Source organism: Eucyclogobius newberryi, unplaced genomic scaffold, assembly GCF_026437365.1.
Source record: "Eucyclogobius newberryi isolate DKJ021-1_F unplaced genomic scaffold, fEucNew1.0.hap1 SCAF_20, whole genome shotgun sequence".
NCBI lineage: Eukaryota > Metazoa > Chordata > Actinopteri > Gobiiformes > Gobiidae > Eucyclogobius > Eucyclogobius newberryi.
Genome location: NW_027315835.1, coordinates 18277363 through 18393493, shown reverse-complemented (window position 1 = coordinate 18393493; position 116131 = coordinate 18277363). Strand labels below are relative to the sequence as shown.

General features: G+C 40.8%; 9 protein-coding genes and 1 long non-coding RNA gene across 18 annotated transcripts; 3 read left to right on the top strand and 7 right to left on the bottom strand.

Moving 5' to 3' along the window:
- Window positions 1–574: 574 nt before the first annotated feature.
- On the bottom strand, window positions 575–38378 carry LOC140368734 (uncharacterized). Of its 6 annotated transcripts, none has more exons than XM_072455782.1 (26): window positions 38001–38378; window positions 36390–36467; window positions 34650–34715; window positions 19493–19644; window positions 18027–18111; window positions 16637–16690; window positions 15996–16218; window positions 15414–15930; window positions 14432–14564; window positions 14218–14334; window positions 12908–12964; window positions 12751–12819; window positions 12584–12673; window positions 10984–11093; window positions 10834–10872; window positions 8864–9539; window positions 8674–8790; window positions 4577–8107; window positions 4112–4259; window positions 3911–4016; window positions 3651–3810; window positions 3470–3577; window positions 3286–3372; window positions 3052–3214; window positions 2872–2957; window positions 575–1848 (listed from the first exon to the last, which is right to left on the bottom strand). In XM_072455782.1, the coding sequence occupies exons 1-26, from the start codon at window positions 38118–38120 to the stop codon at window positions 1777–1779; spliced, it is 7164 nt and encodes a 2387-aa protein (XP_072311883.1). In that variant the 5' UTR covers window positions 38121–38378; the 3' UTR covers window positions 575–1776. The 6 variants fall into 6 exon arrangements, with proteins under 6 accessions (XP_072311883.1, XP_072311884.1, XP_072311882.1 ...); XM_072455783.1 differs by lacking the exon at window positions 16637–16690 and adding an exon at window positions 2711–2766 and having other exon boundaries at window positions 15996–16293; XM_072455781.1 differs by lacking the exon at window positions 16637–16690 and having other exon boundaries at window positions 15996–16293.
- Window positions 38379–40100: 1722 nt separating this feature from the next.
- LOC140368745 (uncharacterized) lies at window positions 40101–41196 on the bottom strand. Its single transcript, XR_011928194.1, has 3 exons — window positions 41113–41196; window positions 40891–40971; window positions 40101–40766 (listed from the first exon to the last, which is right to left on the bottom strand). It is a non-coding gene; the product is annotated as an uncharacterized lncRNA (long non-coding RNA).
- On the bottom strand, window positions 41197–58058 carry LOC140368744 (actin-binding LIM protein 1-like). Its single transcript, XM_072455802.1, has 18 exons — window positions 57674–58058; window positions 50750–50896; window positions 48253–48436; window positions 48062–48171; window positions 46568–46694; window positions 46400–46493; window positions 46204–46291; window positions 46028–46086; window positions 45883–45936; window positions 45402–45479; window positions 44494–44664; window positions 43663–43692; window positions 43455–43569; window positions 43230–43313; window positions 42416–42463; window positions 42135–42196; window positions 41902–41950; window positions 41197–41291 (listed from the first exon to the last, which is right to left on the bottom strand). Exons 1-18 carry the CDS (start codon window positions 57987–57989, stop codon window positions 41215–41217), a joined length of 1893 nt encoding a protein of 630 aa, XP_072311903.1. The 5' UTR covers window positions 57990–58058; the 3' UTR covers window positions 41197–41214.
- Window positions 58059–59165: 1107 nt separating this feature from the next.
- On the bottom strand, window positions 59166–63348 carry mfsd1l (major facilitator superfamily domain containing 1-like). Its single transcript, XM_072456222.1, has 14 exons — window positions 63322–63348; window positions 62608–62651; window positions 61591–61691; window positions 61376–61485; window positions 61241–61296; window positions 61020–61163; window positions 60778–60936; window positions 60596–60711; window positions 60402–60502; window positions 60165–60276; window positions 59938–60075; window positions 59722–59861; window positions 59534–59642; window positions 59166–59431 (listed from the first exon to the last, which is right to left on the bottom strand). Exons 2-14 carry the CDS (start codon window positions 62627–62629, stop codon window positions 59303–59305), a joined length of 1437 nt encoding a protein of 478 aa, XP_072312323.1. The 5' UTR covers window positions 62630–62651; window positions 63322–63348; the 3' UTR covers window positions 59166–59302.
- Window positions 63070–65523, top strand: eme2 (essential meiotic structure-specific endonuclease subunit 2). 2 transcript variants are annotated; one of them, XM_072456224.1, is made up of 8 exons: window positions 63070–63620; window positions 64033–64154; window positions 64219–64302; window positions 64381–64505; window positions 64594–64657; window positions 64730–64845; window positions 64914–65103; window positions 65170–65523. In XM_072456224.1, exons 1-8 carry the CDS (start codon window positions 63152–63154, stop codon window positions 65323–65325), a joined length of 1326 nt encoding a protein of 441 aa, XP_072312325.1. In that variant the 5' UTR covers window positions 63070–63151; the 3' UTR covers window positions 65326–65523. The 2 variants fall into 2 exon arrangements, with proteins under 2 accessions (XP_072312325.1, XP_072312324.1); XM_072456223.1 differs by having other exon boundaries at window positions 64582–64657.
- Window positions 65524–65871: 348 nt separating this feature from the next.
- On the bottom strand, window positions 65872–69312 carry spsb3b (splA/ryanodine receptor domain and SOCS box containing 3b). 3 transcript variants are annotated; one of them, XM_072456226.1, is made up of 7 exons: window positions 69184–69312; window positions 67881–68010; window positions 67294–67480; window positions 66842–67029; window positions 66659–66761; window positions 66457–66582; window positions 65872–66354 (listed from the first exon to the last, which is right to left on the bottom strand). In XM_072456226.1, exons 1-7 carry the CDS (start codon window positions 69288–69290, stop codon window positions 65930–65932), a joined length of 1266 nt encoding a protein of 421 aa, XP_072312327.1. In that variant the 5' UTR covers window positions 69291–69312; the 3' UTR covers window positions 65872–65929. The 3 variants fall into 3 exon arrangements, with proteins under 3 accessions (XP_072312327.1, XP_072312326.1, XP_072312328.1); XM_072456225.1 differs by having other exon boundaries at window positions 67881–68031; window positions 69184–69302; XM_072456227.1 differs by having other exon boundaries at window positions 67881–68042; window positions 69184–69287.
- Window positions 69313–69537: 225 nt separating this feature from the next.
- nubp2 (nucleotide binding protein 2 (MinD homolog, E. coli)) lies at window positions 69538–71514 on the top strand. The gene is made up of 7 exons (XM_072456229.1): window positions 69538–69671; window positions 69867–69979; window positions 70043–70241; window positions 70425–70579; window positions 70751–70861; window positions 70937–71006; window positions 71327–71514. The coding sequence occupies exons 1-7, from the start codon at window positions 69656–69658 to the stop codon at window positions 71461–71463; spliced, it is 801 nt and encodes a 266-aa protein (XP_072312330.1). The 5' UTR covers window positions 69538–69655; the 3' UTR covers window positions 71464–71514.
- Window positions 71515–71979: 465 nt separating this feature from the next.
- On the bottom strand, window positions 71980–76651 carry atp6v0cb (ATPase H+ transporting V0 subunit cb). Its single transcript, XM_072456230.1, has 3 exons — window positions 76348–76651; window positions 73349–73532; window positions 71980–72946 (listed from the first exon to the last, which is right to left on the bottom strand). The coding sequence occupies exons 1-3, from the start codon at window positions 76418–76420 to the stop codon at window positions 72742–72744; spliced, it is 462 nt and encodes a 153-aa protein (XP_072312331.1). The 5' UTR covers window positions 76421–76651; the 3' UTR covers window positions 71980–72741.
- Window positions 76652–79506: 2855 nt separating this feature from the next.
- On the bottom strand, window positions 79507–85651 carry tbc1d24 (TBC1 domain family, member 24). Its single transcript, XM_072456178.1, has 7 exons — window positions 85606–85651; window positions 83411–84491; window positions 81361–81519; window positions 81187–81250; window positions 80713–80808; window positions 79896–80133; window positions 79507–79829 (listed from the first exon to the last, which is right to left on the bottom strand). The coding sequence occupies exons 2-7, from the start codon at window positions 84397–84399 to the stop codon at window positions 79675–79677; spliced, it is 1701 nt and encodes a 566-aa protein (XP_072312279.1). The 5' UTR covers window positions 84400–84491; window positions 85606–85651; the 3' UTR covers window positions 79507–79674.
- Window positions 85652–92532: 6881 nt separating this feature from the next.
- LOC140368895 (alpha-1,6-mannosylglycoprotein 6-beta-N-acetylglucosaminyltransferase B-like) lies at window positions 92533–101890 on the top strand. Its single transcript, XM_072456058.1, has 17 exons — window positions 92533–92593; window positions 92890–93005; window positions 93932–94043; window positions 94503–94639; window positions 95940–96004; window positions 96160–96333; window positions 96399–96566; window positions 97448–97617; window positions 97685–97816; window positions 98368–98501; window positions 99072–99205; window positions 99801–99956; window positions 100025–100171; window positions 100240–100356; window positions 100422–100496; window positions 101442–101602; window positions 101682–101890. Exons 1-17 carry the CDS (start codon window positions 92568–92570, stop codon window positions 101878–101880), a joined length of 2223 nt encoding a protein of 740 aa, XP_072312159.1. The 5' UTR covers window positions 92533–92567; the 3' UTR covers window positions 101881–101890.
- Window positions 101891–116131: the final 14241 nt, after the last annotated feature.

Below are 116131 nucleotides of genomic sequence, written 5' to 3'. Positions count from 1 at the left end.
AATATTCCTTTCCCTGAATGATAACCGGAAGTAGCCTATAGGTGAAAAGAAAATGTCCTAATCATTTCTTTTAGCCTATTGTTTCCAAAAAAAAGAAACTTTAATGAAGGATAAATGAAGAAAAATATCAGTATGACCAGGCTCTCCAGTAGTGGGAGGTCAACAATGGCCGGCACATGTGCTGCTGTCCTTCTCTCAGCTTAGTGACAGTCAAGCACCAACTCCTCCTCCTCTAGGCCAATCTCTTTGCCACAAAGGGATCCCAGGGGCCAGAGTTTAGCACTGAGCGTTTGTCACCACCGCTCCAAAGACGAGGCCTGGGTAATGGAGAAGCTCCTGCCCCAGAGGCAGAGGTCTAAACTCTGGTTATGCCTCCATGGTCAGTAGTGTTTCAGTTTGCTTGTCTTGAGGAGATATACCGTCGTTCTTTCCCGTTAGTCGGAAAGTATTTTTCAAAAAGGTCATTTGTGGTCAAGCAAAACTGCCGAATAGACTATTATTAGTATTTTAAATACAGGTTTGCTGGTTCACTACTCTATACAGTATTTTTTTAGTTTGAAGCAAAATAGTCCAGTTTTTCAAAACACTTCATTTATTTGACATTATACATTCACATGAAAATAAAAAATATTCATATATATTTCATATCAAGCTATTGAGCAAGTTACAAGTTTAAAACAGACACAGATGTCCTCTGTGTGTGTAGCATATCTTATTTACAAGGCGTGGTTTGAATACTCAACAGTGTATCCATAGCTGCACAGGTTTCATGGATGTTTACATCTTCACTCAGTTGAGGCACGATAAGATGTCAGTGAGAGGTCAGGGATTGGGCCAAGTGCTTCAAGACTGATGCTTACAGTAAATCATTACACCAAAACAGTAGAACTTGCAAAGCGAAGCTTATTAGTGTGAAGATAACCACTCTGAAGCACAAAGGAGGATGAAGAGGCAACATGATCAGTCTGAAATTAGAGTTATACTGTACAACTCATGCAAGTCCTATTTATCCACTTTGACGTGATTGAATCACATCAAAGCCAAAAATCAGTAAACACAATTTCATGTCAGAAAGAAACAGTGAGAAAATCCAGTACCACAAACAGTTCACGTTGTTCTATTCATTTGACAGGAGCTGGATGTTTGGTTGCACTGCAATAAACCAAATTCTATATCACTACATCCACGATTTGACAGAAAACTTTCCTCAAGTAGTCAAGTGATAAGTGCAATCCCACTCTTGTTCCTCCTCACACAAACACACCATCCTATATAGTCTCACTCAGAAGCAGTGCAATCATCACATTGTATCACTCACTACACTCGGACCACATTACAGCAGATGCCCAACCCTCAGATAGAGAACCTTACATTTACCCAGTAGTTATGTACAACACAACTGGTGCAACATTAGACGCATGTTAAGTCTTGTACATAGAACTGTGACAATGATAAAATACAGCAGGTAATTAAGTCATATTGGGAAATATATATTATTCATAATGGGTATTGCTGTCTATTTTGGCATTTGGAAGGATAAATAAAAAGCTGCTATGCATTCCTCTCACAGCTTATATATAACACTGAATATCTTAAACCTTGGTTCAAAATAAACTTTACACAGGATTGATCAGTAAAACTATTTTCATTACAATAATAAAAAGATCAGAGGCAACGAAGCAGCACGTCCAGGTTTAGATGATCTCGATGCAGTCTGAAGCTGAGGCTGGGTGTGGCACAAGTCGGACCAAAACCGGAAAACACCAAACATTTTGTTTAGATTTTTCTGGAATCTTTTGCTTCAAAAAGCTTCATGCGCTCCTGTACAGTCAGTCCTTCTTTCAGGCTCTGGGGGCACAAATATGTTGTGTTAACAGCAACATATAAACTACACACACATAGTTGATACACACCACAAAACAAGTAGAACAGTGAACTATAGTATCAGGCAGTATAGTCTAAGCAGTGATGTGAGGAATACTTTTACTTGTAAATGGAATATGTTACAAAATACATTTTGATGCAGGTATTCTGTAACTTAACACATGGTCCAATCAGAGTACTGTATGCTGAATACTTAAAATACTTTAACATTGAGTTGCATTACAGTAGATTATAGTGTAAAATTCTGATTAAAACCGATTTATATTTGATGCATCAATTGTTCTATATTTTTTCTCAGTTTCTCAGTATTACTTTTGCAGTTTGATGACGTATGTATTCCTTTGACTAGAAGTAAGTTTATTCTGAACACCACCAAAAGAAAGCGTGACTGTACCAGAATTCTCTTAGTCACTCAAAATTAGTATTCAAAACATGTTCCCAACACTGTCCTTAAGATTTGATATATAATTAGTCTGTAACTGTATTAACAGCAAGTTAAAAGGGTTAAACGTTATCCTACTCAGACCAGGTTAGGTAAATGTATAATTAGTAGGTTGCAAAAAAAACAAAAAACATGCTGCGTTAATAACAATACATTGCCGAAAACAGTACTTAATTCTTGCATTTCAAGGACTTGAAACAGGACAAAACACATTCAAATGGAAAAAAATATCACTAATCTAATAACACGCTTGGTACAATGATACGACTCCAAACAGTTGAGTCAGTGAGGTGTGACTAGACACAGGAAGTGTGTTAAAAGACAGAATGGAGTGGTTATAGGTTTTAGGTGGGACATGCTGTGCTCTTTACATGCTGTACCTACAGAGGACAGGGCTTGGAGGGATGTCAGCTGTCCCATGAGACCTGTTCAGTGACAGACTGACCCGACGGAAAGAAACAAATGACACACTTTGACGCCAACTCTTTCAACATCGATAAACAACAAAACCACACTGCACAAATACACGATTTCTGTCAACTGACCTTGGACCTTAAGCCTCTGGATGGCTTAGCTGCGGCTGATTGTTCTTTTTTAAGAAAATCCGGATTACTTTTTGATTTCATAATATCTACAAGAACATGAAATAATAAATATATATTCTACATATATAAATATCATCATAAAATATTGAATAAACATGAGTTCATTTGTATTAAACTGACCATATCCAGATTGGACTGATCCATCCACACTCCTCTCTCCCAAAGCCTCTGTCGCCATTAGTAACTTCTCATTTAGTTTGCTGATGTCGCAGTCGGCCTTGGCTTTTACTATGCTTAGCTCTGTGTAGATGTCCTTGTACTTTTCCGTAGCGTATTTTTTGTCCTGCAGAATAGAAACAAATTGTGATGAGAAGTCCTGTGTTTGTACTAAATGTCTTCTTCCATGCATCATACCCTTAAAGCAGACTGCAGCTCATCTTTTAAGGAGTGGATTTCTTGTTTTAGATACTGAATCTCTGACTCCTTGATTCTGAGTAAAACCTACAAAAAGACACATAATAGGACCAGGCATTTCAATGAAGAAAAAAGTACTTTCATGTACATTTTAGCGGTACTGTTTGCATTTAAACACGCATACCTCGAGTTCATAGACATCTTTGCCTTGGGTAACAGGTGACATTGCAGTTTCTCCACTGAGACATGAGCGCATGCGGGTGATCTCTATTGACAGTCTGTTGTTCAGTTCCTGTCACGAGAGGTTTGGTTTTAGAATACGTGGATAAAAGGATGTACATATAGGTTTAAGTCATTTGTAGAACCTGGTTGTGGGCATTGAGCTCCTGGTTCTCTCGCTGACACTGCCTGAGGGCCTGCCTCTCGGCCTCCAGCGCCTGAGCCAGATGAGCGTTTTCCAGACACTTTTGAGAATACTGCTCTGACAGCACCTCCAGCTCCCTGTGGATAGACCGCAGCTCCTCCCTGTGGACAGATATCATGTTTACGATGCGTCAACACACCTGCATGCCCGGGTGATTACGCAGATATGTTTGCTAGGTATAAGCGCTATATTTGTTCTTACTCGTATTGAATGCGAAGTTCATCAATGTCCGAGTTCAGTCCACTGAGCTGAGAGCGCTGGGTTTTCACCATTTCCTCTTTATGTGCATTCTTCATAGCTTCAATAGCTGCAAAAAACATACATTGTTCATATTTATGTTTAATAACTATTATGTGTGAGGAGGTATGGTGAAAATCATGGTGCAATAAGCTGAGAGTTTACCAGCAATAGTGGCAGCAGTCTCCTCGGCAAGCAGCCGCTCTCTCTCCTCCATAAGTTTGGAAATCTCTCTCTGATGCTGCCGTTGGATGTCATCGATGACTTTCTGGTGAGTTTCTTCCATCGCAGTAAAGCCACGTTCACAGGTTGCCTACAGATACAGGATTCAATAGACTGCCATCATACATCTGTGATTCAAAAACCTCTACAGCATGAATAGAAAACGTGAAGTTCTAAAAGAACATGAAAGCTACTCAAATGTGTCATGCAAAATGTATATTAGAAGCATGCACGTGTACAATTTAGAGCAAGGCTAAGTTAGTAAGAAAATTAGAATGTTCCTCTACAGTAGAAATGTTAAGATATTTTGGGTGAAAACTTTAAAAACACTACAGCAGAGTGAAGCTACATGTCTAACACTACTCTTCTCTCCTACAGACTACAGAAGACAAAGTAAAAGATCAGAACCTTCAGACTCTCAAAGTCTCTCTGGTATTTCTCTCTGAGGCTGGCTGTTTCTCCATCCAGGCTCTTGTTCTCCAGCTCGTCCCTCATGGTGTCCATCTGGTTCTCCAGCTCTTGAATGCGCTCGTGAAGAACCATCATGGAGTCCACCTCAGACATGTTGTGGTCCTCCCCCTTCCTCTGCCCCGCTCCTGTCTGACCGCCTGTCCCATGTGGAGATCTACTGTCCTCTCTACACTGTTGTTGTAGCTTCTTCAGCTCTTCTCGGTGCAGTTGTTGGAGCTCACATGTCCGCAGCTCAAACTGCTCTTGTAGCCGCTTGATTTCGCTCCGATGCTGTTCCCCCAGTTTCTTCTGACTGTCTGCTGTAGTCTCCATCAGCTCTTCCACAGTAAATGCCCGCTCTTCTTTCAGGTTATCCAATTCCTGCTTGTGCCTACGCCTCATCTTTTCAGCCTCTTTTTGAAAATGCTCTTCTAACATTGCCAGCTCATCCTGCTGCTGAGAAAGCTGTCTCACGTGTTTGCCAATCTCACTTTTGAGTGTTTGGTTTTCATTCTCAAGGCTTTCCACCCTTTGTGAGAACTTTTGCTGATGCTCTTCGATGGAGGCCTCGTACGTCTCCTGGATTGTGCTGATGTTTTGCGCATGCTGCTGGACTAGAGCATCCATGTTTTGACCGGCCTGCCTGTACCAGCTCAGGTCCTGTTCATGCATGGCCCGCAGCCTGCATGCCACGTAAGCCACTTGACTCTGAATGAGAGCTTCGCGCATACACATTGTAGTGCTGGTCAACTGATGTGAAGTTTGCCTTCCTAAAAGTGCATGGATCATTTTAGCCAACTCGGGATGTTTGTCTCCACTTTCTAATTCTTGAGCATATTTCTGAAGAATAGCTGCCTGTCTCTGTAGCTCACTGGCCAGTATCTCATGTGCATTCTCTAGTGACTGGATCGACTCAATTCCACATGTGAGGACATCTTCAGGAAGGTTTCTCTCAAGAATCTCTTCCGCCATATGTCTTGCCTCCTCCACCTCTATCTGCTCCATGTAAGGGGCCAGCTCAGGGGGGCGGATGTTAGCTAGCTTATGTTTGCTAAGGCCGAAGCTCTTTTTTATTTCTTTGATGACATTTTGCAAATCAGGACTTTTAGACGCTTCAATAATTGTTTTCAATGCCATTTCCCTTTGATGCCAGTTCTTATGGGCTTCAGCCAACTCCCTTTTAAGAACTCTAAATTTCTCATCGTAAGACATTTTAATGTTTTGAATAGAGTAAGCAAGTTCAGCTTTGATGAAACTGTTAAATATAAGACCTGTATCTTTGTCACAAACACTGCCCTGTTTTGTCTCCTCATTGGGCTCAAACTGGCATTCAGCTTTCTCCATGTCCTTCCAAAAAGCACTCTCTAGCATTAGCTTCTTTGTCAACATATCAGCGTAAACTATTGCTAAACTGTCTTTATCACTGTTTTTAATGGTCTCCAAATCCCCCCATATCTTACTCAGAGCCTGTGAAAGGTCAGATTTTGAAGTCTGTATTAGTAAAGCCATCTTTTTTAAAACTGCAGCCTCAAAAGACAGGGTTTTGGCAAAGAGTTGCATTGCATCTTCATCTAGAGACTCCGCAGGTTGGTTTGGATCCTCCTCAGCAGACAGCTCAGAGCTTTGTGCTTGTTGGATACAGTGTGATGCATTGAACAAGTCACTCTCTATTAGAGAAAGTGAATGCAGCTGGAAGTCAGTGGTTTGATGAGAGCCACTCAGAATGCCTCGCACTTTCTGTCGACAGTTTTCAATACACACAAGAGCGTTAGCATAGTGTTTATTTATGGAAATGCCCTGAATGCCCTGTTCACTTTCAGTGTACGGTGTATTGTCACTTAGTCCTATGTCAGTTTTGGACATGTCTTCATCTTTGGTTGATCGATCAAGGTTTTGTGTGAGGTTTCTTAGCTTATCTTCAGTTGCGAGGAGTTTGGATTCTAGAGCATGTATAATAGAGATAAACTTCTCTGGGTCACTTGTGGGAGGGAACGAAACATCAGCGGAAATGTTTCCATCAGATAACTGGATTTTCTGTGTCGTATCGAGTGAAGTATCTGACTCTTCTACACTGTTATATTTTTGGCACTGAATGTTTGAAAAGCGTATTCTTGGTCTTTTAGCTTGAGACTCATCAGAGGTGTTTTGTGTGGGGGGTGCATTAGCCACTGCAGGGTCCTGGCTGCAGTGTTCAGGACTTGTCAGTCTCTCAGAGTGAAGACCAGCGTAGCCTAGCTGCAGGGCATGGAGGTTCTGCTCCAACTCTGCAATCCGGTCTTCTGCAATAACAAGTTTAGCTTGCAGCTCTTTTTCAGCATTGCAGGGCTCTAGGAGTCTCTGACTCATCTGACAGAGAAGTTCCTCCTTTGCTTGTAACTTCTGCTCGGTTTCCTCTAAACTATTTCCGAGAGCACTCATTTTTACAAAGGCCTCTTTTAAATCTTCCTCTTTTCGCTCCACCAGTCGCTCATACATTTCTTTTGTTTGAAGGATCTCTTGCTCCTTCTCACGGAGAAACAAGCTAATTTTCTGAAACTCCTCCGTAGCCCTCTCGTATGAGTGCTCCAGGGTGTAAAACTCTGCCTCCTCTGCCTCCAGTCGGCCGTGGAGCTTGTTAACTTCACGGTCTGCCTCTGAGATCTGGTTGAGAAGCTCTTGGCAGCGACATGTTAGATGACCTTTCTCCTCCTCGAGCCGACGCACACTCTCTCTGAGAGAGTCCACCATGTTGTTCTTCTGGGTTAGCTCTTCTTGCAGCTTCTGTATTTGCTCTACTTGTCCTGCAGAGCTCTGTCTCCCACACAGTAGGGCTTCTACCTGCTGCTCTGCCTCCAGTAGTCGTTCCTGCAAATCCCTCTGTGTGTTCTCGGCCTCAGCCAAACGACGACACAAACTCTGCTTCTCCCTCTCGTGAGTCTCTTTAAGGCTTTGCTGGTCCTTTTTCAGCCGCTCTTCTTTCAGGGCCTGACCCTCCTCTGTGGCAATGAGGCGCGCTGTCACTTCCTGTAGTCTCTCCTGGAGCCTCTGGGTCTCTCTCAGATGGTCCTTCTGCAGCGCCTGCTGCCGCTCCAGATGCCTGAGAGCCTGGCTCCGTTCTAACAGAGTGGCCTCCACTTGTCTTAGCCGATCTTCACTGTCTTTCAGCTGAGCTCTCAGCGTGGCCTCACTGCGGTTGTATTCCTCCTCCTGTTCCTTGGAGCGTTCTTGTTCTAGTTTGAGCTCATTGCGCATTCGAGCCACAGCTTGTTCACTTGCTAAGATTTCTGCCATCGCAGACGCCAGTTTGGTTTGGAGTGCCTGAATATCAGTCTCATGCCGGTCTACAGCCTCTTGGGCTTCAGTGTAACTTCTCTTTAATGTCCGAATCTGCTGCTGAGCTAGATCTTGTTTGTGTTTTTGGGTCTCCAGCTCTCCTTGTAAATCTTGGTTCAGTCTGTGTAAACGCTGCCAGGGGGCTCGATGTGGTGATGAGGAAGGGGGTGTGGAACTCTTGGAAGAAATTGATGAGACAGTTTTAGTTATAAAACACCTCACCTCTTACAGTACGGAGAACCACATCTCTGGAGCTACAAAGATTTCTTCTCTTGTCAATGTACTCCCTAAAAAGGCTTTGAATCCAAGAACCATTCCACTGTGCTTTTTCAGTTTGAAACAAACATGATTACAAACAACACTGGCATGAGAAAACAAATGTGACTGTACATAAAACCAAATACAAACAATCTTCTCTACTAAATGAAATCCTTCATTACACATGTGTATCATGGAGTCGGTCAAATCTGTTACAGACATGCAAAAAAGACACACAATGGAAGCACAGACAGATAGAGAAAAAGCACAGTGCAAAGCTCCTCAGTCAGAAATGTACCACAAGCCACAAATCTGTTACACAGTATTTCCCCAAGAGATGTGAGCCTCCGTATTAACAGTTAGTCCAAATATCATGCACCCCACAATCATGCATATCATTTTAGAGAAGCACCAACACCAGTTAGTGAAACATAGCACACACAACATAACTGTAAGAGTTCCCATTTTGGTTTGTGTGGAAATACCTGCAGCACGTAGCCCTCTCTGGCACTGTGCTCTCTTCCCAGTGCATCCTCCAGCTGCTCTTTCAAAAGACTGTTCTGCTTTTGAAGTTGGTCCAGCTCTTTCTGTTTCTGTCCCAACTAAAACAAACAAGTTAAATACAGACACAATTCAAATATCCACGTTAGATTTACTTTATTCAATGGCAATTACCTCTTTGTCGAGCAGCTCTGCCAGTTCGTGCGGAGGTAACCTGTCTGAGTTACTAGATACTGCTAAAGGGGTTGTAATGGGCACTTGTTTTTCTTCTCTTAAAGGTGTGGTCTCAACTTGATGCCATTGCTGTTCGATCTCCTCCCGCACACCAGAACCTTTAGTGTCCCTTCTGTCTTTGTTTGAAGGATGATCTATTTCCATTCTGCCTTGGTCTTGGCACTCACGCACAGGAGGGCTGGAGTTTACCGTGGATGTAATACTTATAGCGTAGGTAGTTGGCAAATGTGTTGAAGTAACTCTGTCTTCTGGTATGGACTGGGGCTGGGAAGAGGTAGAGGCAGGAGAGGATGCAATAGAGGAAGGAGTAGAAGACGAACTATAGGAAGAAGTGGGAGAAAAAGACGAGCTAAGGTCCACTGTGTCGGCTCGTTCCTTCGCGGGCTTTTCGGGCTTCTCCATTTTGAATTCTGTCCAGTCGTAAGTCTTGGAGCGGCCCTCTCGCCTGCGTTCCCGCACCCGGCTTTTGCATGGTTCCTTGGGGGAGGTGGAGGAATTGTTTGAGCAGGACTGGTTGTTGTGTTCGGGTTTAGGCGTCTCCGAGCTAGGGCTTTGCTCAGAGATTGATTGTGAACAGGGCTCCAACGTCACTTTTAAATTGTCTTCTGGAAGAGATCTAAAATAAAAAAATAAACAAAATAAAAAGATCATTAGAACCGTTAGAAAAAGAATCAGAGTTTTACAGCAAGTACAATAAGACCTTTCTATAAAAAGACAGGATACTTTGTTATGTGCAGTGGACATTCTATTATCTTGCTATATTATGTTGTATATCACTATACACCTGAATAAGCTGACCTTAAATAAAATTATTTATCAAGTTCAACATTTGTGGATTTTTCTTATTTAAATATGACATACAATGGTACAAAAATAGTGATTCTATTCTACCACTTTAAACTTTCAGGTGGTAAAGTAGAAGTCACATTCTATAATGAGAAAACAACAAATGTGACATGACTACACGTGACAGTTGTGGCACTGAAAAAAAAAGTCATCAAGCATTAACACTTGGACACTTTAGGCGTGAGTGTGCACAGAGCTAAAGCAGCCATGGCATTTACAAGAATACTCAAAGGTAAGCCTATGTCAGATGCCTGCTTTCACTTTATCTGAGCTATTTGTATCCCAGCTCCATGTGAGAATATGATTACAGTAAAGTTGTCACTTTAACTGTGAAGCAGTACATCGTGGTTTAAAGAGGTGACCTCAGCGAATAGGCCATCTCCATGAGTCTGTGGTGAGGTATCCATCAGTGAGTAAGGGGAAAATGAGAAGGGACAGGGCTCAAAAATGACAGAGGTGTCTGTGAGGCATCCAACAGGAATGCCAAGAACATTCTCGCGCAGATACAGTATGTGAACAGAGCTGATTCTAAGGTGTAAGGCAGCAGAAGACATTTTTACGAATTGCAACAAATCATTATCCAGTCCAAATCCAAAGTATAGTGGTTCATATAAAACGAAAAGTTTTATAGTAGTTTGGCCTTGTGACACTAAGATTACAGCAGCACTTCAGAAGAACAACCCACCGTAAAGCATTAGCCTTCAGTAGCTTCATTCTTACCATATGCTCCAGCTATAACATCTGTAAAGAGTTCATGTAAAGCTGTGATAACTTACAAAACACTGACTATTGAGCTATCAAGCTAGATTCTGAAAACACAATTATTCCTGCCTAATTTAATGCTGAACTGCACCACAGTGTTTATAATGTATTTGTTATTCTCATTAATAATAAATTCCTGCAGTGATGAAATCTGAACGTTTCTAAGCGTGTCCAGCGCAGCTCACACAGAGACGTTACTCAATGATCACATGACACAGAGAGGGACGAAAAACACGCGGACATTGCTGAGCCATGACATCACTGTTTGGGGAACAGGAGATACAACACACAAGCAATCCAACCTGGGCTTCAACACGGACAGTTTCAGAGAGACGTTTTTCCTGGAAGCAGGATGAGAATATCAGGAGGAGGAAAGAGAGGTGGTGGAGGAGAGAAATTAGTGTATTATTGGTCTGTGGCAGTGGTAGTGCAGCTGATCCTCTGAGTATTACCGAGTGACATCAGGGGCGATTGTGGGTCGCACATTTTTCATGATGGCCTGAATCCAGTTGCGACGGATTCCAGAGGTCATCGCTGACAGGGTGCATGCTCCTTCTTTGCACTGTAAGCAGACACATATGACAAGGGTGAGATAATGGGCAGCTTAAAATAAGCTGAACATATGTTGGAAAAGAATGGATGCTTTTTCAAAGTCACCAAGTTACCCAGCAAATGCCAGGCAGTTTCTATTTGTTGACAGACTTAAATGCCACATGAGAGAAAGATGAATTCCTATGAAGTTCAGAGTGTCGTGATGACAGACCTTGCTCCGGTGAGAAACTTGGTCTGTATAGAACAAGTAAATTCTGCAAAATCAAATTATTGTGACGTGACAGGAGTCTGTTTTCTTTTCTATTCATCTGTATATGACACAATATTATATACTATACTAAATAAAATACTTTATTATGTAGTGTCTTATAGTTTACAAGTAAATAAACTGCAAAAATGAAAAGTCAATAAAATTTGTTTCAATAATTTTAATCATATAATATATATAAAAAGTGTATATGCGTCAACTATTTGTTACTTACGCTGGTAGTTAATCAAGCATTTGATCATGGAATCTAAGTGTTACCCATTTCAGGTGAAATAACAGCTGTAAAATAATGCAGCTAAGACATGACATAGCTTTCACAATAGTGTCTGGGGGATTAAATAAACTAACATATATGCAAATAAAACTATATACAAAATATGCCACTTTGCATAAACTTAACATGTAAAAGCCATAGAAGGGATTGAACAAACTTCAATGCATGTACGGTATGCGCAGCGAATAACAGAACAACAGCTCCACCCGGTCTGCACTAGAGCTGGAACAGATATAAATACTGTAGTTATTAATTTCTGGTCACCAAACCCATGCAGTTCACAGCCAGAGCCAGCCCATCCACAACAGTTTCAGACTCCTTTAGAAACACTGCGGATGCTTGAGTGAAAGTCAACAAAGACTGACCGTGTGGCTACTATATTCTTCATATAGACTGGATTTGAGTGGCAGGACTGAAATCTATATGTAGCCAGGAGCAAACCCCTGATGACATCAAATGAATAATGTTGACATCGCAAGCATCTACCATATAAGTGTCCAGAATTGTGCCAGCAACAAGCGCTAAAAGTGTTTAATGGCCAATGACTACATGAAGGGGCATATCCACTTCAAGGATGATGCACTGCTAAGAAGCTGTTATAATTCAGCGCCAATCCATCTTGATATAAGTGTTATTGAGTAAACACAAGAGCAGATCTTGGTAAACACGGAACACTAAGTTTGTGGCTTAGAGACAGGGACCAGCTGCGGCAGATTTAGACCAGATCATGAGACCTTCAGGGATGACAAGGCATTGACATCCTCCATGACACACAAAGAATGGTTTCAAAAAGAGAAATGCCAAAACCTGATCCTCAACGTTGCAGCGCTTGTTGTCTGGAGCTATTTGTGGCCTGGCAGCAGACATCAGCTCAGAACAAGGCAGACAAAAAGTTTCATCTTTACGTGTGATATATGTGGCCGTGTGTTTGTTGACATGAAGAATCATCAGCACCTACCAGGATTTGGAAACCGTAATTCCTCTGCACAGGAAACTCTTTGACGTCGTAACATGTGGTCAGATCAATCTCACCATCTAGCTCTGAAGCCTACAAAAATAAAAACATCAAATGTAAGAGCCTTTTTGATAACTGAATAAAAATAATTTCACTCAAAGACAACTTACCTCCTCAGCAATGGAGTCTTTGTAGTACCTCAAAGTCTGATCTGTGAGGACAAACCAGTGTTTCTTCCACTGCAAAACAAACAAACATATACTTTTAAAGTGTTTATTCATTTATGTTTTCATATTTTAAATAAAAAAACTAATAAAAGCCAATTACCATTCCATCGTCATACAGCTTTGTCATCCATCCTTTCTTGAAGTTCAGCAGATCTGGCTGAAGAAGGGCAAAACAAATAAATGCAACATTATGTCAAGGAATACATTTAAATACACACAAAACAGTTGACAACAAAGTACTTTAGAGTTTGCGCGGAAACAATAGAACCTAAAAGAACCGAAGGACAAAGTTAGTGATGTATTTGTGTAATTCAATGGGCAGTCAAGTAAATCCTGCCACTGCAAGAGAGAAGAAAAGTAGAGGAAAAAAAGTTGAAAAAATAAAACATTGATACAAACATGATACAAACAATACTCAAAGTTAAGTATCAAAACTAGATACACAAATCACACAAAGCTTTAAGATTGGTCTCTATCTGCATCAAGTACCACACGGCAATATTCAAGAAACTTCTTTTTGTGTTAATTGTTGTGTGGGAAGTTTTTCTATTGTCTAAGAAAAGTAAACTTTATACATCATTGTGGTATCAAAAATCTGTACCAAGAGTCAAACCTTTTTCTCACTACAACAACACCTCACAACTTACATATTAGCCAGGATTCAAATCAATTTCATCACATCAATAAAAGTGCCACTGTAAAGCCATTCAGTAGTAATTCATGTCTTGATCGTATATATGTGCCATGTCCGAACCATGGATACACTTGTTTACATTAAAGACAACACATCCGCTGCTGAACTCTCATGCTCCCGGCTCAAGAGACCGACTGGCGGGAGCTGGAGCTGGCACTGAAACACAAACTGCTACACGCTGAAACCAAGCCCCCCAGGTCTGTTTATAGACTCCAAACTCCGACCATTTACCTAAAAATCCTGCACACTGACAAATACCTTAACTTTGTTCAGCTTCATGCGGAGGGGCGTCACGGTTTGGCACAGGGTCATTCCGGTGGTTAACCTGCCTTCACTTTTCATGCACTGACAATCGGGGTCCTCTGCCGCGCACTGGGAGACATACACACCACTGCGGCTGCTTCTGTGCGCCTATTTATAAGCACCCGTAACACTGTTGCTGCTGCTGCTGCTGCTGCTGCCGGTGTTGGTGCTGCTGGTGCTGCTGGTGTGTGTCTGCATGTGTGTGGTGCAGAGGGAGGGGGCAAGGGCAGCTGCACCAACTAAACACCGACCACTGGACCTGCCTTATCTCAAGTCAGCTGAAATAACTTCCTGTATCCTTTCATTTGAGAGCACCACTTTCACTTTTTCACAGAAATAATGTAATGTATATACCACGCAAATATTTTTTGGGGCGGGAACAGGGCCTGGATTCTTCTCGGCTTAACGCTTACCGTCATTGATGACTCGGTGACTCTGCGATCCAGTGACTTTGCCCGTCTTAAATTGGCGTAAGATGAGTTGGACACGTCAGGCACTGAGCGTTCTTTCCCTGCATCAAGAGATAAGTCCTGGAAAGAAAGAATGCGATTATGATTTGAAACTGTAGAATAATGTTCACCCTTATTAGTATATTTGGTGGTGGGAGTATAGTGAGAATATACTTACATGTTTGTTAACTAGATGGCGTCTTTCACTGCGGCCTTGTCTCTGGGTTAGGGAGGTGCTGGAGGGGTCATTGGAGCTGCTGGTGTCCATACGTTCCACTTGTTGACATTCTTCAAAATGTTCAATGATTCGCCTTGAAAACACATATGATAGAACAACTTAAAAAGGATTAAGACTAATTAGATCACAAAAACTGTTGAAAAAAATGATTAACATTTCCAATAAATGAAAATAAGGCTTAAAATGTTTTAGCTCAAAGCATCATATAAAAGCATAAAATAAAACAAAACAGCCAAAACAATAACTACAAACAACTTATCCTTTACAAATCACCATAAAACAACAATCCCCAAAGAAACACCACGCACCAAACTAAAGGTTTAAGGAGCAGTGTTACATGATGAAAGGTTGGAATCTTGAAGGAAATAAATGGTTACATTGTGGATTAGACAAATGTAAAAGTAAAAGTATGGCATTACAATCTGTGTTACCTTAATGAGGCTTTACCGGATCACATGAATGTTTTAAAACACAGAATCTAATGGCCAGTCAACTACTCATAATTATGCTCAATGGTCAGTCCCAGGCAGCGCAGATATGAAATGATAGAAAGCAGGAGTCAGCAATGACCAGCAGAGGGCAGCAGTGGGACAAGGTAGAAGGGTTGGAAAAACTCAGAAGCTTCTGTCAGAAGCCCCTGGAAAAAACAGAATGATAAAACCGTTGCAAAGTAGGAAGCACAAAGGAGAAGTCAGCAGAATTAAAGTAACACGTGCAACTTATTATTTGGAATCATTATGGTAAACCACTGGTAGACTAAAGCAGTGAACAACTCAAGTATATCTTGAATAGCATTCTACATGATAAAGATTTGAAATAAATAGGCATGAGTTTTTCAACCAGTGGCTTATTAATGATTAGAAATGAATTACCCTAACCCAAATCCCTTATCACCAACTGGTTGTGGTTGGCCATCCCGTACCTGCGGTCCTCCCCAAACAGTCGGGCCACTTCCTCTCTGCCGGGGCTCCGTGTGCGTGCCCTGATCTCCTGCTGCTTTCGGTCAGAGCGGAAAGCCTCCCTGTAGGTGAGCCTCCGCGCCCGGGGCACGTCTGACAGGACAGCATACTCTCTGCCAGTTCTGCCCACTCTGCCTGTCCCACTGCTAACCGCACCAGCGTGTCCCTCCCACACGAGAGCGCTGCTGCTGCTGGGCTCTGAGTCCAGAGAACTCTGAGAGGAGCTGATGGTAGAGTAGCTAGGGGAAACTAGGGCACCTGGAGAAGGGAGAGGTACTTGGGAGGGTTGGTTTGGGGATGTCGGGGGGTCTGGCTCAGAGAAGTACCTGGGGCTGAGAGCTCCTAAAGAGGAAGAGGACGCTGAAGAAGACAGGGGCAGGTTCTGGGGAGGCGGAGGACAAGGCTCAGATTTGGTTTTCTCCAGCGAGAAGTAGCCACTCTCCACTCGTACCTTGCGCCCCATGTTCACTGTACCAGCATCTGAAACACAGCCAGGGTCAGTAACAACACTCAAACGTGCCACATGTTTTTCCAAGTCTGCCCACCGTCCTGAGTGTTGGTCCTGGGGTCTGGCTGGCTCTGGCTCAGCTGACTGATACAGGATGCGCTTCGGCTGCAGGGGATGGTGCTCCGGCTCCAACGGCTCTCCTCTTGCCACAGAGAGGCCCGGCTGGTCGGGACGCGCTCTGCACTGGCTATGCTGCTGGGCACACACGGGACACTGCCCACACTGCTGCTGGTCACTGTCACTTTGGCTGGGCCTGGCTCCTGGTCAGGAGTTTGGGTCAGGACAAATACATGAGAAGAGGGGAGGACACAATAGGAGGTGAGATCAGAGAAGGGCTACAAAAAGGAGTGTCAATGGGAAAAGAAAATTAGGTGGAAGTTAAATTACATTTTCATGACTGTAAATTAAATTGTAAAGTTAATTTTGAAATCTTGAAAAGATTTTTTGAAAAGCTGCCTGATGATAAAAATCATTGCTTATCACAGCACAACCCAAGATTATGCAAGCCTGAAGGAAGAGAAGGAACATTTCCAAAGAAAAGCAACTCACATGAACTGTGTGATGGTACACATCTGATTTTCACGATAAAGCGAACACTACTTCCTTGATCAAATAGATTATACAAGCTAAGAGTGGAAATCAGGATAAACATAAAGGTTTGGCTTAAGCTGAACTCACTGGATGTCCATTCATGCCTTCAATGGAAAAACACTGGTTTGGCGTTAGTCCATCCTGCCAATCACAGAAAGTCTATGATGTCAATGTATGCTATTAATGAGGATTAATAATAATAATAATAATAATGTAAAAAATTCTATGTTTTTATTAACCATTCAAGTAATAGTGTAGTTCATTGAAACTAAAACACTCAGCAGACAGTTTGGTGCACGCAGTTGAAAACTCAGCTTATTTGCAATATGAGACAGAGAATGATCCTGACACGTAATTTTGTTGTCATTCCTCATCACATGGTTAAATTGAAAGGCACTGCCCAAAATGCAAATATATGCTTCTGCACCAGAGTGTGCAGTTGGAGGAGTTTCCAAGCCTATGTCTCTATGGATAAGTTAAAGTGGGAGGACAGCTCAATGTGGTCTTGACAGATGTGGAAAATATGAGGTAGCCCAAGTATCTGACTATAATAATTTCAAATCAACTCCTCATCCACAATATGTATTCGCCAATAGTATAATAACAGCCATTTTGGTCACACCGTTGATTCCACGTCTAGATGCAATATACTAATTATGACAATGTATTGTGGGTTTTCCCATTGTGGTGAAAACATCCATCCAAAGCAATGTCTAGGTTGTTACTCGTAACCTTGACAGAATAAGTTGCTCACGGCAGAAAAAAGTGACAAAACTAAATGACCAAGGTGACAGCCAAGGGCGCACGGAGGTCACTGTGGTGTCAGCACAGACTCTGCAAATGAGTCACTTTGTTTTAGCTCCACTCTGTCCCGGGGCGCTGTCATTAGGGGACAATGAACTTCACAGACAACTCAAAAAAGCCTAACAAGCTTCGAAATTGGGGCACTGCAAAGAGAAACGTCCACAAAGCTGGGTGGTCAGGACGTGTCGTCATCAATATATTTAGTTTGTTGGGCTATCAATTTTGCGTTAGCTAAAACTGTGATATTGATACTTTATATTTACTTTATATTGTGCTGCCTTGGTCATTAAGATTATTTTATTCTGATTAAAGTTGAGAGTTTAAATTTGATTAGGAAGAAGAGGGTGTTTTTAGACGCCAACAAATGTGCACATTCTATTCAAAAACTGTGCACAAAAGATAAAAAATTTCTCATCTAATCCCTCGGTCCCATAGCAAAAACTATTTAAATCCTGTTTGAAAAGTCTGAAACATTTGTCCAGTTGATGAAATTCAGTTTTCTTTAGCTTGTTAGTGAAAACCTGGAAAATGAAAAACTATGACATAAACAGTATTATTTAACATCACTCTAGTCATGAGTCATATCTACTTTAAATTATTTTATGACGTAATGCATCATTCCCACAGTGTGGGAAAGACGAGAATACAGAAACTACTCAGTGGAAAGTTTTACCTGCTGAGTTGGAGGATCAACTTTTCTCTTTTTCTTCTGGTTTTGCTTATTGGTCCTTGGGTAGACAGTCAGAGCTTCCTGCCACCTGCAAATGTTGAACAAATTATAGTTATTTAGTATGTGCTAAACCAAATTTATTTTACAACAAAAAACTCCATACACCTTTTTTGTTTGTTTGTTAATTCTTCATTTATTAGCATTTATGTTAATACCTAATGCATACCCTAGAATAAAGATTAACTGAAAAATGTTTCTATGTTTTATGCTTATTTAATGGGTTCATAAACGTGCATAGGTTGTTTTAATAAACCTCCCCAGTTGAACTTCACCTTACTTCCAAACTCTGTTCTAAAAGCCAGATGCGAACAATGGATCCGTGTGTGAATCTACCCAAAAGCATGCGTGAAACGTACTAAGATAATGTGTGAGCCTTTAAAACCAAGCCGTCACAGCTGTGAGCGCTTGAGTTTACCCAATGCAGACACGTCACTTGTGGCTAATGATGAGGGCGTGCTGGACAAATAAATATGTGGGCAGTTTAACAAAACACCCAGCAAAAACATACATTGGTTTAGCACAATTTAAAAAGCTATAATGTTAAGATAAGTACAAGCGCGCCAGGGGGAATAATGATAAAGAGAAGGCCCTGGACCAACACATGCGAGCCAGATGATTGGACGTGTGTGGAGAGGCAGCAGGTAGCAGAGGAGTGGTTGCCATGAGTCACAGATGCCAAGTATAGCTACTGCCAGGGACAGTGGGGCGGAATGTGTGGTCAGAAACATGGCACATTTCAATTCTGTACATTTGTACAGTAGATTTGTATGCGTATATTATAATAAGTGTGAAACGCTTTTATAATAATTGATTATTTGTTTGGACAATGTCTCTTGATGAGTGGTTTAATGCAACGTATTCACAAATAAAATAAAAAGAGATCGTGGCGACACCAGTTATTTTTGTTTCGATCCGATACTATGGCAAATATCGCAATACTCCCTGACTGTGAACAATTTGATCATGTTTTTCTTTCAGCCTCATATTGAACTAAATATGTGAGCAGAAAATCTAAAATATAAACAATGTATTACAAAAAAAATTTACTTTATAATGTACTAAAATTGTTCGTGATACTTTTCCATACCTCTACCAGCAGCAGTATATATATATTGATATTTGGTATCAATCCGCGCCTCACTAATTAGAGAACCTTTGTTTGTCTGAAAATGGGGACATTTCAGTGTAGCTTGGAATCCTGTTAAGAGAATTTGAGGAGACTGGAGGAATGTGCAGAGTCACTGGAATCCAATTGGTGTGGGTGCACTTCTTCAAACAGACAGCAGGGGGCAGAGCAGCAACATAAGCCCATTCCCCAACAGTCTAGTTACCCCTCACACCCCCTCTGCTACTTCCATCAGCATTAACGACATAGCAGTACGTAAGCATGTATTGACAATGTATCTTACCCATTGATGATTTCCTTACACTCAGCCCGAATAAAATGCTCTTTGTCCGGCGTGATGATGCACAGGGAGTTCTTCTGGCCCGTCCTGGACTCTCCATCGACGACGTCCGAGCACTGGTTCATGTTGATGGTGCCCTGGGGCAGAGTGCTGGGCTGCGGGGCAGAGAAATGAGTAACAAAATGCATCAAAATAGTGCAAACAGAAGAGGCTGCTCATAAGCGCACATGGTCGGCTTGTCTTCGCACACTGCCCACCCACCAGCTATTTTCATGCCAGGCTTCACGCGGCCCACGCTGATCCGGCAGGCTGTGCAAAAGGCTGCTGGTACCGATCTGGTTTATATTTAATACGTCAAATATTTGCTCGCACATAGATGTATTATGTAATGATTATATAGGGTGAAAAGGGCTTTTTAGGAATCTTTATAGGGCGCTGGTAAGTGATTTATATTTGACGTTTATGGCTGTCCATCATTTTTAGAGCTGTCATAAAATATTTGTAGCAACCTAAACGAAGGGTCAGCTGCAGTTTTGAATATGCCTTTACACTGGAGTCAACGTCACACCGGTATAGTGATCATAGCAGAACTTAAAAGGGGGATATTACAGTTCAGGGGTGAATGTTTAATAAGCTGCATTGGACACAACTGTACAAAAAAAGAGAAAAAAGTTAATGAAATGACTCAAAGTGACAACAAAAGTGCAGAAATATAACTTTTTACCATTATTTGGAAGATTAAACAGCAAGTTTCAGCCGTTTTAGCCACCCATTTGTGAATGAATTATTGTTATTTCCATACTTTTTTCTTTTACACACATATAACATCCTCCATTTCCCAAAAGATTCAAAAAGCATTGTATTTACCAGTAAAACAAGTCTCTCCCTTCAGATTTCTCACCTTAAACCAACTTTTATGTAAACATGTAGGACACCTGTCTCCGTGCCGATGTAATATACGATGGCGGAGTGTGGAGCCTGAAAAGGACTGTCTGTTCCATTTATAAACAGTCCAAGTTCATGAGTTCACAGAGGAGAGCGGCGCACAGTTTAATCTGTCTGATGCCTGGCTCGGAGGTGTAAAGCCAACTATGCACACACTCTGACATGGATGCCATCTGTTAGCCATGAACGAAGGATTTGAACTATAATACAGTGTGAGTGTACAATGACTTATGGGTAATGTGTGTTTACATAGGCTTTTGTGAGCAGCATTACTCATTTGCAGAGAATACATGATTTAAAAATGAGTATAAAAAGTCACAATGGGACACTTTGTTGGGTTATTTAACAGTCTATGATTCAAGTTTCAGAATGTTTTTTATTTTATTTCATTGAACCTTGCATTTTGAGGCACACAACAAAATGTCCTAATGGTTCTAATAAAACTTGAGCTGCTTAAAGAAAAAGCACAGAAACTCACAGTGCAGTCTTTTTCACAGACTATTTACCTCTTGTGCAGTGGAATCAAGCCATTTCCAGGCTCCTCAGTACTTTCTGGATGAGTTGCAAAAATATCCTTTGATTGTTGCCCAAAATATGCTTGATATAAAATATTATTTCTGCCAGTTTTGTACAACCTCCACAAGAGACAATGCCAAACATAAACCCAACTAAAATGGTGTTACCACGGACACCAAGCATAACTATGTAGAGACAGAGAAGTCAATAGTTAACCGTTTCGGCTAATCTTTCTCTGAGGGGCTTTAAAAGAAGCTGTGTACCCTGTCACCGCTAAATCTGTTTCCGTTTTCAGCTCCACAGTGAGAAGAGAAAACAGACTATTACTCAACTACGAAAACAAACGAGTGAACAACATGGCAGCTCGAAGTGACAGGTGGCACAATAACTACCACAGCAAACGACCAGAGAGGAAGTTTTGATTGAAATGGCACCGTCGGCAAAGGGCCCTTAACGCGGAGGTGAGAGGGTCGTACGACAGCCGGGCGTGACAAATAGACACGGGACAGCTGGGCGAGGGCCAGGGTCGAGGGTCAGCGTCAGCTTGACATGAGAGTCCTGTCAATCTCAGACATGGAGTCGACCGAGGAAGTTTAGTGCACGGTGACATAAGAATGGAGATTAAGACTTGAGCGGGCGGAAAGAGGGAGGACAAATTATGTCAATGAAAACTTGTGTGGCCATCTGTCTCTGTATACAAAGTGCATGTGCGGGATAAACAGCTGAATATTTCAAATTCAGGAAACAGTTGCATGAGCTGGTTAAGCCGCCTGCGGAAATAAATCGCTGACAACGGCTTTGATTAAAGAGCGGGATAGAGATTGGATGCTCAGTAGGTGGCCTATGAAAGACACTAATGCAGTATGTATTCTGTAATAGCTCAGAGATACAAAGCCCTCTGTACTTATCTGGGTAGTCATGGTAAATATAGGTGGCAAAGGTAGTGAAAATGTCCTCATTTTAAGATGGATTTCTTGCGATTTTGTGTTTTTTGGGGGTTTTTTTTAGCTAAAAAATGAATTATGTTATTGGGAAATCCAAAATACATATGTTAACCATCCAGTTAAGCCTGTCATGATTGATGATTCCTATATCAACTCATTGTTCAATAAATTAAAGCTGGAACAATATTAATAAATAAAATGTATCGTGTACATTTTTATCATTCCCATTTTCTTTGCACTTTGGGGAGATCTGAGCTGTACAGAGTGGAATAAGTAACTTTAATCACTTTATTGACATCAACCAATTACAGTGCGTTTCATTGTCATTTATTTGTTGCAGCTCATGTTATTGAAAAATATTGCACAATTTATTCACTATATTCTCCTGCTGTCAGTGGCATAAAGCAGTTTCAATATCATCGTTTATCCTGATTTTTGTAGCAGCAATTCAGTGCACTTCAAAAATTCTTATTGTGATAAGTCTAAATCCAGTATCAACGCACTCTGGAATCTTAAAATTGAGCTCTTGAAGGGGTGAGAATTTCTCCAACACTGAAACACAAAGCTTGCTACATCATAACTACACTAGGGGCAATGTACTTGTTTCACACACAGTGGATTGGACCAGTCCCAGTGGATCTTATACCCCCAGACTCAGGCCCCATCGAACCCTCATCACTCTGCCACCTAAGCCCAGTCTCGGTCCCCTCTCTCTGGGCCACCACTCGCCACAATGAGGCCTTTGTGGAGCAGCGTCCGTTCACACAATGCAGGATTGTCAGCTGCTACAGTCAACAGAGCCACTCCTCCCTTTAACCCTCAACGAGGAAATGACCGGGAGACAACAAGTGTCCTTTTGTGATCTGTCAATCAGGGAAATTATGAAGGCAGCATAAACTTATTCCTGTCTCTAAAGTTGAGCAGACAATAGTGTGGCTACTGTCTCGGTGGGAGCCAGCGAGTCGCGATGGAATGAGGGACAAATCAGGAAGTGATCTGGTTTCAGTGTACCAGAAGGATGAGCGCTCTGGGCATCAGCAATCAGCACTGGACACATGCTACACATTTGTGCGAAGACAGGGAGACTAATAGGAACAGGCGAAATCATGCATCATTAGCGCTGGTTCTGAGTATACTCATGATGTCAATGTGGTAACTAGTAGCAACGAGAGAAGAACACAGATGTCCATGTTGATGTGGTTTATCCAATTCCACATTGTAAAGATATGCAGTAATGGTCCAATCTGAAGTCCAAGTTCAGACATTTCAAATGACACTATGTTGCCCATTGTCTTAAAGAAGTACAGAAATGTTCCAGGTGATGGTCACAATCCACTCAAATAACTTTGATTATTTGCATACTGTAAATGATCTCTTTTTTTTTATTACCACACTGTGTTGTTGTTTATGCTTTGCACTTGTAACTTTGAAGACAAGAAAAGCCAGATGACACACCAAGGTTGGATGCAGGGATGGTCCATTTATTTTTATTTTGAATTATTATAAATTTTTTGGAGCAGATACCGATATCCGGTATTTGCCGGTGCTGAAATTAAGATTTAAAAATCCATCCCAAATTGACCAAATGTATGGTAAGTAGTGCTGCAAGATTAATCACAATCAAATCAAATTCGCAATTTGAATAAACGCAATTTGCAAATCACAACATTTCTCTACATTGAACAAAATATACAGTCTTTTGGCTAATTCTCCTGAACACAATTTACTGTGCAAATTGCAAATGAACTAAAATGTTAATTGAATTGAACATTGTCGTTTTATTATTTATAATATTTATAAATAAATTTGTATATCTAGTCGCAAATGCAATGCTTGACGGAAAAATCGCAACTAGACATTTTTCCCAAATTGTACAGCCATATTATTAAGTTAGACTAAAGTTTTAACATTTGTAAAAAAAAAACAATAATAATATTGTAATATAAAATCATTAGTTGAATGATTGTGTGTACATAGAGATATGTTTCAGAATAATTGCAGGAATGGGTAAGGAATCAGACGACCCCTTGACCACCTGACACGGTTTCCCTATTATCAATATTTCAGCGAACCCAAAACAAGTCTCTTCCTTTATTTTATTTTATTTTTTCATTATTTTTAACCCATCTGTGAATCCAGAGAAAATATAGTGGCAGCACTTCAAGTTATTTCAAATGGCATCACTCCACAGATGTGTTCTGCCAATGCTCAACAATAGTAATTTCATGCTGAAACGATGCATTTCATCGTACTCATATAACAACACCGAATAATGCCAGTTTACACATTCGGAAGCCATTTTATTTGGCCTTAGGTCAACTCTATACGCAGTGAAATTACTGTACATGGACATGTTATGTGTTTGATTTGAGCCTCTCACTTCTGCTATACTATATGTATGTTCTGTGATCTCCATCCAGAGGTTTTGTAGCATTACATTAGGGTTCATTATGGAGAAAAGCTGTTTAGAACATGATCATTAGGAATCCCAGAGCATGTACACCTTTCACTCCTGACTTCTTTTAAACTTGGCCATTCAACATCTTAACAAAACATCCCCTTCTCCCTTATGACACAGCAGCAGAAATATTTGCTTCTTTTGGCAGTCGTTTGATGGTCCACTTTAAATTTTTGGTTGCAAAGCGAATTCTCTTCTGCCATCGACGTTCCAGAGACAGTGTTCTGGTGGTGGAAATCAAAAGTGCCGTTAAAATGACTCATTTAGGAATACAATGAAGGATGACAAGGCTTTTAGCGAAACAACTGACTCAATGTGCTTTTCAGCTTATGTTTCAGCTCATGTGAGGAGATATGGCATCTTAGTCACAGACCTCCTTTCAAATCCTGCCATTACAAACATCTGTGATTTGATATGAGGTGCCTGCCTGTCTCCAGAAAGTGCACTGACAAATTTGCGTGTTGTGTAGCCTCTTGTTCATTTACTTTAGACATGTAACAACAGGATTGACTTGTGCCACTTCCAAGTCCTTCTATCAACAGCCATTTTACTGCGGTCATTGGGAAAGTGAAGTCCAGGAGTAGAATTGATGAACTGGCATAGCTTCATCTTGACTCACGAAACATGGCCCGCGAATCGGGTCTCTTCAGGGTCCAACATCATTTGCTCATTGCCGATAACAGCAATTATGCAATAAATCTTTCCGTAGCAACTTAGCACAACAGGCGTAAACAGACATTTTCCGGATGGGAGCTAGCATGCCAATAAGCAGCTGTAGGGGAAATGTCCTCAGGTGCCAGACGGATGGAGTCACCTCGATTGAAGGAGGAAGAAAAAAAAAATAGTCTTCCTCGATTTGCGGAGATCATACGTAGAGCACACATGTAGCAATCAGGGTTAGTGCCAGAGCCGATAGATTGGTCATGGCCGCGATTACAATCATCACTGGCCTGGAGTCTTCACGGTCCTGTAATTTCAACCCACAACTTTGAGCTCGATGATAGTTACCTTGGCCCCTGCGTTAATACCTATACAGCGCTATAAAATGAGACATATGGTTGGGATATCGCTGTTGCAAGGCTGAGGCAAATCCTCCAGGCCAACACACCTCATGCCCCTAGTATGCTTGCACAATATTTAGATGAGTAGAACACTATAGGTATCTGCAAACTGGGTTACATGGAGAAACGAGGCCAGGCGATTTAACAGGGAACAGAGTCGAGCTGTAGCAGGTATACAAGAGACGCCCGTGGGTGGCTGAACGAGGCTCTGGTTATGAAAAAACGGTGAGAGGACGTGGGTGGTTTAATGCAGTAATAGAAGGCCAGCAGCTGACAGAGCAGTGGATGCAGAGGAGGAGGAGGAGGACGGGGACTTTCTGTGCTATTGAGGCAGCTACTTTGTGCAGTACACCAGAAATAGAACTGTTAAAAGTGATGAGCAGTTTATGCACGACAATAAGAGACTGAAGAGCAAGACGGTGAGGAATATACGTCTGAGTCTGAGGCTGGGAAAGTTGCAGAAACAGGTGCTCACGTCGAGTCGAGTCGCGTCATGTCGCCTTGGCAGCTCGCAAAGCTCCGTGTGCGGTTTGAAACTGCCAACTCTCTCCGATACTAGATCATTACATACTAGGGCTGCAAGTCTTTGTTCGTTTAGTCCAGTGCTTCCCAAACTGTGTTACGGGTACGCCCAGGAGAATGCGGAATGAACTAGGGTGTGTGCGAGGAAAGTCTTGTCTTTATTTGACAAGATGCTGTTTATTTGAATCTCCCAACCTAGATTTTTTTATTTTAAATGTGACACATATGTTTTTACTTTTAATATAATAAAAATACTGATATTGTAAGATATTGTATAGGAGTTGAACGTCCACAGACATTGACATTGTGGCTTACAATCAGAGATACTTTGTAAAGGTCATGGTTTCGGTCGACTACAGCCCTAAGTTAATAAAGAATAATAAAAACAACATTGGCCAAAGTCACTACACCTACACTATTGATTCTAAGAAGAGATATCAAGAGAAGTCCGAATCAAGTTTGTGCATTAACAAATGAGCGCTCATTTTATGGTCAGTCGTGTGTACTGATAGTTTCTCCACTGTGAATGAATTAATGCAAGGTAATAACTGTCCAATTACAGTTTATCCTCATGTTTGGATGTAAACACTACTACTATCACGATGAATATACCGTTTCATCCGGCAAAAAGTTAAATATCCAATCGAATGTAAATACTGTGGGTTAAAAGTGACTAACAACACTAATAAATAGGTAAATTAGCAAGTCTTATCATCTGATCAATGGCTCAGTCCTGCAGCGCCTGGAGAGAAGCCTGTAAGGACGCTGTTATTCAGGACGCATAGTAATATCACTCCATTATTTACTTTTGCCAACACTATTTTGACCAATATACTGGCTGGTTTGTAAGAAAACGCAATTTATTATTTATACAGTAAAGAATAGACCAAGATCATTGACCATACCGTTGTTTCCCTCTGGAGTTTAGGAAAATGTGCATCATAACTCATGTGAAATGATTGCAAAACTGTACAAAATACGATCAAAACAAGTTCAAATGTATCAATCCCTCTGCAACCATTTACCCAGACTTGCGTTTCTGTAACTCATTTCGCTGTGTGAGGAGGAATTGCATAAGAGCTGTACTCAGACTGCTTAATAACTCTTTAATATACACTGCAAATCTGCCAAAGCCGGAGTAAGTCAACGCGAATTAGCCTTAAAGGCAAATATACACGGGAAATTTAGGATCCATTTATCTATCAAATGAGTCCAAAAATGTTGCTACAGACCTATACTGAAAGAACACATAAACAGCTTTTTCTTGTTTTTACATCTTGACATAACATGTAGTTGTAAAATTAATGATCTATTCAATGTTATCGGACTTTTCCAGACTTTTGGCAGCCGCACTTCTTCAGATGCACTTTCCTTCTCTATTAATATCTTGCTCTCGCTCACATCCACAACCCCGACAGGTGGCTGGACTGGCGGGTGACCAAGCTGAGGTAAAAGGTGAAAGGTCATCCGCACACCTGCACCTGTCATAGTGCAGAATGACACACCACTGCAGCTGGGGCCACTCAAGACGTCACGGATTCAGCCGACGAGATAAGCCACACAATTACTCATTATCCAACAAAGATGTCTACACTGGGATGTATGACCAGTTTAAATCTGTTATTTAATCTTCAAAACAAATGCAAATGTAGGACAATATTAAAATGTACATCGAATGTCTCTTGAACAAGGTATTTCTACACTAAAATTAACCAATAAAGTGAATAAATGCGGTTTGGTTATTCATAGAAGAAAGCAAAAAAGATAAGGAAAGATTTTAGATATGTATTGACAAACATAATCAACAGTTTGGGGAATCCAATATTCCCATTAAAGGTTGGGATACATATCAAAAAAGGAAAATCTTACAATTGTTGGCTTGGAGATATGCAATCTATCTATAGCTATATCTATATCTATAATTAAAATGATTTCAAAAAGATACAAACATGATTTGCAATCTCCAAAACAAGAATATAATGTGATATTTCTGCCCTGTGTGGCAAAATGTATGGTCTATTCACATTTCAACCACAACTAATAGATTTACAGGCATATTTTAGCATATTCCTGATTAATTGTTGAACATAGTCTGAATATTGTCATCAAAATACCACCCTAAATATCTAAATATTCATTTTTGTCAACATTAATCACAACATGTGCCTTTATAATGCCTTCAAATGTCAACCATTTTAGAATTAGCAATACTTTCAAATATGACCACCTCTAGTAGAAACATTGTTAATTCACGTAGTGTAGTATTGTTAATTCACGTAGTGTAGTAGTATGTACAATGTGTTTGGTCAGCCATTCAATTCTAACGCTGCCTGTCCTGCGATATCAACCCTTTCTAGAGCTCTTGGAGACATTTAGGAACTCTTCCTCACACTGAGGTGGAGTGGTCTTAAAGTCCCCACATTAGACTGGCTGACACGTAGCCACCCACCCCACTGTTTTATTAGCGGTTGTCCTAGAGCCGCCTAACCCTTCACCCTCGCTCCTTTTGTCAGTGTCTCTTTCCAGTGTTTTGGACAAACTAAGCAAGCAGCTCGTCTGCGCTGTTTGGCTTTATGGACAAGGCAGAGTTCGAGGGGGAAAGAGAAGGAGTTGCACAATACTGCTGGCCGCGCGAATGATTTATTGGCCGCAGAGAAATGCAGTGAAAAGACAAGAGATACAAGCGATTGGCAGAATGAGTGAAGGTAAAAGGGATGGGAAAAGAGAGTGGCCACTGGTTTAGCCAAAGCCTCCCCGGGAACGCTTTTATTCTGGTTATGAATGGTTGGAAATCGTTAAAAAGATCAGGGAAAAATGAAAGAAGATGCAAAAAAAAAAAATGCCACAGACCGACGCTCTTGGACAGTCTTTTGGCTTGGTCCACTTGACAATCTCCAGAAAAAAGAAATAAAAGCGATATGTTATGAGAACCCATTACCCCTTTAATTTGCGTCTTGTTTCTATGGAGGTGCTGATGGAGGCGGTGGCCTGTGTTAAATGATCCTGTCCACAATGTCATGGAGCAGTGACCAACCATTAAGACGGAACTCAAGGATTTCTTTGGGCTACGCGTGTGAGGAGAAGTTGATTTTGTTCTCATTGGGTTGAATAAGCAGCCGATTATTCTTAAAAAATCAAATAGAGATGGCCATTGTATTTGTGTATGCGAAGGCGAAATCAATGCGGTTTTTGTCTTTTGAATATAATACGTGTAATTTGAGGGCTATTATTTTCAGACTCATTAAGTGATTTGGCCGCGTCCACAATAATAACCTTGGAACTGGTGAGAAGTTCTGGAAAGCGGGTAGGGGAAGCGGGTCTTACATCTGATCCCACAATTTGATTTAGTTTGAACTGAGTGGGAATTGCTTGTCTTGGGTCACGGCCAGTGCGGGTCCGGTGTACTCTTAAAACAGCATGGATTTGGAGAAAACATTTTTTTTTTTTTTAAATGGCGAGAATAACAGTGGCTGGTGGGGTTTCGTTTTTAGAGTGCAGCTTTGGTTCAGTGCCACTTGCGGTTGTGTACGCTCTGACTAAATACACAGCTATTTAAACGAGTGGGAAAGATAACGTTTTTCCATCACGTCCGGGAAAAGACTTGTGTGCTGAATGGTTGAAGAATCCAGAGGTAGGCGGATGAAAGATCAACAGAATTGCTTTAAACGTAAACTAAAGGATTGAGAGCTTGCGTCGCTTAGTAATGCTAATGGTCACGTTGACTTGGAAAGCGGAAGGAAAGTGCCTGGCAAAGAGCAAGAGTTATACGAAAAAACCCAGTAGGATGTTGCGAATGTGAACCGTTCCCAGTCTAATCCATGTCAAAGTAATAATTAAGAGTTTAGCGTGTGGTAGCATGTGTCAATCTCGGTAGCTAAAGCCGGGTCACCGAGTATAGACCGGAGCGGGCCAAGTTTACATTCCAGGGTATCAGTTGCTTCTTGAACCAGGGGGAAGGAGGGTCTGGGGTCAAGAACGCTCTCACGCACTGTATCTCTGTGGCCGAGCCTCTCCCTGAGCAAACCCGACCAGTTTTCATTTGCATACACCTTTGCTTGTTTTCACTGTCGCGAGCAAACTTTGGACTCTGCCGTGTGGACTGGAGTGCAGCTTTTCTATAAGTATACCTAATTTAAAGGGGCGCGGTGCTTAGCCTCCACTTACTCCATACGCTCACACTGCCCGGAGGCACCAACACAGCTCTCGGCCCCAGTCATGCGTAGCCTAAAACAGGTCGACAAAAGAACAAGAATGACTTAAATATGACACAAAAATAAACCACCATTTCATCCTCCGGAAAGCAAAAGCCCTCGATTTATGACATATTTTTTGAGGTTTTACAGACCAGGAAATTCAGGTCAGGGAGAGTAAAGGTTGAATTATTGATGGACATTTATCTTGATTGCCCCCAACTGCTTGGCTGCAACACAATGCTGTTTATATCACGGCATGACATTTTCAGAACTGAAGCGTAAACATCATGAGGATGGTGTTGTGAAATGATGAGACAATGGTCAAGCTCAACTAGGCAGAAAGAACAAATGCAGTTAAGACCTAGCTAAATAAACAAATTAGCTTTAATTTTGGTGCATTTATAGCAAAAACCTATGTTGGCATCTGCACAGAAAGTACTTTTAGGTCCTGCAAAGTCTAACAAACTGTGCAAATGAATCATAGAAGAGCCTGCGTCTGAATTGGTGTGACCTCAGCAGATTTACAAAGAAAAAATGTGGGCCTGCATCATATGACGGGGGTGTTAAGTGCGAGCGTCTGCTTATGTCAGTGGGAAAAGGTTACAATTAGGTCAGGCGCTGGAGGTAAGTGCTGTGTGGAGCCCAGTGCTTATTAGCGAGTGGGTGGTGAGCATTTCCACTCTTGTCACTAAAGCGGCTTCGGCGACTCCCTTCCACATGTCCTCCCAGCCAGGTGCTAATAGATTCTGGTATGTGCGTGTCAACAGCACTTAGCTTAATTAACTACTCAATCATACACATCTCATCTGAAAATAGGTCAGTCATTTTGTTACGACTTATCCAATACCTACTTATAGAACCGTTTTGTAAATATGCATGATCAAAATCCTCGAGATATGCAGTCATTTTCACTCATAAAAGCTTGTTTACTTGCACTGGCAGGAGGAAGTTTGTTGATGTAAACTATTTAACACTTGGCAAGGGGGACATCGTTTTCATGGTCATTCCATTTTGTTTGCACATATCTGCTGGATTTGATGGGCTTCACTATCTGACTGCAGCCCGTACACAAAAGAGTTAACAAGATACACGTGAAATCGGTAGCGGTAGTGAAAAGTAGAAAGTATACGCCATAAAAGGTGCATTATGTTCCTATGCATATCCGCCACCTGCTTGTCTCAATGAGGAGGTTACGCAGTATGGCATTAAACCAACATCTAAACTTAAATCCATCTCCATGGAGACATGCATGGTATTTTTGCAAGTCCCAATTCAATGGTCCACAAGTCTAAGTCCACTGCTTTGAGCTTCAAGTCTTTTCAAATCATTCTACCAAATTACAAATACAGCTCATATTTGTGTATAATTTTGGTGAACGGTTCTAAAAAATAAGTAAGTCACAAATAGAGAAGTGGAAGGGATATGTTCCAGTTAGTTCCTGTAAAATTAAACACTGAACGCACCGGTACACCTAACTATAAACTGTAAAGAAAAAAGTCTACAAGTCCAAGTCAAGTCCATTTTATCAAGTCACCCTCAAGTCATTAAAATATAGTGTCTCAAGTCTGACTCGAGTCCAAGTCAGGACTTACAAGTCCACATCTGTGGCGGACCCCTCACCACTAAACGTAGTGCACCTTTAAAACTGTTTAACCTAATGTAGGAACCAAATCTTAATTTGCTTCTCTTTTTTAACATAGCTGCATTAAACCAAGAAGCATTGAATTACAATGTAACCATTTCTCAGCCAGATTTAGAATTCAATCACACCCCCAGTTATATGTTGGATCTTTTATTACTCATTTACTCATATTTATCTGTGCAAACATTGTGAGAAATCAGACTACAAAATGAAAATGAAACACACTCTGTGTTATTCCTGCTTTTCTAGTTGCATAACACTCATAACTCTTTCATAAGCAATCAAAGATCTATTACATCAATGTATTATGTAATGAAGTGCCACCACAAATGTTCACCACTAAAATTGTGATGTAATTTGTACATGTATAGAGATGTTCCCTTTTTAAGCACCTGTCCCTGACCTGTCCTATGTGGCCCAGCCTCAGACTAAATGCCCTCAGTAACAGGGTCCTGTAAGGGTCCTGCAGAGCTCAGCACTAACAGTACAATAAAACATTTTGAACACTGCTGTTTTTCTCTCCAGCTGCTGCGTCACGTAGAGCTCCGTACTAGAGACCACCACAGCCCACTCACAACTCCACTACTTCCAGTACTTTCTGTCCCTATCCCGATCCCTCCAGTCGGGACAGACAGGGGCCAAGTCCTGTCCTGACTACGGGGAGTAACTCTGCCCCGTGTTTCTCATGCCATGGTCAACTGTCGGCGGACAAAGGAACAAAACATGTTGCCCTGGCAACGCTCCCCTGAAATAACTGTGCTGGGCTCCTCTGGGAGAATCCAGCTTGTACTTTCGCAAAGAGGGGACATGCTGAACTAATAGAAAACAGCAACCATTTGTTTGTCTTTTTGTCATTTAAAAACTAATCGGGCGAAGGTAAAATAGCAATGATTCCCGACACAGCAGTTTTCTTTAGAAAAACAAAGCTGAACACTGTTTTTGATTCTCAGGCTTATGTACCAAACACCTGTAATTTAAACATTACAGTTCTGAAATGCATTGGAATCTTAATGAAGTTATTATCATCTTATATTTCATTACGTGTTTAAAAATGTACTATTGACCAAATCTTAAAAATGCCAATACCCATCAGTGATTCTCCAGCCTTAGTACATTCTTCACATATTCTGCCTCTGTCCTTTTGCAGTGACAAGAATCTCCATCTTCAAAGCCACCAAGCCCCCCATGTAAATCTCACTGAACCACTCATGTTTGGTGTTCCCAGTAGGTGGGCATCCCTAAATCAATAGCTCAAAAGAACACAGTGATGTGTCCCAGGCCTTTAGCAGTGCCACATCCTGCAGGTTGGAACCGCACTCCATCTGGGTTTGGTTAGAGCCAAGACATAAGAGCCGTAAAAGTAGTGAGAGGAGAAACCAAGGGGGCACCGCCACCTCATCGAGCCCTAAACCGGCCCTCTCGACCCGCTTCAGATGTGGTCACAGACAGCATTATGCGGCAAAAGCTAGCAGCACTCAATTCTGACCCGATGTCACCAAAATAACAAATTCAGATTGCTCTTCCTTTGCCGACGTCTTACTCGGGTTGACGCAGACGCAACTGTTAAAAGGTGCAACCCATATAAGGAATTTACATAATGAACTGATTAAAACAGATTACGAAATTATTATTCCAAGCACATAGTGCTTGGAATAATAATTTCAAAAGCAGTTTTTTTTTTTTCAACACCAAGTAATTATTTGGATGAGCTCGGGCGGACAGGAAATGCTCTATGTTTAGTGGCACTTGATAGCTCCTCTGTCAGACCCTTGCAATTCTCCTTTTGATCCTCCATTCACAAACAAGATGAATAGATGTGGAGTGACACTCACAAGGATGAATGGGTTGGCACATCCGTGTTCTGCCTTTGTTGACTAAGAATTATAATCACTCAAGTGTCATTTTTACTGACGCCTGTAAACAAAAGTCTGCCGGGAGAGTTTAAACATACCATGAAAAAGAATAGAGCCAAAAGATAACATTCATTCAAGTAGAAGATGCACACGGGTTAGGGACGTCAAGATACTTACTTATATCAATAATGTTGAAATTGTTTAAATCGTAGAAATTCAAAATAGCAATAGCATTTCCATTCAATCTATAAATGTGAAGTGCTTTTCTATCTGTGGCCTAACCCATGAACTTTGAAAAATTGTGGAGTTTTCATCGTAACATATTGCCAACATTATCCCAACATATTGCCCAATAAAGCCAAGAACCGGGTGTGTCAATCATCACTAGTGCTAATTAAATCTATACTGTAATACTGCTTGGATGATATCGCAGATATTTTTCCCTCGGCTGTAATAAAAATAATTACTATCTCTGTTGGTACCGATCTAATCCAGCAGCGGGTCGTTTTTCCAGTTTTCTTCTCAGCAACAGGAAGTTTGAAGGGGACTCTTGCTCAACCAAAGCAAACACAGCTCATCACATGACTTAGAACATGATGGCATCGCTTCACTGGAGTTTACACTGCTGGGCTAATTTACTGCATTCTCCAATGACAGCAACAATCAAGTTAGAATCTATCATGGCATCTGTAGTGCTCTAGAAATCAGTATCGTGTTGAGGTCAAAGGACACATTATGCTTTTTCCACGATTTTACGTTTTCTTTGTTGTAATATTGATCTAAAACAGTCAGGCCACGCCCCTTCATAGCAGCATTTCAGTGTACCAAGCAGCTAAATTTATGTATGCGTTTTTATTGTTGGAAAATAGTTACACGTTTGAACCCTACATGTATGACCTGAAGTCTGAATTTTAAAAAGACTCACACGTAAGCACAGAGCAGTGGGCAGAGATAGGGGGTAGGTGAAAACTGATATTTTTTGTAAACCGAAGCCTCAAATGAAGTCGACTTTCATGTTTCACTCACCATCTCGTCTAAAGCGTAGCGTAAGACACCGTGCTCGTACAGGATGAAGAACCGCCGCTGCCATTTCTGTGATGGACAAAAGAAGAAAAGAGTCAGTCATATGAGTCGTATCAGTTATAGCTACAACAGTAAAAGCATGTATATTTTATTAAGGGTGAGGTCACGTGAAGGAAATGTGGAAATATTTATACAAGAGACATTGCAATTTCAACTAAGTGATGCCATTTTAGACGTACAAACACTAAAAGTTAGTACATTCTCAAGGGGATGTTGGAGAACACGGACTCAGCGCAGACTACACGATGAGGCTGTAAAGCTAGATGGACTGCATTTCATGCCTTACAACGGTCAATAAATCCTCCGTTTTCCTGTATATGTTCTTTGTAAAGGAAGACAACGAGCCCACACTATCATAATATAGTGAATTATGTTAGGAGCTCATCAAGCGCAAGGTCACATGTAAGACATATGTATCAACTCATCATTCTGCTGTTGTATATTGATTTTAGTGCAAATGATACGTTGACATCTCCCAGCTAATCTCTCGTCTCATTGGCTGGCTCGGGTCCACGCTAAATACACCTTTTAAGCTGTCATGTTACATTTCCTTCAATGGGGAGCACCACATCAAATATTAAAAGGTGCTTTGTAACCTTACAAACACATCAAGGTCTCCAAAGGTTGCCGATAAGCTTCGCAGACCATGAGAAAAGGCCTGTACATATCTGCCATTGCCGTAAACAGGTTTAGCGACTTGGAGCGGTTTTAATGTATAACCTGCTACACCAAAGTGTTGCTAAAATATGACTCATTTAACGTCGACAGCTATATTATTTATGTGTACTGGTCGGGCCTCGGCTCTGCGATGGAACCACTAACTACGCAACCGCAAACTGATTGGGAGAACGGGCCGCGCTCAAAAGTGATGATGTCGAAGCGGCTGCAGTCTGTTGACAGTGGTTGGGTTGAAGGATCCCGAGTTGCCCCCCCGCCCGCCCACTCGCCCCCCTCGCACACACACGCATACAAACGCACACATCCATATGGAAACCATCAGGGCGGCTGTGTGAACTGGGACCGTTCCTACACCTCCCCCACAGTCTCCCTTCGACTTTTTTTTTTTTTTTTTTTTGGGGATGCAACAGAACATTACAGTCAGGAAACAGATAAGTGGGAAGTGAGCAAGTGTCCTGTTATGTGGCACTGGGGGAGAGAGGAAATCGTCAAGTGGAAAATGGGGATTATCAGCTCAGAGAGATGCTCCTGCTGGCTCTGAACTGGTGAAATTGTCATATGAAAACTTCGCTCGATTCGTGACGTGGCTAAAATGAATGTTCGGTAACAAGGTGTCTTTTTGTGACTAACTTTTAAGTAAAAGCAAGAACTCGACTGTCAACATGAAACAAAAAGAATCAGAATTGCTGTTGGGAGTCTTAACACAAATATTGCAAGTTCAATCTCACTCACTTGGAGGGCTGTAAGTGCAGAATAAGGTTTTTTAAGCTTTATTTCATTTCAATGTTTGGGTTATGATGCCACTTGAAACTGTACACTGATATATACATTCAATAAAATAATAAGAGGAAGTTAAAAATGATGCTTTCTGCGCTTGGATCGAGCTGTGGACGGTGCACTAAGGGTCATTCCCCTCTCGCTCACACTTTTAACCCAAATCTTTATCTGCGCGTTTGACAGAATGTTCTTTTGCAGATAAATAACTGCACTTTATAGCTTGCTTACCCGTGATCTGTGCAATGGATTGTCAAAATTGGTTCCCTCTGGGGCGAGCAGCAGCCACCCTCCGTATATCGGCTTCGCCTGGCGGAGGAGTAAAGACAATTACAATGCGTTCAGTTGAACACCAAGTGGGACATAAACGCACCAATGGACAGTGCAATCATGCATTCATTATTATGTCACAAAAGATGGTGCGGTCTTCTTCCTGGTTGCGGCCAAGTGAAGCCATATCAAGTCGCCCCACACACAATAAGGACACAGTTTCAATCCAACAACTACACTGCGAGTCGTCTGCAGGCTACATTCCCCTGCAGCTGGCTCTGTTCCAGCACACCATGCTGCCACAGAACGAGAGGAAAGGCCAAAACACATGATTTTTCCCTCTGATCCTCGAAGTGGGTGGACTGGTGGGTGGAGGGGGCACCGAAAGGCAGAAGAAGCCAGCGAGGAAAAATAGCAAATGAGACAATCGAGTAAGGAAGTTGCAGCAGAGCGTTTGTGGTCACACATTTGCAATTGGAAGGAGAAACTTTTTTTGAAATACTTAAAAAATATACAAACTTGGACTGCAGCCATCGCGCGGTGTGATAGGAATTTCTTCTGCCTTACAATGCGCGCACAGGCATTCCGTCACGACATGGCCAATTACATGTTAACAAATCTTGCATAATTCACTTCCAGTCCGACGCTTTGACATTTAAAGCCACCTGGCACCTTCACACCCCACTACGAACAGCTGTGATTACACTCATAACCTCGCGCCACATAAAAAAAACATGCATAAAAGTCTAGAATGCCACAACTTACAAGGTATTTATCTCTGGAATGACTCTGTAAATGAGATGGCACAGGGGGGGAAAATGCATGTATAATAACAAAAGCAAAAAGTATCTGCACCTGATACATAAACTGATACATAAACTGAAAAGAAAAAGATGGATTAAGGTCACCATACATTTCAAATCAACACAGTTAATTCTCACGTGACCCGACTGCAGGGATGAATTGCCAGACCAACTCTTGACACTTCAAATCTGGGTCATTTTTTACCCTTTAAATGGTTTTACCTTTCAAAGCATTGGAGGATTTCTTTGTCGTGAAATCTGTTCATTCCAACATGCCCATTTTGATTTATTATGCGTCATTTAATAAAGGAATAAATACATGCAATAACAATCAAACTTCTCAGTGTTTAGAGGGTGTGAATTCTTGTTTGGGGGGGAAGGAAGTGATTTTATCTACTACAAAAGGTATAGTTGTGTCATTCTGTCCACTTTCTCAACAGCTTGGGTCATTCACACTGGTTTAACTGGTATCTGCAAGGTATTTCTGTGACAGGAGCAAGTGAGATGAAATGTGAACTGTTAACACAAATGGCACAAAGTCAATTGAATCAACATAAGCAGCTGATAAGAAGTGCTGGGAGGGAGGGTGGAGAGAGAGAGAGCTCTATATCCATGAAATAAGGTCAAGCCCAGAGGCAACAAAGCATGTCCAATTGACCCCAACCTCTGCATGATGGTCCACTGACAGAGGGCTGTTATTTATGAGGCTGTCCGACTTTGGGACGCAACAAGCCCAACTCCACATCCCACCGTGGGACACAATATTCACCTGGTTTAGGTCTTCATCGATGAGCAGATGGGACTCCCTGGGCTTGAAACAGTTCTGGCATTTACTTTTGTTAAAGATGTTTGCTTGAAATTTCCGACAAGCGTTTTCCTTCAAAGACATGGCTGGTTTCAAAATGAGTCACTTGTGTGAAAGAATGTTAGAAAGTCAGACTGTTCTATTTGCGTTGCCAAAATAGATCAAAAACCGGCTAAAACAAAACGGAAAAAAGCGTGGATTAAAAGCATCGCGCACATAACGTGGCTGTTACCTGTCACCTGAGGCTGTGGAGAACCTCGCCTTAAGTTATATCTATTATATTCATCTTGTGTCAGGGCACGCGTCCCGCAGCTCGCACTATCTGCTCAACTTGTGCGGCTCAGTCCCCGCCGCGGGTTGTTGTTTCCCCCCCCCCCCCGCTAAATGCGCCGTCCGAAGTGCGGTGGTCGCGTCCCAGGTGACATTCCGTGCCCGGAGTTTACTGCAAAGGTCCCGTCATCCTCCATGGGGCGGAGAGAGTCCACTCTGGCCTCTCTCGTCGTCTTTGACTATCTCACAAGTGATATCGTTGCATTCATCCCAGTTAAATGTCGCGTTCCTCCTCCGCTGTTTGACGCCGCAGCTCAAGGCCAAACGCCGCCGCCGTCCGAGTCTGAAAACGCCATGGACGCGGCTGTCATTCCGTTGAACCCATGGCTCGGGGTCGCGCTCGTCGTCCCGGGCCTCGCACTTGGCGCTGGTACGCAGTCTGCGGCTGATGTTTTCGCGAAAATCCAGGCTGGGACGAGGCTGGGACGCGCATCCAGTTGGCGGAGAGAGGGGGAGGTGTTCAGGGGGAAAGTGCAGAGCTGACGGAAAGCGCCAGCAGCCAATGAGGTGTGAGGATACGCCCACCGCTGAGGCCGTATCTCCGTCGGACCAATGGGAAGCTTCCAAACAGACCGCTCCGGGCCAAGCTTGGTGGGCTTTAAAGACCACGCCCCCCCTCGCGCTCCCTCCTCGAGGAAACTTTTGGTGCAGAAGTGTCATGTGACATCCTCACGTTTGTTTTGATCACCGTTTGTAAAGTTTCAATGGGATTTATTCATGTGAAAAGAATCTCTATGATAGATCAGAGGCGGGTCCGTTACATTTACTAGAGTAACTTTTTGAAGACATTGAACTTGTCTGAGGAGTTTTCTGACGTCGTACTTTTTCTTGTACTTGAGTGATATTTTAGTTTGAAGTAACAATACTCTTACTTGAGTTAACGTTTTGATTACTCTTATGTCACACTGTGAGTAAGTCTATTGTGACAAAAGCTGTATGTTGACATTATTAAATGTCAAACTTAGCTTCAGAAACAATTTGTTTTTTGTATTTTTTGTGTTTATTCTTATGAAATATCAGCATCTGTTCAAGTAGTTTCTCCAGTAGCTAAGTATTTATTTGATTTAATTATTTTTAATTTTACTTGAGTAAGATTATTTAAAAGTTTAATATTACTCTAACTTAATTACATGCTTTGGCTCCAGCTCTATAATTGTTATGATCCAATATGAAGGGCCCATCTTAAAACATCCACAAGGAGAGAGCCAAATAACCTACGCAACCATAAAAATGTGCCATGCTACTTTAAACAGATAAGAAGATCCAAGATATATATGTATTTTGGTTTATTCTATTGCAGAGCCTTAGTGTTTGAGAAAGGAAATCTTTTTAGATCTTCCATTTGAGCACAAATAATGGGTATTTCATTATCAATATGAAAATAGTTTCACAATTGGGTTTTTGTTTGTTTGTGATTTTTCTGCTCATCACAGGTGACAGGAAACAATGACAGACTGGTTAACTCCCTGGATTTCTTCCTTTAAATAATAATTCTATGAAATCCACTGTGACTGTAACTTTTAAGAAGACACTCCCGACTGTGTTATCATTACATTCTGACGGTGAGGTGACATCGAAACAGTGCAGCCTTAACTCCTCACCAGGAATAGCAGTCACAGTCATGATAAGATATTGCATTTAAGAGTCTTCAAACTTGCAGTGGAAATCAATGACGTCAAACAACAATGTTTATTTCATCATTCAATTTCAACGTGGCAAAAAAGTGCGACAGTGTTTTATACAGGTGGGTTGGGATTCAGGAGACTGTGCTTATAGGGTAAAATACCATATGCAGGGCAGAGAAATGTATTGTCTTACCTAACTTAACACATGTAAAACATCTTTATAATCTGATCAATAAAGCATTTAAAATTATAACTTAAATGCATAAGATTTAGGTAGCCCAAGTGCCCATTAAATAAGAGAATCCTGGCAATAATACACATACAATGATAATAAATAACAATATTCTGGAACACATAACAAAAACTTGATTACTTTGTCTTTAGAATACACATTTCAGAATGGCAGAAGACATATTTGTTATAGAATTGTGAAAATGAACAAAATCCCAAAGTCACTCTATACGCTTCTCATGTTCTCGTGTTCCTATGTGCTTCGAGGTACAAACAACGTGATATGTGATGTGTACAATAAGGTGAGAGATACAGTGGAAAACACACACAAATTAATGTTGTGGTTGGTGACATTTCTCTGGATATTTAGCGTGTTCAGAATGTATACGCATATCATTCACAAATTATGTATAGAAGGCGTTGTTTTTAATTAGAAGAGATCAACTTTTCTCTTCATTTCATTCTGTTTCCAAAGAGGGAGTCTGTTAAATTCTGGGGGGTCCATGCCAAAAAGGTCAAAGAATGAATCAGGCGACAAATGACGCTGTGGGGGAGGAAAAACATTATATTATATTATATTATATTATATTATATTATATTATATTATATTATATTATATTATATTATATTATATTATATTATATTAAAAGACATTATAAGTATTTTACCTCAAGGTTGGTCCTGTCTATGTCTCTGGGAAGTTTCACTCGCCCCCTGTTGGTGACTGTGAGTATTTCATATGGATAAATCTGGGGGAAAATACAAGGTGAGATGAAGTCATGGTTTAACTTAAATGCAATTATTGTGAAATCATAGTGCAAACAGTCCAAGCATAACACTGACAAAAAGCACTGCACACCAAAACAAAGGAACTGAAAAAAAATACTTGCTTTTGGCTCCAACAAATTAGGCAAAGACATGCCTCTGCCCATCCGTGCAAGCTGAGAGCCATAGATGAGCTACAGTCATGCAATAAGCCATAATGGTGTTAGTCAGATGAAATGAAGGGTTAAATGGTTGTGGCAAGCTGATGTATTGTTATGGAAACTGTAGCCTCTTACCTTAAAATCTGAAAGTGAAAAAGAGAAGGAATTCAGATATAAATATACAGTAATAAATAAGTCGATTTGGTTTATGTACCAATAATGATCAGGGATGTCACGATATCAAATTTTAGTGGTACGATTATTGTAAGAAAAAACAACACGGTGAATCTATATGTAGATTTTAAATTGTCTAATATGTTACTATTCCTCAAGTTTGTGGCCAGCTTTATAGAATGATATTTTTATTATTTTTTATTATTATCTAAAATGTAAAACAAAAACAGACAAAGAGCAAAATTAGGAATAATATATATTTTTTAAACAGAACAACAAAAGAAACATGATCATGAAAAAGATTAGATTAAATTAAAACGTGTTATTGAGTTTACAAAAATTGTACTTAAATGTTTACTGTTACTAAACAAAAAAAAGTTGGTGCGCAAAAAACAGCCAGATAAAACAATTTGTATTATTTTTGGCTTATACATTGAAGTAAAAATACACAACTTTGCTTTTAAAATGGTCTGAATTATCATTTTAAATTAAAAAAACATTATCTTGTGACTTGAATAATCGCAATTACCGATTAATTGAATAATCATGACATCCCTGGTAATAATGAATGGAAATCACCTTTGTTCATGTTGCCATTGTACGGTGTGTAATCGACTGGCATGTGCATCTTTAATTTGTAGAAGAAAAAAAACAGATTCGAACTTTACAATTTGCTCATGAAACATTTATAGTGAAATATATTTTGCTTTACATTTCATTTCCCTTTACTTAATCGCTGTGCTTTAGCCGTATTAGACAGCAGCTCCATCCTGTTTAATGCCCATGTATAAAATCACAGACGTGGTTCTTACCGGATTGAGGCTGTTACGCACGAACCCTGGCAGAGAGCAGGTCTGATTCGTCAAGTTCAAATCTATGGGAAGGTGAAAGGCGCAGATTAGCTCACAATCAGATCTTAAGATGAACAACTCAGCCTTCAGAATAGAGAGGGTTTACTAAATATAGACCTATAGCGTGTCCCTCTGCTTACAGTTTCTCAGTACAGTGCTATATATGAGTGCTGTACGACCAGGTATACTGAGAATGCGTACATACAACTAAGTGATTCTGACACACATGAGAAGTACTCTACCGTGTTGTTTGTATACTGGAGGTCTCGAGTACATGTTGTGGGCGTGGTCTGTGGACAAAGGAAAATGGTCACTCTTCAAAATGCAAACAACAACAACACAATTTCAGAAGGTGCACTTTTTAACCTTTCTAGTGAGGGGTTTTGCCTTTGTTATAGCGTTTACTTCACTTAGATGACATTTTAATCACATTTTTGCTCTTCTTTGAGTAATTTATTTGTCAAAACTACTGTGGAAATGGTGTATTCCTGCTTAAGATCTGGTTTGGCCCATAATTTAGACCTGGAATAGTCCTATGATAAACCCGATTTAGATCTGGAGGTACTGTGACAGCCAAATTTGTGGTATTTGATGTAACAAGTTTGCAAACCACTGGTCTACAGGGTTTCACAGTATGCATTAAACATAGCATCTCTGTGAAGACAAGCATATGATGATACAAGGCCAAGTTACAAGTCAGATCTGTGGGGAGGCGACCCCGCTCACAGTATGGATGCATGTTTTTCAAGGTATGAAAACCCCTGTAATACAATAAATGCAAGATATATACGTTTAATGCCATAAGCAGGTGGACCCCTTACCAGAAATGTAGTAAAGTAACATCCAGACAAGTTACATTTCGGTCTATAACAACTACTACCACTAGATGGCACAGTTGAACCACTCCACTCTGTCACCGATCACAATGAAGCTTTATACACTTGATCAGAGTCAGTGAAGCAGTGCATCATGCTCGGGCAATTCCCTTAATAAGCTCGCCTAGAACAGGACATTAAATGCAATCGAGGCATTTGTAAAGGTGGGCAGGGGTCTTACCTTTGTTAGCAGAGACAGGGCTGTGACTTAAAGGGGAAGTGGGACCGTTATGGCCAGAGTGCAAAGAGGAGAAAACTGCCAGCCCTATAGATGTTATCGAGGAGTGAGTGAGGAGGAAGAGGAGCAGTGAGGGTGAAGGAGAGAAGGACATTTAAGAACAGCTACATCAAAATCTATACGTCTGCAATAGGCTGTGACTGTATTACATGGTTGTTTTATTCTTACCCGGTCTGTGGAAGTGCTGAGGGGACCGGGACGGCGTGTAGCTGTGGCGGTTGTACGCTCCAAAAGATTGCTGTGTTGATGATTTTGGGATGTGCCTCCTCAATTCATAACTATCCTGCAAAGGCAAGAAGCAAGGTTGTTTTATCAAATGAAGCCATTATGTACAGTGGATAACTTTTGATTGATAGAGTAGAAAAAATATACTTACCTCTGTGCTTACTGACATATTGGCCGGAGACTGAAACAAAGAAAAATATATGAAAATATAGATTTATATTTAAGTATATATTTGTTTTATTTCATAGAGGCACATCTAGTTAGTCAAATATTAGAGCTTGTGTAGGCAAAATGATTCGAACAACCGAACAACTTTTATAACACAGTGCAGACACAGTGGTTAGAGGTTCAAAAAGTTTGTGTGCAATCGTATAAAACAATAATAATTTGGCAAAAGATTTATTCCTTCCACTCTAGGGCATGCAACAGGTCATTGTCATTAGAAGTTGATGATTTCAGATGAGAGTTATTGTTTTTACAAGAAATATTCAAACTTATCATCCTCAAATGTCAAATCTTATTGTTATTTGTCAGGAATTGGCCCCACAATCAACCATATTACTCTAATGTCTGACTCTTTTTTTAAACTGTGTTCAAGCACCACATTCTGAAACTATTGTGAGAAAATTGAACTTTCCAGCCAGCTTTTGTTTCATGTGATTGGGTCCAGTAACAGACATACAGTATAACCACACATTGTATATGTGGTTGTATTGTATATTGTATAACAGTATAATCACAGTATAACCATTTAATGAAACAACTTTCATTAAAAATGTTTTTCTTTGCCTACTGTTGCTTTAATATCATACAACAATTCTACCCATGTGCAGCAAGAAAGCAAGAGCGAAAAGTGCATTTCCCATGACAGAGAAATGGAACCAGCACAATGAAACAGCACTTAGTTTGAGTGAGAATCAAACCAAGTGTAAAGAAAGCCACAAAGTCAACACACATCAGTGGTGCTTTGGGATGCATTTACCTCGGCAGGGCTGACACTGTGCTGACCGCTGCCTTTGTTGTCCAAATCAGAAGAGTTGTTGTTCGCACACTTATAGGAAATCATATCAGGATGCTCTATATCATATATAGCCTTGACTCTGGGAATTGCTGCTAAGTCTCGATAATCAATGATCTCATTATCTACTTTCGCCTGGGACGAGGAAAGGAGAGAGAGTGAGGGAGGGAGGGAGAGGGGGGGGAAAGAGGGAGGAGGAGAGGAAACACAGACAGATACGGTCAGGTGTATATTACATAAATTGTGGGAGGAATGAAACTTTAATCCCATGACACCACACTGGACCGAAGTTGGCACAATACAAATAAAGTAAGGCAATGTCATTAGGTCATAATATTATGTGACCTAGAGCAAAGTCACTTAAGTCAACTAAGGCTAGAAAATAACAGAACAAAATATTTATAAAGATATATTATAATATGCCATTTGATATAATTGTGTCACATGCTATCCAAATATCATAAGTTACTCTATTCAAGGACAGCCATATTAACATATTAACCATATAACTGTCCATTTTAATACTTTTTTACAGGGAATAAAGTGCATTCCAAACATCAACAGGTTGAAAAACAGGTAAATGGCAGCTGGACGTTGCCTTTGACCAGCATCAATCTGAAAGCGTGATTGAAATTGAGGGATTACATTCATATTCAATAAAAGGCTGAATATGAATATTTCAACCACAAATGATCTAGTTCCGAGCAGTCAAGGTAATTTTTATCTTATAGTTTGTTTTTCTTTTTCTTTACGGCAAATAGGAAATATCAGTCAAAAGAGAGATTTTGTCGTTGCGACTGCCCTGTGTAAATAAAGGATAGAAGTGAAAGTGGCACCATGGAGAGACTGAGGACAATGTTATGAGGACTTACACAGAGGGAGCGCCCAGGACTCCCCGGGGTGCAGGAGCCCGGTCTGGAGCAGGAGCTCTCAGAAGAAGAGTGCGTGGGCTGGAATAAGAAAAGAGAATCCCTTTCACTGTCAGATTCACTTAGAGAACTCTCATTTATGTTGAAAAGAAATGTCCTTCATTTGGTGTGATCGTGTACAACTCAGTACTGTAGACTCACTGTAGATCTAGGCAGGAATGTAGGAGGTAAGAACAGATCACACCAAAACATTCCCAAAGCGTACAATGTAATCTGCTTTTACAATGGTGAGCGCATATGACAAGCATGCATTTATTCTCCCAACCGAAAGCCAAAGCCATTTAGTTTTGCTGTGGCTAATTCAGTTTGACCTAAAAGTGGCACAGCAGAGCTTGCATGTGAAACTTGCAAGTTTGTGGTTAATCTGAGATTACAGACTGCTCAAGACCACACTACAAAAGCCACTCTGATGTAAAATAATAACCTTAAGATGGGCTGGGGGGAAAAAGTAATAGAGACAGGGCGTTTTGGACCTGGGCTGCAGACCAACACAAACACAACACAGAAGAATGGATTGTCCCTCATCTGCTGTATTGTGTCTTTCTTATAATTGTGAAGTCAATTCTCACCATTGAACTGTCTTCGCTTCTGCTGCCACGTCTGCAGTCTGGATGCCAAATAGACGACCCTGTGAATTAGAGCAGAGTTAACTTCCACAACCTTTAAGGGCATAAATGTAACAGCCCATAAAGAACATTATATTTTACGGACCTTTAACTACATACAATATATTTAGCCTCGTTACCTTGCAGATACATTTCATCTCCCTCTGCGAACATTTTGTGACACCGACAGCACCTTGCACAGCCGGGGTGGTAATGCTTGTCTCCCGCCTGCAAGAAATGAACAAGCAAAACGTGATATTTGTACAGTGTTTTGTAAAAAACATAGCATTATCAACATAGCATAGTGTCATTTTACAGTTGGCTGTGTCGGCTTACCTCAAGAACTTTACCCGTGATAAATTTCTGACACGCTTCGCACTGGACTCCATATTGAAGCTGGTAGTCTTTCTCACAATATGGAACGCCATCTCTGACACGAAAGGTATTTTAGAAACACAAGAATTGCAGAAGGTGTGATGTCACTTGTTACAGTACAGTACATACTTGCTGATGTACTCGCCGCTCAGGGCTCGGTTACAGGCTTTGCACTTAAAACAGCCGAGGTGCCATCGTTTTCCTAAAGCCACCAGCGCCTGGCCATTCTTGATGTCTCTGCCACAGCCACTGCAGTCTGAGAACACACAGAGTCCATCACCATGACAACGATTCAATGAATATGTTGAACTTAATCTCTATTATGCACGTAATGATCAAAATATACAGGACACAACCTCTTTGACAGTGTTTGCCTATGTGTTTAAAGTTGCACTATGTAACTTTCACCCACATGTCTCCCACTCGTCTCCAGGGAAATGTTATTGTATTGCATTAAACTTATGGTATCTGTCACCGGAAACAATCCATTTTGAAATCTTTATTGTCTACAAACACATTACCACCTTTATTATACAGTTTTTATAATAAAGATGTGGTCTAAGTTCACAATGCTTGAAAATGAATGACACAGGGCAAAAACACTTATTATTATTATTATTATATCTTATTTCTCATTTGAACTGTGGGTCTAATGTTGCAACTATAACACTGGAAAACACGGGACGTATAAATATCTGACACCAAGGTCATATCTCGCAGGTAAGATAAAGAGATGAAGACATTTAGCATAAAGAAGGTGCAATTTACAGCATTTTTGGGGGTTTTAAAGTTTTTTTCTCATCTGCTCTTTACACTGTGATAATGGCAGCAGCAGTTTCTAGTCATTTGATATTCAATAAGCCAGCAAAACAAAATATGTATTTTCCAGGACATCTGGCCTTTTTGCCCTCATTTCCCATACATTTTCCATATCAGAAAAACTGGTTTGGTTATCTCCATGGAGACGAGCAGGTTGCAGACCTTCTCACCAGAAAAGTGCATCTTTGTTTACAATTGCACAACTAAATCTCAGAAAACTGATCCAAAAACTACAACTACTTTTAAAACATTTTTTGAAGTATTTAAATTTCTCTAATAGTTTGATCAGACTTTGGCAGGACAAAGAAAGTGAACAAACGTACTACTTAGTCCATTACTGAACAGGGAGCTAATCTTTACCTCTGTGCGTCTGATCCTTAATACACCTTAATCCTGTTCACAGCGCGTCACTTTCCATGCTGAGCTCTCCAGGGTCAGGCTGGAGTTCACTCTCTCAGGCACTGACTTTGTGACCTGGAGCGCACCAATGGGATCTGTCCAGTCAGACTTGGGAACAAATTGGTCTGCTTTCCTCATTATAGGGAGATGATTGATTTGATTGATTTGATTGATAATTCTGGACACAAAAATCATCATAAAAAAACAAAAGGATAATGTGACTAATTTAGAAGCAATATTAAGGAGACAATGTGATTTCCAGGTGCAGGTTACTGTCAAAACAATGCACAAATAATGCAGTGTATATAGTGTATAGTGCATAGTATAGACCGTGGGTGGCTGATGCAATGAGTCATGCTAAAAATACCTGATGCTAACGATGTGGTGATGTAAGAGTGCACCTACTGTTGGAGAGCTTGGGTTTGTCATTTGAAGGAGACACGGGTCGAAGGCATCGCTGGCAGATACACTCTTTTCCACTGAATGTGACACAATCTCCAGCAGGAAAGGGTTTTCTGCCCCAAAAAAAACGCACAAAAGAAAAGTTAGACAGAGAAACTTATACAGCACCTGGGAAGTTGCTGAGTGTATCTTACGTGCAAATGGTGCACACAAAGCAGGCGGGATGATAGTTCTTCCCCAGCACGGTGATCACCTCGCCCTCCACAAACTCCCCACAGTTGGTGCAGAGGGTGCCGTGGAGCCGCTGGAAGTCCACGGGACACAGGCAGTCCCCGTTCTTTGCGAAGAAGCCGGACTGAGCCAGGTCACAGCCGCACACTGACGGAGAATGACATTTATACATTTAAGTAATAGGCCATGTTGCTCTATTCGCTCCTATTAGGCTTAAACGTCTGTGAGACTGGTTATATATGGCTTGTATGTGGTCACTGGTCAGATAACTGCTATAGGTAAATGTGATACAAACCAATATTACTTTACTAGTATCAAAACGAAGAGATACTAATTCGAACAAGTATCGATAAATATGGCACATTTTTTAAAGGTTTTGTCTGGCTTGAAGTAAGTTGTAGCTGCGATTGTTTTGTGCCAAAATTACATTCTATTGTCGAAAATAAAAGATACTACAAAACGTTAACGCCAGTAATAAGAATACAACTATTCACTTTAACCTTAGTCTACATCGGGCAGAAGGAGAACAAAGCTAGACTCCGCCCCCACAGTGAACAATAAAGGACTAAATTCATACCACACTCCATAAGGTTATCTATTAGGCTACATAAGGGTGAGTTGTTTTTCATCTTGCTCTGTGCGCTGTATCTCCTCATCCCACCTCTTGTACAGAGCCTAGATATATTTAGTATTTATCATATTTTATTCTACTTGAACATATTAAAAAACTGTATGTTTGTACCTTATTGCACACTCTTGCTATTTTTTTACCATTTACTTTTTACCCTTTATTATTATATTGCAATATGTTTGGTACTGTGTTCAAGTAAATTCCCTTTTGGATAAATAAAGTCTAAGACAAACCCTCAACCTTCTTAATCTCTGCATTTAATACCCAAGAAAAATGTATCCAACATAAAATTCCCATTAACAGAGCTGAGAACAAAGTCATTTCTTCACAATTTGATTTAAAAACATGACATAAGTATCACCAAAGAACAAAAAAACAAAGTCGTTAAGTTAATTGTATTGTCAAAGGGGGTGGTCCTGGTTTGGGACGCACTGTTGCTATGCCTGAGCCTTACATAACCCTCCTGCAGTGTTGTTTCTGTCATTGTGAGACATGTGACCCAGCAGAGACTGTGCCTTCATGTTCCTGTCGCTGTCTCACTGTCCCACCAGCAGAAGGCAGCCAGACGCCAAGGACACATTATTACTGCTCTATTCTGGGACCCCTGTGAGCTGCACAAATCCACATGGCATTTCAAGCATTATCTTCTACTCCTATATAAACCACATGCCAGGAAAATGCACTTTGTAAACTCAAAAATGTTAAATCCTTTATTATCACATCATTAAAAATCGAATTATGACAACATAATTAAAGAGCTCTGGGGTTTTTTTTCTTCATAGTGCTGCATTCTGTGAGCTTTTCAGAGACTCTTTGTTTGGTCTGTGCTGTAAACACCATTGAGCTGAAATGAAAGGACAACGACATGAGAGGCCTGTCATTCCCAATCACTCAGCACAGGAGCTCGCGCGGAACATTTTGCTTCTGTGACTGCACCAAAACAAGCTCTTTAAAACTCACGCTGTTGCATAATGTTCAATACTAACTTGCTTTGCAGACACATTTTACATTTTGTTGCAGTATTGATCTTAAATGACTTACTGATAGGAACAAGTTTGATTTCCTGTTCAAAATGGATTCTCTGCTGTGGCATTTCAACATAACAAGGGTCAGATTTGTATTTATTTTGATCAAACTATGTGTATCAAAATGCAGATGCACCAGGTCAAATATTACTCAATGCAAGTAAAAGTAGCTCTGTCAAATGATTACATTATTATTAGTTAAAGTAGTGAAGTCATTGCTGTAGTAATTACTTCAGTACTTTTTAAACTAATCATTTTAAAGAAGTGTTTAATACTCAGCTGAATGTTTGATGGAGCTGCACATTTTGTTAACGTTCCTTCAAATAGATTAAAGAGACATCAGACTGTATCTGTAAAAATGTGTCCTTTTAACATGATAAGGCTTTAAATGGGACAAACGACATTGAAAACTACAAAAGTAACGATTAAGAACGGTTTACTTTTAAAAAAATTGTATCACATTTGTCTCCTAAATGTTGTGGAATCAAAAGTACTCAACTAAAAACGGAAAAAAGGTCTGGATCTCAATGGATCCTTCCTTATATGGTTAAATGAAGGTTAATAAAACAAAAAATGTAAAAATATATACAACTCAAGCAAAGTCTAGCAAAGTACAAATCCTCAAAAACTGTAGTAACTTCTGAATGTAGTGCAAAGCAGGACTCCTCAAACATGAACATGAATCACTCAAAACATAACTCTGACTGTACTGAAGGAGGAAAACGCTTGTAACTTACTGGTAGTTAAACGCTCATGAAAGCTGATGTTTGAAAGTGTTTAAAAGAAGGACATTAGTGGACTGACCCTTGCATGTGAAGCACTTGATGTGGAAGTGGCTTTTCTGGACCCGCAGCACTTGTCCTTTGCAGGGCTCTCCACATCGGTGACACTCGATGGTCCTCTTCTCCATCTGCGAGGTGTTCAGGTTGCAGCCGTCCTGAGCGTGCATCACTGCAGGAACAGAACACAGTGATTTATTATTATCAGTGACGTAGTTTATTGGAAATCTTTTTGGATTATTCATTCCTGGTTTCAACACATATTCTTGGTCTCGACACACTATGAAATTCCACTCCAATCCTTACAATAGTTAACAATGGCTATGTTATCAATATTTTAGGGGGATATTCTGATAAAAAATGTGCTAAAATGTGTCTAAAATGTTTCTGTACAATGTATCATAGACCATGAAATTAACTAAACATTTGCAGAAATATCCTACTCTTTTTGTTTCTCCTAAACATAAACATTTATCTTCAGAAGAATATTTTATAGTTATGGCACACTTTATTTTGACCCATCCTCCACTGTCATTGGAGTCACCCATCTCCAGATCCTGAACCCAGAACCTTGTTGCTGTGAGGCGAGAGTGTATGATATATCGCCCATTATAGTTCAAGGTTAATTCAATCAATTAAAACATAAAAAAGCATTTGAACTACTTACAACAACTTTTGAAACACTGATAATTCCTCAATCTCTGTTTTATCAGTGAAAAACATAATGTCGGTGAATAAATTCAAACAAATGCTCTTTTTTTCCCCTTTTTAACATATCAAAAATGAATAGTGTGTTATTTGCAAAGCCTTTTTGGAAAATATGTGTCATCATCAAAAGAGACGTTTGTGCGATGCCTGATGATGAGGGCGACGATCTTAATTTAGGAACATTGCAAAACCAAACATGTTAATCTCCTTTGAGTGTATTTTTCTGTGGCCTGACACAGTAAAAGCAGTTCAAAGGGCATTTAATTCCAACGGCTTCATCCCTTTATTGAGTTGGCCAACAAAACAACAGCTTGCCTTATATAACTCAAAGTAATGTACAGCTGCTTGTTCAGTTTGCTTTTGTTTTTTGGACCCACAGACAAATGGTTGAGTCAATCTACTGCGCATTAACGACGAAATTATTATTATTCGGGATGAACTTTAACCCGACTGTATGAAAGCTTTCAGATACTGCTTATAAAAGTTGATCCTTAAAATCCAACAGGCAGAAGAAGCAGCAGATGCCTTTGCAATCTAATCACTGGCAACTTCAAACACTCTGAATGTGATTAGCAGCGGACAAGGAAGAAAGAATGCAGCACGTCAAGAGCCCCCCTGCGTCCCCCCCGCCGCGTCGTCCCCCCGTGTCCCCCTTCTCTCTGTGTTTAGACATGGACGGGGGAGACAGCACCGAGCGCCCAGGTTTAATCTCCTTTACTGTAAATACACACACCAAACAATTGATACTCTCTCAACAAGCTTCAACTCACTCAACTCCGGAGAAGTTGAGTCAGGCACCTACGGTATGTGGATCTGTTACCGTGACAACAAGCATGTGGAAACAAAAAAGGCTAAATCATACTCGCAGATTATGAAGCAAGTGGTGCCTCTGTCCAATAGAATGTGTTTTTGAATCATGAAAATGTGACAGTACAGCAACATGTTTTATTTCTTTTATTGTTTTATGTTTTGTGATTGACCAGCTTTTTGTTTTTCCTCACAGATATTGAAATAAATGAATGATTATTTTGTGTTTCTTGCCTCGACTGTTTAGAGACGTTTGTCCAAAGCACCTTGACAAATATGGCAAGTTGATATTGTGTTAAGTATTAGCAAAAGATGGATTTAGAAAGGCAGCAAATGTAAAGAAGCAGAAGACGCGCTGTTAATCCCACAACACGGAGATGAAGTTACGGTGAAAATGTGCGTCTGTCAAATGTTGTGTGCCCGTCCCTTATACTGGAAGCATATCATATTTCTACTGCAATGTTCTGCGCTCACTGTATCCTGCCAAAAGCAATCTGCTCAAATTACTTTTCAAAATAGTCCTACCTATTCATTTACAAAGGCCATTGTTGCCAGAAGCCATTTCAGTACAACAAAAACAGCATTTCTTTTTTATACTGTAAGTAATTAAAGTCATGTTTCCTAAAGCTCAGTCAGAAAATACTTTATATAAGTTTATCTCACGTGATGACAAACAACACAACACCAATTACCTCCATACAATCTGCATTATTATAAGTTCAATAAGAGAAAACCAAAACAAATCAAGTTCAGGAAGATGTCAAATCCAGCCTCACTTTGACTCCAAGCTTATATTTGTGACATATTTGTGATGAAAAAGCGGATTCAGAAATGGCTAAAGAATAAATATTGGTACCTTTTTGTTTCATATCTGGAGGAGGTGGGACCACATCTGCGGAGAGCCACTGCACCGAGTCTGAGAAAGGAGAGCTAACGGGATTGTCCAGGGAAAGGGGGCGGTGCCACTCCGACTGTGTGTGTGCGTGTGTGTGTGTGCGTGTGCGTGTGTGTGTGTGTGTGTGCGTGTGTGTGCGTGTGTGTCGCAGACGGGCACAAGGAGTGGCATTTAATGTGCAGTGTGCGGTTTACTACTTCTACATGAGATATTTATACGTACGCTTTATATTTTATTTTCAATGAAGTTAAGCTTGTTATCCTAAGTTCGGGAGCAGGACCACTCCCCTTTCACGCCCCTTCCTGCGGCTACACCCTTTAAGCATCCAGGTCACACACATCAGCGTTCGTGACTTAGTGCCCCTCCCTCCCACCCTCTTTTAATTAAGTTAATTTGTGTAGTTCATGTTTGTCGTATGTCAATAAACACTTTGCATCGTGGCTGGGGTTGTGGTCCTTGCTAGTGAATAATTATGATTTTGTCTGCAACAGCGAGTAGTAGCATGACAGTGTAGGAAGACACACATGGTTTTGGTGTTGATAAGACTTTAAGCTTAAAAAAAAGCTTAAGCTTTGTCATTATTAAATATTAAGTTCTTGATCCATATGAAGCAGTCAAAATTAAGGATGCACCGACGCAGATGCTGGTGTCAGATGTCGGTGCTGATCCAGGAAATATTACTGGATCAAGTATCTATTCCAAGATATTCTGTTCTGTGGCCTCTAAATTGATACTAAAACAATTGATGGGCTGATGTTGGCCCAGAACTTTTTCTGTTCTCTAGATATTTGAAGAATAATTCATGGTATTGCAACAATTTCATTACAAATGAATTATTTTAATGAAATAAATGCTATGTTCAGTTTCTGCACAGGTGTCGGTTGATATCAGGTGTTTATTTGTTGAATTTTGGATCTCCATCAGTTATTACTGCAATAACTATTGTCCCTGGAGTATTGGCAGATACTTGAAGCCAAAGAATCGATGGTGGTCAACTCACAGTCCAAATGGGATATTACAGGAACAAATGAGTCCTCATTATTTCAGACCTTAATGGACAGGACAGAAGGTAAAGAGACTTGATTTTACATCTGATTATTACAGTCTGTCTACTTTTACTGTGTATGACAGGAATTCAATTCAATTCCAAGAAGGAAAAATATTTAGTCATATCATTGGGCTCGACTGCAGCATCTTTCAATTGATCTATTTATTCACTTTTATTTTACGAGGTTAGAACCTATTGAGATTGAAACCTCTTTTTCAAGGGTGACCTGGGGCAAAGAGAAACTATAGCAGCACATAAATCATCAAATCCTTTTACATTTATAGATACTTTTCTTTTATTTCTTTAACAGAATCTAGATTTAAAAGACGATTTTAAATAGGATTTTCACTCTTTGTTTTTATAATTGAGCAAAAACCCCTCAGTGAGAAAGGAGTTCCAAGCTGTGGTAGCTCTCCGCTCGCCGCCCCAGGACGCACACAACCACAAATAGTCTTTTAGACCCTCTGAGCACAGTCAGCCCTGGCATACAGTGATGAGTCTTTCACAACCACTTAATGCACAACGATAAACCGTACTTAGAGCGTGCAGACATTTATTAACAGAACATCATCATATTCCAATAAAGATAAACAAGTAGCAGATTCCAGTCGCTTACAGACTGTGAGTGAAACAGGACTTATAATAAAAAAAACAAGAATGTAATATTTGGCTCTGTGTCCCAACTGATAAAGTGTTCACTAATATGAACGCATTTGATCTGAATAATGCTTTCTTTCTTATCTGCACCATTGACGTCGCCGATCACGACCAGTCGCACGCATCAGGCCCGAACACTGCCCGAGATCAGCCATGTTTAAGGTTTGTGGTCATATATGAGCTCTAGTGTCCTTCTCTGTCAAAGGGACTCAGCCTTCTTCTCACAATAGGAGAATGTCTGTCTGTCCTTCTTCTCACAATAAGAGAATGTCTGTCTGTCCTTCTTCTCACAATAAGAGAACGTCTGTCCGTCCTTCTCACAATAAGAGAATGTCTGTCTGTCCTTCTTCTCACAATAAGAGAACGTCTGTCGGTCCTTCTTCTCACAATAAGAGAATGTCTGTCCGTCCTTCTTTTCACAATAAGAGAACGTCTGTCCGTCCTTCTCACAATAAGAGAACGTCTATCCGTCCTTCTTCTCACAATAAGAGAATGTCTGTCCGTCCTTCTTCTCACAATAAGAGAATGTCTGTCCGTCCTTCTTCTCACAATAAGAGAATGTCTGTCCGTCCTTCTTTTCACAATAAGAGAATGTCTATCCGTCCTTCTTCTCACAATAAGAGAATGTCTGTCCGTCCTTCTTCTCACAATAAGAGAATGTCTGTCCGTCCTTCTTCTCACAATAAGAGAATGTCTGTCCGTCCTTCTTCTCACAATAAGAGAATGTCTGTCCGTCCTTCTTCTCACAATAAGAGAACGTCTGTCCGTCCTTCTCACAATAAGAGAACGTCTGTCCGTCCTTCTTCTCACAATAAGAGAACGTCTGTCCGTCCTTCTTCTCACAATAAGAGAATGTCTATCCGTCCTTCTTCTCACAATAAGAGAATGTCTGTCCGTCCTTCTTCTCACAATAAGAGAATGTCTGTCCGTCCTTCTTTTCACAATAAGAGAATGTCTATCCGTCCTTCTTCTCCCAATAAGAGAATGTCTGTCCGTCCTTCTTCTCACAATAAGAGAATGTCTGTCCGTCCTTCTCACAATAAGAGAACGTCTGTCCGTCCTTCTTGTCACAATAAAAGAACGTCTGTCCGTCCTTCTTTTCACAATAAGAGAATGTCTGTCCGTCCTTCTTCTCACAATAAGAGAACGTCTGTCCGTCCTTCTTTTCACAATAAGAGAACGTCTGTCCGTCCTTCTTCTCACAATAAGAGAACGTCTGTCCGTCCTTCTTTTCACAATAAGAGAATGTCTGTCCGTCCTTCTTCTCACAATAAGAGAATGTCTGTCCGTCCTTCTTTTCACAATAAGAGAATGTCTATCTGTCCTTCTTCTCACAATAAGAGAATGTCTGTCCGTCCTTCTTCTCACAATAAGAGAATGTCTCTCCGTCCTTCTCACAATAAGAGAACGTCTGTCCGTCCTTCTTGTCACAATAAGAGAACGTCTGTCCGTCCTTCTTTTCACAATAAGAGAATGTCTGTCCGTCCTTCTTCTCACAATAAGAGAACGTCTGTCCGTCCTTCTTTTCACAATAAGAGAATGTCTGTCCGTCCTTCTTCTCACAATAAGAGAATGTCTCTCCGTCCTTCTCACAATAAGAGAACGTCTGTCCGTCCTTCTTGTCACAATAAGAGAACGTCTGTCCGTCCTTCTTTTCACAATAAGAGAATGTCTGTCCGTCCTTCTTCTCACAATAAGAGAACGTCTGTCCGTCCTTCTTTTCACAATAAGAGAATGTCTGTCCGTCCTTCTTCTCACAATAAGAGAACGTCTGTCCGTCTTTCTTTTCACAATAAGAGAATGTCTATCCGTCCTTCTTCTCACAATAAGAGAATGTCTGTCCGTCCTTCTTCTCACAATAAGAGAATGTCTGTCCGTCCTTCTCACAATAAGAGAATGTCTGTCTGTCCTTCTTCTCACAATAAGAGAACGTCTGTCCGTCCTTCTTGTCACAATAAGAGAACGTCTGTCCGTCCTTCTTTTCACAATAAGAGAATGTCTGTCCGTCCTTCTTCTCACAATAAGAGAACGTCTGTCCGTCCTTCTTTTCACAATAAGAGAATGTCTGTCCGTCCTTCTTCTCACAATAAGAGAACGTCTGTCCGTCTTTCTTTTCACAATAAGAGAATGTCTATCCGTCCTTCTTCTCACAATAAGAGAATGTCTGTCCGTCCTTCTTCTCACAATAAGAGAATGTCTGTCCGTCCTTCTCACAATAAGAGAATGTCTGTCTGTCCTTCTTCTCACAATAAGAGAACGTCTGTCCGTCCTTCTTTTCACAATAAGAGAATGTCTGTCCGTCCTTCTTCTCACAATAAGAGAATGTCTGTCCGTCCTTCTTCTCACAATAAGAGAACGTCTGTCCGTCCTTCTTCTCACAATAAGAGAATGTCTGTCCGTCCTTCTTCTCACAATAAGAGAATGTCTGTCCACTTTCAAACTGTGGCTGAAGGAAAACCAAGTCTGTGAGCATTTTTAACTCGCCTTCTATTGTCCTGTGTCATTTTAATTAAAAAATGGTTTGTATTTGTCTTCTGTGTAACCTTCCTAAGGTCTACACTAAGGTCTAAAGCTTACACTGTGAATGACATGATTATTAATATGCATTCATCAGGTAACTAATACATAAATAAAAATACCTAGTAGCAAATATATTTACAATCACTTTAAGACATCACTTGGAAGAGAATAGTTATCCAACCACCTTTTACTCCATGTAACGTAGTAAATAACATGGTTAGAACATCTTCTGATTTACAGCTATGACATGTTGTCCCATTGGCATTGGGCATTACGGCTCGCAGTGTGACCCTGTCGAGGTGAGTGTAGGTTACCTGACATCTCGGCAGGGACACCGGCCAGCTTCTCACACAGGATATAGTCGCTGGGGTCGATTAAAGGCAGCTGGCCCATCAGGGACTGCTTGGGGATGAGGTACAGCACTTCTGCGATCTGTCCGTCTTCGATGATGGACATGCGACGTACCGAGTTCTTCCTCTTGACCCGGTCCAGCACCACCATCTCATTGCTGTGGCTCGAGCCGCAGATCCGGCCCAGGCTGTTCAGGTTGAGGAGGTTGGACATGCTCATTTTGTCCAGAGAGTCAGCCAAGCAGTCCCGGCTGAACACTGACTCCAGCTGCGAAAGCATAAAGCGCCACGAGTCAAAGTTGAGAAGGTCTTTTGTGGGAAAGCCAAGCGTTAAGTTGCTCTCTAATCACTGTGTCGTCTAAGAGGCAGGTCAATACTATCCCCTGCGGCTGCATGCCCGTAAGAAGATTAAGTGTGGGAGGTATATTTTTAGGGTTTATCTTCACCGTGAACAGAGGATCTGAGCTTCAGAATGTCTTCATCAGGTAATTCTCTTCCATTCAGTTCACTGTCCATCACCAGTCTGGTAATCTTCTATGACTATGGGACAAATGAGAAGATTATGAGCTGCTGCTGTCCACCTGTGTATGTCCTGTGCAAGGGTAAAAGCATTACATGAAGTCTCATCTATGCCTGTGCTCATTTGGATTAAATAAGAGGACCTTAAATCCTCAATCATGATTTAAGTCTACATTCGATTGAGGTTTTTATAAAACTCTGTTGTAGTATTAATCACAGTCTGGGCCAGTCTGTAGAACATCTAATCCTCCACATTGACGCACTGGTCAGATAAAGAGTTGGCACTGGGACCAGAGACCTTTTGAACCAGAGGAGCTCAGGAGTGAAACACAGGACTGAGTCAGAACCACACAGAACAAACCAGAGAACAATGTGCCAATGTGAACGTCTTGCCGTTTCTGTAAAATCATTTTTAAATATTATATACGTGCTACTATTAAACACAAAGCAAAGTCACCTGATTATTCAACTTGAACCAGCCACATCCATGGACTGCTCCTTCAAGGTCGATTTTAAATAGCTCCATGAGCTGCAGCAACTCTCAAACGGAGTTAAAAAGATTTCATTTGGGCAGAGCTCCACCTGCTGGCCATAACATGTAGTGCATTTACTGACTAAACAAAAGTAACGTGATGTCAATTTGCACCTTACGTGTTTTCTTCAAACTGCTATTTTTATTGTACTTTCAAATGACAATGAGAAACAAAACAGTTGCAAGGGCCTGTTCACTAATAACAATATTTTCAATTCGTGTCATTTTTTACTTCCACATCATAATGTATATAAAATTGTGTCTTTATTTTTCCTGTAACAAATGCATTCCCTTTGTCAAGCAAATAAAACGTAATAACAAATAAAACGATTCTTAAAATTAAAAAAAGAAACTCCTTAGAAAATGTTTTTTGGAAAAGTATTCGAATAGAATGATTATAGCAAAACAAAACATTAAAAGATGTCAGTCTGTTATGTAAAGATTTGAAATACAAGGAGGTTAATATTCCCAGGTAATTACAGTCACTTAGATTAATGTCCCACAGTAACACCTTTAAGAGTCTTTTAAGCAACAAAAAAACGTTATGAATTGATAGAATGCTGTCCATCCTCTTCCTCCTCGCTCTGCTCCTGTGCGGGGTTGAGTGGTTCTCTGTCAGCCTCTCGCTCCGTCTGCTCTGATCTTTTGGTCGTCTTGTTCAGAGTACCTCCCTAAAAACATGGAGTCAATCAATCAATCAATCAATCAATCAATCAATCAATCAATCAATCAAAATCGCATATGTAAAGAAAAATACAGAATAAGAGCCCAACCTGTCTGTGGTCCACAATATTAAGTAGAACTGAGACAATGATACAGCAGATTGTATTCGCCAACATAAAGATCATCATTCTCTGCCAACGCCAAACGGGAATCTTTTCACTACAGATAAAAAAAAAAGAATCAGAGTTTAACATGTACAAACAATAGAACTTTTACATTTAGTCAAAGTTGGTCAAACCTTGATTTGTTTCCCAAAATCTGTCCGACCACCAAATTGGACACACCGATTCCAATCATCTGTATGGAGGTAGCGAGGCCCATGGCTGTCCCTAAGGTTGCCTGAGGAACCACCAGGGGAATAGATGGCCACATGCTCGCCTAGGATAAAGTAGAGAGTCAGTTTAAATTTAGCTTTATATATAGTCGTCTTTAACAATGGTGTTACAAAACTTACTGCAGCAAATGAATAGGTGACTCCGAGCCAAACAGTCGATACAAGGGGCGGGACAAAGGTGAATGCCAGCAGACCAAATACTGGTATTGTAAAGACAGCACAAGCCACAGCGAAAACCCCACGCAGACCGACGTAATCCTGGGAAACACAAACACAAATGTGAATCAATGTTGTTAAAATGTCTTCTCATCAAACTTAAATATGGAAATAAATGAATGTGTACGTACTATTAGTATTCCCACACAGGCTGATAGGACCAGAGATGAGTCATACACTGCCCCTGCGATATACGAGGCCTCTTTCTGACTGTAGTCACTGTATTTGTCCTGGATGAACTTGCTGCAATTGACAAAGTTTTACATAGCAGCAAACTTTGAAAAATGTGTCGCAAAAACAAGGCTTCCAGCAGTTTAAACGCTAACAAGATATAGTAGAATATGTTTGGATATATTGATTGTTATTACCTGGAATCAGCAATAAATGGGAAAATGCCATTGTAGAAAAACATAATGGTGAGAACCAGCAGCCAGTATCTTAGCGAGAGGAGCTTCACATCCTGAACCCTCTGAACAGCAAACAAGACAAAACCAGGCTATGTTTAAAAAAATGAATAATTGTAATTCTATTGAAGTATGTATATTTGTTAAACTGTTTATACCACTTTGCGAGACTGCTCCTGAACGGCGCCATCAAGACCAAGCTGCTTCATTCCAACTTTGTCCAGGGCACTGACAATGATGGCAGAAGAAAAGCCAAGGACGCACAGTAGCGCACCTACAGATAAATTGAAGTTAACCTGCATTGAAGTTTCTCATTGTAAATAGTTGTATCACTACCTACCTCCCCAAAGTGTCCATTGCATGCCGAATCTTTCTTCAAACCTCTGTGTGAGAAAGAAGTTAAGCACTGAGCCCAGACGAGAAAAGGCCAAGGTTAAACCGAACGCCAAGGCCAGCTCCTTCCCCTTGAACCAAAATGCTGTGATCCGGTTCTGAACAACTAAGAAAAACAATAATAGCTTAATAATAATAATAGTAATGCAGTCATAACACGCTTGTAATTCAAGTTTTTCGTGCACATACTGGTGAGAGATCCATTGCCTGACCCGAACAATAGCCGGCCAGTGAGCATGAGTGGCAGCAGATAAGGCGTCCCTTTGAAGTGTGAACCCAGGGCAAACAGGGAAGACCCCAAAACGCACAGGAACGAGAAGAGAAACACGCCGACTGCATCGAGAAGAAAACAAACCCATGCAAATAATCATCTTGTCCTTTTCACACTGATTTGCAATCTACAAACTCACAGCGATTTCCCAGTTTGTCGATCAGAAAGCCTGCCACTATTACCACTATGGCGTTCCTATTGACAGAGGAGATGACAGAGTGATCTAATCATATTGGTGGGTCAGAGACAATCCAACGGGTGTGAATGCGCTTACGTCCAAGCATAGATAGCGTAAAGAAGATTGTACTGCTGAGGGGTCATGCCGAGTCCCTCCACACAGTCCACTGTCGAATTGATCACTGTAGTATTGGAGCAGGTCAGATTCTAGAAGAGATCAAATACATGCAATAAATACACTGGTATTTATACTCTGGTGTGTAAAGTTGGTGTCCATTTTTCTCTTGTTTGCCCTTGGCTTCCTGCACATACCCCTTGGAACTGATCTTGCAAAACACTAGGCATGTCAAAGCAGAAGTAGGATCCAAACGTCAGCAGGCAGTTGAAGAACAGCACCACAAAGCGATAATAGCCTGTGAATATAAAGTATACTTAGTTATTACTGAATAAAGGCATTCAAGGCCAATAAATGGATTTGGTACATCATAAATACATAAATACATAAATATGAACCCAGAACCAGTATCTAATTATTTAATTACCATGTTTCACAGTAAGATACAGAACTGTAAAGTAGCTATCTTTGTTTGAAGCTGGGGTATGTGACTTTTTTTTGGTAAATGAGTACATTTTCCCTCAAATAGTATCTCGTTAAAGCAAGCAAAAATTAGACCACTGCGTGCGGTCTGCAGCTTATAATAAAGTATTTTATGTCTCGTCAAGCCAGAAGTAAGAGCTTAAATAAGTGTTCTGCTTGGCTGATTGGGTGGTCCACTCCAGTTCCACTTCACAGTCTGAAAAAGGCCATTTTAAAGCTATATACAGCACAAAAATGAATGCTTGTGAATTAACGACGTGCCAAAGGGTTTGTGAGAGCTGGGGATGATCTAGTCAGATTTATAAACCTACTACCTATTTGGAGGTACCCCAGATTTAAATACAGTTTTTATAGATTGCAACATGAAACTGTCCTGCACAGGAACTACAACTGGACATTTTCCTGGTACAAGGCATTTTTATTTTTTTTTGTACATTGTCCTTGCAAATAAAAAATACAATCTATAAGTGTTAACCTAATGCACAGTCCATGTACACACTCACACAAGTTAGTTCCATGTTATGACACGAAAACTATAGCTGAAGAGTATTTAAAGTAAATAAAAATAAAAAGTTCTTTTGTGGCTTTCCTGTCACATGAGTTTTTGGACGACCCTAAAAATCATCACTTGCTGAGTTGTTGTTTTTTTTCTTACCCAGATGAGAACAACACTAGACAAAGGGTAGTAAATCAGTGCTGCTATGCGTGTAAATAACATTATTCAGACTTACCTTGCTCTGCGGGTTGAGCCATTATGCAAGAAAAGATTGAAAGCGACAACAGAGAAAAACTGAAATCACATTATTTAGTGTTGTTTACATGGACAGAGCTGGCCTAGCACAGGTCAGCTGCTAGCACTCACTGTAGATCTCTAAAGTATACGGATACAAATCTGAAGCCGCTTCGGGTGCGCAGGTTGTTTATACATCGTACGTCACGAGCGTTACACAAATAGTTCCGCTGGAAACATGAACAGACGGTTATTTTGTTCAACTTCAATACACGTTTAAGAATATTAATATTAACAACAATATATACTTGTTATGTGATTACACATTTATACCACGAATAAAATACGTGTTCCTTTTAGAATTTATTAGTATATTTCACACTGTAAAAGGATATTTGTCCCCTTGTGGGCACCCGTAGGAGTAAAAAACCCAACAAAAAACCAACATCTTTTTATAGTTTAAGATTGTTGAGGGGAAACCTTGATATTTATAGGAATGTCGTATTTATGTCTACAACAGCAGGTCTGACAGTTGGTATTTCAAGATGGATAAAATGTCTGCATTGCGTCGAGCTAAAACATGGGAAATATCTGAATCCGAGGATGAAATTGAGGTAGAAAACAAACCAACACCAGAATTAAAATGTCACGAGAAAGAAACAACGATCCCGTCGATAACAGTGGGCACGAATGATGACAAGTCTCCTCAATCTCCTCCTGCAGCTAAAAACAAGTCCAGAAAAACGTCTACTTTGCCTCCTCCTCCCCAAACCTCAGCAGGTCCTGGTGGTACTCCCAGTCCCACCAGGAAACGCCGGAGCAAAGAGGAGATGGAGCTGGACATGCAAAAGGCCCAGGAGAGAAAGGAGGCCAGGGAGAGAGCCAAGGCTGCAAAGGCTCAGGAGAAGGAAGAGAAGAAAGTGGAGCAGCAGAGGAGGAGAGAGGCTGCACAACGCATCAAGACTCTCAGACCAGAGAACTGCCTCAAATGTCTCACTGTGGGCATTGACCCAGGTACATACAGGGATGCCATTATAAGATAAACTCATACTCTTTAATGTATATATTGTCATTGTAAATAGATTTAGTATTCCATTCCCATAGGTCCATATAATAATTTGCTTGGAAAGTACTGAATTATTTGCTGTAGTTCTCTGTATTTTTATTTTGTTTTTGGCATTGGTATTGGAGAAGTGTGTATTCTGGATCCCAGGCAACATAATAGCAGCTTTAGACTCTCTGTCACCCACAATGACAAGTTCTAAGACACAGGGAAAGAATATTTTGGAGTTAAACAATAATTTGGTGCCTTAATATCTTAGTGATTCGGTCATAACAAACATGCACAGCAACAATCTACCTCAGTCCAGGCTCCAGTCCACTCTGCACATTTTATTTTGTAATTGTTTATTTCTTTCTTCTTCAGCTCTTTTGCAACAAGAAGGTTCAGACATTTTACTTGGAACATTATCTTCATTTGAATGGAAATTTCTTATTGAAAGTCAGCGTCTCAGTCACTCGATCACATGGTCCAGACAACTCCCCGAGGTAAGCGTGTAAATGTTCCCTTAATAAAAAGTGCTGTTGCACAAATATCATCTTCTTCCTTTAGGATGGTGATAAAATAGTGGAAGAAGAGCAGGTTCTGCTGGTAATTGGGTGGAGTGACTTTTTAGATCTGGTCCCTGCGGTGAATGTAAGTTATTTGAGTATTGTTAAATAATACATGCAGCGCCCATGGTACTGTTGGTAGATATTCTTGTTCATTTTATAGTTGTTGAATAAAGGAGGTGATGGAACAGGCAGGAATTCATTTTTAAGCCCTCTGCTGGAGTTTTTGAATCGGGATGCAAAAAAGGTGGTCACAATCCTGGTGACATACTCTCCACTTGAACACACGTAAGAAGATTCTTTCATTTGTATAATCAGATTATGTGCACAATTTATTAACTTTTTTGTTTTAACTCAACATTAGCAGTTCTTTAAGTGGAGACTCATATAAAGAAACTCTAGCCTCCGATTTAGGAATGGACCAACTAGAAATTGAAGAGGTTAGCTGTCTTTTTACTCTGCTTATTTCTGATTTATTTTTATCGACATAAACTTATACGGCTTACTTCTAGGTCCTTGTCCATCTGCAGCTGTACAAGAATGTCTCCTTAGTTTTCTTGGATGGATGGCAGGGTGTGACTAACCAAGTTGCAGCTGTGACCAAAGCATTGTCCAAACGCCCTTATAAGTATGCCCAAGTCTTAATGAACCATGTCATATTTCTACTACACTTGCTGTTTATTTCTGTGCTTTTAGACTGCAGACCGAGCAATCAGAGCTGCCCTTCTGTGTGGACGGCTCGTGGGCCAGCGGCGCTCGGGTGGAAAGGGATGGCTCAGGGCTGGAGCAGGTGTGGGCTTTACAGTTACAGCAGCTCAACAGAGTCAGTCCTGTTGTGGCTGCCACTGTCACTGCAGCCTATCAGTCACCTCAGCTCCTCTTACAGGTATGTTAGACGACCGGTTTATGCTCCGGGCATTATTGACTCAAATAGATGTTTCCTGTGTTTCAGGCTTACCAGAAGTTAGAATCCGAGGAGGAGAGAAAAGTTTTGCTTGCTGGACTTCTAATTAAGACCGGAGGTAAAGAGAGACGCATTGGACCAGAGATATCCTCCAGAGTTTACCGCTGCTTCACAAGCCAAAATCCTCAGCTGGTCCTGGACTAGTCTGAGTATAGTAATACTAATATGGTTTCTAATGAAATCTTGGCTCCAGTTGGTCGCTTACATGTTTGTTGTGTTGTTTACAAAATACTCCTGCGATATCATGTATTACTATGTATATAACAGATTTATAATCATGGAAAAGTTTCATGCTAGAAAATATTGATTAAATGAATAAATCATGTGCATTTCTTAATACAATCATTATTTTTTATTTAAGAACATCAAGTAAAAAAAAAGGTAAGCAAAACATAACTGTAAAAACAAAGATTCTGTTTATAAAACAGAGTATGAAAAGTTCCTGAGTAGCATGAGGACTCCACCTCCATTTGTCTGTAATGGCATATTAGACTTTCAAAGACAAAAACTAAAGGAACATGGCTCTTAATAGTATGAAAGTGCAAGTTATAATTATATATGATATATATATATATCTTTAAACAGATCGTATCAAATGTTGTACCTACAAACATTGATTCTTTAGAATAATTAGTTTTATAAACATAAGTTACATATGCACGTATGCATGTGATGTTCTTTCAGATTTCACACAAAGGAGACATCAATGGCAAAGGTAGAGATTTTTAACTAATTCCGTAAACACTGGTCATGTCCATCGGCACCTCTTGCTCTGGTAATCCTCCGGCTCAGAGCTGTAGCTGCCGTAGTACAGGGACACTGGGCTGGGGATTGGACTGATGCTCGGACTGGAAGGCAGACTTTTGTCATCATAATAGATATCAGACAACTCCACGGTGGGCTCTAAAGTGTCCTTATTCTCAATGCTGTTGTTGTTAAGGGAGAACACCCAGCCCATCTGAGCACTGAGGAGGCTGCGTAAACCGGGCGGTACGTCCAAAGCACTCAGCACATCCGGGCAGCGGGGAAACATTTTGCGGAGCTGAGCACAGCACAGGTACTGTAGTGAGGTGGGCGCGTAGCAGGCACGGATCACCTTCATACTGCTCTTGGCTGCAGTGGAGCATGCCATTGGGTAGAACTTCTTATTCTGCAACTTATTGGCAGCAACCCCTGGTGGTGCGGAAGTATTAATAGCATCTATTTACCACACAGTTGAGCAAAGATGATGATTAGTAAAGTATACTTGGTGCTACAGCTAATCACACTCCATACCTATGCAGTGGCGGTTCTTGTAGAATGTCAGCGTTCCATGCCAAGTGTCCAGATGGACTCCTATAATAGACCCTTGACCAAACCGAGGGGAGAACCTCACTTTGTCGCCTTTGTGCTGAAACAGACCTTTTGACACATCAGGGTTTAAGTTTGTGTATGGCCCAGGGTTGAAAGTACATTAACTATTGTACTGTCCAATTACCTGTGTAGGAAAGCCCCCAGCTGTCTTCATCATGACCCAAGAAGCTCCCAAAACTGTATTTGAACTTTTCCAAGTTCACTTCCAATGTTCCTATTCCCACCATCTGCAACAACCCAACCCAAGAAACATTAGTTTTGCAACTTTAATTAAATTAAAGACAAAAAATTTAGACAAAAATCCCACCATATCTGTTCCATAGACTGGTGAGGTCATCTTCACCTCCCAGAAGTGCTGTCCCTCTGTGAGCTGCTTGTTGCCCCTGATAGCAGCCGTGCCACAGCTGTAGTCTGAGTGAAAACTCACTTTCCTGTTCTCACTGCTCAAGAATGCTCCAGTGACGTTGCACTTTTCATCCCAAACCCAGTCAAAATCTACAAACAATATGAATTGAATTAGGTCACACATTAGCTGTGTGGTCATGCATGCAAGAATTTTTACATTGAATTCAATTGTTGAATAAATTATTTTAATAATTGGCATTATTGTATATTACCGTATACACATTAAATGTAAATAAACAAATAATAATTAAAAAAGGTAACACATAAACATTTGAGGATGAATGTCATTCCTCTAATATTCAATTGGATCTGTAATTTTCTTCCACATGCAAATAAACTATTAAGTTGTTTCACCTTGATCCTCCTCTCCACACCTGCAGTCGCTGATGAGGTTGAACCCGTTGAGAATGGTCCCCAGAGTGGTCTCATCGTGCTGCTGACACTGGCAGAAGGACTCCCCTGTCACTGGGACTGTACTAGGCAGAGCCAGCACCTCAGGGACAGGCTCTAGGTGATCCACCTCCACGGGCAAATCGTGAATCTGACGACAAACGGCACACGCAGCAGCCATTACCTTCGGAGAAGTGTCTATTGTAATTTCACTTGGTCAAGTTGAAGTGTCCTGAAAATCTGCCTTCACAATTGCCCCACTGAGTGAGTGATGGTGCCTATATAACCCCCCATACGGTCTTGGACATTTAACCCTTTCCCTAAAAGTTGCTCTGGATTCCCATAGGACGGACAAGTCACGTGTACCGGCATGCAAAATTAGACTCATTCCAAAAATACCCTCTGCCCTACTACTGTGCTCAAAACCATTTTAGACATGGGGCAGTTTCAATGGAAAACTACTAGTAACACTGGTGGGATATTATGTACATTGCAGATTTGTTGGCCTTTATTGTATCCCCTCATCATGTATTTTGGCTACAAGTCTCTACCTGGAATGCTTCCTGTTGCTCTTCTGTTCTGTTCCATGTCTGGATCAGTGCCAGGGCATCTGCCTCTCTCTGAGTCTCAGTCCAGGCCAGGCGCGCTCTGCCGTTCCTGGTCCTTCTCAGCATGGCAGCTCTGTGGACAGCAGGCCGACACCTTATGACCAGCTGGCACATGCATAGTAGGTCACACACACACACTCGGGTTACTGCATGTCTGCTGAGGCCAAGGATAGCTATATCGATGTCTGACCACTGAAGAGATTCAGTAATGCAATGTTGCATAGCTCATAGAGCACATTTTCTAGACTGTGTGATGGTTGCCATTTATATTTATGACATTTTTATACGCTTTACGATTGAACAGTGTTGAAAAATCTGATGACGTTCTCAAATATTAATTAATTAATTGAATTTACAATAAATAAGTATTCTAATATTTAACTATTACATACTATTTATGTAGCCATACTGTTGTTGTTATCTTATCTTATCTTATCTTATTATTATTATGTATTGTATTTTGGAAAGGTCTCTAGCTGACAGTTCAATAATACATTGTACTATAAGTATTTCTTTCACGTTCGATACTGTGATATTATTTCTAGAATTTTCTTTGCATAGAGGCATGTTTCTAAGCGCACCAGATGCTGCCCGCTATAGCATTCATTTAGATTAGTCTGGGGCTAGTCTTACTTTAATTGGTCCTTGCCCTACATAAGCTTCAACAAAGACGCACTCATGGGCCTAGAAACGCCAAAGTGATGGAAGAAGGACTTCTAAAGGATAAAACGACAAAGACGTCCCATGACCTCATGGGCTTTGTACTTCCAAAGCACCGAACGTCAAAGAGGGCGAGGAAGGTGAAGAAGAGTCTCCCTGGAATAAAGCCGGTTGGTCTCTGACACAACAACTATTCTAGTCACAAAAACACATCATGACCTCATGGGCTTTGTAACGCCAAAGCGATGGGAGGAGTACTTTTACGGACTACGACAGAGTCTGAGGACTACGAAACGTCTGAGGAATAAAGTCTGGCGGTAATGCAACACTCGGATGCCAACCGCCATAAAACAACAACAACAACAACAACACTCTGAACAACACGGTGCCTAACACTGTATTTCAAATGTTTTAGCTAAATCAACTATAATAGGCTATGTATCGAATTATGTGTATGAGAGCTTAATAGTGGAATCCTCAACAATATGGTATAAACTCGAATAATGATCTAATTGTCTACTCGACGCCTTTTTTAATCGCAACAATTGAAGACGTAACAACTGTGCAAAAGAAGGCAGTCTCTTACCTTATGGTGGTCTTCTTGGACGCGGTCTTGCAGTGACTCATTTGATTCCAACGTGGTCCAGATCTGACTTGGACAGGTGCCGTGAACCTTGTCACATAAGTAAACATTACTTTTCCACGCCCCCATCTGCATGTATTGGATAAGACCCGGGTGGAAGGAGGAGTCTAACCCCATCGACGTCTGATTTATGCATTATTTATTACAAATGTATAATTTGTAAATAACCTTAGTGATAATCATATTGATTAATTTCATTTCCATATATAATCAATTATTTTATTTATATTTGGTCGTGAAAGGTTGCTTAAAATCCAAAGAAGAAGAACGTAATGTCATTGGCGTTGAAGTGACGAGGGCGGGACTTCAGCCCAAAGCGTGATCGGCGATTGGCCATACTATTGGTCGTGCGTCATGAGACACGGAAGTGCTTGGTATCACGAATCTGCGTGCATCAGGCACAGACACGAGTAATATGGAACAAAATACTGGTAATTTAAAACTTCTTTCTACACTTTTGCCAAAGCTGGAATAACAACAGCTGAATTTTACACAGATTATGTCAGCCGTGATCTGATTTATAAATGTGGGTTATGTAACAATGCTGCAATATCATGCTTGTCAAGAAAAAGTTTCGCAAAGTGTTCTCTATAATTGTGTTGCTTTTTTATTCTACACCAAACCAGACAACTTATCCAATGTGCGACATGTGGTGCTTGTCCTGTCTGGAAAAGGTGGAGTTGGAAAAAGTACCATCACCACAGAACTGGCCCTGGCCCTTAGACAAGAGGGCAAGAAGGTGAGGATGTACTTTTAACCTACATAGTGCGAGTATGAAACTAAACAATGATGTGTTCATAAGGTTGGTATCCTAGATGTTGACCTGTGTGGCCCCAGTATTCCTCGGATGTTAAGTGTTGGGCGTCCAGATGTGCACCAGTGTGACGCAGGATGGGTGCCAGTCTACACAGATGCTGAGAAAAGTCTTGCTCTGATGTCCATTGGCTTTCTCATGGAGGATCCTGACGAGGCAGTAGTGTGGAGGGGCCCTAAGAAGACAGGTACTTGCCTTTGTCTTGTTTTTTTTAAAGACTTTTTGTACAGTTCAGCGTTAGACTTTCTTTTGTGTTTGTATATTTCAATTTTGTATAGATAATGGAGGCATTAATTTAAACATGGATTAAATTAGATTTACTATTAAAAAAAAAAATCTTATTTTCTTATTAATGAGCTCTCATCTACAGCTTTGATAGGTCAGTTTGTGTCGGATGTATCTTGGGGAGAGCTGGACGTACTTCTCGTGGACACTCCTCCAGGGACATCAGATGAGCATTTGGCTGTGCTCGAGAACTTGAAGAAACACAGAGTGGATGGAGCTGTGCTGGTCACTACTCCACAGGTAACACTGGTTCATTGTTGTAATGTTACTAAGACAAACTTTATTAAACCACTGTTATCCTCAAGGGAATGTGTATCTTATATAATTGTTTCTAGTTATGTGATCAGACATAATACAAGATAAACATTCATTCAAAATGAATCTTATCCCTTTCCATTGTATCACTTAAAGGCCGTGTCTACAGGGGATGTGAGAAGAGAAATCACCTTTTGTAAGAAGACAGGCGTTCGTATACTGGGCATTGTTGAAAACATGAGTGGATTTGTTTGCCCACATTGTTCAGTGAGTATATTCCTCAAGTTTAGACTACACAACACTTACCAGTTTTTCATCTTAAACTTCCAATTCACTTCTCAGGAATGCAGTAACATCTTCTCAAAGGGCGGCGGCGAAGAGTTGGCCAAACTCACTGGATCAGTCTTTCTAGGTAAGGCAGGGCTTGTAATGTAAGCTTTCAACCACAAGGTGTCATATGCGGTATTGCCTTTCATTCATGTATCTGAGGCCTTGTACATCACTGCTGAAACGCTCTGTGCAGACAGCATTGTAGTATTGGCCTTCACATAATCCCCATGATCAATAACCCTCAGTCAAATTAATAGATTTATTAACAGTTTCTCTTTCACTGATCCATATTGTGTGCACATTTGAAAGCAGTGTAATGAAGCTGCTACTTTACTCACTGTGTGGCCCAATAATAATAATGTGGATACATGAAGTTGTCATACTAAATTGTATCTTTTGCAGGTTCTGTGCCCTTGGATCCACAATTGAGCACAAGCACAGAGGAAGGCAAGGACTTCATGCAGTTATTCCCAGAAAGTGCCACATTCAGTGCAATAAGCAGCATTTGTGCAACTCTCCTCAAAAGCCTTGAAAATTGACGATTATTTTTGTATTATGATGACTTAAACTATTAAACATTTGTCTGAAGTCCATAATACTGTGTCATATTCAATACTATTGCAGATTAGGGTCAAAGGATTACTCGAAAGCAATTTTTTGTGTGAAAGCCAAACCAAATCTATGTTGGAATCTTCTTTAATTTGATTGTGAAAACAATCACGTCGACACATCAGGATAAGTTAATACAGCATTTTAGGTTGGCGTTTCAGTAAATGTGCTAGAAGCAGTGCCATTTTAAGAAAACATACCCCAGATCAAATTAGAAGTTTTGACAATCCCATGATTTCTATTTGCTACAGAATGCATCACCAATGTCCAGCCAGTCAAAGCATACAGACTTTTGATCTGGAATACAATGTCACAAAATCACCTGCTTGAGAGCGTCAGAACCAACAGCAACAAAACACTGAACTCCGTGCAGGATTTGAATGGCTGGCATGTTGAAGAGATGAGATACAGCCACAAATGAGTGAGAAGGATGAAATGGAGATGAATTTGGAAAATTACACTTGTGACACCCACCACTGGGCACACATCTTTAATGCAAACAGTAGCACTACAGGAATACACTGAGGTTTGAGAATGTCGCGTAATGATTAGAATACAGCTACACACAACTCCCACTCCACCAGAAACATACTAAAGGCAATCTTAATTGTTAAGATACATCCAGAGGAATCCAACCACTTATAACAATTAACCCACAGTGCATAAATCTATCTATATAGATATTTGTATATCTGTATATATGTATAATATATCCTTGGATTTAAGTTCAATTAACAATTTATTATAAATAAAAATCATTGGGAAAAACAAAAACCATACACATTTCTCTTTACAAATAGATCCTTAAGATTAAATGCAGAAATCGTGTCAACTCCCACAATGATATGGGGGACATAAAAGCTCTGCGGCCCTTTGGTCAGCTTTCATAGACCAGAGGCCGAGCTGCCTCAGCCGGCCTCTAGGCCTGAAAAAAGTGGAGGGAGAAGAAATCATACAACTTTTTGAAACACACACACGCACACACAAGACCGACAAATCACTACATTGCGCATTTACAAGTTGACTATCAAACTGGGACAACTGTACACATTGTTGATATAAGACCATATTCATGGATCCATTTTAATAAGTTTCCCCCCTTGCCTTCACTCGTTTCATTTTGTGTGGCAGAAATTGGAATTTTTCCCCCCGTTTTACACCTTCTCCAGCAGCAACATAAAGGACAGATCTTGGAGATGTTTGGGCGTTTACTTCGTAGAGAGAATTAGGGCAACAATTAGCCCATAGAGCCCCAAGACCTCAGCAAAAATAAGGATGAGGATCATGCCCACGAATAGCCTTGGCTGTTGAGCTGTGCCCCTCACTCCTGCGTCGCCCACGATGCCGATCGCAAATCCTGCCGCCAGCCCGCTCAGGCCTACACTCAGCCCGGCTCCCAGGTGAAGGAAACTCCTGCACACAGATACTCGCATGTCAAAACATTCATTTATCATCTTAACACAGTGGGGGAAAAAGCTATTTACAACTACAAATGTGACAAGAACAATATGCAATTTTTTTTATCCGTTTGTCTCTCACTCTGGGCAGCTGCAAAAGCGAATCACATTTTAGTATAATCGATGTAAAGGTTCTATTTTACACATCCGTTTTGCCCATTTTCATTGCGTAGCATTTAAAAACAGATTTATACATTCTTTGTTTACTCAAAATGAATTGTAAATCATGGTCACTGAACGACAATGGATGCATTTATTAGCAATATGACTTATTTGACCTCACTTCTCATAAGCTTTTTTGCTGCGTGGATAAATACAGCGTAAGAAACATGAATGGAGTAAACACACACACACTCACCTGTAGAGGCTGAGCTTGTCTGAAATGTTGTTGGCAATCAACACCGCTACTACCAGGCCGTAGATGGCTATAATACCCGCCATGACCACAGGGATGATGGACTTCATGATGAGCTCTGGCCTCATGACCGACATGGCGGCGATGCCCGTACCACTTTTGGCTGTTCCATAGGCCGCTCCCAAGGCTGGCGAGAGAGGAGACAAGCAAGTGTTCAAAAATACTCACATTTAGGTCACTTGAATGTACCTTGAAATTGACAGAACCATTTCATGAAAGTTAGACATGGTAAAATGTCGCTTATGTCACGATAGCTCAAATTCATTAGTGAACATTACTGTACTGTAGAATCAGCGGACATTGCACAATAGAAAAAAGGGCGTGATCAAAAACACATGTTAGTTTTACTTCCTCGTAAACATCCACTATGGCTCAACCTAGGGAAATACAATGAAGTCAAACCATTGGTCAAGTACCACATTTAAGGATCTGAGGTATGTTTGATAGCAAGTAAAAATGAAACTATATTCAAGCCACAAGAGCAAGACGGCACCGCTGCAAAACGGAACAGGCTAGCTGGAGCATGGCATCAGTAAAATGAAAAAGGGAGGAGTACAAAGTGCATCATCAGCATTTGCCGGGACAGCCTGTGATGAAGAGCAGAGTCCTCTACGTCACAGCACCGTCCTACTGCAGGAGAACGCAGGGCTAAAATTAGAACCCAGTAAAGACTTTCTACCAAAGATAATATATGAAATTGTAAATGTGTCAGGGAAACTGCCTGGTGACTTATGCACTTGTCTAGTGCTTATCCTAATAAACAAGGCCCGTACATTTCAAATGGCAAAAAGAAGTTAAGTCAGTCAATCCCTAATGTACACATGGCAGCCAGCCACAACCCCAGTCGCTCCATATCGATTCACACCGTGACCGATTCCATCAACATCATTGTAAACCCAGCAGTGACCAGACCATCTGACGGTAACAGGGTTTCAGCTGTATGCAACAGTCCTCCTGAAGATGCAAGACAGGCCTCAACTATAACCATGTTCAAATCTAGGCTAAAACGGTTTTGTTTAGCTGTGCAGTGACTGATGATTGGATTTTATTTGCACTCTTCTCTTTAATGTCTTTTTTGTGATTTTAATGCATTTTTTCCTATTGTGTGAATTGCCTTGTGTATGGCATGTGCTCTACAAATAAACTTTGCCTAACAGACAAACCTGGCATAGACAAAAGGTTTCTATTCTGTTAAAATTAGCATTCAAACATTAGTGAACCCTGCTGTCTAGAGGCCTTCATTCATTCTATTCGACATCAGTCATCATCGTCACAGGTTTGATGCATGGCAACGGTGAAGCAAAACCTCTGGCAGTAATCCTAATCCTGTCATTTTCGGTAAAGAGCTTTACATCTTGCAGCATGATATTTGATGTGTGGGGTGCCCTTGTGACGTCCTGTGACGTCAAAGTGGGATGTGTCTCTAGCTAGACACGCTCACGCTCTTGCCTTGGAACAGCCCCCGCAAAGCTGGACAGGGCCAAAGCAGGTCAAAATGAGGAAGCCGTCGTGCGAGGAATAGATAAATCATGTTTTACTTTTTATTTTTTTTAATGTTCCTCCTTTTGTGCAACTCATCAATATTCTATAATTGTGTGTCTTTTCTTAGAGATTAAACAAGTGCTGCTTAATTAATATTGCAGTTTGCACATTTTCTGTTAAAAACTGATATCTTGTACATTTGTTACTTTTGTGCGCTTCCCATCATGATCACCAGAAGGCCAGTGCCATCTGCTCTGAATCAGGATCAATGAAACCAGTCGTCTCATCACCTGACACCACGACGGCAGAGTCCTTTACAGAGGCCTAATTACCCATAACCTTTTGGGTGCTTGAGACACTGTCATTTCATAACCACCGGTGTAAATCATGTGACCGGTAAAGACAACATATGACCGCACCTCACGAGGAAGAACCACATAGTTCTCGAGCAGCCCAAATCTCACATCTTTTACTCTAATGAATGAAGCCTACTTTATTAGAAATCCAATACAATCCGTTTTAAATCTTTAGTGATTGGCTGAATGTGAATAAAGTTAGTTTTTTAACTAATATGCAGATATACATAACTCAATTACAAATTACAAAAATCATTACATTGATTGAAGTGAGTAGCTTTATGTTCAAACACTCGAGATTCTCAGTCAGAAGTCTCATCATGTGACCATCATGTGACTTTGTATCATTCCTTTGAGTAATACGGAAGTTAAGCAGCTCTGTCAATCATGAACAAATCATTTGACCATTTTGTTGAATTTAAATTACAGCTGACAATACAAACTAATTGATCAGGATACAAATTGTGCGATCGATGGAAGGACTGGACTATTGATACATGTAGTAGTTACACTATATCAAATCCAGTTAGTTTAAAGGCAGTTAGTTTAAACGTAAAGCAAGAATGCTGCTGTAAAGACACAGGTTAGGCCAGTCTGCTTGTTTAAAGTCTTCACAGAAAGGGCCTGTCTAATAATCTACGGTAGCATTTCCTTAGCACGTTTACAATCTCAGCAGGCAAAAGCAAATGTCCCCTGCCATGAAAAGACTCACGCACGCGTTTTATTTGAACGTTTTCACATTTCCCCCACGTATTCCTTGCTCAGTGTCACAAAAGCTGTGACAGCGTCATGTAGTCGTCATCAGCTGGTTAGCATTAGCATAGCACCACAGCCTGAAACAGAAACTATCGCAAACGTCGTGTGAATGAGACTAAATCCCACTTGCTGAACGTTTTACTGGACCAAAGGCTTGATAAATGTCAGCTAAAGATTAGCAAAGTCTTAGTCAAAAGATAGCGAATGGCGGTGCACGTAAGCTGTAAGATACGGATCATGGCTGAGCACAAGGCGCCTGAGGAGGAGAAGGATGGGACACGCCAATCACGTTTTTATCACGAACAGCAATGTATCAAGAATTAAATCTGAATAAAAGTGTATAATTACCGCTGAACACCATGGCCGCAGAGGCGCCCATCACCGCGAAGAACGGAGCGTATTCGGGGCTTTCTGCAGACATCCTGGCGTGAGGAATACAAAAATAAACTAAATATAAAAGAAGAAGCTGTCAAGTTTTGAAGCTATCAAAGGCCACGGAGCTGATGAAGGCCGAGGACGTGGGGATCGTGTGACCACCTAACTACCTCTGTAAACGGGACAGTCACGACTCTACGGATAAAACCCGGCGCAGCAGCACAAAATGGCGAGGCGGAAAGTGTCACCTGACCGAGCGCGCGGACGGGACCTCCCATCTGCTGCTGGTGCGCACATGATCTTTTACTCCACCATGGACGTGTCTTCTCTGCTTTTACTCACGACTACAGCCCTAATATGAAGACAAATGATAGATTTATTCTGGGATAAAATGGCGACAGTTGAATGTGTGAAGGTCACCCCTGTGAGGCATGGGGATGGTCTGGTCCTCTGCAGGGCTTCCCTTCACCTTCAAAACCACAACTGCGATGTCAGGATGGGGTTAAACACGAGGCTGTCCTATTCTCTGGCCTACTTCTAAAACAATGTTTGTGTTGGCCAAGGAACTATGCTTTGTAGGAAGAAAATGTCCACCATTTCACTAAATAGATCATGTGTCCTAATGTGTTCCTTTCTCATTTTCTACTGATCAAACAGTGCAACGCTGAAATATAAACTTATGTCCACATTTAGCACCACCGCCTTACACTGGCAAAGGAGATGGTTTACATCCAGCTGTGACATGCAGCAGCGTGGTGCGTGTGACTGAAGGAGAATTTGAGGATGACTGTGGTGGGGGAGGAAGAACCCCCTCTGCACCTAAAGCAAACTGTGTGCACGCTGCAGAGAGGAGGGTGAGGCTGGGGCAGCACAGGAGAGATGGCATGAGTGAGTCACACACAGAACGCATGCCCACTGCTCTTCCTCTGTTTTCATCCATCACCCATCATCATCCTCCTCTGCCTCTCTGGTCAGACTGTGACCCTCCCCCATCTTAGGAGAGCCCCCCATCCACTACACTTACAGTAAAATACTCTACCTCAGGGCACAGGCCACACACCGCTCAACCAGAACAAAAAGGACATGGATTCAGTTTTTATGTCAATTCATGATGTCTTTTCACCATTTACATTTTCACACAGTATTTACATTAGGAGGATGCCGTCAATAGGCATATAGTTTCCACCAGTCATTGTGTACAAAGCCTCTTTAAAGTGATAAGTGCAATTATTAGTTAGCTCCTGTTTGTTCTGCTAAAGACCTCATCTTTGTTGCACTGCAGAATTAAACAGTGCCACATTGTAATTCTGAGAGAAATGTATAAAACACATTTGCATTTTTGTATGCAAGTGTACAACTAGGCCTAGGCAAATCTATTAAGATTTATCACAAATGAACCTCACTCATTTGTTGTATTTATGTATCCACATTAGGTCACCTTGTCTCAGGGTGATGCAAAACAACAGTGACTGTTAATGTTGGTTGGCTTGTCCCAGTTAATCCGCTGCACAGACCCTTATGATCCATGGGGCAGGGGCTGTCCAGGAAAACACCCCTCTCTCCGTGTACTCTTAACACTTAAGCGTCTTACTCCTTCAGGCTGGAAAGCGTGGTTTTCAGAAGTGCCAGACCCACACCCAAAGGAGCAGCTAAATATAGACAAGTGCGATTAGCTAAGTGAGAATCTTCAATGAAGGGAGCTGACTTAAGTTGGCAAGACCCGCTCAATGCAGCTTATAATAAAAGGGTAATGTAGCACTTAAGCACTTCGGCATCAAATACATCCATTTTATAGCATGCATTTGGCTGCAGTTATTTCATTGTGATGAGCAGTGATGCTATTTTATCACAGTTTAACCAGCCAGGGTAACCAGGCATTACAGCAATATCCTTTTCTTTCATTCATTTCATTGGCCTTTTGTACAGACACTATGACTCAAACGTATATACTTGGTTTGGAAAACAAAGAGTAGGCTAGTTTTGTAATTGTGTTGTACTCATAACTGTGAGGGATTTAAAAAACATTGTATACCATCAGCATATTAACGCTGACAGACTTTAACATCAGGTCTCTTAACTTAAGCTCTTTAAGTACAAGTATATCTGACTCATGCCAACTAATTTTCCAGTCATGTTGACAATCTTAAACTTCCACAAACCCAAGCAGACGATACTCATGAGTAATTCAGTTCTAAATTGAGAATCCAACAAGATGCCAGGATTTAAGGGCAGAGGACGTGGTCAGCTGACTTGTAAAGGCATCTGGCACATTTGTGAAGAGTCTGAAGAGGTTTAAACTGAACATATAGCAAAAGGCAGGTACCCAGGCAGAAAAGAAGACATCCTCTCTTTTACTTGAACATTCTTGTATTTTCACATGATATTCGATAGACACATTAGGTAAGAGTATTTTAAAGTGACGACGACAAACAGGGCAAAGCTCTGCATATGTACGATATACTGCATTTACACAAACGGGAACCTGTAATTGGGAGATTCATGTTAAAATGACATGATGAAAGTTTTTTTATCCACAATTCACAAATATAAAGTAATGTTTTTGAAAAGGAATACACTACAGTAACGTTTCACTCAATCACAATCAGCCGAAAGACCATTAAACATGACTTACAATCACGCAGGACATTTCACTACAGTATTCATGACACAATATTCATCAACAGCTACACAATGCACAACACTTCATTATGGCCTGGTAGGAACTGCATGATATTTTTCTTCCATTTTGCAGACTGCATCTGAATTTAGGTTCAGTGAGCTACTTGGAAAAAAATGTTCACTCATCTTGAGCTTCATTTTAACATTTTAAACACCATGGTCATGGGTTTAAGCTCATATGTATTGACATTTGAGGACTTTTAACTCTTCAAAAATATATAATAAGAGTTCTTAGTTAGTTAGTTTCTTATTATTATACCCCATGGGAGATTTTGCTTCACCTTTTTTCAGGTCAGGTTTTTTTTTTTTTTTTTTTTTTTTTTGAGTAGGCTCATTTAATTTTTATTTTAATCTGAGTGATAGAGCACACTTAGACAACCCTAAAATATAACTAATGCTTGCTACAACGGGTGCTAATTTTCACTTTGAAACCCGTGGATTCACGTTTAAAGAACGTCGCAGTGTGTTTGTCCTAGTCAAGGGAATAGGTTGCAGCAAACGAGCATGGCACCTTTCCTGCCTTGGTGAGATGGATTCTTTGCTTCGACATTCAAAATAGATCTCTTCTGGGATTGAACATCATTATTGTTTATATGCAAGCACAGTAATGTGCCTACTGCTTTAGGAGGCAATGGTGTCCTGGAAGCCCCAGACCTCCAGCAGTGACACCTGGAAGGTCTCCGCACAAAGAGGAGGGTTGTCAAATGTGGCACAAGTTGCAGAGCGTCCATGGTTAAGCTCAGAGTCTATGTACAGCGCATTACCCTCACCTCCACCTGGTTGGAGACAAAAGCATGATTAGCTTTTAACAAAACAGTATTAAAGTAACACTGGCCACTCACCAATTATAATCGAATCAAAGTTTCCAGCCATGAACATGGAAGTATTTTTGGAGGTGAGGTTGAAGTGTAGGGCGGACAGAAAAGGCGACAGTTCCCCTGCAGATTTATCTGGTTGCTGCAGGTTATTACCGTTTTCCCCCTCAGTCGCGACAGAGTCACCCTCGCTCTGAGTCTTTGAAGAAGCTAATTCAGGATGGCGGATCACCACCCACTCGTAGCGCTCCATCTCTGGCTTTAGCTAGGGAGACAAACACACTTAGTGAGGCAATTCTGAATATGTTCCATTGTAGTAACATTTATACAATGGACAAATGAGGGATTACTCAAGCTATGATTAGTAAATACAAGATATTACAGATTTACATAATTTGGTGATAAAATACAGAAAAAGAAATAAGGTAGATTTTAGTTTTTGTTTTATGGTTGAAAGCGCATGGGTCCACTGTAGATTGTGGATCCTCTTCCAGGAGTTTCCGATCTGTGTCACTGAGAAAGAGGAGGGTGTTATTGTGCACAGCTGCTCAGCATGACCAATAAATAATGCACAGGAGGCTCCAGAGTCAGTGTGAAGATGCTTTGCAATGCAATGCAAACTTGTACAAACATACACACTAGCATAAATGAATACACTGCAAGGTAAGTGTGGTCATCTGTGACAAAGACCATCTGAAAAAGAAGCTGGCCGTAGAGTCAATGACCCGACAGGTCATACAATTTAAAACGTGTCTATGGCACCCTCTGGTGGCTGAGTCATGGTATTAGAAGGGTAAAGATGGCAAAACGAGTTAATATATTTTGTATTTGAGAATGAACCAACCTTAAAAACAAAGCACTCTCCAGTTCCAAAGAAGCTCAGTTTATTGCCCCCTCTCTTGCGCTCCTCCCAGTCTGTGGACAGAAAGGCTCCACACACCTGAATGAAAATATATATATACATATACATATATATATATATATATATACATATATATACATATACATATATATATATATATACATATATATATACACATATACATATATACATACATATACACATATATACATACATATACATATATATACATACATATACATACACATACATACATATACATACATATACACACACACATACATATACACACACACATACATATACACACACACACACACACACACGTATATATATATATATATATATTTATTTATTATACAAGTCAATCAATTATTTTTGTATCTCAAAACTGTAAAGCTCAATTTCAGTCTATATCGCCACAAAAGTCCCTGAAGAAGCAATATGGTCTCTTACATCACCATCGGTTGTCCGAATGAGTAGCAAAGTGGGTTCGTAGCCTTCACAGTGGGAATAGAACCTGCAATAAAATAGTGTTACAATCAAATTTGAAAGATTCTTTTCTTCAGTAGCTTCCTGTTTGTTTGTTTGCTTGTATGTATGTATGTATGTATGTATGTATGTATGTACCTGGTCAGGCTGCAGCCATGATTAGAAGTGGTGAAGAGAAGCTGTGGTTGGCACAGGGCAAAGCGCTCAGGGATCCACGACCAGATGTCCCGCATTTCCTTGGCACTCACAATCTCCGAGGAGAAAGTCTCAGGGTTAAGTGTCAGCTGCACATTCCGTCTTCAGAGAAAGACGGGAACATTTTAACAGTGTTAATTAGTGACACTTTATGTTAATTATAAGTGAATAAAAATAGCTCTAAAAGCTTTGAAAATTGAAAGATGACAGAGATATGGTGATGTAAATGTAAATGAAAACCCACCTAGAACTGTACAAACACAGTGGAAACACAGGATGAAGATAAGGATGGAGGATGAAACATAAACAGAACAGAAAAATTAGACATAAACACCATAGAAGAGTTGTTAGACACAAACATTCTACCGTGTAAACAACATGTAGATTGTTATTTGCTTTGGTTGGGACAGTGCATGTTAATGAACACACATGATGTGTAGCATGTTTAAACATGCTCAGGGGCTCAGAAGTCTCACATTAGAATTTACATCTCTCACTCATGCAACAGCATGCATGGACACTGGAGACAAGGTGGGTGAAGCGTCTTGCCCAAGGACACAACAACAACAACAACAACAGTACTGGTGTGACCCAGCATATAAAGCTCAACATAAATTTGGAAAAAATAGAAAGTTAATGTAATGTTCCTGTACAGGCCTAACTGGCCCATGGAGAATCTCTGGGTAAAACATGTGCACCAAACAGCATAGACCTGAGATTTAAGGTCTGGGTCACAAAAGGTATAAAAATGTTTTACCAGATTGCAAAATCAAATGAAAAGCTGTGATATTCATTCATTTTCCAACGCTTGTTCCCGTTAGGGGTCTCGGCTGACTGGAGTTTATCCCAGTGACTTTGGGTTTTAAAACGAAAAGAAAGTAAAGCTGTGATATGTTGAATGAATTCTTCTATCCTTCATCTATTTCCTGCTTACATTATCTACATTTATCAGGGAATCAAAATTAATGTGTTTTGCACGTTTTCTGTTAATGATGTTCTTTCCACTATCAGCCAATAGCACATCTGAAAATATTCTCGTGCACAAACCCCGCCCACCTGTTCAACCTTTGCACGGTTCTCAACCATGACCGACGATATGCCCAGTGAGTAATTGTATAAAGAAAATAAAAATATCTGCATTTTATATGATGATCTTTTTGGGAGCGAGTCCTTTCACTGTTCCCTCTAGATAACAGCTTAAAAACTAAACTAATTCAGGACCCTGTGGCTATTTATTTTCTGAACCTGATGAGCAACTAGGCACTAGGCAGCCCTTCATAATGACAAACATTCAAAGAGTCCACAGAAAAAGGAAGGCTCATTAATTTACAAACCCAATTGAATAATTAACAGCTCATGTGTAAATGTACGTTGTACAATTAATTCAGGAAATATCTCTGAAAATAACACAACGTCCGGTGGTGTCACTTAACACAGAAGTCAAGCTTCGATGTCTGTGAAACCGTTTGATAGAAATGTTTGCCATCTTCCAACACTATTATTCTGATGTGAAGACCATCTACAGCTGTGATCAAATCAAATCAATTTATTTTTGTAATGCCCAAAATCACAACAACAGTGCCTCTGAGGGCCACAAAGCATGGGTGGTGAGCGAGGGTGATCAGACTTTGTGTTGCGAGTGTTCAGTTGTGAGGTGCACTCTGGCTGATGGCATTCGATTTTTACAGAGAAACATTCTATTGGTTCATGGCCATGTTGTTTTCCTGAAAATGTGACGAGATAAGTGTGAATTTTGTGGGGGGGCGACAAATCGAATCTCAGAGATTCACAGATGACTGTGTCCTCCCTTGATGGAGACTTTCCTGTAATTTATGTTGAAACTAAGGAGGGTCAAATTAAAGTCATGCTGTTGTAAAAAGGACTCCACTAGAAGACCAAGGACAGGCATTTCATAAATACCAGTTATGGTAGTACCATAGTAACACAACATATTAAAACTTTGATTCATGATGGATAAAATGAAGAATTGTACCGTTTCTGTTTGACAGTGATTCCTCTCTGCTGCAGGGACTTCTCGTTGGTGAGCTGGAGCAGGGTGATCTCTTTGCGGCTGAACAGTCGCAGTGAGAAGGCCTTCTCCAACAGTTTCTCAGGGCTGACTGTGGAGGCAATGCCCTTTACAAAGGCCTGGATGTCAGCTCGCACCTTTTCTGAATCCTCAGGAGGTTGTGCTGCTTGGCTGGTCTGGTCTCCAGCCTTGTGCTTACGATAGAACTTTAGCAGAGCTATAGCCACGCGGTAGAGGATCTTGTAGCCCTCCACAAGGTAAATATCCAGCACTCTGACGGCATGGCTGAAAGGCAGGTCGCCCAGTATCCAGCGCTGCCAGTCACAGTAGACCTCCTGCACATCTTGTGCAGTGGCCAGAATCAGCTTGTGTGCTGGTGCACAGTACTTATTGGCAAGGTCACCAAAAGTCATGCAGCTAGATTCATAAGCCAAAAAGGTTTGGTCCATCAGTCTTTTCCCAGGCTCATTACAGGCAAGTAAACGACTGACATGCTCAAAACACTGAGCCTCATCTTGACTGAAGTGGAGCAGTAATGCTGTGACGGCTGGGAGAGAGGGGCAGTGGGAGACGTCTGGAAACTGTCCTGCCAAACAGTTCATAATCTGATGGGCTGAAGATAGAGCCTCTGCTTTTAGGCAGTACTTCGGCAATGGGTTTCCATCCACAAACTCTGGCAGAGGGATGTGGGACGAAGGTTTCTTTGAACCTGTGCTTTTCATAATGTCCCTGTAAACCTCTGCATCTGGAGTGACTGTGCGACAGGGGATGGCTTTGATGAGCTGCTGGTAGACCTGCGCTCGAAGTTTGTGGTTTTTGGCCCAGTATCCTTGCCTGGCCATTTGCTTAAACTCCTTTAGGTCTTTGCAGTCCACCTTTGTGGGACCACTGCTCTTGGCCATGTCCCCCATTTGGGCCCAGTCCACAAAGCTGCCATACTCTTCCTCAGCCATGACTTACACACGTTTGATTAGAGATGTACTCAGTTATTTCAGTCTTCCACACAAAAGATCCGTTATGACATTTTAACTCCCCATTATGATTCCTGAAACACAGAAACTGGAGTTTTAAATGTGCTAACTAAACATAAAGAACAAGAAAGAACATTGATAAAGGATAGTCACACCAAACAAGCATGCATCTGGTGTATGTCCAATTATTGTAAGAAGTGAATGGAATGCAGGGCCAGTCTGAGTAAATGTCTTATGACAAATATAAAAACAACTTCAAATGACCATTGATGAACTATAATTATGGGCAGATGTAATAGACTGGGCACTGGTCTGCATTAAAACACCAATAAACAACAAGTCCCAACAAATTTCAGTTGGAATGTGCAATTTACATTGCATCAATTGATCACATGAGAAGCAGTGTCCAAAGATTATACAGCATGTTATTTTGAAGCAATGACAGCCATAAAATGATCTGTAACAGGTCACATGATGTCAGCATATTTAAGTTAGTGCAAACAGACTGTAGGCTGTCTTTGCAGGCATGGACTTCTGCTAAAAATATATACATCGTTTTTTCTAAAGAGAAAATAAGTACATTTTTCAGAGCAAATGTGGACACTGGTGTAGTGGTTTACAATAAGTCCAATTATCAAAAAATAACAAGATAAAATATCATGCATCCTAGCAGGTGGTAGCTGTTTCCCAGTAGTCTACTTTGCAGAAATTACAAATATGTGAGTGATATAAATATGACAACACGTACAAGTGCATAGCCCATCCGTGTCATAGTTGGATAATGCTAAACGTGAAAACAACAGGACATTAAAATCTTCCTTTAGAAACACACTAAATGGCTAACATTAGCTAGCTACAGCTACCGCAGCTGTCTGCAGACATATGGTGGTGGAACGTACGAGCGAGCAGCGATATAAACCAGACAAAACTATGTGTAACCACCACATTGACATCAGCTTGTGCAGGCGCATAGTGTTGTACACAGGAAGTATTTCACCAGCAATGCAAAGCTACGCTGTGTTGCAGAGATTGTCGGATGAGAGGGAGATCTGATATTTCTGCCTTATTGTATGAAAAAACAAGTGTGTAACGCAGAAAGCTCAAGGAACAGTTTGTTACAGCAAGTGTAAAAACATAATAAATTAGTATACTCTGGTAAAACATAAAACAATAAGATGACAGACAGACCTGAATGAAGCGAGACCTCATACGTGCAGACGGGAGCGAATGAAGTCTGGCGCATGCGCAGTGTCTTCAGCCGGGGCGCGCACTCTGAGCTCACGTGCTCCTCCTCCTCCTCCTGCTCCTCCTCCTCCTCCTCCTGCTGCTCCTCCTCCTGCTGCTCCTCCTCCTCCTCCTCCTGCTGCTCCTCCTCCTCCTCCTCCTGCTGCTCCTCCTCCTCCTCCTCCTCCTCCTGCTGCTCCTCCTCCTCCTCCTCCTCCTCCTGCTGCTCCTCCTCCTCCTCCTCCTCCTCCTCCTGCTGCTCCTCCTCCTCCTCCTCCTGCTGCTCCTCCTCCTCCTCCTCCTCCTCCTGCTGCTCCTCCTCCTCCTCCTCCTCCTGCTGCTCCTCCTCCTCCTCCTCCTCCTCCTCCTGCTGCTCCTCCTCCTCCTCCTCCTGCTGCTCCTCCTCCTCCTCCTCCTCCTCCTCCTCCTCCTCCTCCTCCTCCTCCTCCTCCTGCTCCTCCTCCTCCTCCTCCTGCTGCTCCTCCTCCTGCTGCTCCTCCTCCTCCTCCTCCTGCTGCTCCTCCTCCTCCTCCTCCTGCTGCTCCTCCTCCTCCTCCTCCTCCTCCTGCTGCTCCTCCTCCTCCTCCTCCTGCTGCTCCTCCTCCTCCTCCTCCTCCTGCTGCTCCTCCTCCTCCTCCTCCTCCTGCTCCTCCTCCTCCTCCTCCTGCTGCTCCTCCTCCTCCTCCTCCTCCTGCTCCTCCTCCTCCTCCTCCTGCTGCTCCTCCTCCTCCTCCTCCTCCTGCTGCTCCTCCTCCTCCTCCTGCTGCTCCTCCTCCTCCTCCTGCTGCTCCTCCTCCTCCTCCTGCTGCTCCTCCTCCTCCTCCTCCTCCTGCTGCTCCTCCTCCTCCTCCTCCTCCTCCTGCTGCTCCTCCTCCTCCTCCTCCTCCTCCTGCTGCTCCTCCTCCTCCTCCTCCTGCTGCTCCTCCTCCTCCTCCTCCTCCTGCTGCTCCTCCTCCTCCTCCTCCTCCTGCTGCTCCTCCTCCTCCTCCTCCTGCTGCTCCTCCTCCTCCTCCTGCTGCTCCTCCTCCTCCTCCTCCTGCTGCTCCTCCTCCTCCTCCTCCTGCTGCTCCTCCTCCTCCTCCTCCTCCTCCTCCTCCTCCTGCTGCTCCTCCTCCTCCTCCTGCTCCTCCTCCTCCTCCTCCTGCTGCTCCTCCTCCTCCTCCTCCTCCTGCTGCTCCTCCTCCTCCTCCTGCTGCTCCTCCTCCTCCTCCTGCTGCTCCTCCTCCTCCTCCTGCTGCTCCTCCTCCTCCTCCTCCTCCTCCTCCTCCTGCTGCTCCTCCTCCTCCTCCTCCTCCTCCTGCTGCTCCTCCTCCTCCTCCTCCTCCTCCTGCTGCTCCTCCTCCTCCTCCTCCTGCTGCTCCTCCTCCTCCTCCTCCTCCTGCTGCTCCTCCTCCTCCTCCTCCTGCTGCTCCTCCTCCTCCTCCTCCTCCTGCTGCTCCTCCTCCTCCTCCTCCTCCTGCTGCTCCTCCTCCTCCTCCTCCTGCTGCTCCTCCTCCTCCTCCTGCTGCTCCTCCTCCTCCTCCTCCTGCTCCTCCTCCTCCTCCTCCTGCTGCTCCTCCTCCTCCTCCTCCTCCTCCTCCTCCTCCTCCTGCTGCTCCTCCTCCTCCTCCTGCTCCTCCTCCTCCTCCTCCTGCTGCTCCTCCTCCTCCTCCTCCTCCTGCTGCTCCTCCTCCTCCTCCTCCTGCTGCTGCTGCTGCTGCTGCTGCTGCTGCTGCTGCTGCTGAATGTGCTGTGCAATGCACCGTGCTGGCTCAGGTGGACTCGCGTGGGCTCAGGTGGGCTCAGCCTCAGCTCAGGGCTTAAATATAGAACATGTGTCTGGATCAGGGCCTATGGCGCCATGCCCTATTCAAATAGACTGTATTCAATTGCAGAAGTGGGTAATAATGCATTTATGCCAGTAGCTTTTTAATTATATAGCCTACGTCCTGAGGTAGTTAGACATGATAGTTTTACTCCTAGTTGAGAGTATTTTACAGTATAACAGTCGTCTTACTTGGTTTGGTGATTGGTGTGAGTAAATCTACAAGTGACTATGTTGAAAATGTTTAATTATTTGAACATTTGGTGTCTGATATGATTTAGATTTTTTCATATGGTCTGTTCTTATATTATATATTGTACGATAATATTATAACTTACTTGAGTAGCACTTTTCCAAAACAGGCTCTCTTTGTTATTCTTTTATGTGAGTAATTTTTAGACCACCACTTTCCACTCGATCAAAGTTTTATTATAAGTAACTGTACTCCTACTCTACTATTTTCTTATTTTTTGGTTACTCTACACACCTTAATAGGAAGGTTGTTGTTAATAATGTTTTTAGTTCACGTCCTTGTAATGTTTTAAAATATGTTAAATTCCTTCACACTGTATATTTTATCCTGTTTACCTTTTTGCTGAGACTGGCTGGTGTCTTGGTGGACAGGAAGTACCCGATAACAAACCCTGCCTTTGTCCACACTCAAAGTAACCATCACATCCCACCACCCAACACATGACTGTGGTTACTGATAATTCAATTGTGCAGCCCGGAAAAAATCAGGGGAAATTCAGCGGTGATCCTATGAACTCATACAGTAGACATGCCAACCGTTTGTGAGAGGGACATTCTTAATTGCATTAAATGACTCAAATGAACATGGCGCTCAGGCTTATGTCTAAAATCAGGTTAGGTGTAGGAACGAGTGGCAGTGTCATCCTTAATAATGACTCCATTCTCTTTATTTGACGCCACCTGATCTCCTCTTGACTGCATCTGCCTGATATTGCAGCCTCTGTGTCAGTCTGTGTGCGTGTGTCCTCAGAGACAGATGGGTGCAAAGCCAGTAAGCTGTAGCTTCTTATGGACATTTGAGCTCATCCAATCCTTCTCGTCTGTGACATCAGCAAACAACTTTCTACAGTAAGCCCCTCCCACTCACATAAACGTGCTGACTACAAATGCACACTCAGAACAGCATAGAGATTACCTATAGTCTTTTACCATATTACAGAAGAACATCATATCTTTGCAACATGTATTTAATCTATAAAGAGGACAATGTTCCCTATGTGGACAATAAAAGTGTACCTTAATATCAAATATGGGTTATAGTCTCCGTCCATGTAACTCATTATGAAAAAAGACAATTACATTAAAACTTTTTTTAAAGGAGAGGGTAGACTTTTCTCTTAACAAGATGACTAAAACATGGAGTGGGTTAGTTAGTCAACAGGATATACTGTAGGCTTGCGTAGTTTGCCCGTGCCTTTGACCTGACCCGTTCTTTTACTTCCGGTTTACCTCAGGTGACTCCTGATAGGATCAATACACCTCAAGTGCATGAGTGCATCAGCTTAGAATTATAATGTCCCTATCTCATTCAAAACATTAAAGATACACAGATTAGGTAGGTAGCAGTGCAGCAGGATTTTTGTATTCATATGTATAACAGTTGTTTTTTTGTGGACATTGTTTTAATTTGTTTGGTTGATTTTTCTCTCTCTCCTCGCCTGCAGGAGATGACCTAAATGAGTTAGTGAGGTGGAAGTTCTTCGCTCTCACTGAGGGCCCAGCTAATGATCTTTGCACGCAGCTCCAACAGTTGTGTCCTTCATTAGCAGCCATGGATTTCATTTGTGTTCTGGTAAGTCTAAAACAAGCAGCATTTAAGCCACATGCACCTTTTTATATGCATGTTGTAGCCTAATAGAGCCTTGATTTTCAACTAGTGTCCCAGGGAACACTAGTGTGCCTTTAGATATTGCCAGGTATGTCTTGAAAAATGTCCAATGTGTTTTAATATAATTTCCTCTTAATAAACAACTCAGTCAGGTTTTAGACCTCATCACAGCACTGAGACTGCTCTTGTCAAGGTGACAAATAACATCCGCCTGAACACTGACACGGGCAAAGCCTCAGTCTTAATTCTGTTAGATTTGAGTGCTGCTTTTGAGACTGTCGATCATGGGATCCTCTTAAAGCAGGCATGTCCAAACTAGGGCCCGGGGGCCAAATGCGGCCCTCAGACCAATTTTTGTTGGCCCTCCAGCTTCCTGCTATGTCGGCCGAAACAACAAAAACTAGTACTTTTTACTTTGAAATTGGGAAAATTCAGGCATATTGATGTTGTACCAACCTAATATTAATGTTCCAGGTCTGATTAAAGGTGTGGAGGCTCATCGCAATTACATCAAATGCAAAATTTCAAATGATTCACTTTGTCATTCAACAAATTCGACATTGTCAAGTTGTTTGTGGCCCTCTGCCCCGTTTAAGTTTCAAAATGCGGCCCTTGGTGAAAAAAGTTTGGACACCCCTGTCTTAAAGAGACTAGAGGACTGGGTGGGCATCACTGGCACTGCCCTAAACTGGTTAAAGTCCTATCTGGAAGACAGGAAGTACTTTGTTGAAATTGGTAACTGTGTCTCAGGCCCCTGACCTGTGGAGTGCCCCAAGGGTCAGTCCTGGGTCCCCTTCTGTTCAACCTTTAGTTGCCGTTAAGTCAGCTGATACGCAGTGAAAATGTGTTCTGTCATAATTATGCAGACGACACTCAGATCTATGTTTCACTGTCGGCAGGTGAATATGGACCAGTGGATTCACTCTGTCACTGCATCCAACAGATCAGTTTGTGGATGCAAAACAACTTTCTCCAGCTGATCTCAGATAAGACTGAAATTATCGTTTTTGGCCCACAGAAACAAAGAGAAAGTGTTAGCGGTCACCTCCAGAGTCTAGCTCTAAAACCTACAAATCAAGTTAGAAATCTGGGGGTAATAATGGACTTGAATTTTAACAACCACGTCAAATCAATAACAATAGCAGCTTTGTACCATCTAAAAAACATGGCCAAAATCAAAAATATAGTGTCTAAACCATATTTGGAGAGACTTATCCATGTGTTTGTCTCCAGTAGATTAGACTTCTGTAACGGCCTGCTCACTGGCCTCTCCAAACGAGCTGTAAAACAGCTGCAGTACATCCAGAACGCTGCTGCTCAGGTCCTGACTAGAACCAGGAAGTACCATCACATTAGTCCTGTTCTCAGGTCTCTGCACTGGCCCTTGTGGCTCAGAGAATAGAGTTTAAAGCAGCTCCACTTGTGGTGGCCTAGCACCAAAGTACATCTTGGGCATGTTAGTGCCATATGAACCATCTCGGACTCTGAGGACCTCAGGGACCGGCCTCCTGCTGGTGCCAGAGTCAGGACTAAACATGGGGAATCTGCATTTCAGTTTTATGCAGCTAAAATCTGGAACATTCTTCCTGAAGATGTGAGACAGGCTTCTACTCTGACAATGTTCAAATCTAAGCTAAAAACAGTTTTGTTTAGCTGTGCATATGACTGAAAGGATTTTTGTCCTCTTTTATGACTTAAATGTTTTTTAATTAGTTAATTGTATTGTATTTCTGTTTCTGTAATTTCTTTGTGATTTTAATGCATTTTCCTGCTGTGTAAAGCACTTTGAATTGCTTTGTGTATGAAATGTGCTCTACAAATAAACTTGCCTTAACACATTAGATATAATTAAATACGTTTTGATTTTAGAATTCCCTGGGCAAACTTCTGATCCAAAAGACCAAACCAAAATATGCTGAATATGGATGTAAAGAACCAGACCCTGGCATGGACAATATTTTGTACATTAGAGAACTTTCTTGTGTGATTTGTTAATATTTTAGGTTTGTCACGGAATCTTTTCAACCAAAAGGAAAAAAACCAACCGTGAGTGAAAAAAGGTTAAACACTGGTCAACAATTTGTTAGGTGTGAAAAGAATATGGTATATTGGTTCCCTTAAATAATAATTTCTGATTATGTTATTAACTTACTTAAGTTAAGTAAATAACTTTTATTTTCCATATAAATCTATTTCATGTATTTCTGCATTGGTCAGACATGATAGGATCCATGCCATACTGTTCTTTTCTGCCAGTGTTATTTCATCTAAAGACAGCTTTATTTTGTCGCCTTCTAGTGGTTGATTTCTGAGTCAAAGCCCAGGATTATTAATTGATGAGCAGGTCTGATGCATGAATAAGTGCAGACTAGATTTAATTAATAATTTATGCTTATATTTCACATCTTTAATGCTAGCTTTTCATTTGCATAACCGATTTGTATTGCTTTAATGTATGAATATATCACATCATGTTATATTTGATTCCTTGGGTATGCTGCAAATTGTTTTCAGAAAATTAAAACTAAATAGACATTTGCAATCTGTTCATTATTGCAGCCCAAGTTGTGCAGATGAGAGTGAAAGAAGCTGTCACCCAATAGCGTGGGCTTCATTGTATCTGGGTGCGCCTTAAGCTGCTCTCTGTGTATTGTTTTCTTTAAAGGGGAGTCGGGTTACCTTGACAACCACATGATGCCATGCCCAAAGGCCGTATAAGACAGAGAAAAGGCCGTGGTTGTAGACTCACTATGAATGGAGACAAGTGGAGGGAGGCAAGAATCCTTCACGGACTGGACTATATTTTATTTTAGATTCTTTTAATAAATGGTCCCATGGCTGCCACCCATTTGGAACAGAGACTAGAAGAGGTGAGGATTTGTGTTGATTTGGTTTGATTCACATGTTCAAGTCAATACTTCAATGATCTACAATATAACCAGACATTTGTGTGTGTGTGTGTGTGTGTGTGTGTGTGTTTGTGTGTGTGTGTGTGTGTGTGTGTCTGTCTGTCTGTCTGTGTGTGTTTGTGTCTCTGTGTGTGTCTGTGTGTCTCTGTGTGTGTCTGTGTGTGTCTCTGTGTGTGTCTGTGTGTGCGTGTGCGTGTGTGTGTGTGTGTGTCTCTGTGTCTCTGTGTCTGTGTGTGTGTGTGTCTGTGTGTGTCTGTGTGTGCAACTAGTATGTCTAAAGAGGAGTGATCATCAGTAGTGTGATGCAGTATTTTCTGTTGGCGGTCAGACTGACATCCACTGACCCAGGGCCATGCGGGTCCCTCTGCGACCACGGAGGTAAGGACCAGCCACATGCGCAATTTCCAAAAATGGTTCAAGCTAAGACTTTTTGTTGCAAGGTAGAAACTAACTAATTTATTTGTATTGGGTTTACCCAGTTCATTCATAAGCAATTCAAGTGATAAATGTAGTGGATGTAACGTGGAAGCAGTACTTACAGTTGTGTTAGTAATGTACAAGTACAGGCAGCAGCACTGCAGTGATATAAGATATATATCATGTTTATTGTGATGAGCATGTGCTCTTATGAACCACCAATGAAACAATAATTGCATGTGTATGGCTCCCTCTAGTGGCTGCTTACTGATGTGCTTGTGCATGTCAGTGCTCACGCTGATGCTGCAGAGCTTTTGGATTCCACTGGAGATGGCGCCAGATGAAACAACTTTAAGGTCACTTGAAGGTCAAAGTAGGTTGCACTGGTCATAAGAATTCAGTTTAAAGTGACAATTCCTTTTAAAAAATAAAGTTGTACTAGTTTAGTATCAGGCAAAACACACACAAACGCATTTAACACAATTTTAACTTTATTTCTACTGGATAATGATTTTTTGGGGAAATTAACAAAACATTTTTTTCCATTTTGTGTTCTCATCTAATTTATGACATTAGATAGGCTGTCTTGACAAGTTTCCCCAATGTTATGTGAAGCTTTGTACACAAATTGTTGTGGGACCAACACATGTTTGGCTCTGTGGTTATGTTTTCTTGTTCCTGTGAAACACTTTTCTGAGGAACGACGAGCCAGGATTCAATGATCATTTTCAGCATTCTTTACACTTCAAGTTTGGTGAAATATTATTTTTTTAAAAAAGGTTGTTTTATACCAAACATATATCTATCGTTTAAAATGGGCTTCAGAAATGTATCTTTATTTTACTAGATCAAAAGCTACTGTGAGCCCCACCACAAGTTTGTACCAATGTGATTAAACATTCAAAAGTTGTGTAGGTCTTTTGCACACATCACTGAAATGAATCCTCGGAACAACTTGCCTGTCTCACAACCGGCAGAGAGTTGTAACAGGAACCAAACTCCTGTCGCTGCCTTTAATCTTTCATTAGCTGAGTGCTTAAGGTCTTTGTGGGCATGTAAACCTCCATATATCCGACTCTCAGCTAACCAAACAGCCAGTCAAATGTGACATCACCAGTTTGTGTGATATCAACTGGTTCAAAATCAACCCTGACTCTCCAAGGTACAAAGAAAACAGTGTCTTTTAGATGAACAGGTGTAATAATGTTGGGTTTAGGGATGGTAATGTTCACTTAAGCATGCAACAGTGGCCTTATTCTATCCAGTATATTGCTCATGACATGATGTTGTGTTTTGTAGGCCATGGTTTCCGAAGCTTGGCGCTTCAGCTGAAAGATTTGAACTCTCGGGTGAACAAGCTCAGCAGAGACAGAGAAGGCACCAGGGATGACCTGAGCAAGCTCCTGCAGAGGTTTCTATCCAGTATTTATGTATAAATGACTAAATAGATGTGCCAAAAAATACTCTTTCATTGGGTGGTATTCGGAATATAGTCCTCTCCTAAAATCAGAGGAATCCACTGCAGCAAACATTAAACAAACAGTAAGGAAAAAGAGAACAGAAAGAAAACTTGTGTGCTTTTTCCTTCCCTAATCTGTGATAAATAAATGCAGAACAAATGATGCAACAAACATAAAGCTGTTCCAATCATTTTTTTTAAATCAAAGTTAAGAGTGAAAATGAAGTATTCCGAATGCAGTACTCTGATTAACCCATCTCATAGAATATGCTACAAAATACATTTTAATGCAGGTATTATTTAACTAAGAATATTTTCCAAGTATTCTTCCCTACGTCCCTTATCTAAGCTCCAGAGACCTAAGTATAAATTATAGTAAATGGCTTAAAAAGGTGGTGTACTGTGTGTTAGTTTCAGGAAAGACCAGCAGGGGTTGGTTCGTTTGGTGGAGAGAGAGATGAAGAGAGTGTCCCAGAAAATTGAACAGCTCAAACATGATCAACCTGAGGACACAGCGCTGTCCCAGGACCAGCACAAAACAAATACAGGTAATAAACATACCCAGCAAATTAAAGGTTCTTAATAATATAATAATATTCTTACGTATGTGTCATTTATCTAAACACTAAACTCTCAATCACAACAATATGTAACTTCTACCTAAACTAATTGCAAATAATTCAGTTTGCTCTTTGTGTGCATGTTTGGACAAGACGCATAGATATGTCCAAAGAGTTGAAGCCTATTCTAAACTGAAGTGGAAGAAAATTAACCTATAAATCAAAGTTTAACATCTTAAATTCCATTGCGAATTATGTCTGCTGGCTATAAATTCAGATTAGTTTGAAATCAAAGAGATTCTTTGTCAGAATTGATGTTTTGACTTCAGGCTTGTTCCAGTCATCACACCCTTAACCACAAGTTCAGCCAAATCAAATGTCTCCAAATGCTCCATGTTGTCAGCTCCAATAACTCGCTGATGCAGGGATTTTGTGTGGTCGGATGCCGCGGTCAAGACTTACATTTATATAACCGTCCACGCAGTTCAGAGCTCCATTCGAGGTTAACCACACAATGAAGTTAACAAGCTGTGATAAGGGAGGGTGCAGGTGCTTATGTGGTTTTAAATAAAGTCCCCCCGACCTGCTGAGAAATGTCAAGAAAGCGAGAGCATGTGTTGGGGTCACTCATGCAAAAAATAAAAATAAAACCAGCATAAATCAAAACTGATTGCTAACTCACCCTGTCATATTACCTCATGACCATAAAAGAGGAATTACCCACGAGGTCTTTCACCAGCTCGTTCCTGGTGCTGTTACTTGTCTCTTTTTGGTCACTGTTTTCACACCTCCGATGTTTTCCTGTGCGCTCGCTTCCGTCTTTACGGGTTGTTTTACGCAGTTCGGGCCTGTGTGCTTTGGCCGAGGCTGCCATTGTAAAAGGGAGATGTTTGGGAGAGTTTGGGAGAGTGAGCAGTTTTAACAGTGCAGATGCAGTAGTTTTAGAGTTGTTCTTACAGTAAAAGGTCTCTAAAAAAATATAAAATATAATGCTGCCCTTAATGCTTTTCAAATGAATGTTACTATTATGATGACTTGCAGAAATTACATTACTAATCTTTATTACTACATTAAATGCCATTGTTTCATGAAGTGAAACAATATTAATTCTGTGCGTATGCCTGAAAGAATTTTATCTGCATTTTATACTTTTGAGTGATTATTTATGGGTTTTTTACTTTTTATGATATGATTTGAATTTATTTGATATGGTTTTGTAGTACTTTGAGTTGCATTCATTAATTGTGCTGTACAAATAATATGTAATTGATTGATCATTTATCAACAGAGCCCAGTGAAAATTGTGAAGTGCCTTTGGACCCCGCTTATCCACTTTGTGCAGAGAAAATAGAGGTAAGTTATAGAAAAGTATAGTCAAAAGTTTAAAAGTTCCTATTAGCTAATTGGCAGCTAAATAGTACTGTCAATTTACACAATACTTTCAATTGTCTGTAAATATTGACGTGTGAGTTGCCTTGATTTGAATGTTAACTTACTGACACTTACAGTTTCTCCGGTTACACTGGAAGACAGACCCGTGCTACGCCTTTTATGGTGTTGATGGTTCCACCTGCTCATTACTGAAGTATCTCAGCCAAAGCGAGGACTTCTGCCCCCCGCAGTCTGGTCACAATATCTCTGTCCCTGTATGGCATCAGAAACCACACGCACATCCACACAAGGTATGCTGCATACTGTAAACATATTCCTGTTTTACTTTTATACAGAATATATATTTTGTCCACAGGCTGAAATGCGTACAAGTTTAGCTCCGTTGTATGAAAGCATCGGAAATAGCAGCAGTCCTGGAATTAAGTTCATCCAGTCCAGAGTCCAGAGAATGGAGCAGAGGTGGATCCAGGCTGGTCTTAATGTGAGCCAGAGGAGCAACATCACAGTCTCCAAGATACTCAGGGTACATGCTGACTTTTGTCATCTCCTATGTGCATGGATGGAGCTCAGTTTGCTAACTTTTCCTTCATATGAGCAGAGTTGAATGTCTGGGCCCTAATCCAATTACTTTAAACTGAGTACATTTAAATGCAGTGGCCACTTCATAGGTATTGTTATATTTGAAGTAAACATGAGAGCGGGGTTGCCTCTCCACTGATCTGACCTGTAACTTCTTTCCTTCCTGCTGCTGTCAGACTGTATAACAACAAACACTGCTAGCCCTGAACACGTGCAATACTGACTTAACCATGTGCAATTACTGTCGTACTCACATGCAATAGTGTCCCATCCATGTGCATAACATATAACACGTTCATGTGCATATAACATGTGCATATAACTGATGAAAATAGTGTTTATTTTACCATTATTATTAGTATTATCTTGTCTTACGCTAGCTGTTTTTCATTTTTATTTTTATCTTATTTATTTTTCCCCTCCATTCCTTATTAGGAAATGAGAGGTTTTGTCTATAGGAGTTTTGTTTATAAGAGTTCTTCTATTAAGAGTGTTTTTTTAAACTTCCTATAAGTTATCTGTCCTTATCGTCTGTATCTACCTGCGTTGCAACAATGAAATTTCCCCATGTATGGACAATAAAGGATTATCTTATCTTAACTTGGCTTGGCAATGCAGACAAGCAGGTAATGTTCTAGCCACCAGAAAAGTTGCATAGTCCCGTTTTAAGGTAGATTTTATTCAATAGTTTAGTTGGTTTGTATATGTGTGTCTCAAATAACTATTCAAAACCTCTAATTATTATAATATGTGTATTTTTCATATGGTTCAAATGTACTGTACTGCAAAAAGGGGCAGGAATTCAATACCCTTTTTGTCCTGTAGGTGCTGCTGTATCCTGGTACTCTGGCTGGGACTCTTGGACAGCGATTTGAAGCCATGGTGGAGCGAGGGGGGCCTTTGGGAGAGCTGGTCCAGTGGGCTGACCTGGGTGCCAGCCTGACCGTCCTGGGACACAATGTGACCCTGACCACATCTCAACACCTCCTCCACAGGTTTGCCCTGCTCTGTATTGTGATTCTGAAGCGGTGACTTCTGGGAATGCTGAATGAGTGTGTCCAGTCTGATAGGTGCTGCTCCAGGCCGAGGCAACTGTCCCATACAAAGACCCCTGACCTTTGACCTCATCTACACTGACTACCATGGCCTGGCGCATCTGCAAGGAGCAATGGGAATAGCTTTTCAACATTACCAGTAAGGATTTAAGTAGCATCACATGACACACAGGCTACTCAAACTACTCAAGTAAGAGTAACATCTGATTATTATCTGATGTCTGGGCTTTTAAGATGATTTAAATGACATGCAAAATACAAAATCTGATGTGAGAAGTCAGAGTGATCATGATCAGACAGAAAGCAAATTATTTTGCTGTGTAAATATAATTTTAAAATGTGATAATAATCTGATTTTTAATGTACATGTTAGTGTTTGGACATAACATCTGATTCATAATTTGAATTTAATGTAATTGAAAGGACAGAACACTAAATAGTCAACACAATTTACCAAAAGATAGAGTAAAACTAAATCATATCTCAAGGGTGCGAAGAAGGACAAATCGTAACCAAACCATAACCACAACTTTTACTCAAGAGTTCTTTTACACATCTCTCAAATGGGAATAAAAGTATGGTGTCTGAAACTACTCTGAGAAGTGCAAATTAGTACATAGTAAATGTAACTGCGTACTACCCAACTCTGTAGGTTTTCGCCACTTTTCTTAGCAAATGTTTTTATTCTAGGTGTCGATACAGAATCCTGGACTCTTTTGGCACGGAACCGGCCTTTAACTTGGGGTCTTATGCTCGCAGTCGTGAATACGTAACCCTGTGGGGAAGCTGGGGCCTGCATCCTCAGCAGTATATGACCATGTTCCGTAAGTGCAAGTTTCACCTCTAATATGACTTCAGATGTCAGAATACAGATGTGTGATGTTGTCTGACCAAAATGTCTTCAGAGTGTTCAGTTTATTATGGACGATGATGGATGACTTTGACCTGACAGGGCTTCCAAACCAGCACCTTAAACTGTCAGGGAGCTAACACTGTCTCGAGATGAGCCCAAGCTGGGATCAAATCTTCTACCCATGGCTCAAATTGAGAACAACTTTTTTTTTTTTATTCATTTATGACATGACAAATCTATATTATTTATTAGATTTGATTGCCTGGTTGATTGTGAGCGTGAACAGCTGCTCCCGGGCAGAAACAAATACTGGATAAATGCGGTTCAAATAGTCATTTCCTTTGAGCTCTTATACATTTTGGTCATGCTTATCCATATGTAGGCCTTGCACATTCCTGCATCTCTAACATAAATACTTATCTCCCACACTTTGCACAGTTTGTCATTAACCAGCTGCCTTGTCAAGTTGTATTTCATTTCGACTTTTCTGCCACACTTCATTATCCTAATTTCTTTTCAATTTGTATGACTTTATTGACAGCGCACACTCCTGATAATGCCTTCCTGGGTTTTGTGACCGAGGAGGCCTTGAAAGCTGAAGTCAAGATAGAAGCAATGGACAATAAGAAAGGCAATGTAGCAGTTGTGTACGCCAAGCAAGAATACATGTGGGAGGTAAGATATGTATTTTACTGTTGATTAAAGTTTAGTTTTGTATTTTTAAAGGTGCACTATGTAGCTTGTGTGGTGGAGGGTATGCTACCTGCTTGAAGATGTTATGGTTCTGTCTGGAATGTTCCATAGTATGGTATTAAACATGTCTGCATTGCATTTATTAAAGGGTTTTAAGGTATATTACTTTCTGTACGTGGAAAATCACCTGCATATTCCATGGAAATAGAAAATTGTTTATGAAAAGAAGTTAATATAAAGTTAAAACCATACTTCTAAACAATCTCCATGCAGATACATAGGTTTGATGCTACACAGTGGAACATTTTAGCTAAAGGAACAACATTTCCATGGAATTTTCATTATCATTTAAGCAAGATAAATAAGTTTGTAGTTTTTTGGCTAAAAAGTTATGGACTGTTGGAAACTTTTGATTGCTAAAAAAACAACACCAATAATCAAAAAACATGCACCAATCCACTTGCTTGCCTCCATATTCTGGAAAATTCCAGGCAAATCTACAACATATTCATGGAAACAAGCAGATCTCCATGAAGTTACACAGGACACCTTATTCCTTTGTGCAAATATTTCTTAGGGCAAGTCTGATTATGTGAAAGTAATCAGTGAAGAATTTGAAACCCATGCCACAGTCTACAAGCGTCCAGGAATCCCATCACAGTTACCTCACTTTGTCATAAACCACGGCCTGTTGAGTCAGGAGAACTTTGTACAACTTCTCCACAAAGCCAAGGTGGGACTATAGACACTTAATCAGATATAAATAAGCCTACAAATGATTGTATGATCTTTTGAAATCAGGTTTTTGTAGGTCTCGGTTTCCCTTATGAAGGCCCAGCTCCTATTGAAGCTATAGCTATGGGATGTGCCTTCATCCAGCCTCGATTCAACCCTCCGCACTCCTCAAAAAACAATAACTTTTACAGAGGAAAACCAACTACTAGAAAGGTACGGTCAAAAATGTACTTTTCGCCATATTTTATTGAATTTAAATGTTGTTGATGTTATTTTCCCAGATCTCTTCCCAGCATCCTTACGCCGAAGACTTCATTGGAAAGCCCTATGTTTGGACTGTGGATGTGAACAACCGCACTGCAATACGGCATGCAGTGCAGGACATTCTTCACACAGAGGTAGAGCACACTTACAGTGATAATGCCTGAAAACAAGGCTGCATATTTATCGTGTGTTTTTGCAGGTGCCACCGTTCACGCCACGAGAGTTCACCTGTGAGGGGATGTTGGAGAGGCTTAAGGCTTACATCACTCATCAGGTACTTTAGGAACCAAAAATGTTAAACTTTTCACAAATAAACAAAATGTGCCGTCCAGAGTATTTGTTGTTATCTAGGAATAATAATACAAAATAAGTTCAGTTGGAAGTGTCAGGTAAATTGTATAAAAAAGTTATGTAAATCATTTGAAAGAGTTCTTGAATGAACAAGCATTATATACCCTTATTTCTCCCTTACATCATCTATTTTCTAGAAGTGTAGGGAAACAAACACCGATATAATACTACTAGAATTTTTACTATCCAAAAAAGAGCATTGTAAATTGTAAATAAAGCTACTTACAGGGCACATGCAAACAAACTTTGTAATAAAAGGAATGCTGTAAAATTCATGGATCTTGTAAAAACGGCACAATTCATGTATATAATAAAGAGTACACAATTACCTCTGCATATTCAAGAACAGTTTTAAAAGAGGGAATATGCTTGTAATTCAAAAGGTTGTGATATTTTTAGAATTCCAAATGTGAGAAGAAATGTAAAGCAGCATTGTGTATTTCAGTTGTTAATGTTGACTGCAAAGGTGGATTTACCGCCATCTTCTTTAGACTTTAGACTTTATTCTTGTAATTCGGTTGTTAAGGTTAATGTATGCAATACGTTGGAGCAGGAGTTAAAAGACTGTAGAACACTAAGACACAGGGAGATTATAAAATCATATGCTGAAAAGATATCCTGATTTCTTGTAATCCATGGACATTGTGGATACTGTATGTTGTGCTTAAGGTGTTGTAAATGTACAAGGCGTTACAAGCTTAGGCTTCTGCCATTTCCCTTTTCAGACTTTATGCACATACTTTTTTGTATTGCTTTGGCTTTTGGGAGAATGTCTAAATAAACCCAACCAAAACAGAAAATTGAACTGAAAAAAAAACCCATAAAAAATGAAATATTCATTCTGACATTTGTATAATTTTCCGTTTAGAATTTCTGCAGTTCATCACTTCCTACATGGCCACCTAAAAGTGTTTTAAGGGTGCTGCTGAGTCCTTTGGGTGAGTCTTGTGCAAAAGTGTGCCAGCGCTCCTCTCTCACCTGCGAGCCTGCCTTGTTTCATCAAGTAAACAGTGCCACCACATTCACCAGGTAAGAGCCCGTTAACAAAGGCATTTCAAGTTGACTCTGTGGTTTATATTTACTCACAGTGATGTCGTGTGTGTTGTAGTCTGGAGTTGAACTGTTCGAGTGTGCGTGCAGAGGTCAGTCACCTGTTTCCGGCCTACAGTCCCTGGGGTCGACAATGCCACCTGCAGCTGGAGCCTCTTCTGTTCAGTTGTGCTGGATCTGACCCGTCCTTCAGAAGACTGTGCCCATGTCGAGAGTACACGCCGGGACAAGTGGCACTGTGCCCTGGCTGCTCCTAGTCAACAAGGATTCAAAAGAGAAGAAGAGAAGCCTTTGATTTGTAAAAGGTCCAGTCGACATCAACTTTATTTATGATTCATCTAAGGGAAAAGATGAACTCTGGGTGGCATATTAGTGTTCTTTTCTCAGACCTGGTGGGGCCTTTGTGCATGTTCTTCCCATGTTTGCATAAGTCCTCTAAATGCTCCTGTTTCTCCTATCACTGAAAACCTCAAAAGGCTTTACTTGGTTTAAAAATAATTGCACTTGTTGTATAGTATTTGTTATAAATAAGAAAAAAAGTTCAGTTGGCCATATCTAGTCCGACTTGACTTCTGTTTGAATGAGTATTATTTTATTATTAGATACAAACATTCACTTTCACATTAAGTCACTCTTGAGTTCAATGCATCAATTATTATTATTATTAAAAGCTATTTTGCCGTATTGTATAATTTTCAGTCAAATGAATAGAACAACAGGTTATTGGTTATTATACATTCCTCCTTTGACAGACCACAGCACATGCTCCTTCACTGCAGCCAACAACTGATTATTTTTGGCTCTTTTTGAGCGTTTCTCCTGTCAAGAAACTTACCAAAAAATTTAAACATTTGCATTGATATGCACCAGTGATGTATGAAATCATTCATTATTACATTCTTTAATTTTCTCCCATTGGGGTTAAGATAATTTTCGGAAATGTTCTGTTTTTGAATTCTCAGGAAAATCGACATCACCACTGTATCCATAATATCTCAAGTAACGCTATGTGACAAATTTATATTATAATTAATCAATACTTAATAGGTAAAGCAGATTGGCTGTTTCTTTCTTAGAAGGTTGGGACGTTTGCAGATGAGTTGTGAATTTCCGAGTCTAGTGTCCCTGTCCCAGTCCTCTTCTGTACGATATCACAGATACTCCTACAATATATTAGCACTTTGTTTTTGTCCAAAACCCATGGTCTGCAGAATGAGTTGATCAAATGTTTTTAAGTGAAACAAAAAGAACAGGTGATTGAAGTGACAGAGCCAGCCCATCCCCGCCCCAGACTACAGAATGCATCCAGTGTATCCACATGTATATGTTTTGTGCTCATTCATCAGAGCGGTCGGTGGTGCATGGGATTAGCGTTTATGGATCGCTCAGTTGTGTGAATATGAGTCTCGTCCACAGAGGAACACAGTGACAGCCTAACTGATGGGGCTCATTATCCAAGTGAATCATGGATGACCTCCAGATGCCTTTGGGAGGTCAGATCACCATTATGTTGTCATATAAACCACTGCTTCCCAACTTTGGAAAACCCCATTAGTACAGTCAGGTCCGTGATGTTTGTTTTTAAGCACACACACATTTCCACATTCAGTTAAAGGTTATAAAAGGTCGGGATTAATTATGTTTTTCTGGGTACCTTTACAAGAAATTACAGCTCAGAAGATGTTAATCATAACACATGACTCACTTGTGGAAACCACTCTCTTTCTGTTTAGACTAGAGCACTTAGAAGCATAAAGTGATAAGAAGAAACTACGCAGTGATATTGTTGTTGCCTTCAATGGCCTGATCGGTTTATCTCATAATAATTACATTAATATGGAAGAAGGCACTACTACAACCCTTCAAATCTTTAGACGTAGCCTACAGAATAATTGGAAGAGTCTCACACATTAAGCGGTCAGTATTTATGGAAGGTTGCGATAACGTCTTTTGAAGCCTCACAGGGTCAAACAGGTTTATCCCATGATGTTTGAAGTGACTGGGTGCTGGACTTACACAGAGCAGCTGTTAGCATGGACTATGTTGTTTTTTGGGGAAATGAAATGAACGGTATTAAGCTGAAAAAGGAGATGTTTCCACCAAATATGCAATCAAAACACACCCAGGGAACAAGCTCATGACAATGAGACTGAACTGTTAAAATCACTGCATTGTTGTGATCTTAAAGGTGCACTATTGACCTTATCTTGCAGAAAGTCCGTTACGCATGACTTTACCAGGAATGTGTCACAGTATGACTTTAAACTTATTTATCTGGCAGGTATTCTTGTTGCTCAATAATACCTGAAACTGTCACATGCATGTCTACGGAGCATTCCAGGCAATCATTAGTTAGTAAGTTACATCGTGCACCTTTAAGTAAACTTTTTTGCATTTAAGACACGCTGTCATTGGCTGTAGATTAGACAAATAAGTGAATTATGATCAACTACAATTAAATTTGAATGAATTAGGATGGAATATTAGCGTACTCTTTAAGAAATAAGTCAAATTAAGTTCTGTCAACTGGCCTAAAAAAAGGATCCTTTTTTAGGTGTCTAATGTTCCCATAAGATAAAATGTGTAATACAAAAATAAAACATCCACACATGTTTCGTATACATCATCTCCCAAACTACTAAAGCATTTAGCTAAAATAATAAAATATGAATATACAATGAAATGATTGACAGAATAAAGCTGAAGTGATGTAATGTGATCCAACGTGGGGCCAGCCAAACATCATGCAGGGTTTACGCTCCAGTGCAGTTTGAATAATGTTTATCTGAGCTTGTTTTAATTTTGCATAACACACGTGAACTCTCCGGGCTGGTTCGGAAACTGGAATGTAGTGGCAATTCCCATATCACTGCCAAGACAAATGAGATCTCAGAGAACTATACCTCAGCTCAGATATTTTCTCTAAGATTTATTTTATATATATTGTAAACATACATTTTAGGGTTCAGTTTATTTTTTCATTAAATCTTTTTTTTTTTTTTTAAACCTGTAAATGTTTTTATTGTTGTTAATAATTTAGCATTTAATCAGAAATATACTACTACTATTATTATTATAATTATTATTATTTTTATCATTATTATTATGATTACCATTATCATGATCATTATCGTTATCATTATTATTATTATTATTATTATTATTATGAATATACACACCATATAAAACAATGAAATCATAATTAATTTTTTAGTTGATTTGTATAACTTCTCAAATTAAAAGGATTAGAAATATCAAAAATCCAAAATGTAATCCTTTAGTGCTTTTCTGTCCCTTTGCAATCAGAGCTCGTAAGCAAAAGGGGGCAGTGTGGTCCAGTTTAAGCCCTTATCCCACCAACCTGCCATGGAACTAAGCATGTTCCCCTGAGAAAGAATGAAATAGGCTTTTGTTTTAAAGGCTGCATTGAAAAGTAAACACTGAGCAATGGGACAAGCGTAGACTTGAGTCTTGAGTGCTTGCAGATCTCTGTGTCTTCTCCAAAAACTCACCAGAACAGGAAAGAGAGAGAGGAGCAACTTAAGCTCCATCAGAACGCAGCTGCTTTTATTGAAACCTGTTATTGGCGTGCCAAGATTACACTGAAAAACAACAACCTTCCTCCCTGGGAGCCAATAAAACGCCGACAACAAACACTCGGCTTGCCTACAGCGCCGTTAGAAGCCACAGAGGTTGGCCTTAATGATACTGGTAACTATTACAGACTATTAAAGCGAGGGAATAAAAGGGGAGACGAGGGGTGAGAAGCAAACAGTGATTCGTTCTCAAAGTTGCTTCCAGACCTGAGCCCAGATATATGGGAGCTGATTCATGCCCGTTGCCCACACCGCCTCAAAGAGCATCCACTGCGTCAAAGGAAGCTGGTTTGAAATAAGAACTAACATATTTGGGCCCTGAGAAACAAGAAAGACACTGTGACGTAAGTATGTTGTTAGAACCATCAGCCTACAGCGGCTTTCCCTTATCGCGCCACAATAAGGCCAATTTCTCTGAGGTTATGACACTCTTTTATGCATGTGAGTAGACAACATCTAGTCCTATGTCCTGCTCCTATTATTTATGACACTAAAGAGTCAATAGAAGGATAAGCAGCTGCCATAATATATATAACATTTCAGATGATGGAATATATGTTGAACAGGAATGGTCTTTTTGAATTCTACTTAAGCACTTTTTAAGTTCTGCTCTATTGTAAGAAGGGTAAGGTATATTTCTTTGCCTTATTATTGGCTGTGTTCAATAGATAAAGCATTTACCCCTGAACTAATGCCAAGTACAAAGCTTAGACACTGTGCTTTTGTTCTTTTCACATTCATCCACTGTTTACGACACAATTTTGCTTTTAAAATGATCGATTCAATGTATTTTTGTAAAATCCCAAAATCCCAACAGCAGAAAATCAAACTATGAAGTCATTTGTCAATATTAACCAAGATTAACCAACATTCATAGAAAATTAGCAAATGAATAACTGTCCCTTGTCCTTTACATTGATCACTTACGCTGGGACTGAAGCCGTTCAAAGCAGACATGTCAGTGAAATTGTGGCTCTAATATTTCTTTGATCTTTATCAGGAACTTCAGAAATTCCGTTGCGAGATAGGGCCAAAGATACTTCCTTGTGCCAAAAGAGGTCAGAAAAGTAACATATTAGTTTTAACTTATGTTTAATGCAACTAATGTGTTTAATTTCTCGAGCATTTACCCACAAACTTGAAGATCACTACAAGGCCGCTCTAATAGCGCGCTCTAATTTTACTGCAGCATAAAATTTGTTAAACACCAACAATGTTAAAGCTAATTATCAGCTAATTTATCATTTCTTAACAAGCTTCTTTGTCAGCCTATACTTGCTTTATTCCCCAATTTAGTGCCCTTAAAAGTGTCACTTCTCCTGAACACGGCTCACTACACGGCGGAGAAAGTCGTGAGGAAACGCAGAGCCTCCAGCTGACGCCTCCAGAAAGCCCTTGTCATCTTTCATCCTACACCTCGGAATTGCCTTCATTTTCTGGGGGGCCATAAATTGACTCTTATTGTCCCGTAAATGGCTGCTTTTGGGGTGGGATTTTTAGTGCAGGGGTATAAAGCCCACCTTTTGATGTCCCATATGTTGAGCGGTGCAGTGCCACACACGGGCCGGTGCGATGGGCTCACACGGAGGCACATTAAAGATATTAAAGTCCTTTTCTGCTTTCGTTCACCGTCATGGGATGTAACGAGCTAACGGCGGGTGATGCTAAGCTGCGCCACTTCCGTCACTCTGATTAAAGCCACCCACATTACGGAGGGCTGTGTGAGTTCGGCTTGGTTTCAGCAACTTCCCCTTAATCGTGAGTTATTCCCGCTTTGATGCGTGCACACAATTTGGACTGATTGCTTATTGCCATTATAGCGGCTACGTGTTCCTGTAAAGCTATTGAGGGCCGAAGCTGGTCGGGCCCCCAAACAGTGTGACACGCTTAAAACGAAGTAACAACGATGCTGGATCTGAAATGCATTAAGTTGTAATTTAACGTGCAGCGGTCACAGCGGGAAAATAAAACAGATGTAGACACAGAGGACAGATTATTGCATTTATGTAGTGTATATATAAAAAAGAAACAAAAAACAAAAAGTGGTCAACAAAAATTACGTCATGGTCATGCAAAAGGCCATGACTTCATGTACCCGATTTGTTTCCCGTAATAAAGCCAAATCTGTTTAGCCACAGTACAGATATAATGCAAAAGCAGCTATTCTGATGAAAATGAGTCCTTTGGGTGCTCTCTGCATCTAATTATAAAGGGTTTTATTCTTGGCGAAGCAGGAAGTGCGCCGTTAGCATGCTAGTTGTTGTTAGCTATACCGTGATGGCAAACTCTGAAAAAAAAGTGCGTATAATCGAATAAAAGTGAATATTTAGGACGCTCAGAAGACATAAGTAAGTGAGCAATACATGTGGACGGCTGCAAAGACTTAAGACTTAAATAAAATAGTTTTGTTTCTCACGTTTTTAAGACTGTTAAAATCAGGTACAGTGCCTTTAGTATCTTGGAACTCTAATATATGGTGCCCAGACTGTAACTCAAACCAGAAATCTTCCACTATAGTTTCAGCAAAGCAAAGCACGACTACGGTCCAAATAAAACTCTGCTCACGTTGCCAGCTTTTGTAAATTCAGTATGAACAAATTCCCTTGTTGCATTCTCAACCGCAACTTCCCTCCCTCTTCGTTCTTATTCTCCTCGCTCAGAGGCAGATGATCTATGTGATAGCAGCATGACCAGCTGTGTGCCGTTACCGTGGCGATGACAGTGTCCAGCCCAGGTGCATGGCGAGCTAGTGGGTCGGGGAGTGTGCGACAGAGGCTTTTCGGGGGGTGTGCTGAGGACACAGGTGTGGTAGCCGTGGACGGAGCGTGGGAGAACGGGACCAGAGGAAAGAGCGGTGGGGGGGACCAGTCTGACCTTTGACCTCCGGCATCGTCTAAATACTTCCTCTGATTTGTGCGCGGGGTCTGTGTCACTCGCCTCGGTGTCTTTAAGCGTAATTGAATCAAGACATGAAAACAGATTTGGACAGCATGGAATTGTCGTAATAGTAATTGTCATTTTTCAGTTTCATTCATCTTTCCTTCACTTGGTGGTAACTTCAAAGCCACAACTGCCTTGAGGGTGAATGACAGAAGTGTGCCTGCCAAATGGCCCCACCAGCCCCTCAAACCGCAAACACACATCACATACACACTTGGGCCAGGGAGGGAACGGACATAACTTTTTTCTTGAGCTATTGCACGGAACACAAGTCTGTTTTGTCGTTTTTTTTGGTAGAAATCCCTTTTGGCTGTTGAAACAAAAGTGGAACAGTTGGTCACCCCTAACTATAATGAGTAAAGTACTGGCCGTTCTCACTGACCATTCAAGCTGTATTGAGTCATCCTAGCGAAGCACATTCCTCCGCCGTGCACCTGTGAGACCGGTGCATTGATACACTTCTTTCTTTCGCACCCTCTGGGAACATTCCTGCCTCTCGCTCTGCCGGGATTGGGAGGCCTGCCGCGCCGTCACTCACCACTTGCTGATAACCGGCACAAAAGGGCTCTTGGTGGCCCGCCGCACCCGCCCGTCCCTCACCTTCACCGGGCTGAGCGCAGAGGAAAGTCCCCTGGTCCGTCAGGCCGGTCCCAGCGCTGTCGTGATGAAAAGCCTGTCAGTGCAGATTAGGAAGGAGCACTGCGAATCAGCGTCGGGGAATAACGCCCATAAAAGCTGCCGCGCACCTCAGACATCCATCCTTCTGTCAACCTGCTCACTCTTTGTCACTTTAAACCAATTTGGGGATTTTGACGACCTTTTGATGATGCTGTTTTGCTGCCAAACAGCTGGTGAACTTGATTCTTTTTCAGCAGAGATGGAATGTAATATCCAATTGAAACCATCCAAATTCCATTTTGTATTAGTGATCAAAGGGAAGCTTTTAACACTGTGTGACTGATGTAGCAAGCTGTACACTGATAAACCAAATCTGCTTTTATGGCAAAAGAGAAAAGTAAGTAATTCAGACTTAGATTATCAAATTATTCTTGTCCAAAAAGAACCAACACTGTGAGTTTTGCTTATCCCATCTCACTACACTGCAATCTTACTAATGCATTTGCTTAATTTGAAAAATATATACCCTAATGCACCATCTCTTCTTCTTGGGCTAGTGTGTGCCCAACAATAATGGAACACTCCTGACACAAACAGCAGAGATTGTTATTGTAGTTTGCATAAAGCGTGGCTGAAAAAATTCATCACCGCAGTGTTTTTTCAGCCACGCTTTATGCAAACTTATGGATGTTTGCAGGGAAAGATTCAAGAATGAAGCCACATACAAAAACACTTTGTCCATCAAATCAAGAGTTCGAAGATAGTTACTAGGGCAGAAAGTTGGGGGAAGTGGTTTTTCATCCGACTGGCACAACAGCAGTCTTTCTTCATGGAGAGAGAGAATGGGCGCCGCAGGAGGGGGCAGGCAGAGGGGGCAGGCTCCGAAATCGATTTCATGCGAAGTCAGAGGCAGCCTGAGGAAGGAGTGAGTGTGTGTGAGGAGGGAGAGACGGAGAAAGTGCACTGTGAGGGGCACATAATGGTAAAGCTAAAGAGGCCTGAAAGAAGAGGGTCCGACAAGCATCAGAGAGAAGAAATCTGCATGTGAAAAAAGCTAGTACTATTTTCTTTAGACGTCAGCAGCAAAGCACGTGGGGTTTCAAATCATTGTGGAAAGGTGCATTGTAGCTTAACCTCCCCAAAAACAGAACCAGGTATAAGGCAAAACCCCTTATCTTCAAACACCTTCATTTACAGTACATTTATATTTATCTTTACAAAGAAACATCCAGTGTAAAGTTGAAGACAATAGGCAATCTCTGTAGTCATTGATTAATCACAGCAAAAATAATGCACAGGAGTATAGGAAATTATGTCCCTACTTCCTACCTATTTCCTGCCCATATACCTTTTCTGACCACATTCCATTAGCAGACTTCCACATACTTGCACGCTCACGCCCAGCCCCATACTTCTGAAGACTGTTCTGAATGCGTCTGCCTCAGAGCCACTGACCCTCACTGATGACTCTATCTGGACTCATTACATCCATCATGAACTCAAGCCTTTCCGCTGCTCCGAGTCCATCCTGGGCCTTGATCTAACCTTCTCTCTCTCAGTCTCGCTCCCGCCTCTCCTTTCTCTTCCTCTTGGCATCGATAGCAGCATCTCTTTTAAGGCACATGTCAAGGGAACTGTCTACTAGTTTCAAAGGCTTTTGTATCCGCCCTTTCTTTGCCTTAATTTGGTTTCCCCAAAACGCTTTCCCATAGCGTGGCTGTCTCGCTCCTTTTCTCCTACTCCAGTCTCCTCGTATCACTGCTGGCTCCTCGCTTGTGAGCAGAGCTGAACCTGAGCTACCAGTTCAAACTGTTACAGTTAAGCCAAAAAGTTACTTTCAACTGCAAGAGGAACTGTAGGATGAACAAGTGCACCAATGGAATGAATAAAACATGTAAAATTGGACGATTATGGGTTGTTGGATGTGGAAATAGGAAATGCAGAATACTTTAATTTAAATGTCTATTAAAACATTTGAATAGAGTTTCTTTTTTTGCAAAAAGGGGTAGTATTCTCCTTCCTAGCAATAGTATCCATAGCTGTGTCTTGCCAATGTCGTATGCATAAAGTAAGTTAAAGTAAAACTATAGTATAGTTTTATACCCAAGTACATACAATACACTCAGTACCTTCTCTGCTCAGCAGTCCATGATCTTTCCTCTTCCCATGACTTATGTATGTGATCACATGGATTTCCTCAGGGAGGTTTGGGTCATGGCAACGCTCACCAAAGCATTGTTCCCTTAAAATAAAGATAGAAGATGACTTTGGATTGTGAAGTTTTTTTTAATGTATTTGTCCATGGAAAAGTCAAAGTATTGCGGCAGGGCAGGAGAAAGTTGGCAGGAGCAGAATGTTGTGGAAGCGTACTGGCGGCATGGGTTCCTTGCATCTGAGTGCTCCTTTATGTGTCCTCACCTCAGGCGGACACATGTGGTTTCAATCCGCCCTCCTTTAAGTCTATCTCCATCTTTTCCCTGTATCCAAAACATCTCTTCATCTGTTCATCAGCGACTTCAACTCTCATTCCGATAGCTTTGACGGCACTTACCTCTGTCATAATACACTCTTGCTTTCAGGGATCCCCATGCCAACAGTGTTTCAACAAAGTTTCACCTACTTTTTAAACTTTTCCTCCTGCAGTTTGTCATCTTTGAAATTGATTTCCCAAGATCGTTTATCAAAGAACGCCACACATCTCGGTACTCAAACCTGAAATCATATTTGATCATTGCGTATCTATTTTTGGCAATGTTTTGAACCTAAGGCATTCCCCTTTCCAAATTGTCTGGAAAGTTGAAGTATCCAGATCTGGAGTAGATAAATGTTGTTTTGCAGTAAGAATTGGTGCTTTGATTTTTTTCCCATCAAGATTTAATTTTACCCAAATTGTTTCCAAGTGTGATGGAGACATGGCTTCTTTGTGCTGATAGGGTCCAATAAAGTGTATTTTATTGACTTTTATTGAATTTAATGAATTATTATTTCTTTATGTTACAAAATGTGGCAATTTTTTCAACATCTCTACATGATACTTTTGCCAAAATGTTCATCAACTTCTCAAATCACAAAATCAACAGAAGGATAGAATGACAAAAGAGTAGATAAATCTGGGAACAGGAACCTGACTCTTTAAAACGGTTTACTCAATTTTATGGCCTTTTCAAGCGTGTGATGGTTATTGGGAGTGATACCGAGCAAAACGCGATACGGCGCGGGTCAGATCAAGTCCTCCTGCGCACAACAAAACATGGCAGCGCTTTTCCACAATGGGCCGATCGTGATGGAGCACATTTGCTTGTAGTTGACCTTCACCCTTTTGACCGGGCCCCCTTTTAGTTGGGCGTGGTGTGTCTGACCCCCATGTAGCATCTTTGAGTTCTTTAGTGGGAAAGAAATCTCCAAGTCTTCCATTGCAATGTTGTACCTTTGGCCTATGATGCAGAGGGTGTTTTTGCAACCAACCATCAAACTGCTCACAGATGGGACCATGATCAGGGACTATGGCTTCTCTGATTCACTGCAATAACATCCGAGTTGCATGATGTCAAAATGGGATCGAAAAAACGCCCGAAAAAACGCAGATGAAGAAAAAAAAATAGGAAGTTGTGTTTCCCAAATTTTCAAAAACGTTTATGTTTAGAAAACAAAGACAACATTTCTTAACTGTCTGTCCAAAAAAGGCTTTACCAAAAAAGATAGCTGTAACGTGAAATGGTGCGGGAGAGGGTAGCGACATTCAGAAAGCGGTCAAGGCTGAAAAGTAAACCAAATGAGGTGGCAACAAACCACCACACCACCAGCAAACACACAAGAACAACATTTCAAGTTTGTAAAATGGTCTGGTGTGGATTTTACAGCTTACACTAAAGTAAAGTCTGTTTTGTTTCAGCACAGATATATTGTAAAAGCATTTATTTGAGCCAAAATTAGATTTTTTTTTTTATCTACTTAGCGTTTTACTTTCCACAAAGCAGGAAATGTGATGTTAGCATGTTAACGTTTGTTAGCTTTACTGTGGCGTGTGTCGGGTCAGCCCTATGTTCCCCGAGACCTGGGATTGGGTTAGGGTTATATGCTGCTATATTTTATGCTGTAAAACCATACATTTATGCACAACTTTTGGGGCCTGAACCAGTAGCCTATGCTTGTATCAGAGTAGTTCCTCCATTCATAGAAAAGGGGGAACATAGGTACCGGGAACATAGGTACCGGGGAACATAGGTACCGGGGAACATAGGTACGGGTGAACATAGGTACCGGGGAACATAGGTACCGGGGAACATAGGTACCGGGGAACATAGGTACGCACCAGCATATGCGATACATGTGGACTGCTGAGAGTGCTAGTGCGAGTTTAAAATTAACTTTTTTCACGATTTAAAACAGTGTCTTTAACCTAAGTTCAGTTTGAAATATGTAGGATTTGAATACAGGAAGTACCAACAATACGTTTTCCTCTTTGTGCTATAACCAAGCCTGGATAAACTGACAAATCACTGTAAACAGGTAAAACAAAACTAAAAAAAAAAGTAACATAGCTTATTTTTTGGCTTTTACAAACTATATATAAAATAGGAATACTTTGAACAGCTGGTACTGTATTTAAGGAGGGAATTGATGAATTAGTGACTTTATGGCCGGTGGCATTTTGACTGATAAATTGGAGGTAAGATCTTTAACAATGTTTGAATACAGAAATAAAGACTCTATTTGTTTTATTAGGTACCACTTTAGCAATTTTCCAGTCATGTAAAAACCTAAAATTATGGCTCTATTTTCCACAATCACTTAACCTGATGTCAAGCAGCTCAGTAAAATTGGCCATTTATTTGGCTCATAAATGAGACAGGCGACCACTTCAGAGAGACTGATTACCACTGCCAAGCATGCATGAAATCACAAGACATATTTTCAGTTGGACCCAAATGACTCCCAGCTCCATATTTCAGAGGTCAGACCTTCACTGATGACTTCAAAACATGCCATAAAAGCCATGTTCACTAGTACTGCTGCTGTGAGCTAATTATTGTGCTATTTTTGCATAATAACCACAATAAGGCAATACAATTCTTTCTTTCTTTATATTTATTTCTTAAACCTTCATGTGGAAAAAACAAAATTGTCCAATCTGCTTGATGCTTGTAAAGATGTTTTGCTATTTAATTGAATCTACTTCCATAGGTTTGTTTGGGACATTGTTCAGAAGCTGTTTCCCCCCCACAAGAAACATAAATATCACCTCTTGAAATAGCCCTTAAACACACTGAACTTTACAATCCTGTACTTAAACAACAATATATCAACAGAAGGATTACCAAAGGATTTGTTCTGATCTAATTCTAAACCTGATGTATTCAAGTTTCAACACAAAACAATTTGGTGATGGTGGTGGTGGGGAAAAGTGCACATAAACTCGTTGCACTGAATAATGACTTAATTGTAATACAGTTTGAAATGAACTGGTTCTGTTTTCTTCAAGTTTTTTTTCACACCTTTGTCATTGTGTCCTTGGGCAAGACCGTTTTACCCGCTTTGAGTATCTTGAGAGATGCTGTATGTATTTGACAACATTGATATGATGAAAAACAAAGCAGAAAAGTTAAAAGTTAAATGCATGTTTATTACATGTGACCTTTGAAAGTCAAAGTACCGTATGTTACAGTTGGGTTGGAATACTAATAATCATTATTTATATAGCACCTTTAAAAAGTGCTCCACAACAAGCAATACAGAGTGTAAAATATGGTGTAGAATTAAAAAAAAAAACGATTACACTGATGGTGCAAGCCTTATCTTCTCAGAAAGATTGTTCCAAAGCAAAGAAGCAAAAAAAGGCTCAATCACCCTTCGTCTGGAGCCTCAACTTTAGGAGCCACTAACAGGGACCTGCCTGAGGATCTGTGTGGGGGGCTCAAACCTCAAAGATCAGAAATGTAACTTGGTTCTAGACCAAAGACAGAACAATAAAGCTAATAGGATATTCATTTTCTTTCAATATATATTTTTTAATATACAAAACAGCACAGCCAGAACAAGACACAGAGCGATAATATACAAACAGTATATGTAGTCCTATATTTATAGTCTGCAGTATTTGTCCATTTTCAAATTTAGTCCGAATGTAATCTTCTCTATTTTTCTAATGTAAATTATAATGTCGGTCTAGTCCTTGGTAATAGTTTAGTCAGTACATTTCAGACTGTCCTCTTCTGTCTCAAACAGTCCACCCTGGTGATGGAGGCCTGAGTGAACTGACTTTGGGAGTGAGTGGTTGATCTGACAGCATTTTGATGGCTGCTGGCTGGAAACAATTTAGTGGGGGAGATGAACTTAATACAAATTCCTCAAAGCGTAAATCCATGTGCACTGGCTGACCTAAGCTGCCCTAACACACACCTCCATGGAAACTCACACCCTTCGCCCCGTCTCCCTCAGCAACCGCCTCCTGTCACTCACGTTAACCTGTATTGTTTTGCTCATGGTTGATACGGTCCTGTTTGTGTGCATAAGGACAGAAAAGTTACTGTTGGAGCACAGAGCTATTGGGGAAGTCGATCAATCCACAGCTGCTGTAGGAGTCGGTTATCACAGAACCTCAAATTTTAAGGTCTATACTTACTGTCATGAGGTCCTCCAACTGTAATTGTAATTGTTTGTCTAGTAAAGGAGTTAAAATATGGAACAATTACTGCGATGAATTAAAAAATGCCACTTCTTTATTTCAGTTTAAAAGGATCTTTAAGAAAATAATCATAGAAAAAGATTTAGCAGAATAGAAATGCAGTTTTGTTGTTATAAAACTTGGAATGCTTGTGGAGGTTACTTGTGAGCAGAATGTCCAGTATTATGTACTTTTGTTTTTGTTGATGAACTGTCGTTTGTGAACTATAAAATGTCCACCAATGTTGAGAGTTTGAGAGAAGGGTCGGCACAATAAGCCTTGGCTTCTGCCTACACCAGGTCAAATAACATAAATGTATCTCTAATTTTGTTATGTGCTTTAACGTTGAGCGCATTTTGTTTTTGGCCAAACCACAATAAATAAATAAATAAAAATATAGTAAAATTATTGCGGTTCACAATTAACTTGATGGTCTTTATTGTCCCAGTGGGGAAATGTGTTCTCTTACAGGGCAGTTTGTCAGTCGCAGTCGGAAGAGCTCTCTCCAGATGTGAGTGTGTCAAAATAGATAGAGGAGGAAATAATTCAAGTAGCCACAGAATAGTAAAAAAGGCAGGGGACTCAGGTCTAGCAATGTTTTTTTGTTTTTTTCCATTTAACCTTCAACCAAAGCAGTTCACTCAGAAAATGCAACATATCAAACCTAAAACCAGTTACAAGTCATACATT

Coding starts and splice junctions, on each gene's coding strand:
- LOC140368734 (XM_072455781.1), bottom strand. CDS start 38,120: ATGTCTTTGAAGGAAAACGCTTGTCGGAAATTTCAAGCAAACATCTTT. Junction 8,108..8,673: donor GAGAGGGCTACGTGCTGCAG/GTATTTCCACAC, acceptor ATTTCTTCCAAG/AGTTCCACACCCCCTTCCTC. Junction 4,260..4,576: donor GAGACTTTGAGAGTCTGAAG/GTTCTGATCTTT, acceptor CTGTATCTGTAG/GCAACCTGTGAACGTGGCTT.
- LOC140368744 (XM_072455802.1), bottom strand. CDS start 57,989: ATGCTTTCGCAGCTGGAGTCAGTGTTCAGCCGGGACTGCTTGGCTGAC. Junction 50,897..57,673: donor TGTCCCTGCCGAGATGTCAG/GTAACCTACACT, acceptor CTGTTCCTGCAG/TGATGCACGCTCAGGACGGC. Junction 43,314..43,454: donor TCAGCACTTCCACAGACCGG/GTAAGAATAAAA, acceptor TAACATCTATAG/GGCTGGCAGTTTTCTCCTCT.
- mfsd1l (XM_072456222.1), bottom strand. CDS start 62,629: ATGGCTCAACCCGCAGAGCAAG. Junction 61,692..62,607: donor GGCTCAACCCGCAGAGCAAG/GTAAGTCTGAAT, acceptor TTATATTCACAG/GCTATTATCGCTTTGTGGTG. Junction 60,503..60,595: donor AGGAGCAGTCTCGCAAAGTG/GTATAAACAGTT, acceptor TTTGCTGTTCAG/AGGGTTCAGGATGTGAAGCT.
- eme2 (XM_072456223.1), top strand. CDS start 63,152: ATGGATAAAATGTCTGCATTGCGTCGAGCTAAAACATGGGAAATATCT. Junction 64,303..64,380: donor ATCTGGTCCCTGCGGTGAAT/GTAAGTTATTTG, acceptor TTCATTTTATAG/TTGTTGAATAAAGGAGGTGA. Junction 65,104..65,169: donor CACCTCAGCTCCTCTTACAG/GTATGTTAGACG, acceptor CCTGTGTTTCAG/GCTTACCAGAAGTTAGAATC.
- spsb3b (XM_072456225.1), bottom strand. CDS start 69,290: ATGTTTACTTATGTGACAAGGTTCACGGCACCTGTCCAAGTCAGATCT. Junction 68,032..69,183: donor TCCAAGAAGACCACCATAAG/GTAAGAGACTGC, acceptor GCTGGTCATAAG/GTGTCGGCCTGCTGTCCACA. Junction 66,762..66,841: donor CAGTCTATGGAACAGATATG/GTGGGATTTTTG, acceptor GGGTTGTTGCAG/ATGGTGGGAATAGGAACATT.
- nubp2 (XM_072456229.1), top strand. Junction 70,862..70,936: donor TTGTTTGCCCACATTGTTCA/GTGAGTATATTC, acceptor TTCACTTCTCAG/GAATGCAGTAACATCTTCTC. Junction 71,007..71,326: donor CACTGGATCAGTCTTTCTAG/GTAAGGCAGGGC, acceptor TATCTTTTGCAG/GTTCTGTGCCCTTGGATCCA.
- atp6v0cb (XM_072456230.1), bottom strand. CDS start 76,420: ATGTCTGCAGAAAGCCCCGAATACGCTCCGTTCTTCGCGGTGATGGGC. Junction 73,533..76,347: donor TGCGGCCATGGTGTTCAGCG/GTAATTATACAC, acceptor CTCTCTCGCCAG/CCTTGGGAGCGGCCTATGGA. Junction 72,947..73,348: donor GACAAGCTCAGCCTCTACAG/GTGAGTGTGTGT, acceptor ATCTGTGTGCAG/GAGTTTCCTTCACCTGGGAG.
- tbc1d24 (XM_072456178.1), bottom strand. CDS start 84,399: ATGGCTGAGGAAGAGTATGGCAGCTTTGTGGACTGGGCCCAAATGGGG. Junction 80,809..81,186: donor TTCGGACAACCGATGGTGAT/GTAAGAGACCAT, acceptor ATTTTCATTCAG/GTGTGTGGAGCCTTTCTGTC. Junction 80,134..80,712: donor GAGAGTGCTTTGTTTTTAAG/GTTGGTTCATTC, acceptor TTGTCTCCCTAG/CTAAAGCCAGAGATGGAGCG.
- LOC140368895 (XM_072456058.1), top strand. CDS start 92,568: ATGCGGGTCCCTCTGCGACCACGGAG. Junction 96,567..97,447: donor CAGTCTCCAAGATACTCAGG/GTACATGCTGAC, acceptor TTTGTCCTGTAG/GTGCTGCTGTATCCTGGTAC. Junction 100,357..100,421: donor AGGACATTCTTCACACAGAG/GTAGAGCACACT, acceptor GTGTTTTTGCAG/GTGCCACCGTTCACGCCACG.